General features: G+C 35.0%; 11 protein-coding genes and 7 long non-coding RNA genes across 26 annotated transcripts; 10 read left to right on the top strand and 8 right to left on the bottom strand.

The window, feature by feature from the left end:
- Positions 1-7,044: 7,044 nt before the first annotated feature.
- Positions 7,045-23,363, top strand: LOC124438974. The gene is made up of 3 exons (XR_006946229.1): positions 7,045-7,054; positions 16,847-16,851; positions 23,276-23,363. It is a non-coding gene; the product is annotated as an uncharacterized LOC124438974 (long non-coding RNA).
- Positions 16,960-17,574, top strand: LOC124438973. The gene is made up of 3 exons (XR_006946228.1): positions 16,960-17,036; positions 17,109-17,203; positions 17,425-17,574. It is a non-coding gene; the product is annotated as an uncharacterized LOC124438973 (long non-coding RNA).
- A 741-nt stretch (positions 23,364-24,104) lies between the features above and the next one.
- On the top strand, positions 24,105-25,199 carry LOC124439449. The gene is made up of 2 exons (XM_046989674.1): positions 24,105-24,335; positions 24,542-25,199. Exon 2 carries the CDS (start codon positions 24,600-24,602, stop codon positions 25,197-25,199), a length of 600 nt encoding a protein of 199 aa, XP_046845630.1. The 5' UTR covers positions 24,105-24,335; positions 24,542-24,599.
- A 17,455-nt stretch (positions 25,200-42,654) lies between these two features.
- LOC124439636 (EVI5-like protein) lies at positions 42,655-57,784 on the bottom strand. Of its 4 annotated transcripts, XM_046989920.1 has the most exons (14): positions 57,327-57,784; positions 55,544-55,892; positions 53,774-53,890; positions 53,406-53,480; positions 52,301-52,426; positions 51,989-52,027; positions 51,772-51,876; positions 50,899-50,988; positions 50,718-50,815; positions 50,373-50,487; positions 49,549-49,581; positions 48,733-48,873; positions 48,566-48,660; positions 42,655-43,886 (listed from the first exon to the last, which is right to left on the bottom strand). In XM_046989920.1, exons 1-13 carry the CDS (start codon positions 57,437-57,439, stop codon positions 48,586-48,588), a joined length of 1,476 nt encoding a protein of 491 aa, XP_046845876.1. In that variant the 5' UTR covers positions 57,440-57,784; the 3' UTR covers positions 42,655-43,886; positions 48,566-48,585. The 4 variants fall into 4 exon arrangements, with proteins under 4 accessions (XP_046845876.1, XP_046845875.1, XP_046845878.1 ...); XM_046989919.1 differs by lacking the exon at positions 42,655-43,886 and having other exon boundaries at positions 47,864-48,660; XM_046989922.1 differs by lacking the exons at positions 42,655-43,886; positions 57,327-57,784 and adding an exon at positions 56,697-56,895 and having other exon boundaries at positions 47,864-48,660.
- Positions 57,554-78,780, top strand: LOC124439640. The gene is made up of 3 exons (XR_006946398.1): positions 57,554-57,564; positions 67,582-67,586; positions 78,667-78,780. It is a non-coding gene; the product is annotated as an uncharacterized LOC124439640 (long non-coding RNA).
- LOC124439639 (28S ribosomal protein S33, mitochondrial-like) lies at positions 58,233-59,578 on the top strand. Its single transcript, XM_046989929.1, has 4 exons — positions 58,233-58,419; positions 58,674-58,809; positions 59,049-59,109; positions 59,221-59,578. Exons 1-4 carry the CDS (start codon positions 58,340-58,342, stop codon positions 59,250-59,252), a joined length of 309 nt encoding a protein of 102 aa, XP_046845885.1. The 5' UTR covers positions 58,233-58,339; the 3' UTR covers positions 59,253-59,578.
- LOC124439637 (pre-mRNA-splicing factor 38B-like) lies at positions 59,351-63,049 on the bottom strand. Of its 4 annotated transcripts, none has more exons than XM_046989926.1 (7): positions 62,783-62,951; positions 62,552-62,725; positions 61,641-61,709; positions 61,358-61,509; positions 61,051-61,111; positions 60,644-60,879; positions 59,351-60,268 (listed from the first exon to the last, which is right to left on the bottom strand). In XM_046989926.1, exons 2-7 carry the CDS (start codon positions 62,564-62,566, stop codon positions 59,995-59,997), a joined length of 807 nt encoding a protein of 268 aa, XP_046845882.1. In that variant the 5' UTR covers positions 62,567-62,725; positions 62,783-62,951; the 3' UTR covers positions 59,351-59,994. The 4 variants fall into 4 exon arrangements, with proteins under 4 accessions (XP_046845882.1, XP_046845883.1, XP_046845880.1 ...); XM_046989927.1 differs by having other exon boundaries at positions 62,552-62,721; positions 62,783-62,800; XM_046989924.1 differs by lacking the exon at positions 62,552-62,725 and having other exon boundaries at positions 62,783-63,049.
- A 2,413-nt stretch (positions 78,781-81,193) lies between the features above and the next one.
- Positions 81,194-81,967, top strand: LOC124439638. The gene has a single exon (XM_046989928.1). The coding sequence runs from the start codon at positions 81,194-81,196 to the stop codon at positions 81,965-81,967; it is 774 nt and encodes a 257-aa protein (XP_046845884.1).
- A 3,047-nt stretch (positions 81,968-85,014) lies between these two features.
- Positions 85,015-99,215, bottom strand: LOC124439634. Of its 2 annotated transcripts, XM_046989917.1 has the most exons (12): positions 99,204-99,215; positions 97,109-98,875; positions 96,458-96,517; positions 95,759-95,812; positions 94,167-94,226; positions 93,236-93,289; positions 91,635-91,694; positions 89,816-90,023; positions 88,644-89,620; positions 88,185-88,244; positions 87,141-87,200; positions 85,015-85,529 (listed from the first exon to the last, which is right to left on the bottom strand). In XM_046989917.1, the coding sequence occupies exons 2-12, from the start codon at positions 98,685-98,687 to the stop codon at positions 85,210-85,212; spliced, it is 3,492 nt and encodes a 1,163-aa protein (XP_046845873.1). In that variant the 5' UTR covers positions 98,688-98,875; positions 99,204-99,215; the 3' UTR covers positions 85,015-85,209. The 2 variants fall into 2 exon arrangements, with proteins under 2 accessions (XP_046845873.1, XP_046845874.1); XM_046989918.1 differs by lacking the exons at positions 91,635-91,694; positions 93,236-93,289; positions 99,204-99,215 and having other exon boundaries at positions 97,109-98,950.
- An 11,788-nt stretch (positions 99,216-111,003) lies between these two features.
- LOC124439644 lies at positions 111,004-111,398 on the bottom strand. The gene is made up of 2 exons (XR_006946401.1): positions 111,211-111,398; positions 111,004-111,143 (listed from the first exon to the last, which is right to left on the bottom strand). It is a non-coding gene; the product is annotated as an uncharacterized LOC124439644 (long non-coding RNA).
- A 9,157-nt stretch (positions 111,399-120,555) lies between these two features.
- LOC124439448 lies at positions 120,556-121,280 on the top strand. Its single transcript, XM_046989672.1, has 2 exons — positions 120,556-120,709; positions 120,916-121,280. Exons 1-2 carry the CDS (start codon positions 120,583-120,585, stop codon positions 121,278-121,280), a joined length of 492 nt encoding a protein of 163 aa, XP_046845628.1. The 5' UTR covers positions 120,556-120,582.
- Positions 121,281-125,173: 3,893 nt separating this feature from the next.
- LOC124439447 lies at positions 125,174-128,723 on the top strand. The gene is given in 6 exon segments (XM_046989671.1): positions 125,174-125,335; positions 125,732-125,756; positions 126,136-126,245; positions 126,333-126,882; positions 126,885-127,592; positions 127,595-128,723. Coding segments are annotated over 6 exon segments (2,184 nt in total). The 3' UTR covers positions 128,224-128,723.
- A 1,488-nt stretch (positions 128,724-130,211) lies between these two features.
- On the top strand, positions 130,212-131,300 carry LOC124439642. 2 transcript variants are annotated; one of them, XM_046989932.1, is made up of 3 exons: positions 130,212-130,271; positions 130,349-130,464; positions 131,073-131,300. In XM_046989932.1, exons 1-3 carry the CDS (start codon positions 130,212-130,214, stop codon positions 131,215-131,217), a joined length of 321 nt encoding a protein of 106 aa, XP_046845888.1. In that variant the 3' UTR covers positions 131,218-131,300. The 2 variants fall into 2 exon arrangements, 1 of the variants encoding a protein (XP_046845888.1); XR_006946399.1 differs by lacking the exons at positions 130,212-130,271; positions 130,349-130,464 and adding exons at positions 130,607-130,709; positions 130,785-130,855.
- Positions 131,301-133,091: 1,791 nt separating this feature from the next.
- Positions 133,092-134,077, top strand: LOC124439641. The gene is made up of 2 exons (XM_046989930.1): positions 133,092-133,475; positions 133,572-134,077. Exons 1-2 carry the CDS (start codon positions 133,194-133,196, stop codon positions 133,965-133,967), a joined length of 678 nt encoding a protein of 225 aa, XP_046845886.1. The 5' UTR covers positions 133,092-133,193; the 3' UTR covers positions 133,968-134,077.
- Positions 134,078-134,622: 545 nt separating this feature from the next.
- On the bottom strand, positions 134,623-135,659 carry LOC124439643. The gene is made up of 3 exons (XR_006946400.1): positions 135,523-135,659; positions 135,381-135,452; positions 134,623-135,265 (listed from the first exon to the last, which is right to left on the bottom strand). It is a non-coding gene; the product is annotated as an uncharacterized LOC124439643 (long non-coding RNA).
- Positions 135,660-137,591: 1,932 nt separating this feature from the next.
- Positions 137,592-138,501, bottom strand: LOC124439445. The gene has a single exon (XM_046989670.1). It carries the CDS (start codon positions 138,499-138,501, stop codon positions 137,758-137,760), a length of 744 nt encoding a protein of 247 aa, XP_046845626.1. The 3' UTR covers positions 137,592-137,757.
- Positions 138,502-139,672: 1,171 nt separating this feature from the next.
- LOC124438909 lies at positions 139,673-139,919 on the bottom strand. Its single transcript, XR_006946214.1, has 2 exons — positions 139,870-139,919; positions 139,673-139,721 (listed from the first exon to the last, which is right to left on the bottom strand). It is a non-coding gene; the product is annotated as an uncharacterized LOC124438909 (long non-coding RNA).
- Positions 139,920-140,425: 506 nt separating this feature from the next.
- LOC124438908 lies at positions 140,426-140,933 on the bottom strand. The gene is made up of 3 exons (XR_006946213.1): positions 140,860-140,933; positions 140,563-140,665; positions 140,426-140,469 (listed from the first exon to the last, which is right to left on the bottom strand). It is a non-coding gene; the product is annotated as an uncharacterized LOC124438908 (long non-coding RNA).
- Between the last annotated feature and the right edge of the window lie 3,246 nt (positions 140,934-144,179).

Here is a 144,179-nt window from a genome sequence, read left to right as displayed (position 1 = left end):
GATTCCAGTCGACATTAGCTATTAAAAAATTATGAGTTCAAACACATCCAGAGAAGATCCTTCCCAAGAAGATGTGGCAGAGGCAACAGCTACAGTTTCTGCAAGCATTTTACCCTTTGAAACCGAGAATTACAGTGAATTCCGTTTCGCGTCATGCAGTGTACCAACAGGTCAAGAACAATCAGCAGCGTCCACAAGCCACACACCTTACCGTTATATTTAGTTTCGTAAAGAAATAATTGAGAATGTACCACACAAAAATGTAACGTTATCCAAAATCTATAAAGTCATCATCGAAACGTTTCCTGTTTATGCAATTGTTCCACCGTGTTGGTATGCTCATGTTAAAGAAGTCTTAAGACACTTTGACTGCTTTGTTGAATTACATCGGATATCGAGGGATAAAGATAGCGAACGTTACTGGACAATAGATCCGGACTACCGTGAAAGTATCAGTTCCATTCACAGTGTTTCACAAGAAGCCGAGAATGAGCAATGGATGGCATCTTATGAAAGACCACATTGCAGTTACATTGAACTTATCCAAATGGCAATCATGAGTTCATCACGTCAAATGATGAATAAACATCAAATTTTCGAATTTTTAGAGGATAACTTCCCTTACTTCCACTATTGTCCGCGCGATTAGCGTAAGATGATTTGCAACAACTTATCAGATAACGACGAATTTGTTAAAATCGATGGGGAAGATAGAGTCAGATGGCACTTCAGGATGATAAACCCGAGATTATGTCATATAAATGGCGAAACGTATGACAGCTTTAATTTACCTAAGCCAAGCAGATGGATCATTTCAAATGAAAAAAGAGCTCCAGCTGCCATTAAACTGTCAGAGACAAAATTCCACACATTAAATGAAGCAAAAACTGAAGTTCATCAGCTCCTTAACAAAAACATAGCTACTCCATCAGCCTCCACGGAATCGAACCGACCTACTACATGCACAACAGCAAATACCATTAATGATTTTTTTCCGACTTCATCAAATTCTTCAGCTACATCAGTCTCTATACCCTCTAAACCCCCTATGACGAAACTAATTCCTTCTATGTATGAAAACCATCCAATTTCAAATATTCCTGTACAGTTTTAATCATTCTCTGTTGCTACACAGCAATATAAACCTTTTAATGCCCATATATCTCAGATCAATACATGCACTTCAGACAGTAGAAATACCTATCAGCACAGAGTAAAGAAGCATTGGATGACAAAGAAAACCCATTTTACACAGTATAAAGATTCACGGAAAAAAAAACCTTGCGAAACTAGGTGACAAGAAATGGAGTACACATGAAAACGTGCGTATTACGATTTGTAATAAATCCTTGAATCATTTATTTGTACTTTATTTTTTATTAGGTTGATCATCGCGCTTTTTTTTTGAAATAAATTTGTTTTATATAAAGTGTTGCTTTTCATTGTTGATTAAGAAAATTCTTTAAAAATAACTGTAATAACACGTTGCTCCTTCAGTATAATTTTTTTGCTAGGTAAGTTTTGTGAGGATTTGCACTATTCATATAAGTTACAATTGACTTGTTTAGTGGCATTTGGTGACATTGAAGAAAACTTAAAAGCATTTGAAAAAATCTAAGTTACACTGAGCTTCTATAAAACCTTTATTGTCAACTATGAGATAAAGTAAGAAAGAGCAAAAAAGTACTTTTAACGTGTTTGAACCGATGGTGTAGCTATTTTGTTTAATTTAATCTTGCTACAAGAAATTTTACATGTTTACTATGCAAAAAAGAAATGTGAAAGTTACACTATTGTGAAACATACATTGCAACCTACATACACATATGCCTACTGTTTATGCAACTCTTTTCATAAAAAAACATCTAAAAATTTAATAAAGATTTCTACTTCCCTGTTTGGAGGTAAGGATTTCAGTAAGCTTTGTCATGACTTGGATAACGATTGAAATTTAGCAGATTTAGCAAAGCAATTTAATGATTATTGTTTGGTTTCTGCCATCAATAGAACAGGTGCACTTTCCTGAAAAAAAGCATTTAGCAGACACCTCATGACATTGATGACCAAACAATTGTAGTGTCAAAAAAGGGGAAAGTGAAAAAATGATCAAAAAGTCATCTTCAAGCTACTTTTCAGTTAAGAAGACAGATTTTTAAAGAAAAAAAGTTGCACAAAGCAATTGTCAACTCAAGTGATAATCTTCAAGATGATAATGCAATGATAAAACAATCATAATCTTTCCATAGAGCATTTCATTCAAATGCTCTCAACTTGTTGACTCAACATAGCATCAACATTGTATTGCCTTTATTCAGTCATGTTACGCATGGTGTACAAACGATTTCAACATGTGTTGGCCCTTAAAATGATAACAAGTACGATCATGAGATTAAATATTACATAACGCCAAGTAACTGCGTCTACAAAGCTACATATGTGAACAGCTAAATTACAAACATTTTAAATGCACAATGCGCATGCTTTTGTTGAACATTGTTCAGTTTGCTTTTCAAATTCTCTAAACAACCGTGGAATGAAGAACACGTCGAGTGCTGTTGAGTAGAAAGTTTAGGAAGTCCAAACTTTTATCAACCACGCTCAACATCTCTCAATGCCACTTAACACATCTCAGCAGGTTGTGCAAATGCTCTAAACATTTTGAGTCTAAATGTAGATCGCATGTTAAGTCAGCATGTTAAAAGTGTTGGCATGCGTCCCTATAATATGGTTAAAAAAGTAGCACTCAAAAAAGGGTGTGTAAAAAATTAAGGTCTTAAAAAATTGCGTAATTCGAAATTTCATTGCTAGATTTTTATACTAATCTCACTTGTACATTACTTCGCACATTTTGCTACGACAAGTGGGAGGAAATTCTGTAAAATTCTGTGGAGCAGAAAAGGCTTTGTGCTAATAACAAAGATATCTAATGTATGTACATAGCTGACTAAAGGTACTTTATGAATTTATGGCTTAGAATAGTGGTTAGAATTAAAACTATCACAATAAGTCCATATCTAGCGATCTTCCTTTTTAAGATACGCAATGTATAAAATACATTTTTTGTTATACTCATTCATAAAATTGTTTGAGAACGCTTCATAAAGCTAAATGTTGTTGGGTACCTCCTTTAAGAATCTTTATACTGAACAGAGACCTTTCGTTGTAACATGTTTCCAACGCGACAACAAGGGCGAAACTAGTACACTAATTGGGGGGTTGGGCGGAAATATTCATATATTCATCTTTGCCCTGCGATTTCTTTTGTTTGCGATTTTGATTTCAAACAAATTCAAGAAGACAGATCAAATATTCACCCCTTATCTCCTCCCCCGAAGTGCGTTCGTCGGCTCTGCGCGACAAATAATGTTTTTTTTTAATCTCGTTTTTATCGTGTCGTTGTAAGGCAATTTAACAAGTTGAAAAAGATCATGGTGACATCCACTTAGATTTTGCAAAGACGTCATAGCCGTCATATTTCTTTAACAATGGAAAAGAATTTTGATGGCGTTCTCCTTCTCCTTTAAGATCAATGTGGCTGCTACATATTCATTGTTATGTTGATCCCTAACAAATAAGAACAAACCTAGATAGTGCAGTGGCCTAGCCAGTCGTATTTAATTATTTCTGTATTTACTACGCATAAACTTCTGTGGTTATATGACAAACATGAAATTTCAAAAAAAGAATGAATAATGTGATGTTTTGACTTTTGGATTTATAGCTGGATAAAAAACGTGACCAATACCTGGTCTATTTCATTATTTTTTATACTAAAGAGTTGTGATTTCATACAATTTTAAGTTCATAAGGCAGTTAATAGAATCAAATTTGCTGCATCAGTGAGTTTCTAAAGGCAAATTAGGAATAATAGTGCTTTGTCTCAAAGCGCCAATTCAATTCATCGTTCCAACCTCATACTGCACACAGTCAAATAAATTTGCACATATATTAAAGTAACCCCTATTTCTACTACAGGATTCAAACCAATACCATGGACGAGAAAAACATGAGTTCTGACAATTTTAGGGGGGCAAAAATGGACACTCCTTCTAAAAAAGAGACACTCGACGCAATGTCAACGGTTTCTGAGACGAGTTTAAGCTTTGGGTCAGAAAATAGCGGTGAAAATATTAAATTTTCCTGCACTCAACAATTGGCAATGCAGCCACTGGAAGCAACTTCAGAAAAAACAGTTTACACTTACATGGATCTTATTCAGATGGCCATCATGAGTTCACCTCATCAACAGATGAAGAAACGAGAAATGCTCAAGTTCTTCAAGATCAATTTTCCTCATTTTGTCAAAACTCAAACCGATTGGCGTTCTTGTGTACAACAAGCCTTGGCAGACAAACGTTTCATCAAGCTACCTCGGAAGTTTGGAGATGTAGCCAAATACTATGCAATGGACCCTGACTCTTGTAAAATTAGTGACAAAATATTCGACTATCTAAAGTTACCTAGGCCAAGTAGACGTAATCAAGGAGAGCACAATCTTTGTAATAACTTTCTTACAAGAGTCAATTGTATACCAAAAACTGATAGTACTCCGACCCAGTCAAACTCAACTTACTCTACTACTTCAAACTTACTCATTGAGGAAGATGAAAATCATGAGGATCAATGTGTACCAGAAAAACAGGCACAAAAGCAATTGGGAGCGTCTTCCGAAAAACAGATATACGGTTACACGAATCTTTTTCAAACGGCCATTACGAGTTTACCAAGAAAAGAAATGATCACTGAACTAATAGAAATGGCGATCAATAGTTCCCCAAGTCTTACCATGACTTTTCCCGAAATCGTTACGTACATAACCGAGCATTTTCCCGTTTATGCTCGTTCATCGGACTGGTATACATTAAATTTGGAAGAAATCATTCAAAAGTACTTATTACACAATGTCCATTTTGTCAAGTCGCCTCAAGAATTGGATGGTTACAATTTCTGGAAGATAGCGTCAAATTGCAACGCAATTAACGAAGCGAGGCAATCTCAAGGCCTTCTAGAAAAACCACCTTACAGTTACGTCGTTCTTATTCAGATGGCCTTAAAAAATTCACTAGGTAAAATGATGACAGAATCAGCAATATTTAAATTTTTGCAGAAAAACTTTCCATACTTTCGCAAATGTCCCTTCAATTGGCGTGAACAAGTTCAGCAAACATTAACAGAACACGTATGTTTCACTAAATTACCTACGGTAATGGCTGAGATATGTAGATTCGATTACTGGACAATAACCTCAGCTGACAGAATGATTAGCATTTCACTGAACAGTGAGCGAAAGCAAAGCCAATCTTCTTCCGATATACCACCTTACAAGTACATCGAACTTATCCAAATGGCTATCATGAGTTCACCTCATCAAATAAGGACATTACAACAAGTTATCGAATTCTTATTTGATAACTTTCCTTATTTTGCCAGATGTAAAAGCAACTGGCCTAAATGTGTTGGAGCAACCTTGAGACACCACGACATATTTGTTCAGTTGCCATTGAAATGGACAGATGATGTACATTGCTGGACAGTACACCCAGATATGTGTACCATTAGCGAAGAAATGTTTGACAGTGTTAATTTACCTAGGCCATCTATATGGAAGAAGATAGAACGAGAAAATCTTTCCGGCAAAAAAGATCCTACAAATGTTGATATTTCATCCCAGGAAAGCCTAACTATTCCTCTAGCTACAGCTACAGCTTGTTTCACAAGTTTTCCCACTACCACCACATCAACCTCAACAGCTACGTCAATTCCCGTTTCTACTCACTTCACTGGGTTGTGGGAAACCCAAGTAAATCAAGACAGACCAACACAGCCATACAACACATTGTTTCAGAGCAGAGAGTTGCCAGACTGCAACGAAGAGTCTTGGCATGATACAATAAGCTTAAGTGTGGACTAAGTACGTTAAGCAGGACTATAAACATCACATATGCCGGCATGTTTGTAGCGATTTGAGAGTTGATAATCACTCAAATCATGTATGATGTATTTATAGTTAATTTTCCTTAAGTAGTTATATTATCCCTTTTTTATGTTTATGAATTTTTTTTTAACAAAGAATGAACAATGATAATCCTCAAACTCGAAATTATATTGGGGGAAAAGTTCATTAAGAGATATTGCTCTGGAAAAAATCGTTCATGCACGAATTTAATCATACCATTGAATTAAATGAACTTTTAAAATACATATCATAGGAAATTTTCCATGTTTTAATAAAGATTTTATTTAGGAATTTTGATTGAAGTTTTTTGATGTTGTGTTAGTGCAGAGAAAACAGTTAAGTGGGTAAGGATTAAAGAGAACTACTTGACGGTGAATTCAAGGCAAAGGACAAGGAATAAGTACATTAAGAAATCAAGAAGGTAAATAGTATTCTGCACCAGTTTTTCATTTATTTAATGAGACATTTTATGTAAAATAGGTAGGTAGCAATGTTGGAGAGATTGGACGAGCAGTGCGTAAAGTAGCTGAATGCGATGGATGGAGTAGCATGTAAACAAGGCAGCATGTGAGGAAGTAGCATGTTTGGAGGGAAAATGGATGGATCAGCATGAGAAGGTGCCCCATTAGAATGAGTAGCAAGTAAAGAGACTACAATGCAAACTGGAAAAAATGTTAGAAAACGTCATGTAACTGCTGCAGGTAAAGTGACCACCATGCGAATGAACACAATAGGAAAGAGTACCATTTGATGTGCACTAGGTAAAAAGGGCAGGCTGTAATTAAAGAGCATAAGAAGAAATAGCATTTAGAAAAAGGCAGCAAGTAAAAGAGCACCATGTGAAGGTATACAATGTGAACGTGCAGTAAATAAAAAAAGCACAATGTTAAAAAGAAACATAAGAAATAACAGCATGAGAAACAGCAGAATTGCAATTCTTGATGTCCAACCAACCTATTGGGATTTTCCAAATAACGTTTGCCCACACCGTCAAGATCCCATCGTGGCAATAACAAATATTCATTTCGTTTGAACTTCAAACTATCAACAAGGTGACGGAATTCATTGATAATTAATGACGAGTGGTGCCACATAAAAGTAAATGTTTGTGTTCAAACTTTGCATTGATTTTGATTGTTGGAAAGAAAGTAGACTGAAAAATGACTTAATACTTTTTTGGTAAATACGAAAACAGATCCCTTGAATTTCATTTGTGGATTTTTATTCTCCCGATTAAAATAATATTGAGTACAAGATTTTAGTTCAGCAATATCTCCCTATATTCCCAAGGATTGATTCCTCTTCACAGGATGATAAAATAATATATAGTGTTACACGAGATCCAAACGTTGTAACCAATAAGTTTTTTCTTATCAATAAAGGATAGAAATTCTTAAAGGTTAGCCTAAGGATTGGGGATATGGTTTAAGTTCACTAAGTATTCAAAAACCTACAATTTTAACTATTGGAAACTACCAAGCATTGACAACTTCGATAATTTGTTAACTGTCCCTCGTGGCGTAGCTAGCAAAAAATGTTTGGTCATACTCTCTTACAACCTCACGAGGCGCCAAGTGAGAAAATTTTTTAAAAAAATTTAGACCGTCTACGGACCCTAAAACAACAACATTTACCCAACCAATTGAAGTTTAAGTTACCCTTGAATTCTACGAAAAAATGTTTTTAAAAAACAATATTCAATATCTACGTTAATTACAATTAGTACTACACGAAGTAATTCACTCTCGCTCTTTACGATTACAATTTACAAACAATTATCTCTTCTGTTTAACTGCATGAAGACAATACAACTATGTAACTTTTATGATGGGGAAGGCAAACTTACAATAATATAAAAAATGAATAAAAGAAAGTTTATTGTCTGAACAGGAGTTAGAATATTAGGTAGTTTTTAGATAATGAAATAAACAAAAAAACGTAACACGAATCTTTCTGACATTTATCATGCAGCATTAATGATAAGAGCTTTATAACAGTGGCGGATCTAAGGCACATATCTAACCGGTCAAGTGAAGTAGGTAAATAGGAATCAAAGCGAATCAAAGTGAAGTAGGTAAACAGAAATTTGTATGTTCCATGTTTCATAATCAAAGCGAAAGTAGATTATCACTACATTTGTTCAAAAAACATTTTCGTACAAAATCCGGTGCCTATTACGCGTAACTGCGCCACTAAAAGAGCAAGCGTTACTTTGGTGTACTCAGCCGCGAGGTTAGTAGTATCTATATGAATGTATGACCGGTAGCCGGTCTTCAAAGCTCGAAAATATGGTTTGGATTGGTCAGTTTTAAATTTTGACCAGTCTGCAGCCAACTTTAAGGGTGGTTTGACCGATCTGTGGGTTAGCCTGAAAAGTTTCCTTAAACACAATTGGTCAGCAAAAGAGAAAAGTAAACTGTCATTGGTCAATTTCTAATGACAGGTCAGTCGGATCAAAAGTTCAAAATAAACACATCACACTCAAAACAAATCATCGTTCCATCTGTAGGTCTGTATTATAAGGATATTTTTGTGCACTAAATGAAAAAAATGGTTGTAAGTGCGATTGAAAAACCTCATTCCAGGCGTCAAAATATTCCTGCTTTGTCCTATATATACGAGGCACACTTGAAAGAGCTGAATTCTAAACGGAGAAGCGGGTGCTGAGATGATCACGTTGTTGAATTGGAAAATATAAAAATGTAAATGTATTGCATTGCGATTTTGGGGCTGAAGTTTATATTCCTCTGCATTGAAAACAAAGATCAATTACGCAGCTTTAAGGTGTTCGTTAGATTTTTAATTTGTCATGAAAGCACACACAATGTAAAATTTACTTTACTTTGTAATATGACTCTGTTTATTAGGCTCTATTTGCATATTATTTCAAGTGCGTAAACAGTCATGAAAGTGGAGAGTTTATCTTCAAAATACGTCTTGGTTTTTGAGTTATTTAACAATTTTATGACTTATGATTCTTGATATTGGGCAGAAATTTGTATTAAGCTTCGCTTTCATTTTAGATAAAATTTTGAACTTTAATTTGTATTAATATATTCATGTCAATATCAAAATTTTATGAAGGGCGTAAAATAACAAGCTGTACCGCCACTACGTTATAATACCATCTTGTATCACCGAGATAAGAAAACTCAATTACGTGGGAAGTAAGAAAAGCCTTTTCATTGGCGAATTGTTTCTAAAAAAAAGTGGAAAGTACAAACAACAAAGAAAATATTCACAAGTAAAATTCAGGTTGGAGTTTGCCACAATACAAAACTAAGCTATGGGCATCACAATGAACAACATGAGCAAATTCGAGAAATGTAAATAAGTTTATTGGTTGTCTTGACAAGATAGTCAAATTTTAAAAGTGATGGATGATTCACTTATGTATGTATTCAGGTTGATAAGACAACTGATAGTTCCAACAAAGAGTAATTGTAAGTATGATTGTTTGCATGAGTAAAAAGTTTTGTTTATGGAACTTGTAATAAAACTGCAACTGCTATATCAGCATTGGGAAAAGGTAAGTTGAAGAAGCATAGAAACTTTATAGGCACTTATCGGGCAAACAGATGATGCATTTGAAGTAGCAGTTGTAGTTGTATTTCAACTGACAGCTGCAAATCCAAGGCGCCTTTCAATGATACTTCTCCTTTTATTTTTGCGAAAATACTTAATTGCTTTTTGTGGAAACATCAATTGTTTCATCAAACTGAATAATCACAAAGAGAAATCATCTATCTTCTTGAAAATTTTATCTTCTATGATAAAGTCAAGTCAACAAATCAAATCATTTAACATGAGTGGTGACACATTAGCAGAACATATGCACATCCAATCAAGACTGTGATGTAAATACCTTCTAAAGACAAAATCTATTAAAGCAAAGGTCTCAAAAGGCTCTTTAAAATTCGTTATTCATGTTATCATTTGATTATTCATGACCAATACAATTAAATCTGTTTCAATATATAACAGCATTTAAAGTTTTGAGGATTGCTGTATTTTCTCATACCTCTTTCATTTTATTTTAAAGTTGAAACTCTTCACGTTGTGATTGTGACACAAGAGAGTTCACATTAAGCTAGAGCAAATTATTTGCACGTAGTATAAATTTACAAGTTACCATGTACGGATTGCTCTAGAGTTTCTTAAATTTAATATTCCATGACGTGAAGAGAATTCCTTGAATTCCAGGAACAATAGACAGGGCCAGCAAAGTCACTGGCCTTGCGATGCTATCTTGACTTCGCTCTTCCATAAAGCCTATCTTCTTAAGCCTCTTTTTCACTCATCGCAAAACGTAATCGCAAGTTACTCGCAGCGAGCTTACCATGATTTGCAGCATAGTTAAATCATTTGAACAAAATTTGTTGATCACGCGAACAGACTCGCATGCTCGCAGCGAGAGCATTTTGCGATAAGTGGAAAAGAGCCATTAGTGTATCAATTCTTCCCAAAGCTTCGAACACACAATGCTGTTTACAATTTCGGCATCGGCCTTTGGTTTACGATGATATTTTAGTAGCCAGATTATCAAGCAAAGAAAAGCTTTCACGGCAATTAACCGATTATACTTGCTTCGGCAGAATATATACATGGAAATAAAAGATGGATTATAAATATAGTGTTTTGTAATGCTTTGAATGTACACGAACTACAAACACGAATCTCGCACATAAAAAAATTACTCCCGGGATTAAGTTTGGTCACGCCATTCAAAATCAGCATGACCAGATGACCATGCAAAATCAGCATGACCGTACTATGTCATGTTTGAGCACGCTCAGATGCTTTTATCCAATTAAATTAACAAAAATTTCACTAAGCTGTTGCCTGGCAGCAAGATAATGCGTAATAGACTAAAATAAGAAGCAATGTGCAATTCATTAGTTGACCTTCGTCCCAAATACTTATATGTAAATAAGAAACTATCTGGCATCAGAATCTACAATGACAATAACAACAATAAAATAATTTTTGTGGAAATTTTTAGTCATGTTGAGCATGACCAGCATGACCTCTAGCTACGCCCCTGACTGTCCCTTCAACTGGCGTGAACTGGTTAAACAAAACCTAATACATCACGACTGTTTTACTATTTCACATCAGGTATTGGAGAGAAGATGTAGATTCAACTATTGGAAAATATGCCCCATCGACTGCGCAAAAAAACAGTGATCCAAAAACACAGGCGTTTTTCTTCTGAGTAACAACCTTATAGTAACATTGCGCTTGCCCAGATGGCCATCATGAGTTCACCTCGTGAAATAATGACAACGCAAGAAATGTACGATTTCTTTTTGAATAACTTTCTTTATTATGCCAATTGTACACCCACTTAACCCGAATGTATTCGATAAACCTTAAGGCACCACGCCAGTTCTGTAAGCTATCTCTAAAATAGAGCAATAATGTTTAACGAGGTTGATTTTCCTAGACCGCGTACATGTAAAAGGAAAGTTACACCATTTCAAGCATCACTGTTCCTCAGACTAAGCTTCCAACTTGTTTCAGTATTAATATTCTTTCTACAGCATCTACCTCTGCAGCTGGATCACATCTTATATCGTTAACATCAAAAGAGAGGCCATGCAACTCGGACTTTCATGCACGCCAAACCAACCCAGAAAACCCTGACAACTACAACAATAACACATCCAAGAAAAGACAGGTAAAGAGATTACGAGAAAGACACAAATGATTCATGATGGAAATGCTTAAGTGTGGACGAAGCACATAAAAATCTTGAGCTGAACTATCAACAACACACATGCTGCATGCGTGTTTATAACATTGGACTTAATATTATATAGAGATACGGTATTATCTCGTTTGATGCCCGCTTGAAACTTGAAAGAATTTAGTACTATAGATGTACATATGAAGTTATTAAGTCCATTGTCAAATCACATTTGACTCTGAAGATGACTATCGCTAAGGTTGTCGAAACGTCAGTCAACAACAACAAAAACAGTCCTTCTCAGGACTATACTAACCTGGACGATCTACATTTACAGACATGTAACGATACACCCAGGTTCAAACCATTTAAAATATTTTTTGTTATCACTCACTACAACTACATCCGGTTTCTAACATGCAGTTTGGCTGAATTCATTTCTAACCCAATCAGTACCAATCCGTCATTTTATACTTTTCATCATTTCAAGCAATGGCTTACAAGCTAGGTAGCTAGCTTTTTGAGTTCAGCTTTTTAATTTTTTTTTTGTGATCACTCAATACAACAACATTAGGTTACTAAATTTCAGGTTAGCTGAATCCATTTATAACCCAATTAGAAGTACATTTTTATCGTACATCATCAGTTTTGCCAAAATTCAAGGCAACAGCATGCTTTACCATATATTAAATTCGATGTCAACTGTAAAACTTTGGATAAGTCATGAACCTTAGACTGAAATCTATACAAAGTGTAAACAATTTCACATTTGAAATGGCAACTTCTTAACTACTGTGTAGTTATCTCTCGATTCCAAATATAGTAACCCTAACTATTCATTTCTGTAAACCTTAACAAGAATTTAACCTACTTCAAAATCTTCCTATATTGTTGTTCTAAATGGCACGGTGTACGTTGTTCACTTGCCGTACAACGAATATCTTGGTTTGTAGCAAACAATAAAACAGTAACATGGGAACTTGCGGCTGGCGCTCACATTAGCCTTATAAAATATTCTTTTGAGGACTTCCAATAACGGAAAATTATCTCCAAAGAATACCTTAATATAAAGAGTCGGGATTAAGGATCATGACCATGCAAATAAAAATGAGTTCTAGGTCGAGTAGTTAGACATTTTGTTATTGTATTATATTAAATACGACACTCGCGTTATTCCCTTATAGTGAAAATTTCATTAGAAGAGGTTTTAAAGCTTGTTATACTTTCATGGAGCTGATTATATAACTAACATAAGTGTGCTTAAAAATATGACACGAACACTTAGATATTTGACACCAAAATGGTGTTCACGTGAAATGTAAGTCTCGTAAGTGTTACATGACGTATAACACATTATTAATGTCGGGTGAAGACCTCAATAAACAAGGGAAGTAATCGGAGGTTATAGCATGCGAAGTTCAACACTTTTCGTAAAAGTAAAAAGAGTTTGCGTAAGAACTAAGAACCACCACAGGAAACAGCAAAAAGCCAATTTCAGACAATATCTTGTATTTATGTGCTTACCTACGACTACTAAAAACCCATTACAACTATTTGCAGTTAAAACTTAATTTGAAGATTAAAAATATACTCGAACGTTCAAGAAGACCTATTGTTTAAAGAAATTTAGTTTCTTGATTTCTTGTGTAGGTGCACGTACTGCTCCAAAAGATGTTGACGATGTTGATGTTTCCACTGATTTGGTGAAATCTTCAGGCATCGTAAAATCAGGTATAAAATCATGTATATATGTAGAGTCAATTAAGAAAGGAATGTTAGTAGTGGTTGCGTAAGATGAGTTTGACTTGAAGGATTGAGGTGAAAGTTCAAATACTGGAGTATGTATTGAGATTGGTTTTGATATGTTGACAGATGAAACGGTGAAATCATACTTGTATATTTCTAACACGCTCATAATTTAAAATATTGATGAACTCATGATTGCCTCTGTGATCATAGCTTTGTAGGTGTGTGGTGGTTCATCCGAAACTCCTTCCATCGCTTTTGTTTCGTTTTTTTGGCGAAGAGCAAATTGAGCAGCAATTAACCATGCAATTTGGCGATATTGCCCAGTATTGATAATCATCTGAATTCTTAGGCAACTTAACAAAACAGTCTTGGAATTTTAAATATGATCGGACACTTTTATGCCAGTATGTCGAATCCAAGACAATATTGGACTCAGGAAAGTTGTCCAAGATGTAGGTAATGATCTCGTTTTCCGTCATTCTTTGGCGAGGTGAGCTTGTGATAGCCTTCTTAATGAGATTGCCACAACTGTCAGGTGGCTTTCTTTTTGACGGTACCATTTGTTCAGTATTTTTTGGAACACTCAAAAATGGGCTACTAAAGACACTGTTAATTTCCAATTGCCTTTGTTTCGCTTCTCTCGGTAAACAGCAAATTGAGCAGTAATTAACCATGCAATTTGGCGATATTGCCCAGTATTGATAATCATCTGAATTCTTAGGCAACTTAACAAAACAGTCTTCAAATTTTAAATATGATCGGACACTTTTATGCCAGTATGTCAAATCTAAGACAATATTGGACTCAGGAAAGTTGTCCAAGATGTAGGTAATGATCTCGTTTTCCGTCATTCTTTGGCGAGGTGAGCTTGTGATAGCCTTCTTAATGAGACTGCCACAACTGTCAGGTGGCTTTCTTTTTGACAGTACCATTTGTTCAGTATTTTTTGGAACACTCAAAAATGGGCTACTAAAGACACTGTTGTTTTCTAATTGTCTTTGTTTCGCTTCTCTCGGTAAACAGCAAATTGAGCAGTAATTAACCATGCAATTTGGCGATATTGCCCAGTATTGATAATCATCTGAATTCTTAGGCAACTTAACAAAACAGTCTTCGAATTTTAAATATGATCGGACACTTTTATGCCAGTATGTCGAATCCAAGACAATATTGGACTCAGGAAAGTTGTCCAAGATGTAGGTAATGATCTCACTTTCCGTCATTCTTTGATGAGGTGTGCTTGTGATAGCCTTCTTGATAAGATTGCCGCAACTGTCAAGTGGCTTTCTTGTTGATAGTACCATTTGCTCACAATTTGTCGGAGCACTCAAAAATGAGCTACTATTAGCACTGCTATATTCCGACTCTGAACTAACAATGCTGTCAAGAATTGTGGTTAACTCATCTTTCATATTTTGAGTGGAAACGTCGACTTCGGCATCCTGACAACGCTTTTCTGAACTCATGTTTCTTTTCGTTAATAAGTCCTGTTTAAACAAAACATTAGGTATAACAAGTACTTTGAAAAATGTACAATTATTTTGCACATGTATTTTGTTAACCACAGTATAGGAAAGAAACAATAGGGCCAAACATTAAATTATTTTATATCTAATTTATATTACCATAATGAAACAGTTAATTGCATTTCCTGACCAATAGAAAGGCCGAGCTGGCTCACGGCAACCAACTATCTTTTTTAATGATACCGTTAGGAATTTATACAAAATTGACGTGAATGTTTAAAGACGTATTTCCTCTAATTAAAAAGAGAAGGAACATTTAGTTCCTAGTGTCAATTTTCAATACACTATGTATATACTTGATAATTATTCAAGCTCGAAATCTTTTCTTATAAATAAAATGGACAAAGACATGCATTTGAACAGCTAATTGATTTGTATGCAATAGGTTCATGCATTCTAATGTTTGGGTGCTTCGTACATTCTATTGTTTTCAAAAACTATAGTCTTAATTGCTGCCTATAACTTTAGGCATGCTTGTGGTCCGAGAAAAAGAATATTATATAAGTGCTGCGTGAAATCGATTGTTTAATAAATCTCAAGAGAATGGTAGCAAGACAAGAAGTATTTTAGTTAAACAATTTGAAAAAGTGAATACTTACTCAAACTTTTCCACAAAACTACTAAAACCACTTGCCATCTGCAACAGTAACATCAATGAATATAGTATTCCACAAAATAATACAATATTGTTAAATAAAAACCAAAAATACTTTTGCTGCATACCTAGTAACCAGCATGCCTGATCCAAACCCTAACCTAAATCCAAATAGTAACCTTACCCGATAATCCTTGAAGTCAATGTCACAATGCATATCAAAATTTGTATTGTGGTAACACCTTCGTTACCACTCAGTTTCTTTCAGTAACTGTTTATTTTTTGTACCATTTGGTCAAGTGGGCAAAAAGTGGCGAATGAAAAACGTTGTCTATACCATAAATTTTTACAAATACTTCAGTAATTTTGTCACTTTTATCTCTAAATGAAAAAAAACGCACTCTAAAATCCCCAGTACTGCATCCAACTACTTAATTTAACGCTGTTGATCAAATATTCGCGTATTCTCCTACGTTAATTCTTCAAAGCCATTTAATTAAATGATGCTGTGCTATTGCTCATTGAAAGATTTTCATTTCTAAAAAATAAGTAAAAAGGCTAAGTTGGTGATCATAAAAATGCTTACCACATTTTTAATTTAAAAATAAAAAAAAATGAAAAATTTTTTTGGCATAAAAGTAATGCATTATGTATCAGAGCAGTATTTTTGAAAAGAACATAGACAGGATCAACATGTGAACGAGAACCATGTGAAAGAGCAGCAGGTAAAGTGAGCACCATATAAACTGGTCATAAAGTGAAAAAAACATCAAATAAACTGCTGCACATAAAGTGACCACCATGTGAAGGAGTACATAGGGAGAGAACACCATGCGAAGGAGCACCATGTAAAATGGCAGCATGTAAATAAAAACATGGGAAATACGGTATGTAAAAAGGAAAAATGTGAAGAAATACAATTGAAGTATACTCCGTATAAAAAGTCCATGCTTAACTCAATATTTGAGAAGGAAGCAACATAATTCATTTGAGTAATTATATTACTAAATTTTTACAAATTGATCATCAGCCTCAAATAAAATTGTCTTGTTTCCTTCGGAAATATTGATCTAAACACGAACTTTTTAATCGGAGTATGCTTCATTTTGAAGGAGCACCATGTAAAAAGTACAGCAGAATTGAGATTTGTGATCTTCATCCTATCTATTGAGATTTTCCAAATAACAATTGCTCACACTACCTAGATCCCACAATGGCAATGATAAATATTTATTTCTTTTGAACCTCAAATATCAATTAAACAGACCAAGTAATAAAGAAAAGGATTTACAAAGACGACGAAAGCGGGTAACTTCTGCACCTAAATATAGACCTGGTTTTGAAGCAACCTCAACCTCGTGTCTTTGTTTTGTGCATTTTAAGGAATCGTGTTTTAATGTATATCTGAGTGTTTCCGTTAAATTAAAACGGCGACTAATTAAAGATGCAGTTCCCACTATTGATGTGGCTGAATTCATGGAACCAGTTGAAGAGGAGTTGACCGATCGAAAACGAAGACAAGTAAGTGTTATATTGACTGGCGTACAATTGTAGTTGATGTTTCTGATATATAACAGCCTTTAACCGTTTTAGTTTGCCAGAAGCATTCTTATTAGACTCATCTGGGCATAGATGTATCATCCTACAAATTTGCAATGTGCAGACAGCATTGGTATCATTAGGTAAAGGTATGTATTATACTAGAATTTTTGTGACACCACCAAAGCTTTTGTTACATGTTTTTAATGCATAGTTACAGTATTACTAAAGGCATTATCATACTTCATGGGTCTCTTGTCATAAATTTAGTGTGGAGATAACCACGATTATGGTAATGTTGTATAATATTTTGTCTCCTTTTTATTTATGCTTTTATTATTGCACTGTGTTTGTTTGTTTGTTTTTTGAGGTTGACGAGAAAGAAGCTGAAAGACTAATGAACAGTACTTAAAAATCAAATTGAAATAATAAACACATTATTTCAATTCAGATTTCAAAGTGCACAAATAATTGCATAACATGATGGGGAAGAGTCATTAAATGATGAACTTATTTTGAAGTGAGCTGATGGTGCACATTTTCATTCCGAAACATGATAAATTTTCATGTTTAATATAAGTTATCATTTACCCACATCTAGCTATCATCATTCTACAAGCGCTCCCCTGAAGTCATATAGCCAGTTTTGTTCCTTGCTGGATATGTTTTTCTTATGTGATGATAAACAAATACAGGCAAAGGTCTGCTGTTTTCCCACTCAATTGTCCCACATAACCATTTAATTAGCCTTCGATATGCAACAGCTCCCATGTGTCTACAATAAATGAAGACATTAAACAAGTATTAAACATCTCATGTGTCATTAAATAGTAATTTCACTCACTGGTTTATTGATTGTGATATCCTACAATGGTAGGCACGTCCACTCCTGTCTCTTAATAACGGCCTAACAGTTTCAAGAACTGAATGGTGCACCATATTTGCCAAAATCTTCATGCTGGGTAATACACTTGATTTACTTAATGCTGCCATCATACCACACCTCTTGCATAGAAGGTCCCATTTTCTTGCAGCACCTATACTCTGGTGCCCCTTCTAGTAACTCTACATGGCAGCATTGACAGGTGCTCCTGTAAGAACAAGCAATTTTTCTTGCAAATGAATTCTTGACGTACTAGTAACCCAAAGTAATGCAAGTAATCGGATAAAAATTTAAAAACGTACATTGTGCTAAACTCACCATTTGGTAACTGGAATTGTGCCATCACTTCTTTGTTCTAAAATGTCTGTAAGAAGTCCATTCCGATCATCTGGGGGTATAAACATGTTCTCCAAACTCTGCTATAATGGGTCATCATCATAGGGTAAAGAATTTGCCCTTTCGACATAATCCACCGAGGGAAGTACTTCATTCACAATTCGAATCATGTTCAAACATAAAGCGCAAATGGCTCTGATGTTCCGAACATTGAGGAGATTTATAGGAAGCCATGCCTTCACAATACTTTTTCTTAGTATTACGATGTTAATTGTGCGAAAATATTAAAAAATCAAAACAAAAGCAGTGAAAAATCTCAATAAAAACGTTGATTTGTAATATAATGTATTATTGCAAGAAACTGACGTGTTCAACTATTTACGTCACAAGCTCAAGACGGCAGAGGAAAAAGTTCGGAAATAGTAACCAACTTTGGCAGCAAAATGGACTTACTTAAACATGGCTCCTAGAGCTCATTTATGTCTCAAACTTCTTCTAGTGCTCTAAACTTCAATAATATGTAACGAAAACGGGGCGAAAATTCATTGCATATGCACTTTAAAGTTCATTGTTCGATTTTCCTTTTCTTTATTAAAATAAGATTGAGTACAAGATATCAATTCATTAATATTTCTCTGCGAACCCAAAGCATGATTCCTCGTCACCGGATAGTAAAAGAATAACTGATCCGAACGTTTTAATCTGATCCGAACGTTGTAACCAATACGTTTTCTGTTATCAATAAAGTTCTTTCGCTTAGAAAAACAATTGGCTGCATTGATACATGATTGATCCCCAAGGAGTGAATAAACTCTCTTTAGTGCTCAGTATCCAATCCAGCAAGAATGTGTAGTTTTGTTATGCGATGAAATTAAGTTTTTTGGTTGAGATCTCTAACCTTATTAAGCTTTTCTTGAGTCCTTCACCGCAGTCAAATATGTTTGTACGACGTAAGAATTTCAATTTAACTATGACGTTGGAATCAATATCAGCGAGAACAAAAATAAACATGAGTTCTGAAAATTATTGTGGCGATGCAAAAACCGAAATTCCCTTTATAGAAGAAACAAGTGAGACAATTCCGACATCTCCAGAGAAAAGTTTGGCTTAACATCGAAAAGCAGTAGGAGAAATGAAGCAATCAAGGCAAAAACCACTGATACCATCGGCAAGGAAATCATGTCACATGATCGAGAACCAAATCAAAACAGCTATACAGAGTTTTTCAAGTCATAAGTTGAAATTTTTAAATATAATTGGGTACATCGCTGATAATTTTCCTGAGACTGCTAGACATTCACCGAATTAGCATAAAATCATTCAGAAGTCCTTAAAACACAAAGAAATTATTATGAATTTGCATCAAGAATTTGATGGTTGCCAATTCCAGACAATCGCGCCACAACCTGGCACATTACAGCTGAAGTGATTTGATAAACCATCGTACAGTTACGTCGTTCTTTGAAAAATGGCCATCGTGAGTTTACCACGTGAAAAAATGACAACAAAAGAAATGTACGATTTCTTTTTGCATAGCTTTCCTTATTATGCCAATTGTACAACCGACTGACGTCGATGTATTCGAGCGACATTAATTGGTCACGTCAGTTTTGTTATGCTACCTCTGAAATGGAGCAATGATATACGATGATGATATACAGTAGACCGAGAAAGATGTATTATAAATGAAAAAATGCTTGACGAGGTTGATTAGCCTAGACCAAAAACATGGAACAAGCAACGTTACATCACTTCAAGCCTCACAGTTCCTCAGCTAAAGTTCCACTCGTTTCACTATTAATGATATTCTTTCCACAACATCAACCTCTACAGCTAGATCACATCTTTTATCTTTAACATCACAAGAAACTCCATGCCACTCCAAACCAACCCAGACAATCCTGACAAGTACAACAATGACACATTATCTCAGAGAAGAGAGATTCCAGATTACAAGAAAGACGCCGTTCATTCTACCTGAGGAGGAAGTACATGAAAATGTTAAGCTGAACTATCAACAAAACACATGCTGCACGCCCTTTCGTAATGTTGACTCAATATTAGAGATAGGGTATTATCTGGTTTCATGCACGCTTGTTTCTTGAAACAGTTTAGTGCCATAGACGTACGTGGCAAGTTATTAAGTCCATCGTGTTAAATAAGCCTCCTGATTAAAGAACAATAACTTACTACTGAAAATATTTCAGTTTATAGGCAGTTTTATTTTACACTTTTTATCATTTCAAGCAATGTCGTAGCGAGGCCAGGTTGCATATTGAGTCCAACTTTTAAAATAGTTTTTTGTTATCACTCACTACATCTACATCAGGTTTCAAACATGCAGGTTGGCTGAATTCATATATAACCCAATCAGTACCACATTTTATCGTATATCATAGTTTTTCCACAATTAAAGACAGCAGTCTTCTTTACTATATATTGAATTCGATGCCAACTGTTAAACTTTGGCTAAGTTGAGAAACTAGTACATTTTGTTCCAGGCTATTAAATTAGCTACGCTAAACTACCCTAACTATTCATTTCGGTAAACTTTTGCTAGAATTTAACCCCCTTCAAAATCTTTCGAAAAACTTTCTCTAAATGGCATGCGTTTTGTATATGTTGTTCATTTGTTGTACAACAAATATCTTTGCATTTACCAAAAAACAACTTAGGAAATCGTGAGTGGGGACCACAATAGCCTTTTGAAATACTCTTTAGAAGACTTCAAATAACATTGTGTATCACAAACTCGGAAATTAATCACTTATGAATACCTCAATATTAAGATATGTGATCAAGGATCATGACCATGCAAATGAACACGAATTGTTCAAGGGAAGATACAATTGTTGTCAGTTCCGTGAGTCGAGTACTTATTGATATTTTGTGATTGTATTCTTTTAAATACAAAACACCCTTATTCGCTAATAAGTCAAAATTTCATACTGGTTATACCTAAATGGAGCTGATTTTGTAACTTACGTAAGGGGGGCTAAATATATGATATAAATATCTGGATATTTGTCACCAAAATGTAGTCCACGTAAAATGTAAGCCTCACAAAGTATACATGATGTATAACACATTTATTAAACAGTTTGGTGAAGTTATCAATAATCAAGGCAAGTAATCTGAGATTATAACGTGTTAACTGTAACATTTTTTGTAATAGCAAAAATAATTTGTTCAAAAAAGTAAGCATTACCATGGAAAATAGCAAAATGCAAATTTAAGAAAAAATCTTGGATTTATATGCTTAGCTAAAACTATTAAAAACCATTACAACTATTTGCAATTAAAACTTAATTTGAAGAAATAAATCAAACTAGGGACGTACATACGCCCTAATGTTTCCATACATTTAGTTCCAGAGAGAAATTCATCGTCATAAATTCTTTTATCTGCGACTTCCACGGACGTTTGTAAGATCTAGTTAAATTAGTTGCGTGTGTCATCTGATGATTGTGTATTCGTTGACCATACAGATAATACTGTGGGAAGAATGATTTCTTGTGTTGGTGCACGTACTGCTCCAGTAGATGTTGACGATGTTGGTGTTTCCACTGATTTGGTGAAATCGTCAAGCATCGTAAAATCAGGCATAATAAAGGATTCAGATGAGGCAGCTAAGTTTAAACTAGTCGGGCAAAAGGAGTTTGACTGCAATGATTGGGGTGAAAGTTCAAATATTGGAGTATTTATTGAGATTGGTTTTGTTGTGTACAAAGAAGAAACTGTGACATCTTTATGCACTGCAAAATCAGATATATTTGTAGATTCAGATGAGACGGGAAAGTTTGAAATAGCAGTGTAAGGTAAATTTGACTGAAATGATTGAGGTGAAAGTTAAATTTTTTGAGTATGTATTTACTTTGGTTTTGGTATGTCGACAGATGATACGGCGAAACCATCATGCACCGTCGTATCAGAAAAATTTGTTGATTTAGATGAGGCAAATAGGTCTGAAGTAGTACGGGAAAGTCTATAGGCAAATAGTAATCCCCAAAGACGTGATCTTATTTTGCACCGTAGTTGCATAGACAACCTAATTGCAAGCCCCAAATTCTTCAAATCAAAAGATATTTTCTATTAAGTACATATGACAGTAGCTACAAATCATTTTACCTGTTTTGATTCATATTCAAACCATATGCAAAGTACAAAAAAGGACCCATATTCGGGCTCGTGTTGACTTGAAACTTCCATCGAGAGAAATCGGAGACTTTTTCATTTCTAAATAACAAACAAGGTTTGTAAATATTCTATGAAATTTACTGATTATTTGTTTTTCAATTTAAAGTTTTACCTTGATAGCTTACTCACGGGTTTCCTTACTGTAATAATTTCAAGCTGATTGGTCTCATCGTTTTTAAAAGTTCCTTTGTTTGTTCTAACTACAAGAGTCATCTTTGTTTTCTTCTGTTGAATTAATACGTGACATGTTTGTTACTCTGCATTTAGTTTTCTTTGGAGAAGCACGGTTCTCCAGCAAATTAAAGTCATTTTCTGTCGAAGAGTAGCACGTTCTTAAAGAAACCGATAACGTTTCAATGATTAGATCTTTGTAAACATCATCGTCTATTTTTACGCTTTCACTGTAAGATATTTCCAAATTACAGTGAGTTGATTTTAGATGATTGTCCTTATCATCATGTGAGCTATTAACATTATGCATATCTGCATCGTACATTCTATCTAAAGGATCTGTGTTACATGATTTCCTGTCATCTAAATCCTTTTCACCTTTAGAAAGTTGACCAGTCCAAACATCAACACCAGCTGCCTGTTTGGAAGCATTAGAATCATGAATGTCAATAACGTTGTCATTTGAATCTTCATTTACAGAAATGATTCGTTGATTTTCTGCAAAGTCATTTCTATCATGCCCTTGTACACCATCACCATGATCTAGTTAAGTTATCTCACATTGTTCGGCCAGCGACAGCCTACGAAGATCAACGGTGAAGATTTTTTGAGAGATCGGTCGAGATGTGTTTAGATGCAGATGATAATTTGGATGAACACTTTAAAATCTTCAAAAGTAAATTTCTTGACGAACATAGTAACATTAAAGCTGACGTGTGCGATGTACTTGAAAGGTGAAATACTCTAAATGTAGTTCTTGGAGAAATTCAACTTGAATTTTCAGTATTACAAAAACGAATTTTTATCTTGATATGAGCTTAAACATTTGTTTTAAGCTTCACGTGGCTTCGTGCAGAATATGGAACAGCTGGCCCAAACAAGAAGATGCCATCTCCTCACTTATATGTTATGGTTGATGATAGTCAAGAAAAATCGAATAAAATTATAAAGCAAGAGATTGATGGAAAATTTGGATTGAAGCTTCGAAATACATTGATTTGCCGCGTAAAGCTCCTAAAAAAGCAAATTTTTGATTGCTGTCTGATTTTCGCGCTGCAAGAAAGGATCAAAATGACGTTGGATGTCGTAGTACATTTGAAAGTATTTATTTGTAATTAGATTAGCCGGACATAACTGATTCTTTGGAAATACTTATGATCAATTACATTAAAGTAAATGGTTTGAACCCGGGAGTATCGTAACATGCATAGGCGTACGGGGGGGGGGTGGGCTGGGGGGGCTGCAGCCCCAATTTCTCGAGAATTTGTGTATTCGGGCAAGCATTTACATGATATTCTGGCAAGATACTTACTACAGTTTTTAAATTTTCAATATTAATCTACATCATTTCTATATCATAAACTGCTTCGGTTCTTGAGCGTGAACGGTCTTTTAATGGATGGTTTTAAATTGTTTAAATTACTTAAATTTCAGGAGGTAAAATAAAAATCGCGTAAAGTGATTGGGTGCAAAATTTTTCTTGAGACATAATAGGAGAATTTTACATCCGCCCCATTATAATATAAACAAATTACGTCACGAGAAATCGGTCTATTTACTAGCGATATTGCGACGAATATATTCGGTGTTTACAACTTTTAAACGAACACGAACGCCGATATTTTCAATCAGAGCAAAGCTTTTGGTATTAAATTTATCCACATAACGTTCTCCATTTATAAAAAAGGGCTGAGGTCAGTAAAAGTCTTGAAATGTCTTGAAATTGCGAAAAATCGTCTCCCCACACGCTATCCGTTATACATTAATATATAGATTAACAATCGCTGCGATCCCCAAAAGTGATTTTTAATTTTTGCATGAAAATTAGGCTTCGTATGGAGAGGCACTGTCCATTCCATTGATTAGATTAGTGCCATTCACTCTATGATTGTTGTTCAAGGAAACTATTATCCACAAGGGGAAAACATTTAGTAGCCAAGCTCTAATAAAGCGTACATATGGCGTCTCGTAAACGACCGTATCGACATCGCGTTTGGTGCGAGGAATGCAGCAAGGAAATTGACAGTGATTATAAGGAGGTCCACTTTCGACGAGTTCACAATAATGAAAAAGTTAAGTGTCATCGAGTGATGGATTCATCGGATTTATCGCAGTCAAAGATCAGTGGTTTCTTTGTAAAAAGTAACATGACAACCAAGGATGATAACCTAACCTTACAGGAAACAGAATCGAGTGCTAGTAAAGATTTAGCAGCCACTGGGTCTTTTGAGGAAAATCTACCTGAGATTAATTTGAAGGAGCCCATAAGCGAAGACCAAACGGAACCAATGAGAACGTTTATTGATGTTGATGAATTAAATCCACTGACGCAGTTCAGAGAAAATAAAGAATTGAATACGGTCACGGATAATGAAAATCTTACTTCCAGTGACGCACTGTTCATCGAAGAATTTAACTTAAATCAAAATATACAACGCGTTGCAACACCAGAATCAACGACGACGTCTAACACTCTAGACACAACAGCAATACAAGATTTAGATTCAACAGCATCTGTTCTAAATGAACAGACTAGAAAGGTTTCCTTAACAGTATGAATGAAGAAGAGATTTCCACCTTGCACGCCCCAAAACAGCCTATATTAGGTGAATATCCTGCACGAAAATTCGGCAGTGAAACATTTGTGCGACGATTTCAGCCTGAATGGTACAAGAAATATCCATGGATTAGTTACGAAGTGGATAAAGATGCATGCGTTTGTTTTGCCTGTAAAGAATTTGGGAAGAATACTTCATTTGTGCTTACAAATTGGAAGAAGTCGTCAAAGCTGGCAAAACATGGCAAGAGTGAGAACCACGTCAGATCCATGACAAGATGGCTCCAGTTTAAAGCAATGGAAAGAAAGAAAACCTCCGTACTACAACAGCTGAATAGTGCACACCAGGACCAGGTTGCTATTAACAGACAATACTTAAAAGTAATCATACAATCTTTGATGTACACTGCACAACAAAATGTTGCAATTAGAGGTCATGAAGAGATTCGGGGTGATATATGGGAGATATCTGATATAAATAGAGGAAACTTTCTCGAGTTACTTTGCATAAGATGCAACGATTTGCCTTGGCTGAAATCTAAACTTCAAAGCCAGCTGCAGACACATGCTCAGTGGACATCCCCTGCTATTCAAAATGAACTACTGGAAATAGTAGCAAGTGTCATGCTTGAGAGGATAGCAGAAGAAGCAGAAGTAGCGACTACTACGGAATAGTTGTCGATGAAACGGCAGACATCAGTCGAACAGAGCAATTATCTCTTTTCCTCAGATATGTTTTCAATGGCGAAACCAAAGAGACATTCACTGGTTTCTATTCAACCAAATCTACGGAAGGAGAAGTATTGTATGAGCTGTTAAAGACAGCCATTGGCAGGCTAGAGTTGACATTGGAAAACATTGTCGCAGAATGCTTTGATGGCGCTGCAAATATGAGTGGCCCTCGCAAAGGACTTGCTGCACGCATGAAGGAGTGCTCACCTCTTAGCATCTATGTTCACTGCCATGGGCATCGGCTTAACTTGGCGCTACAAGATACGATGACTACAATTGAGCCACTTCAGAAAGCTTTAGGTGTGATCCAGAGTCTCCATAATTTCTTGGAAGGAAGTCCCAAACGCCACTCCATCTTCAATGACATCAAGGTCGAAGATGAGGACGAAGATATTACACTGACTATTAAATCGCAGAGTGCTACTAGATGGTCTTGTCGTTGGGCAGCTGTAAAGCAGCAGTAAACCAATTACCTAAGATCATCGAGGTTCTCCTTACACTCTCAAAAGATCGCGATCCGAAGACCTACAATGACAGCAATTCGCTACTTAACTCGATTTGCGACTTTCGGTTCGTTTTTGGTTTGATGGTATTAAAGGTTATTTTATCTAACACCGATGGTTTGAGCAGGTACCTACAAGGAAAGCAAATGGATGTCGCCACAGCAAAGAAGAGTGTTGATGGCGTGATTAAGACATTAATTGATGTCGTTCCCTCGAAAATTTCGAACTGTTATGGTCACGGGCTGAAATCATAGCACACAAAATTAAGGAGCAAATTGAAGGTACAGAATTCAATTTCAAAGATGCAAAAGTACCAAGATTCCAACAGCCGTCACGGCGGCTCCAAGCTCTCGTCGGTGAAATGGCTGAAGTAAATGCAGAAGTGGAAAATCGAACAGAAAAAGATTACTATCGTATCACATGCTACTACCTAAGCATTGACAAGATTGTGGCGGAGATGAAATCAAGATTTGAAGGTAGTGATCAAGAGGTCCTATTGGCACTTGCAGATATTGTGTTCAACAGGTCTCCAACCACGGCGAATGTTGAGTTGGTATCACACTTCTATGGTATCGACAGTGAGCTTCTTAGTAGCGAGAAAAATGTCTTTGAGAATATTGACGTTGATTTCCCTTGTGCTGAGAGAAAACGCTGCCAAAATTGTTAAGAGAATGTTCGAAAATGGTGTTCATGAAGTCCTGCCTGTGGCTTACAAAGTATTTTCGATTCTGGCCGCGATCCCGGCAACATCCTGCTCAGCAGAAAGATCTTTTAGCGCTCTTCGTCGCTTAAAACCTATCTTCGAAGTACAATTGGTCAAAACGGTTAAACAGCATTGCCCTAATCAATGTGGAAAGAGCCTATGCAAATAGTACTTTAAAGAACGACATGGAAAAGATAATTAACATTTTTGGACAGCGACGTAATCGTAAATCTTATTTCTTTTAGTCTTAGATCGTCGCACATTTAACTAACTAAATTTCTTCTGCGTCTAGTGTTATATATGACAAAATTTCAAATATCAAATAAAATGTAGTTACTTTCGTAGCATCCTCTTAGCAAATTGTAATGATTTTAGCTTATTAATTGAGATGGCCAGAGACAACATAAGAATATCTATGACGTCATACGTCATATGACGTCATATAATTCGGGCAAATTTAGTCCAGCTCCCCCTAAAAATATGTGCCCGTACGCCTATGGTAACATGTTTGTAAATGTAGATCGTCTAGCTTGGTATAGTCCTGAGAAGGACTGTTTTTGATAGACTGGGTGAAAGTTTAAATATTGAAGTATGTATTGAGATTGGTTTAGTTTTGTCGACTGGTGAAACTGTAAAATCGTCATTCAACTTAAAACCAGGTATATTTGTGGATTCAGATGAGACAGGTAGGTCTGAAGTAGTAGGGTAAAGGGAGTTTGACTGAAAGGACTGGGGTGAAAATTCAAATTTGAAGTATTTGTTGAGATTGGTTTTGTTTTATCTATGGTTAAAACTGTAAATTCATCATACAACGTAAAATCAGGTATAGTTGTGGATTCAGTTGAGGTAGGTAAGTCTGGTTTAGAAGGGTAAGAAGTGTTCGACTGGAAGTACTGGAGTGAAAAATCATTGGTGCATTACGTATTAAGGCTGGTGTGCCAATTGATGAATCTGCCAAATCGTCGTACACCGTAAAAGCAGGCATCATTGTGGATTCAGATAAAACAGGTAGATCTAAAGTAGCACGGATAGGTGAGTTTGACTGGAAGGACTGCGGTGCGTGTTCATCGGTGGTAGCTACATTAATGACATTTACTGCAGATAAATTCTCTTCTTTGCTTGTCCAAAAACATTTTTGGCGTTTTAAGGTTTGACGAACAGTTTTGCACCAATCTTTGAGATAATTGACAAAAATGGGAAACTTGTCCATCATGTACTTGTATATTTCTAATACGCTCATAATTTGATATGGTGGTGAACTCATTATTGCCTCTGTGATCATAGCTTTGTAGGTGTCGGTGGTTTTTCCAAAAATCCTTCTAATTGCTTTTGTTTCGTTTCGTTTTTTTTGGCGAAGAGCAAATTGAGCAGTAATTTACCATGCAATTTGGCGATATTGCCCAGTATTGATAATCATCTGAACTTTTAGGCAACTTAACAAAACAGTCTTCAAATTTTAAATATGATCGGACACTTTTATGCCAGTATGTCAAATCTAAGACAATATTGGACTCAGGAAAGTTGTCCAAGATGTAGGTAATGATCTCGTTTTCCGTCATTCTTTGGCGAGGTGAGCATGTGATAGCCTTCTTAATGAGATTGCCACAACTGTCAGGTGGCTTTCTTTTTGACGGTACCATTTGTTCAGTATTTTTTGGAACACTCAAAAATGGGCTACTAAAGACACTGTTAATTTCCAATTGCCTTTGTTTCGCTTCTCTCGGTAAACAGCAAATTGAGCAGTAATTAACCATGCAATTTGGCGATATTGCCCAGTATTGATAATCATCTGAATTCTTAGGCAACTTAACAAAACAGTCTTCAAATTTTAAATATGATCGGACACTTTTATGCCAGTATGTCAAATCTAAGACAATATTGGACTCAGGAAAGTTGTCCAAGATGTAGGTAATGATCTCGTTTTCCGTCATTCTTTGGCGAGGTGAGCTTGTGATAGCCTTCTTAATGAGACTGCCACAACTGTCAGGTGGCTTTCTTTTTGACAGTACCATTTGTTCAGTATTTTTTGGAACACTCAAAAATGGGCTACTAAAGACACTGTTGTTTTCTAATTGTCTTTGTTTCGCTTCTCTCGGTAAACAGCAAATTGAGCAGTAATTAACCATGCAATTTGGCGATATTGCCCAGTATTGATAATCATCTGAATTCTTAGGCAACTTAACAAAACAGTCTTCGAATTTTAAATATGATCGGACACTTTTATGCCAGTATGTCGAATCCAAGACAATATTGGACTCAGGAAAGTTGTCCAAGTTGTAGGTAATGATCTCACTTTCCGTCATTCTTTGATGAGGTGTGCTTGTGTTAGCCTTCTTGATAAGATTGCTGCAACTGTCAAGTGGCTTTCTTGTTGATAGTACCATTTGTTCAGTTCTTGTTGGAACACTCAAAAATGAGCTACTATTAGCACTGCTATTTTCCGACTCAGAACTAACAATGCCCTCAGAAATTGTGGTTAACTCATCTTTCCTTTTTTGAGTGGAAACGTCGACTTCGGCATCCTGACAACGTTTTTCTGAACTCATGCTTGTTTTTGGTAATAAGTCTTGTTTTAACCAAACATTTGATATGACAAGTACTTTGAAAAATGTACAATTATTTTCAATATGTATTTTGTCAACCACAGTGCCAAACATTAAATTATTTTATATCTAATTTATATTACCATAATGAAAACAGTCAATTGCAATTCCTGACCAATAGAAAGGCCGAGCTAGCTCACGGCAACCATCTATCTTTTTTAATGATACCGTTAGGAATTTAAACAAAAATGACGTGAATGTTTAAAGACGTATTTCCTCCAATTAAATAGAAAAGGAATGTTTACTTCCTAGTGTCAATTGTCAATACACTATGTATAAGCTTGATAATTATTCAAATTCGAAATCTTTTCTTATAAATAAAATGGTCAAAAGACATGCATTTGAACAGCTAATAGATTTGTATGCAATAGCTTCATGCATTTTAATGTTTTGGGTGCATCGTACATTCTATTGTTTTCAAAAACAATAGTTTTAAATCCTGCCTAAAACTTCAGGCATGCTTGTGGTAAGAGAAAAAGAATATTTTATCAGTGCTGCGTGAAATCGATTGTTTGATAAATCTCAAGAGAATGGTAGCAAGTCAAGAAGTATTTTAGTTAAACAATTTGAAAAAGTGAATACTTACTCAAACTTTTCCACAAAACTACTAAAACCACTTGCCATCTGCAACGGTAACATCAATCAATATAGTATTCCACAAAAAATACAATATTGTGAAATAAAACCAAAAATACTTTCGCTGCATACCTAGTAACCTGCATGCCTGATCCAAACCCTGACCTAAATCCTAATAGTAACCTTACCCGATAATCTTTGAAGTCAATGTCATAATGCATATCAAAATTTGTATTGTGGTAACACCTTGGTTAGCACCCAAAACTATGGTTGGTACCATTTGGTCAAGTAGGCTAAAAGGGGCGAATGAAAAACATCTTCTATACCATAATTTTTCACAAATACTTCAGTAACTTTGTCACGTTTATCATTAGATGAATAAAAAACGCACTCAATAAACGCCAGTACTGAAGCCAACTACAAAATTTAATGCTGCTGTTGAAATATTCGCGTTTTCTTGTACGTTAATTCTTCAAAGCCATTCAATTAAATGAACCTGTGCTATTGCTCAATGAAAGCTTTTCATTTCTAAAAAATAAGTAAGAATAATGTTTCGAAAATTTCACATCATGACAAAAAAGATGGTTATAAGCTTGGTAATGTTAATAGCCAGTGGTTCAGTGTTAAAAAATTGGAGAGCCAGCCTGTTTATTCGCATGGTATAACGCAAATCTTTCGGTGTTGACTCATAGCACATAAAAAATTTCGAAAAATGATTCATGTAATGTGCTAAAATGGAATATTAGAAAGACAATAACATGTGGCTGGCTAAGTTAGTGACCATAAAAATGCTAACCACATTTTGAATTCAAAAATAAATACAATGATAAATTTTTTTGGTATAAAAGTAATGCATTATGTAACAGAGCAGTATTTTGAAAAGAACATAGACAGGATGAACATGTGAACGAGAACCATGTGAAAGAGCAGCAGGTAAAGTGAGCACCATATAAACTGGGCATAAAGTGAAAAAAAAAACATCAAATAAACTGCTACAAATAAAGTGACCACCATGTGAAGGAGTACAATGGGAGAGAACACCATGTGAAGGAGCACTATGTAAAATGGCAGCATGTAAATAAAAACATGGGAAATACGGTATGTAAAAAGGGAAAATGTGAAGAAATACAAAAGAAGCATACTCCGTAAAAAAAGTCCATGCTTAACTCAATATTTGAGAAGGAAGCAATATAATTTCATTTGAATAATTATATTACGAATTTGTTACAAATTGATCATTAGCCTCAAATAAAATTGTCTTGTTTCCTTCGGAAATATTGATTTAAACACGAACTTTTTAATCGGAGTATGCTTCATTTTGAAGGAGCACGATGTAAAAAGCACAACAGAATTGAAATTTGTGATCTTCATCCTATCTATTGAGATTTTCCAAATAACAATTGCTCACACTACCTAGATCCCACAATGGCAATGATAAATATTTATTTCTTTTGAACCTCAAATATCAATTTAACACATCAACTAATAAAGAATAAGATTTACAACGACGACGAAAGCGGGTAATTTCTGCACCTAAATATAGACCGGGTTTTGAAGCAACCTCAACCTCGTGTCTTTGTTTTGCGCATTTTGAGGAATCGTGTTTTAAGGTAAATCTGAATGTTTCCGTCAAATTAAAACGGCGACAAAATAAAGATGCAGTTCCCACTATCGATGTGGCTGAGATCTTGAAACCAGTTGAAGACGAGTTGACCGATCGAAAACGAAGATAAGTAAGTGTTATATTGACTGGCGTACACTTGTAGTTGATGTTTGTGATATATAACAGCCTTTAACAGTTTTAGATTGCCAGAAGCATTGTTATTAGACCCATCTGGGAACAGATGTTTCAAACATTTTACAAATTTGCAATGTGCAGACAACATTGGTATCATTAAGCAAAGGTATGTATTAAACTAGAATTTTTGTGATATCCCAAAAGCTTTTGTTACATGTTTTTAATGCCATAGTTACAGTATTACTAAAAGTATAATCATACTTCATGGGTCTCTTGTCATAAATTTAGTGTGGAGATAACCACGATTATGGTGATGATGTATAATATTTTGTCTCCTTTATATTTATGCTTTTATTATTGCACTGTGTTTGTTTGTTTGTTTTTTGAGGTTGACGAGAAAGAAGCTGAAAAGACTAATGAACAGTACTTAAAAATCAAATTGAAAAATAGACACATTATTTGAATTCAGATTTCAAAGTACACAAATCATTGCATATCATGATGGGGGAAGAGTCATCAAATGATGAACTTATTTTAAAGTGAGCTGCTGGTACCACATTTTTATTCCAAAACATGAAAAATTTTCATGTTTAATATAACTAATCATTTACTCACATGTAACTATCATCATTCTACGAGCGCTCTTTTGAAGTAATATTACTTGGTTTATTGCTTGTTGGATGTTTTTCTCATGTGATGATAAGCACGTCCAGGGAAAGATCCGCTGTTTTCCCACCCAATTGTCTTACATATCGATTTAATTAGCCATCGATATGCAACAGCTCTCATGTGTCTACAATAAATGAAGACATTAAACAAGTATTAAACATCTCATGTGTCATTAAATAGTAATTTCACTCACTGGTTTATTGATTGTGATATCCTACAATGGTAGGCACGTCCACTCCTGTCTCTTAATAACGGCCTAACAGTTTCAAGAACTGAATGCTGAACCATATATTTGCCTAAATCTTCATGCTGGATAATACACTTCATTTTCTCAATGCTGCCAACGTACCAAATCTCTTGCATAGAAGGTCCCATTTTCTTGCAGCACCTATACTCTGGTACCCCTTCTGGTAACTCTATATGGCAGCATTGACAGGTGCTCCTGTATGAACAAGCAATTTTTTTTGCAAATGAACTCTTCATGTACTAGTAACCCAAAGTAGTGCAAGTAATCGGATAAAAATTTAAAAACGTACATTGTGCTAAACTCACCATTTGGTAACTGGAATAGTTCCATCACTTCTTTGTTCTAAAATGGCTGAAAGAAGTCCATCCGGATCATCAGGGGTATAAACATGTTCTCCAGGCTCTGCTATAATGCGTCGTCATCATAGGGTAAAGAATTTTCTCTTTCGACATAACCCACCGAGTGAAGTACTCCATTCGCAATTCGAATCATGTTCAGACGTAGTGATCGAATGGCTCGAATGTTCCGAACATTGAAGAGATTTATAGGAAGCCATGCCTTCACAATACTTTTTCTTAGTATTACGATGTTACTTGAAAGAAAATGTTCAAAAATCAACACAAATAGCACCGAAAAACCTCGATAAAAATGTTAATTTGTAATATAATTTAATATTGCAAAAAAATGACATGTTCAACTATCTACGTCACAAGTTCAAGACGGCGTCGGAAAAAGTTCGGAAATAGTAACCAACTTTGGCAGCAAAATTGACTTACTTAAACATGGCTCTTAGAGCTCATTTATGTCTCAAAGTTCTTCTAGTGCTCTAAACTTCAATAATATGTAACAAAAAAGGGGGGCGAAAATTCATTGTTCGATTTTTATTCTCCCGATTAAAATAAGATTGAGTACAAGATATTAGTTCAATAATATCTCTCTATGAACCCAAAGCATGATTCCTCGTCACCGGATAGTAAAAGAATAGCTGATACACCTGATCCGAACGTTGTAAACTGATTCGAACGTTGTAACAGTAAGTTTTCTGTTATCAATAAAGCACTTTTGCTTAGAAAAACAATTGACTGCATTGATGCAAGATTGATCCGCAAGTAGTGAATAAACGCTCTTTAGAGCTCAGTATCCAATCCAGGAAGAATGTGTAGCTTTGTTATGCGACGAAAGTAAGTTTTTTTTTGAAATCACTATAGTGATCAAGCTGTGGTTCAAATATGTTTGTACCACGTAAGAGTTTCAGTTTAACTAAAACGCTGGAATCAATATGAGTGACAACAAAATTAAACATGAGTTCTGAAAATTATTGTAGCGATGCAAAAACTGAAATTCCTTCTATAGAGGAAACAAGCGAGACAATTCCGACATCTCCAGAGAACAGTTTGGCTTAACATCGAAAAGCAGTAGGAGAAATATAGCAATCAAGACAAAAGCAACTGATACCATCGACAAACAAATCATCTCACATGATCAAGAACCAAATCACAACAGCTATACAGAGTTCTTCAAGTCATAAGATAAAATTTTTGATATCATTGGGTGCATCGCCCATACTGTTCCTAACACTGCTAGATATTCGCCGAAATGGCATAAAATCATTCAGAAGTCCTTAAAACACAAAGAAATTTTTATGAAGTTTTCTCAAACTGGCACATTAGAGCCAAAGCGATTTGATAAACCACCGTACAGTTACGTCGTTATTTGCCAAATGGCCATCATGGGATCGCCCCATCAAATGATGACAGAAGCAGAAATAATTGAATTTTTAATAAACAATTTTCCATGCTTTGTTAACTGTCCCTTTTACTGGCGTGAACTGGTTAAAGAAAATCTAATACATCACGAATGTTTCACTATTTCACATCAGGTAGTGGAGAAAGGATATAGATTCAATTATTGGAAAATGAGTTACATCGACAGCACAAAAAACAGTGGACCAAAAACACTAGCGATTTTTCTCTGAGAAACCACCTTACAGTAATATTGAGCTTACCCAGATGGCCATCTTGAGTTTACCTCGTGAAATAATGATAACGAAAGAAATGTGCGATTTCTTTTTGCATGGCTTCCTTATTATGCCGATTGTACAACAGACTGGGGTCGATGTATTTGAGCAACATAAAGCGGTCACGTTAATTTTGTGAAGCTACCTCTGAAATGGAGAAATGATATACGATGTTATACAGTAGACCCGGAATGATGTATTATAAATGAAAAATTGTTTGACGAGGCTGATTTGCCTCGAACAAGCAACGTTACATCACTCCAAGCTTCAATGTTCTTCAGGCTAAAGTTCCAACTCGTTTCACTATTCATGATATTCTTTCCACAGCATCAACCTCTACAGCTGGATCACATCATTTACCTTTAACATCACAAGAAACGCCATGCCACTCGGTATTTTGTGCACGCCAAACCAACCCAGAAAATCCTGATATCTACAATGACACATTATCCCAGAGAAGAGAGATACCAGATTACGAGAAAGACGCCGTTAACTCTAAGTGAGGACGAAGTACATAAAATCTTAAGCTTTACTATCAACAAAACACATGCTGCACGCCCTTTCGTAAAGTTGACTCAATCTTATTTAGAGATAGGGTATTATCTGGTTTCATGCACGCTTGTTTCTCGAAACAGTTTAGTACCATAGATGTACATATCAAGTTATTTAGTCCCTCGTGTTAAATAAGCGTCCTGATTAAAGAACAATAACTTACTACTAAAGATATTTCAGTTTACATGCAGTTTGATTTTACACTTTTTATCATTTCAAGCAATGTCGTAGCGAGGCGAGCTTCCATATTGAGTCCAGCTTTTAAAATATATTTTTGTTATCACTCACTACAACTAAATCAGGTTTCTAACATGCAGGTTGGCTGAATTCGTATATAACCCAATCAGTACCACATTTTATCGTATATCATAGTTTTGCTACATTTCAAGACAGCAGTCTGCTCTACTATATATTGAATTCGATGCCAATTGTTAAACTTTGCCTAAGTTGAGAAACTAGTACATTGGGTTCCAGGCTATTAAATTAGCTACGCTAAATTACCCTAACTATTCATTTCGCTAAACTTTTGCTAGAATTTAACCCCCTTCAAATTCTTTCAAAAACTTTCTCTAAATGGCATGCGTTTTGTATATGTTGTTCATTTGTTGTACAACAAATATCTTTGCATTTACCAAAAAACAACTTAGGAAATCGCGAGTGGGGACCACAATAGCCTTTTGAAATATTCTTTAGAAGACTTCAAATAACATTGTGTATCACAAACTCGGAAATTAATCACTTATGAATACCTCAATATTAAGATATGTGATCAAGGATCATGACCATGCAAATAAACATGAATTGTTCAAGAGAAGATACAATTGTTGTCAGTTCCGTAGGTCGAGTACTTATTGATATTTTGTGATTGTATTCTTTTAAATACGACACACGGCTTATTCGCTAATAAGTCAAAATTTCATACTGGTTATACCTAAATGGAGCTGATTTTGTAACTTACGTAAGGGGGGCTAAATATATGATATAAATATCTGGATATTTGTCACCAAAATGTAGTCCACGTAAAATGTAAGCCTCACAAAGATTACATGATGTATAACACATTTATTAAACAGTTTGGTGAAGTTATCAATAATCAAGGCAAGTAATCTGAGATTATAACGTGTTAACTGTAACATTTTTTGTAATAGCAAAAATAATTTGTTCAAAAAAGTAAGCATTACCATGGAAAATAGCAAAATGCAAATTTAAGAAAAAATCTTGGATTTATGTGCTTAGTTATAACTATTAAAAACCATTACAACTATTTGCAATTAAAACTTAACTTGAAGAAAAAAATCAAACTAGGAACGTACATACGCCCTAATGTTTCCATACATTTAGTTCCAGAGAGAAATAAACTCTTTTATCCGCGACTTACACGGACGTTAGTAATATCTAATTAAATTAGTTGCGTGTGTCATCTGATGATTGTATCTTCGTTGACCATACAGATAATACTGTGGGAGGAATGATTTCTTGTGTTGGTGCACGTACTGCTCCAGTAGATGTTGACGATTTTGGTGTTTCCACTGATTTGGTGAAATCGTCAAGCATCGTAAAATCAGGCATAATAAAGGATTCAGAAGAGGCAGCTAAGCTTAAACTAGTCGGGCAAATTGAGTTTGACTGCAATGATTGGGGTGAAAGTTCAAATATTGGAGTATTTATTGAGATTGGTTTTGATGTGTACAAAGAAGAAACTGTAAAATCTTTATGTAATGCAAAATCAAATATATTTGTAGATTCAGATGAGACGGGAAAGCTTGAAATAGCAGGGTAACGTAAATTTGACTGAAATGATTGAGGTGACAGTTCAATTTTTTGAGTATGTATTGACTTTGGTTTTGGTATGTTGACAGATGATACGGTGAAACCATCATGCACCGCAGTATCAGAAAAATTTGTCGGTTTAGATAAGGCAAATAGGTCTGAAGTAGTACGGGAAGGTGAGCATGACTGGAAAGATTGGGGTAAAAAATAAGGTATTATAAAAAGTATTAAATTTGATTGTTTACGAGAAAGTAAATTACAGTTTTAAACATGCTTTATTAAAACTTATCAACTATAAAATTAATGTCACTTAATTAAGAGATATCCATTTAGAGAAGGCTCTGGTTGAAACACAAATCAAAAAAGCATTTCCTCAATTGCTTTGTATATTAATAAATACTGTATGCAAATTTTCCACCGTTCTGCATCCCTTCCAGCAAACATGGGCTAAGGTGTAGGCCTCTCCCACAAGAAAACCCATTGCTCATTCATTTTACCACGAATACATAAAGAACTACAAATACAAGTAAATAATGCTAACTAAAAGTATCATAGAAGTCTTTCTGAACTGTATAATTTTATCTGGAGAATTTCTGCTCATGCAATATTGCCCGAGATATTGAGTAGCTATAAGTTGAAAAATTACATAACTAACAAAAGCAAAATGGGATTAACCAGATACACCCCCCACCCCCACACACAGACACACTCTACTAGGACTGTCTGTCATATACCAGAGTCATCATTGCAGCCATAAGATGATTTGAAGAGCAACCCTTATTATTATCTTTATTTATGCATTACTATGATTATTTATGCATCATTATAATTGTTAATGCATTTTTTATGCATTTTTAAAATTATTCCTATCAGGCCATAACAATGAGTCAGCAGTGAAAAATTTCGAAATAGCAGAATTAAATAAACAGTTTCGCTTCGCCAATGAGAACAACTGGAAGCTTGTAAAACACTTAGAGGGTCCATTTTTTACTCATTTAGTCGAATTTTCCTCGAAAGGTTAAAACAGCATTTTAAAACGTTAGCTAATGAACGCACCTAACTGTAACAATTGGACAAAATTTGTCTAGCAAAACAAGCAAGCAATTTATCATTTAACAAGAATCATGATGGCGTGGTGTTTCTACTTTTCATTTCAAATAACTTCATTATTTTGTCATTAAACAAAACAAACAGTTTTTATGGAAAAACTATTAAGACTGACAAATGTTTTTCCATGTATTGTGCTTACCTTCTTTCCCATAAATGTATTTTTCAGCCATGTTGAAGTTTTGGATTGAAGTGGATTCAAAAATACAACTATCAACTCAATACTTGATAATTCATATTTTCATTCCCATTCATCATTTTCGCGCGCTGCATTTGTGATTAGTTTACGATTGATTTAAAAATCTACTTCTGTAATAACTGGAGCGGCTATCTGAATCGCGGCTTTAGATATCGGAGGTTGTCGAAAAAATGGTGGAATGGACCTATTTCCGTTCAGATTTACTGATAATGACTGCTTCTCCTAATATTTCACAATTTTTTACTCCCTCCCCCCGAAGAAAGAGCAAAGAAGCAATATGCGTGTATTTGGCATTAGGCAAGCAATTTTACGTTGAAAATCAAGGTAAACCTTATCATTCATAACAGTGAGTCAAATGTGGTTTCCAGTTATCGGCTCCTACAAGGATTTTTGTTAGAACTATCGATGAAGGAGCTATTTGGCGGCTACATATGAGTGCAGATGTGCGTCGTTTTATTACCAGCGTCCAACTTGTTTACTCAATTAAACTCTTTAGTCTATAGAAAAAAGTATATCATAGTTTATTTCCACAGTTCACAAAGGAAAAATTAGTGTATCTTATCATTACCTTTTTTTCAAGCAATGAGCAATGGCTTTTTCGCCACAATTGTAAGCTTTGTACTTGTTGCAATAATACATCTTTGGATATTTACGGCTTGACTTAATGTGCATGATTTTCTGTCATTGAAGTTTGTATTAAATGTCAAAAAGACTCAGTTTTGCATCAGTTTGATAAATGAGAACAAATAATATTGTATACAAATCCCTATAAGTAACCTTTAGTGGTGTTCTGAAATAGAACTGCATTAAAATACTTGTAAAGTTGTACCACATTTTGATTTTGTTGTATCGATATATGAATATGGCTAAAAGCAAATAATCATCAAAACACTTGTGCTTAAAAACGTTTTTAATACTTCTACCTTTCTTTTTTTTTGTTTTGTCTTTCCTATATTTGTAATGTAAGTGAACAAGTTGAATGATTAACACATTTTTCATCTCAATAATTAATTTCATATGCAGTTGCTAGTAGATTTTTTCATCTGAGTATCCAACATTTAATGCTGTTCATACTAGAATAATCAAGTGCATGTAGAAATGTTATAGTAAGGCATTAAATCCTTACACACACATTTTGTGTAATTTCATTCTAGAAATTAAATATTAAATGATTAAATATTAAAAATTATAAACAACTTCATAATTTTTAGAAATTATAAAGTTATTAAATTATACTACCTCTATTTCATCCATCTCATGAATAGAATTAAGAAGCAAAAAATTAAAGAAAAACTTTGAACAGTCAAAAATATTTACTGTATAAAAAGCTGCAAATAAAGCAAATGAAATATCTTTAATCTGTACTCTAATAGGCAAATAAGCTCAAACTGCTTCTCAAAGCAAAAACTGAAAGAAGGAAGAAATACATAGCACAGTAACTTTAAAGGTTTCATCAATGATTCAGTATTGCATGCATAATGTATTAGACATCACTAACATTCAAACAACACTGTACTAAAATATTTTGATAAAGATATGACATGATTTAACCATTAAGTTATAGAAAATCAAATGGATTATACAATTTGAAGCTTCATATCTGCATTGAGTCATCATCAATCTCAGTACCAATGTTTACATAAACACAAACTTTACAGCCATCCCATTTTACAAGTTTGTAAATTGACGTTTCATCAAGCATCAAAACACACGCAACCTTCTTGCCATCTTTTTTTGGTACTTGAACTTTAATTTCAAAGCATTCAAGGGATGCTAAGTAAATCCATTGGCGCCATCTCTAGAATTTGACTATGATAAATTTAAATAATTCTGTATATGGATGGAAATAAATCATTTATATTTTCAGTATTGTTATTTTTTTATATTAAAACTATAGACTCTGCCGGGTCAATAACATCTTCTAGTGATCTTTGCTTCTTGATCTTCCATGCTTGTTGTCAGCAAATAGAACATAACAAGCTCCGAAATCATGGGTATTCTTTGGGTTGATCGTTTCTTTTTGATATCTAGCAACTGACTAGAACGTGCAGAGTCTTTTTTGCGTCAGAGTATATTTACGATTTCATACATTAACAAATAACAGAAAAGCATGCAGAATTTTATAAACAAAAACAGGAAAACATCAGTATATTTGGCGTTCAAATCAGTCTTAAAAATACAGTCTTACGGATTTTATGGCTTTTCAAGTGCATAATTGCTTTTCAATATTTAATTAACAAACAAAACAGGAAAATATCTCACCTGCAAAAGCCAGATGATCCTTTTTGTGTAAACTACGACATTCAACAATTGAACAATTGAAGTGTTGGCATTATAAAAAAAATGCCAAAAAGACATCGCGTTTGTTTTTGAAAAACTCAATAATTGATTATACGCAACCAGGGGGGTCGAGAATATTTTATCTGCAAAGCAAACTTTTCGGCAGAAATAGGTCCTTAGGCATCAATGTTTTTTCAAGCCTCGACCCAGTACACTTAGTCCCTCCAGTTATTATAGAACTCAATGGTTTACGAACGCGACCAATAACGAGTTTATGGCGAATGCATTATGGAAAATGGCAAGTACATTATGACCATTGGGAATGTTTGAAAAACAGCAAGAACATACCAATGGAACATACTCATTAGAAAATTCGTGGAAATTATTCCTAACTTTTTGTAAAAGTAATGAAAACATGTTTGATGATAATAATTTACCAACGCCACATAGCTGGAAAAAACAAAACAGGGATCTTCATTGCACCAAAACATAGAATCTTTTCCTCAAACAGCACAACACAAAACTTCTTTTGGCATTAATGATATTTTTGACGTTTCATTAATGTGTTCTATATTTTCCTCTGCACAAATGATGCCACACTTCCTGTATCTTCTACAGTACAAATGATGTCATATCCTGTATTTTCTACAACACAAATGATGTCATATCCTGTATTTTCTACAGTACAAATGATGCCATATCCTGCCTTTTCAACAGCACAAATGATGTCATATCCTGCCTTTTCTACAACACAAATGATGCCATATCATGCATTTTCAACAGCACAAATGATGCCATATAATGTATTTTCTACAGCACATATGATGCCATATCCTATATTTTCTACAGCATAAATGATGCCGCATCCTATATCTTCTACAGCACAAATGATGCCAAAACTTTCCATGATTGTGTGATATACTACTACACACAATTCTACACCTCAACAATACAATCATCCGACGAAGAAGCAGAAGATAAACAATACTTATTTCATGTTGGAGAAAGTTCTATAGCCTCATCTGAAAGATGTAATCCCGTGCAAGGTTCAACGAATACAAACTGATCAAACAGGCGCGAAAGAAGATTGATAATTGGAGGGAGCAATATTTATAAATTAATGATATGCATTTATGATATGCAGTGATATGCAAGTTCCTTAGAAATTCCTTTTTTTCCAATTGAATATAACATGCATATATGAATATTGCCCACCCCGATTACCAAACTTTCTACGCCCTTGTGATCAAACACATTATTGTTGCTCTATTCTACTTGCCCACGTAACTAAATTTCTTGTGATTTCATGTCTGGTCAAGTGATCAGATCAAAGTTGGTCTGGCTTTACATGAGCTTGCGATGAGCTACATAGCATTCCTTAAACAGGGTCTGGTTGCACGATGGCCGAATAGCCCTATCCACTGGATAGCGAATTGTTTTGAACGTTCACAAAATCTCTTATAAAAGAAAAATATACGATTTTAACTGTGCAATCACTGAAATAGATATTGTTTCGAAGATTACAAAATTTCTTTGTCGCACGAAAAACATAAACACCTTTTTTTACAACTTTGAAAATTGTTGCTATCCAATGAATAACGCTATCCAGGCTTCGTTCAACCGGCACCAGAATGTTAAATATCGACATTAACTCCCAAATGACAATCTTCTAAACCATAATATTTTAATTATTTTCACTTATTGCTATATGTATTTCGTTATATGTAAATGCTTTGTATTATTGTTACTTAAAATGAAGATTTTACCGCGTTAAAAGAACATTGATTTATTGATTTATACATTCAGTGATTTGTAAATAAATATTGTTTTTCATCTTTCCGATGCAAAACATGTTTTGTCATGCATGTTTTGGTCCTATATGTAATTTTGTGCTTATTTAAATTTTTTCTGATGAGTACTTGTTTCCGCAGTGATTAATCCACTCCCCAGGTTTTAGACCTGCATGATATGTAAATTTTAGAGGATTATCATCATTCTTTTCTTTAAAAATGTTTTACACTTTGCAGTTGGTAAACACATAAAATTTGCATTGAAATAGAGCATAATTACAGGATGGTCGTGGATCTTTCAAAGACGCTCGTTAATATAAACACAGTTAAAGAGCAAAGCCTCTAACATTTCGATGAGTAATTTCAATGAAAAAAAAATTTAATTCAGAAATATGTATTCATAAAGCAGACGCGAGTTTCCGATCTCAAAAGCAGGTGAGTTTTTTTCGTCTCACAACATAAACTCTATCAATGACCGCTGCCATCACAAGCACAAAGAAATGAATTTGCATGTGTGATAAAATCATTAGGATTAAGGTGAAAGATTTGAATCGACATTGGCCGTTATTTTACTAGAGACGCATAATGCATCTGGACAAATTTGGTCAATAAATTTTTTTCGTCTGGTTATGCGGCTTCAGTGTAAAGACGGGCACAAGACGCATTATACGTCTAGACGAATAATCAATGGTTATTCGTCTCTGTAGACGAAGAATCGAACAAAATTCGTCTAGACGTATAATGCGTATGTCTATATAAAGACGGCACTTGGACGAATAACTCAAAAAGGTGAGAGAGATTATTCGCCAAAAATCAATAAGTTTTTCGCAAAATTATCATATTGCTTGTAAAACACTTCGCTGGATAATTCGTCCGTTTTTATACTAGACGAATAATAAAGATGACGCATTATGCGTCTCGAGTATAAAAATGGCCATTAATTGTAAAAGAAGCATGAATTGGATTACAAGTGGAAGCGATGCTAAATATATAGCTCTGTCAGAAGAAGAAACAGTCAAGGCGACTTCAACATCTTATGGGACCAACTTTAGCATTGTACCAAAATTAAACTGTCACAATTCCAGCTCATTCTTAAGCGTGCCAACAATCCCCGATCAAATCCTACCATCAACAAGTAAACAATCTTTTACTTATAGGTGAACCTTATCAAAATGGCCATCACTTGCTCACCGCGTCGAATGCTGTCAAAATAAAGAAATTATTTAATTTATCATCGACAACTTTTCTTATTATGCTAGTTCGTCATTTTTGACTCTGACGATGACTACATCTAAGGTTGTCGAAACGTCAGTCAACAAAAACAAAACAGTCCTTCTCAGGACTATACCAACCTGGACGATCTACATTTACAAAATGTAACGATACTCCTGGGTTCAAACCACTTACTTTAATAAATTATATATAATTTAAAAGATCAAATCTGAATAGCAATGTGCTGAAAACCATAACACAAGCATTTGAGATCTTTACAATTAAACTAGGAAAGAAGGCGCATTAAAGCTCACGATCTTTAAAAAGCCATGAGTTTTAACATGCGGACGACATAACAAAAAATTTGCCTAATGGCTATTCAATAAGAATTGCATATCGTTCTCTATTGTCAAATGCAAATGGTAGTAATTGTGCCTTAACAAATGCACCGCGTGTATATATGACCATAGGAGATACTTCTTCTACTTTTCAAAATTTGTCGTTTCTTTAGATGTTTGCTGATTAGAGGCCTGCTCAAGGGAGCTCGGTCAGCCATGATTATGAACTGAGGCAATATCTTAGCAACATATTTATAAACATACACATGATATAAACTTCTACTAAATGTGTTGATGAGATGTGTTGAATGCGTAATGTAAATCGAAACATAAAACTATCGTCTAAGCGTCCACAGAACACTTGAAGCAAAATATTTAATGCCCAAGTCTTAACAGCTCTTTTTGTGAAAGTTCAAAAACCAGACAATAACTTACATCGTGATTCCATTAAAAATGTGATCTCATTAAAAACGTGATCTTTGTACTTTTTGCTAACCATTATAAACACGTGGCTCACTTCCTTGTCATTTACAGCTTCATTAGCAAGAAATTCTACCATAGAGCTACTTATTAGCTAGTTTTCACCATAACCTCACGAAGACTATCCACTGATTCACAATAACCTTAAAAAATCATCATCACAACCCATACACCTAATTCTTGGTTTCAAATGATGAAATGATAATACACATAAAATAGTGTTTTCACCTGACGTCAGGGCACCCATGTTGGTGAACCATTTGAAAAGAATTTTAAAGAATTTCGGCTTGGGACGGCCGTTACATTTATTGTTATGTTGATCATTAAACGTGTGAAAACGCTAAAGCTGAATGAGTCCTCATATTTAATGCTTTTAAGCAAGGATTTCTGTGCTTAATATAAGAACAACTAATTTCTAAAAATATGAAAAGGTTCGCGTTTTGGTGTTCATAAAGCCTAAAATCACACACTGGCCACGCTACCAATGTTTCTCCAGCAACATGATTTGCTTTATCATTGCTATTACGACGTTTCTAAAAGAATTGCTATAATTAAGCAGATACGATTTCCTGAATTGCAAATGAATGACTTTTCTTCCCCAATCACCTTATCAACCATTGTTAGCGTCATTTCAAGCATTCATATAAGTTTGCACATGTTTTGAAATCATCTTCATTTAAGATTTGAATCTACGATAAAGGGGGAGAAATATGTGTTCAGGAAACCGTGGAAACGCTATAAATAGGGAGACTCGATTTCAAAGTGAAATGTTCATAGAGACTCCGCCATATTTTGAAAGCATTGTTGGCGAGAGGTCTGAAAACAGGAGTGAAAGCTCAAGCGACATGCAAATGTCAGCATCCGTAAGCAAAACTTACATCGACATTATCGCGATAGCCATAAGGAGCTCGCCACGTCAAATGATGACTGAACAAGAAATCGTCAAGTTCATCGCCGATAATTTCCCTCACTGTGCCACTTTTTCATTGTATGATAAAGTTGTAAAATATTTGTCATATCACAACGGTTTTGAAAAGTTATGTCGGGATTCAAGCGATGGAGGCAACTACCACTACTGGGCAATGTCCAAAACAAGCAGCACAAAAAGCATCGGAGTGCCAGTTGATACAGAGCTCCAACAAAGGCAAGGGACTAATGTGAAACCGCCGCACAGCTACGTGACTCTAGCACAAATAGCGATCATGAGCTCACCGAATCAAAAGATGACAAGAGAACAAATCTACGAGTTCTTAATGCATAAATACCCTAATTTCATCCATTGCCCAATCAACTGGCGTGCCAGTGTACGACAGGCCTTAAAGCACGGCAGTTTTGTTGAACTACCTCTGGAAATAGAAGATGAAGATCAATACTATTCAGTGCATCCTAATTGTTGTAATGAAAGTGACGTAATGTTCGACAATCTTAACTTGTCCAGGCCACAGAGATGTAGCAAGCCAAGACAGGAGCTCGTGGGAAGTTATGCGTCCATCGCTCAAACCCCCTCAAACGTAATGCCTTCCACACCTCCGAACTCAGTTGTTCATCTAATCACAACAAAAACTATTTTCACCATGAGGAACAGCGTTGCCATTCCAATGTTCACTACAACACGACCTTTTTATCATTTATCTTATACATCAGAAGCCATGCCTCACCACACAATGTCGTGTTCAAACCGACCCACTGCCTTTAATCAAGGCCAGTGCAATTACTGATTTGCAAAGAACACAAGATTATCAGTCAACAAACACGAACCGATCTATTCAGCACAATGCTCGAAAGTCCATGAACGTCATTAAATCATAGCTATGAAGAGTACACATATAGACATTCGAAGCGAAATATGCTGAGATAAATTGGCAAATTGTGTTTAAAATTGTCATTCTTATGTGCTTGTAATATAAAAGATATTTCACTTTAAAATATAAATGTGGAATTCATGAAGCATTTTCTTTCATTCTCTATCTAATGGCACGAGATTTTACCATTTATCATTTTATTATAGTTTTTCCTAGTACATAAATTTTAAGTAATTTTATTAACTTATAGACAATACCAAAATGTTTTGCTGATCGGAAATTGTCGACTTATAAGTTCATTTCAGAAATTAATTCTCGACAATGATATGGAACGGATATTACGAGGTCTCGGCACCATGATTTATTAAAAATACCAAATCTGGACAATTCACCAGGGGCCGATTCCACGAAACCTGGCTAGCGTTCTCCATTGGATAGCAAATTTTTTAAACTTTTATAAAACCTTTCAAAAAGCAAAAAATATAAGAATGAAACTGAGCAATTATTGAAATAAAACATTGTTTCGAAGATTAAGAATTGTTTTGCCTTAAGTAAAATATAACACCTTTTTCAAAAGTTTAAAAATTTTTGTTATCCAATGGATAACGCTATCCAGGCTTCGTGAAACCGGCCCCAGGCAAATTAAGTTTTTCGAAAGTCTCACATGCTCCTACACAAAATTTTTTTACAAATGTAGTGCAAGTCAACCGCCATGATATACATTGAATCTTAGCTTTAGGCTCCAGTCGTCCTCACAAAATATTTAATAGTTTGCACGACAACAGTGATGGCGGCAATTGTTTTTTCTAGGGAGGGGGGAGGGTACAAATCGCCCAAAATGACACTTACAAAAATACATTTACGCATATTTCTAAATAGTACAAATGGCTTGAGTTTTAAATAGAATTAGAAGGTGGAGATGAGGTGAGGGATTGCCACGCCCTTTCAGAGTCACTGCATCAGAACTATTTACTTCAGTAAAAACCTGGTGAAAATTTTCAGCAAGTTGTGAAACATGTGCTGTAAAAACAAACACGACTAACTTTTCATTCAGCAGATAGCTCTAAGCTTATGATGACTTGTAGGTTTGTAAACAGTAGCTTTCACAGAGAACGCACAGTCTAAATTATGCACTAGCTTAAGTGTCATCCCCCGGCAAAACCCAAATGCCAAAAACGGTCACCGTAAGGAGCACACGACATTACAATTACTATTGCAGAAATATGTTCAGAAGATTTTCTTTGCGTAAAAATGATAATTTTCTCAAAGCAGTACGTTTGTATGCGTATGTATAGCTCAAAAGAGTTTTGATCAATGCTGGATCTGTCATGGATTCAAACACAAGGATATTCGTCACACTTTTATTTCGTTGACATAATCACATAAATTATTGTTACATATCTATTTTATTAAAATAACTCTATAAATATTTGTCGCGGGGAAGATTCATAATTACACAAAAAATATCAACTTATTCTAACTAGCAAAACGTAAAAAATTGCGAGGATGTCTTTGGAAAATCGAGGATTTTCTATGGGAATCGAATAGGAGAATTACGTATGATCGCTAAGACACAGTGCCATAGTCAGCTCAATAGTTGGGAGGGATATTTAACAATCATGTTCTGCCGATACGGGTTCTTTTGAAATAAATTCTTTTTCTACGGATTCTAACACACCACCCCACAAATTACTGAGACTAGCTACGGCACTCCTAAAACATCAATTTAAGCGTGAACGATATGCCATGTTTGTCAGCAGGCATTACCCCATCAATTCTTTTAAAATATGTATTGATTCCGGGGGGACAAATATCTCCTTTATCGAGGTGCTACCAGCTAAGTGACAATAAAAAACATCCGATGGTACACCCATGCTAGCTCTATAGCACGTGACCATGGCATAGCAGTGCTCCCTGCAAAATGGAGCACTAAATGGATAAGAATTCGGGTAGTACTGTAAAATACGTAACATCATCGCAGTTTGATCACTGGGTCGATAGCATTTACCTAATGAATTTTTCACACATATAATATTTTCCTAGTTTCACCTGCATACGATGGCCTTTTACTAGCTTGGTTCCAATGCAAAAGGATTGACCATTTTATGATTTTTTGACTCGTTTTGCGATTTTTCGACCATTTTCTTTGAGGCGTAAAAGTTAAAGATGGAAAGATTAACGTCTCTACTTTCGAGAAAGTCGCATTCAAAACTTACCTTGTATTTTAGTAATTCACTTTCTCTTTCCATCGACCTTTCCAGTTCGGTTTTCATCGTTTCAAAACGCTTAGTTAAAATCGATAGCTCACGTTTAATCACGTACATCTCTTCCTGTTCCTGAGCCCTCGTTACTTGATCCTACAGAATTCATAAAAATCACCGCACATGCAATGATTGCTTTTAAATGTAATAAACATTGGGCTTAGTTTCCGCTCAAAGTTCCTTTTAAAAACTGTAATCTGAGAAATGTTTTGTGTTCATTGATACATGGGTTCATTAGACATAAATGGGTGTTCGCAAACTTGGTCTCTATTTTATCTATCTTCATTATAAACGAACTGTTCTTAATAATAATTAAATACTTATATAAAGCTCTACTCAAGAATGTTTATCAAAAATGATGTGACGCAGAACCCAAGGTCAACTCATATCAGCTGTACTCTAATCATTACTTAGTGGTACAACGCTCAGAGTAGCAAATAAATTAAGAAAAATAAATCATAGTGGTTCGTTTTGAATTGAAAATACGTTGATAACGTTTTGTCATTTATTTTTTCTGATGATGGTCGGTCTTTGAATACTCAGTTCTTAACCACCTAGAACTAGTACACAAAAATGTCTGACCAAAAAATTGAAAAAGTAAACGTAGCAACAAAACTTTTTGAAAAAATAGACATCTTGGGGGAAAATATGATTTTGTACCTGCGTTTTGGTTTTGAATTTGGTATTTTGTAAACTAAATATACCTTGTTTTTTTTTTCTCAATTTGTTTTTTACTTCACAAAATAAATACAGAGTCAACGTGCTCTTTACCTTTATTAATTTGTCTGCCAAATTGGCACATTCCTGAAAAAAAAATCACTTTTAATTGTTTTGATAAAACTACTAACGATACCTTCTATAACTGGAAAAATATGCACCACACAAAAAATTCTCCCCTCGAGATAAATTGCAAACACATTCATAAAGAACTGCTCATAGTTTGTCTAGTAATGTTAGATAGTTATGATTACGTTCTACGCCAAAGATTGATTTACTTAACAGACAACATTTCTAACCGATGCAAAGCTGTAACTAAAGAAAGAGGAAAATCTAGTAGTTTATAAACATACTATTATTCTTTTATGCAACTTATATCCAAAGTTCGGCCCTTCATCTCAATGTTACCCTAATCTGGGTAATCATACATTTTTTGACAGTGAGCAGTTCTTTTTTACTACAATATATTAGTGCTAAATGAAGAAGTTACTGCCAGTCTCTGAAAGACCAATTGCGATACCCCTGTTTTGATACGATAATCTGGGTATTGTTCAAAATGTTGTTTCCAAATGACGATTATTACCAAGGAAAGTTGCTGACTATGCTACTTTATAATCGTACTTTGGTAAAACTGGGTATTTTTGAAGTCAAGAGACAATTCTTTCTTGATATTAAAGCATGAGTGACCTCATTCTTTGCATGGTAGCAAATAACCTTTAGTTTGATTATTACTGTGTATTAATTATCTGGAATTCATTAAGAATTTATCACAATATATCTTGGGGGTGGGGTGAAGTGGTGGAACTTTCGTTTTGTGAGGTGTTTATAATAATAAGGGTATGATAATTTGATCAGAACAATAATGGTTCATAACTTACATCTTCTAAACCATTAATACGATGAATCAATATACTCTTTTCTGTTTTCAGTCGACGTATTTCTTCGCTATCCTCGACCTCTTTAGATTTAGTTCGAGTGTAATCCTTTTCGAATCTTGAAGAATAATTGCGATTAAATAACTGATTCAATATTAACACGAAACGTACGTAAACACACAAATATGTGCCAAGCAATTGTGAAGTACAGATGGTAGAAATTGTATGAAGTGTACGCATAGTTAAATGAAAAATTTCACCACGGAGAACTTTGTTACCTACCACACGTGACAAATGCAGACAGGGTCTCTAAGACGTCAAATTGGTAAATTTTTATGACAAAATCACCTTTTCATTTTTCTCACGCTCATTTTCATTCTGTCTGCTTCTTCAACAACGACCTCAAAATTATCAGCGTACTTTTCAGGCATCGTCTTTTGAAAATGCTGCAAACAAAAACGAGAAAATGGTGTAGCTAAGTAATTAAAACAAGTATCTCCATGTTCATATATAAAATGCCAAAACCAACCATGAGCATTTCTTCCATGTCGCATTTCAACAACTCATTCACACTCAACGTGAGAAGGGCAAGTGACAGTCGGAATAAAATCTCTCGACCCTAAATACAATAGAAACGAAGATAAGAATTGATTTATGTTTTTTTTTCAAATGGAGGCCTATTTTTACATGGTATTGAATTGTCGAGGCATGAGTACCTCTACCATCTGTACTTCACAATTGCTTGGCACATATTTGTGTATGTACGTACGTTTCGTGTTAATATTGAATCAGTTATTTAATCGCAATTATTCTTCAAGATTCGAAAAGGATTACACAGGCATGAGTATGACAGTATCGCTGTTAGTATTGGGAATATCAAAACTAGTCAAGCACAGAAGTAAAAGAAAAATAAAACAGAAGAAGAGGGGAGGGGGGATAAATGAGGCAAAAAAAAAAACAAACTAGGCGATGAAGCTTTCTATGATAGTTCTGTTGTTATTGATAGTTTACAGTAGCCAAAAATGGTAGCCAAGAGTTAGCAATAGTTGTCATTGCGATTTCGAAAATAAAATAAAGTTCAATAAATTCTTGTGAATAATATCTGGATTTAACACCTTGCACTGTCACTCCAGACTAAAAGCCAGGATACACAGAAAATTTGAAATTTTGTTTGTATAAATGCGAAGCACACCTTAACACTTTTTTAGTGCTTGTTATTCAGTCATTTAGCGGAGTAATAATTTTTTTTGAATCTACAAATAACAAGCTTTCAACATATACTTTGTTGCTGTTACGATGAATTGTTTTGACTATAGAAATACTTGAAAACATAGACATGTTTTCGTGTGTACACGGATCATTAAGATAAAATCATAACAGGGAAATGAAAGTTGATACTTACATCAGATATGAACATGTCCATGATCCTGAAAGCGACATTAAGTGGAAACACAGACGAGAATAAGGTCAAGAACCATGAGCTGGCGTACATCGCCGTTTGGAAGCCCTATGGACAATGCAAAAATAAAGAAAATAAGAGGGTTCGTTCAATAAATTCGATTTGAGGAAAATAGAAAACACAAAAATAATTTAAGTTGAAATATGAAGATAGAAGAGACCTGCGCTTGCAAATGTCCGTGTAATTCAGGCAGCATTTCCTTAAAAAATACAAATACGCAAAATCGAAAGATCAAAAACGAAATACATGAATGTGGAATACGAGGGAATAACTCACGGTCGGAGGCGAATCTATGTACATAAAGTCAGAGTAAATTACAAAAGCTTCAATAAAGTTTAACATCAAATCTGTTTGTACTAATTTTAACCTTATATATTCATAGCCAATTGTCCCTTATAAAACATTTTGAAGAATCCAAGTATACGATAATTTACATTGACATTGTATATCAATGCACGTGCTTTCAACAGACCTGAACTAAGTTTTCTAACTGATAAATGCACAATCCAAGTTCAGACATGTTTGGTTTGTATAATTCTCTCATTCCGTAATCTTCCATCAGTTTGACGAAAACACAAAACGTCTCTTCTTCAGGCATCTGTCAAAGATATCAAACAAACCAATATTGAATCAAATCATAATTTTTTACATAAATGCAATACCCAGGCCATGTCGTTCGCGAGAGCACGAGACGATAAATTAGAGAATCGAGGTATCATCCCCTTTTTCTTGATTAAATTCACTTTTCCATTTCTTTTCTCCAGACATTAAAAACTTAGTACTATTAAATGTTTGATCGGTAAAAATGGAGAGCTCAATGAATATTTTGGTACATCCAAAAGCATTCCAGCGAGCATCTCATCATGTTTCGCCCGAATACGCACTGAGCAATATTCAAAGTAATTTATATTAGTATTTTTGCTTTGAAACAAACTATGGCACCCGATTGGTTAATGAACATACAAAATAGCGCCATGTCCAAAGAAGATTACTTATCGTAACGCATTTATCTCATAACGTGTCACACGAATTCTTTATTTGGGTTAATACGTGACAACAAGGGAAATGTGAAACAAAACATTAAAGGAAAACCAACTTGGTTTAATTACACGTTGTTTTTAATATAAAATGCAAAGAACGCGACATACATGTTAAATATGAGACGACATTCAATAACTTGCAACAAAAGACGAATTTGGAACCTTAGAATAAGATGGGAATTCTTGTTCAGACAGGCTGGGCTGGTTATAAGGGCAATTATTTTAAGCCTTTTCCTAGTTTTCTCAATAACACTAAAGAATTCTACAAATATGGACAAACTGATTAGATTTAATCAATCTCATTACGGAGACAAACTTTCTATTCATACTGAGTTCAAACACAGCACCTGCATATTGTGGTTTACCTCAACGTGACTTGTTTTCTTTTAATTTAAATATACGAAAGAATACACAAAATAAAGAGTAGAAATACGCGATAGATTGCCCTCAATTGATGTCCGGAGATAAAATATTTACGCCGATCTTCACATTCATTTGCTATGAAAACATATAATTAACGACACTTATGGAACACACCTTCATTAATAACATTCCAGCAATAAACATGCTTCCCTGGCAATAACCAACAGCTTTGTCGTAGATGGAATATGCCTGCCATAAAAGTTTACAAAACATGAAACGTCTTTTTCCAAAGTTCTTTCAATAATTTCCATTCAACATTGTCCATAAAATAACAACAATACAAAGCGTGCAACGATTGGTTTACAGCTGAGTTTGCATTAGCCGGTGCATAAAAACATTTGTTTTTAATTTATCTATTTCGCTTTTTCAATATTTATAAAAGAAATGAATAATGCTTTTCGTGTTTTCAGTGGCTTATGCTAAAACAGTACACATCTTCTATTTCTTAATTAGAAAATATTCCACGAAACAGATTTATGTACCTTGATGACATTAAAAAGCCCCTGTTGTCCATGACCATTTTCCTTCTGGAAGCGTGGATGTTCTGGAAATGTTCGTGCTATGTCTCGCTTAATCATTCTTTCGCAAGCGGAATGTTCCTGAAAAGTTATATTTATGAAGTTCAGTTTTATATATTCATTCAATATTTAGACATGTAGTTTAGACATGAGGTGGAGTTATTCGTTCATGTAAATATGAATCATCCCAATGCGTTTTGAAGCTTCTATGTAAAATAGTTCGTTAAAACATAAACAGCATAGTCAATGGCAAAACCAATTTGTTTATTTCGTACGTATTGCAATAATTTTTGTGCTCAGCAGTGGCAAAAACAAAAAAAAGGACAAAGTTTACATCATTGAACGCACAGATCTATGGGCAAGACACATAAGCACTCGTCTTGAATTACAAAATTTTGCACTTTGCAGTCCAGTTAATCATAAATATATTCATAGCTCTTTAATCGTTTGGCAAAGCAGTAATTAATGATTTTGGCAGGCGAGGTCGTGGCAATGTCGTTGTTTGTTTTAATGTTCGACATTAGAACCAATAAATGCAGTCGGTGCATCTTTTACACTACTGTCTTACAAATTAATAAATTATGTAAATAGAATATACATAATAGGCGACCGATGGATCTGCGTTAGCATGATAGCATGTCTAAAGAATCATTATCAAGCATTTTGAATAGGCATTTTTTATGCTAACAAACGCACATTAGAAAATTTTGATGGAGTAAAAATTGGCGAAAAATATATGGGGCGAAGCACGCTCGTGCCAACAAAAAAATGTTTTATTAACATTGCTATACATGTCTTTATACATAAGTATTTGTTTGCAGATGGATAATTTTTAATTGGTTATACATATTTTTCTAAAAAAGAGCTCTATTTTCATTAACACCTCATGTGCTATAAATGAAATGAGGAGGTGGTGGCAAAGGGTAAGTCTACTTAGAATTGAATGAAATGGTAAAAAATTGGGATCAAACCAGGATGCTTATTCCCTTTGTGTCACAAGCTGCCCACATCAGCCCACAATTTATTTTGATTATAAAAGAGTATGCTAGGCATATCCTCTAGTGTACATCCACAACAACTAGTCCTCACATGTAGTACATACTTATTATTTTTAATGGTAAAAAGCAACAACACTCATATAACCTTAAGATCAGCAGGATATGCAGACTGACATTGTTATATAATTTGCCTGATTTTATCAATTTGTGATAATTGATCAGAAATGTGATAATTTATTGTGCTGCATAAAACAAAATTGATTAAACAAATAAAACAATATTTTGTTCAGTCAAGTTTAGCACCAAAACTTGGCAACTTCCAAAAATCATCCATTGCAACTTAGCACTCTCTTGTTATTGTTTTAATCCAAAATTTCTTTATACCAAAGAATTTTATAATAATATATACTATAAAAATTTTTAAAAATCAATGAGAAATTGTTTCTTGATAAAATGTGGAAATGATGAACAAAGTAGCATCAATAAATATATGTCATCCTACATTGATTTCATTGAAACATTGAAACTAACAACCAGCCAAGGTTTTTCAATGAAATAACCACAATCTAAAGCAAATTTTTAGAACTGTACAGGTGTATAAACAAGACACATCTCATACATTTTATTGCAAATACTAAACAAAAACAGTTATGTAAAACATAAGGCAGATGCTAAGAGATAGAATAAATCACCCTCGCTTCTATCATCTACATTAGTTCAATTTTAAAATACACACCTCAATTAGTGAAGCATATTTTCCAATAAGTGCTGACTCCCATGCTCCAGTAAAATATTGCCACACAATGCACCTCATAGCTTCAGGTATACCCTTATGAGTCAGGTCACGTATAAACTTTGGCCTTCTCTTCATGTTGTCTTCCCAATCTCTAATGATCTCACTCCAAACTTTAAAGGAGGCATAGTCAAACCCATCAGGTGTATCAAAGCTCTCAGTATATCCCTCCATGGATGACAATTCTGAATCTGTAACTTCCGAAGACTCTGAGGGATTTTTAGAGTTGTTATTGTTGTTGTGTTGCGAAGGTGTGAGCTCCAACATTGCTCTTTTGTCATTTTCAAGGTTTCTGAAAAGTATGAAAAGGTTTAGATCAACAATGCTATGCTAGTGACATACGAGACCTCCCAAAATTGCATTAATAGAATAATATTTATAATTAGAATACTGTCTAGACAAACTTCTCTTCTAAAAAAACAATAAAAATTGTAAATTAAATGTATGTAGCCTTTTATTGAATGGTTGGCCTTAAATTAGAACTTACTTGTACTTGTTAAACCAAAACATAGTCACTTTACAAAATGGCTACGATTTGATTACGTGAAGATGCGTCTAATATTGTTCAGGAAAAGGTTTCACTTTCTCATTTACAGTTATCGCAGTTATTCCCATGTTAGGAGCTTCTCAAATCTTGTTTCGTCGGTTAAAACTTTGAGAGCTTATTAAAATATTCAATATTTGATATTACATCCATTGATGTTTATTGAAAACACGATCAGCTATCCACTGACATGGGTAAGCTATCTTCACTTATATAAGAAAACGGTTTTTCATTAAAGTATATATTACAATTGACAACTTTTTCCTCTTTTTTGCTCGCCTGTTATGTAACTGTCATATACGACCAATATACCTCCTTCCATACAGCCATTGCTGAAAACCTGCAAGCCAAGCAATTTTTAACAACTTAAAACAGCCTTCGCTGTCTCGAATACTGTCTGTCTTGCTGAAGGAATTCAGAGGAAACTTTTAACATGCTAAACAGAAATATCCATATGCGTTTGCAACCTGACACCGCTTGTGTACCAAATCTAATCACAGTTATTTCAACACGATCGACCAAAACAAAGATAAAATAACAACTTCTACTCACATGCCGCTCATGAAGAAACTGTCAACGGAAACTTTGAGAGCGATTTTTTTCCCCCGAATATAAACTATTTAACGTAAAAATGTCGATCACGAAAGTATTTTACGCTGTATCCAAGGACTTGAAAGAAGACGAAGCGACGTTTACTTTGAATTCTATTGGCAATACTGTTCCGGATATTTCCCAAGCCGCGCTGTTGTTCTCCTTCGCAATAAATATATAATGACTCTTTGTTTTAGTCTTAGACATTAATAATCCAACAGTCACCTCTTAACCTCTTTCACTTAAATTTCAAACGATAAAGTTTTTTTGTAACACCTTGGTATTAAACTTTATAGTTTTTCTTTCGAACAAATGAGAAATTGTGTTCAAAGTCGTCGAAGTTACTGAATTAGCCTGAATAAGGCAATGGGACATTTTAAGTCGGAAAATATTTGAGGGAAAAGATTTCAAAGACCGCTCGAGTCGTCTGGATTAATCATGTAAAGTTACCATTTCGCCAAGTGTCTCATTCAGTGCTACTTATTTTACTCTAAATTCGATATAGAACCTTTGATTACATCATCCACTAAAAATTACTCATTATTTTATTTAACCATGTTACATATTAAAGAACTTGTGATAAAACTTTACCTGTTTTGCTGTTCCAGTCGATGTAGCAACTCGTCAAAAGAGTCATTTTTTAAATTTGAGCAGTTCCCAGATTCTGAATATCTGCTAACAGTATCGCTTTCGCTTATTTCCATCTTTTCGGCAGTAATAGGGACAACTTCTTCAACAAATTAATTTTCCAATGTTTGACACCATTTAAATCCAACAAATAAACCACATCGAACGAACGATAAAGATTAGCGAACTTCCAGTGCTATCAGTCCATCTTTTGTAATTGATCTCCCATGTTCTACTTTCATTTAGACCTACATTGCGATAAGGTTGCTATGTTCTCGTGCTAAACGACAAGTGTATACACGAAAATCTCTTCTCGCCAAAACATTCGTGTGTATTTCCCGACTCCGGAAGTAAAATCATATTATTTTTAGGAGATAAAAACTCATGGAATGCGTATAAACGCCATCGATTGTTTAAATTATTGCAAGGAATGTTTCGTAAATTGCAACATCCACAGCGTATGTAAATTAAGGGTAAAATAGTTTATTCATGAGGGTGATTAATTATATTGTTCAACAAGTTTCGAGAAACTTAAAATATTTAGTTGTGGATTTGTTGTATTCTACCCAATCGCAGGTACAGTTTGTGGAACTATAATTTGATGATATTATTGATAGACGTTATAAGCATGTGCATGGTTTGTTGCCAAAAAAAGCCATGAATTGTCCGTCATACCATATATGGAAAATTATAAGTGACTTTTCTAATCAAGTAGAATCACTTTTTTTGAGCTCACCCAATAAAGTACTTTTTAAATTAGAGACGTCTTGAGAAAATATAAGTTCAAAAACTCTCAATCTTTCAAGGACAGTGATTTTAATCAAGGTCAAAATGGGTCAAAACCCCGCCAATCTTTTATTTGCGTATAGTTGAAAAGTTAGAATGTCAAGTGGAAACACGATAGCAATGGCGACGGAAAGCATGAAATTGAATATGAATACGACATTGACAGGTGGTTTTTAGAGGAGAAAAATAAAATGACAACGAATTACGCTCGAAAGATGGCCGTGCTAAGAGCACGAATATTTGGGGAACTTGCTCGTCCGACCACCCTAAGGTACTGACGATACTGACTCCACTGTCTCCATTACTGACTCCACTGTCTCTACCATTCATGGCAACCCATGGTTGTCCTTTCTTCAGTTGCTTGTTTTGCATGGCATGTTTTGTTGTGAATTATTCCTTGTCATATTATCACACTGAGACATCCTGTATCATAGCAAGTCCTATTATATTCCTTTGTGAAGAGAAATTGGTTAACCTACCCCTGATATTCAAACTAATCATTGTTATCTAAAATGATTTGTTTAGAGGACAAAAAGTGGTCGAATACTTCCGAAGCTGTCCGCGTGCAGACCAAGTAACCAATTACTATCCTCCTATGAAACAATTTCAGTCACTATTGTTTAAACTGAGACACCTTGGGTTATATCATGATGAGCATTTAGTAAGATTGTTTACATGGTTCTTGTAGATGATTAAAGAATCATTGGGTGCATGAAAAATATAGTAAAAGTACTATTTCTAATGCTATGTATGTATGTGTGTTTCTCAACCTTCAAATGACAAGTGATTTTGAAAACTTTGAGCCATTTTCTTTGCTATACACAATCTAACACTAAACCAACTTGATTTCCTTGGCATAAGCATGTACCCTGAGAAATTTAACCATTTGTTCAACAATAGGACTTCAAAGAGGAAATGCAGTTCAAAAGAAGAGAAAGGGGTAAAGGTGCCCCAACCAAAGGTTAGTTTTTCAATTTAAAAGAAGTGCCCTTACTTAGCTTCAATTGAACCGGTAAAAGTTTCAAATCTAGTTACATAGTGGAGTAATAACTGAATTTGTTGTTGCTAAAAGGACAAGGAAAACGTTCGAAGAAAAAGAAGTAACAAGTGATCCTTTATATCCCAGAAGACAAGAATGAAAATACTTTAGTATTTAGCTGTGTAAACTACACATGTAGAGTTGAGATGAGAAACACTTCATATTAATATGAAGTAAACAAATATTTTATTTTAAAGCAGTATAAGTTAATACAGTTGACAGGTAATGTTGATGATTACATGAAGCTTCTACAGCCAAATGCCAGTTTATTTACATCTATCATGTATAAAATAAGAGAGAGGCATAAAATGTTTAAAAAATGCATTATAACCGGAGAACAAGTCATGCAATCGGCCTTAAAATGAATATTTCAATAAAATGATGACCAATACGCTTGAACTTCTACTCTGTGCACCAATCTACACAATTTACAGGATTTTAACCAAATATCTTCTACACCTTCTCTTGCAAAAGATTATTAATAATGTGGTCACATCACCATGTACATAATAAAGGTAGGATGACATGCATTTAAATGCAATCAATTTAAGCAAAAAGTCGTAACATATGAAAAAACCTGTGTTTACTTAGTGTCCAAAGAGTGATAAAATTACTTTTTGGGCTTTGTAAAATGGGCGAAGAAACATCTCAAGCCTTTGCATGAAAACAATTTCCAAGTATCACTTTCGATCATAAGTCAAAAACAATGTACACTCTGCATGTGGGAATGAGTGACTAGACAATTGAAAAAGATGTAGATATATACATACAGTACAAGTCCAAAGTCTTTTCGTAAGTATAACTTTTCTAAGATCTGTCTCTCCTTGATTTGCTGCGACTGCTTTCTCTGTCCTGGCTTCCATCTCTTCTCCTATGGCTATCACGATGTCTTTCTCGGCTATGACTTCTCCTCTCTCTTCCATTCCTTTCTCTACTTTGTTTTGGCTCTCGACTTCTGCTTCTTCGACGTCTCTCCGTACTTCGACGACGAGGCGAACGTTCTCGACTTCGATGTCTTTTTCTATCGCGGCTGGAACTACGACTGCGTTCCGATCTTTTAGTCTCACCCTGAGTTTGGTCACTGTTCAAAGAGTGAGATATAAACATGCAGTGAACATTCGCAATCATACAAAACCTTATCAATAGTATACATGCGATTGCAGCTACTGTTTGAATCTGGGCTTAAAGTTCATAATTGTTATTAATAGATCCACAGGTTGTAATATTTCCAAAAATTGATGAAACTATCTTTGGTAATGGTTAATGTATAGGAAGGCAAACGCGAGACAATTGCATCTACTTTTCATTAATACTACAACCTGGAAGATCTATTGATAAAAATCATGAATAAGTAAACACACAATCTAAACTGTTTTTGGTTTGGTTTTGGAGAAATCAACACATTCTTTCCCAATAGTAAACCACACCATTTGTACCATATTGTATCTTAATGTACCTTTCTTTGTCCCTCATCATTTTTGAGTACCTTTCAGCTTCACCAAATCCTTCGTCAGCTTTGCGTTTTCTGTCATCGCAGAGGTTGCGCTCCTGTAACTTTCCATTGATCTCTTTCTGAATGGGGACAGGTATACGTGGAAACAGGGAGTCGTACCAGTCCAACTTGAGCAAGAAACTGCGCACCATTTGCCCGATGGTGATTGTACAACCTCCACCGGCTTTAGGATCTATTTCCTGAGCAGTCAAGAATGTTGTAATAAAGTGTCATCTTTCAGTTTTTTCATCATATATTATCTGCATTTACTTGGGTAAATAATTTCAACTACGTATGGTGTTTAGACAGATTTGAACATTAAGAATGAATGTATAGAAACTATATAAATATTATGCATACAGTGAATATACCTCTTCATCTTCTAAGAAAGGTTCATACCATTCCCAGAGATCAGCTGGTGGCTGTGAATACCTAGAAATAGTATAATCAGTCAATAAAAATAATAAATCATCATATATTTTTTCTAAAGACAAGGGCATGGGAAATCGAAAATAAAAGGTGTAAAATAACTAAGGTTGACATGGTAGTGCTTTAAATTTTATTTGCAATTTGACTTAAATGCTATAAACAAAATATGTTGAATCATATAAATATGAAACTCATAGTTTGACTATCTATTAGAAAATCAATGTTGGCACTTTACCTGTATGCACATACCTAATGTACATGAAGCCAAGACCTCTGATGTATGGTGAGTCATTGTGGTTGATCAAACCATTCAACTGCTTCCTCGTAAGGCGTAATGTGAACAATTTATATAGTAAACAGAAAGCGGAGGATATAATCCCACCAGCACCAACACCTCTTACCTTAAGTTTTATAAAAACGTATACATTAAATTTTGTAAAACAATTACATTCGTTAGAATAATTTACAATGTTGATTATGTAAAAGAAACAAGGCTGAATATCCATCAAGATAAAAACTGAATAAAACTTACACCACCACACATGCCAACTTGTCCAGAAGTCTTCCTGCTACCTCTTTCCCAAGGTTCCAAATGATCAACCTACACAAAAAAACATACATTTTTGAAGGAAAAAAAGTAAAAATACTGCCATGTGTAGGATTCAAACTAAAATAGGATTCATCATTGGCCAGGTGAGATCTAATGGTAATTACTAGCAAGGAGAAGAACTGTTTTGTTTTCGAATCTCATGATATTGATAAAGCTTGATCCTATTTACAAAATAAAGCACCCTGAACTTTGATTTAAATACTTCCAAAGAACTCATTTTAACATCATCAGGTTTACGGGCAATGATGTGGGAGGTCAGCTTCAAGAAGTTTGAAGGGATTGATAAAATAGCTTTTCTATAAAAAGATTGGTCTTTTCTACAATCGAAAAGCATGCCAGAACTTACAGAGGAAAGATTTTTGATATGAATATGTCATTACACTTCCAAAGCTGCAAGTTCCAAGCAAGAACAGAGGATATTAAGCAATATACAAACTTGCAGCTAGTTTCATTTTTCTCACAAATCTAAAGTTGCATTTTCACAAGAATTCTATTCTAATCGTGAATATAAGTAGAAAGTGCAAATTTACATGTCATTAATGAGAAAATTATGATTACTGGTACTCAACACAAAATCCACTTAAACAAGAAAACGACAAGTTAAAGAAAAATATTTAAAAAAACCTCTCATTATATTTGCTTACACTGTATGGTCAAATTTTACATTCAAGACTGGCACAACCAAAGTAATTAGCAGCTGAAGATTTAGTCACAAAATGCAAAACTTATTTAGATAAAAAAACTGCAAATTGGTCTTGAATTATCAACCAAATACCATCTACCCATCACAGCAGTAAACAAAACCTTTAGCTTTTACTTCATTCAAATCTTACTGTGCAAAACTCCATTTTTCCAAAGGTTCCCGCCGAAAACCAATAGACGGTTGAGAGGTGAAGTCTAAGACTCTACCATGTCCATGATGGACCACAAATTTTCGCTGCTCACCAAAAAATAGCACTCAAATTTGGTTCGTTTCATATCTCTGTAAACTGGTGATTGATATCTGGCTGAATAAGATCATCGGTTAGTTTTTCAAGGACAGAAACACGCCATTATTCCCTCACCTTGTAATATATTTCGTCCACAACAGCGTGGTAAGTCTTCAACTCGTACAAGTGGTTCTTGAAATAAGGGGAACCTTGAATGTTCGTTAAGATCATACTATTTAAATTCATCGTTCGCTCGTTTCCCCAAACTGGTAAATTGTTCGCCTTTTTCTTTCCTTCTCCTTCCATCAATACGCAATAAATCGGCAAGAAATGAAACAGAAATATAAACAACAATTTACAATGTAGGAATGAAGTAGAGAAGACTCATTTCAAAGCGTACAATACCAGCGCACAGACAAACGCATGCGCCTTTAGAGGTCGTGTGTCTACGGCTCCCGTGATCATACATTTCCCGGGAGTAAATAACCGATCAATTGACAAGATCTTGAAGGTATAAGGGGCCTACGAATAAGATTTTTCCATTAAGTATTTTTGTGCATAAAATCGCTTTTTCATACCTTTCCCATACCAATTTTTAATGTTTTCAATATTTCAGAGCATTTTTTAACTTTGGCCGTAAATAAAATACTTCAAAAACTTTATCAACTTCTTTGGTCAAACCATATAACAATGTCAATTTGGAAGCATTGACTTTGAAACAAGTATGGAATATGGATAAGTAATATTAGAAAATTAAGCTAAAAGTAAGCAAGATAAAAGAGTGCTCAATATGTTTTTGAATAAAGCAAAATAAAAATTTGACAAATAATATATAATTTTAATAAATTTCTACAAAAGATCAGCAATTGTGTAGAATTCACAATCAACCAGAAGATCATACAGCGTTCCAGCTTCTGATTTATTCTTCTCTTCCCATTGAGATATTACTTTTTCAAAAGGATTTTTAGACCTCTTCTTAATCAGAGCAATTTCATTTTGGTTCATGTTTATGTCTGCGTGTCTCGTCAGACGTTCCAAATCTTCTGTTTGCACTGTGTGAAAACGAAAATTATTTAGTAAGGCGTACTGAATAAATATTTTATACTCAATTAGCAAATAAAATACATTATGGAAAAGTCGTGCTCGCACTAAATAATTGCAAAATTATTTCTCCAAAGATTGCAATAATTTTGTAAATTTTCAAATAAAGCAATAAGTGGAGTGAAAAAACCGTCTGTGAATAATTGGGAAGTGATTTTGAAGCGCTGATTAGTAAGTGTGAGTCTGAATGAGATTTTGAAGTGACTATTACCGAATGACATTTAGGAGGTGTGAAGTATCTGATAAAAATGTGTATAATTTTGAATTGTACATCTATAAACACCCACCTCTCCCTCTACTCCCAATGAAGAATGTTAAAAAGTCCAGGGGGCAACGCTCATGCGTGACAATGCAATAAAAGTAATTCACAAACAAATAAAGGAGTTATACGTCTTAATTTAAATTTATTACGACGCAACAACACAAGTTACTCTTCTCAATGCTAAAAATTCATATTTAGACTAAGAATACGTATTCATACTTTTATAATAAGTTATCAGTGATGTCTTTGTAAACACCACATTTCATTTCATGAGTTTTTTCATCATCATTACATTTATAAGGACCTGTCAAAAAAATGCAAACCCAAGCAAATCTTTCAAAATTTGATAATACATTCATTTATTTAATTTACAGCAGACTCACTACCTAAACTGTCAACAGGAAATTTGTCTCTCATCCAACGGGCAACATCGTGATTTTTCGTTTGAAGTTCTCGAAACAGAAATCTTATTTTCTTTTCTTTTAATTTATCCATCAAATCAGCACTGTCACGTACGTAACATCTCTCGTCCATGATTATTGTAGCAATGTCGCACAGAACATCAACACCAACTTGGTTTACTTTTCGTATGAGCGGCTCCTTCAAATCTGCTGGAATGTCTTTCACAAAGTTTCGACCTTAATAAAGATAGAGATATATAAGCTATATCAGTTGGCCAACCGTGTTTTCGTTTCGCTCACAGGCATACATGGCCTAGGAAGTTACTCTCCCCAATCTTCTCCATGATAGTTGTTCCAATGCTGCAGAGAACATCAACACTGACTAGGTTTAATTGACATATTAACTGCTCGTTTATATATTCTGGTATGTCCCTCACAAATCGTAGAACTTAATAACGATGGAGATAAGACATATACATACATATAACCGTACATCCTGTTTCCCAAGTGCAGGAGTCACCATTTCACTATGGTGATAGCCGGAAGTGTTGCAAATTATGTTAAAGTTGTGTTGGGTTTCAATTGTACATTCGAATACGTTGGGGACGATAAGGAACAATATAGAAAAACATGGGTGGAACGGAAGTAGAAAGAGCGGAGAAAGGAAGTGAGAGGGGCGAGAGAAGCGAGAGAAGGGAGATACTTTGAGGAGTAAAAATAAAAAATTGTTTAAGAAACCAAAGTTGTGATTGTGATTATTCTTCGTGTTCTGAAGACATTGCGACGGAGGTCAATTTTCGGAATACATGGCACCTACCGACGAAGGATTGTTATTGTGATAATTCGTGAAAAATTCGTACGAGATATTACGCGTCCCATACAAACATGGCAAACGACGAAGCAAAACTCAATATAAAATTAACTCAACTAAAGTTATCTGCTCAAAGAACAGCTAAAATATTAGATTCGGGAAAGCGAGAAACTATCGAACGACAACTGAACGCACTCAAAACAACTATAAACGAAGCTGACAATTTTAAAAGAGCTGCAGAAGCAGTAAAAATCGAAAGAGAAGACGACCTTGAAGAAATCAGCGATTGGAAAGCGGAAATCGAAAAAAATAAGCGAAACCGAAGACGAAATAAACAAGCTACAACACTGTCTGAACAATAGGAAATAAGAAGAGGAAAATCACGCTCGCGAGGAGCAACTTAAATTTGAAGTAAAGCTTCAAGAAACAAAGGCTCAAGTAAATGCAAAAAATTCAAAATAGAGCGGAGTCAATTTTAAAAGATCACTATGGGAAGAATTCGGAAATTATAAAAGCTTACATAAAAGAGATCATGGACTTGTCACATATCTCCGGAACAAACCCGAGAAAGAATGCCGAATTTAGTGAGAAATTAAATCACAGTGTTGAAGCTTTGGAAACGCTGGGTAAACTGAAAGATGTCCAAGGAAATGTTTCCATGACTCTAGACAAATTCCCAGCCATACGTAGGGAACTTGTTAGAAATGACCAGAATGGGAAAGTTGGGACTTTTCCAAGCTTACTGAAGCAGTCAGACAGTGGACCAGGCAAAATCCAGTCTGTGAGAAAGAGTCAGACACACCTGGATGGAAATCTAGAAGGTCAGAGAAAGTCTTTCATACTAAAGAAAAGGGGGTGTGCGTCTAATGTGTGGGAAATCATAAGTCGGGGGAATGTTAAGTAATCAGCACTGTCAAGGAGAGAAGAGCAATTTTAGTCAAAAACAAACTTTTTTTTCAACTGTACATCAGGACAGCATCATGCTAACGCTTGCCCCAGCAAGTCATCATGCAGAAATTGCCAAAAACGACACAATACGAGCATATGTGATGTCGCCAATCGAGAAGAAACACCAAAAACAGGTTAGACTGTGTTGACTATAGATGGATGTACTGGTGAAGGAATTTTCCCCATTCTTGTTGTCAAGATAAATGGAATTAAATGTCGTGCATTGATCGACTCAGGGGCTGGAAGTTCATACATATCTGGTTAACTTGCATCTATGCTGAGGGTGAAACCAATTGAGACACAAACCACTAAAGTTGACATGCTTTTGACTTAAAAACAACAAGACTGGAAATCTATGAAGGGATAGTTGAAGCAATAAACAGTGATTATTCAATGAAGGTGAAGTTGATCAAGGTGGAGAAAGATGAGTTACTCACAATGGACAATCCACACTATGAAAACGTACAAAGAGATTTTGAGCACCTGAAGAATGCAAAATTTGTTGATAATGATCAAAAAGCTCAATTACCTGTCCATATCGTTTTGGGAAGCGGGAAATATGCACGGAAAAAAACTCGCACGAATCCACTAGTGGGAACTGAGGGGCAACCAATTGCAGAAAAAACAAAACTCGGATGGTTTGCCATGAGCCTTGGTGTGGAACCAAACAGTAAAAGGATGTTGCTTACCCAAATTTCGCAGAAGGATTATGAAGATCTCTGCAGGTTGGATGTTCTGGGCCTAGCAGACACTGCTGAACACGACCAATCAATGGTGTATAAGGAATTCAAAGAGCAATTAACGCGATCACCGGAGGGCTGGTACGAGACCGGTCTTCCATGGCGCGGAAATCATCCACTTCTCCCATCGAACAAAACAGGAAGCATCAGAAGGTTGGAATCTTTAGAGCGACGACTACATCGAAAGAAATTAACTGAAGATTACAACGCAGTAATCCAAGACCAAAAGCACAATAGCATAGTTGAACCAGCAACTAACGTAGCAAAAGGTAATGAATTCTACATACCTCACAAAGAAGTCGTACGCGAGTCAGCGCAGTCCACTAAACTGAGAGTGGTGTACGATGCATCAGCTAAAGCTTCACCAGAAAGTCCTTCATTAAACGAATGCCTGTACGCGGGACCTACGCTAAATAACAAGTTGTGGGAAGTGCAGGTAAGAGCGCGAAGTTTTCCTGTTGCAATCTCTGGGGATATTCAAAAGGCATTTCTCCAAATTCGTGTACGCGAAAGTGAACTGGGCTCTTTAAGATTTCACTGGCGACCAAATCCACAGGCTGATGTAGAAGTATTACGGTTCACGAGAGTATTGTTGGTATTGGTTTCTTCTCCATTCCTACTTGAGGGAGTTCTCGAAACGCATTAGGATCACCGGAAAAGCAAAGCTCCAGACGCAGTTGAGGCTCTGATAAAGTGTCTGTACGTTGATGACATCATTTCAGGACGATGCACTGTGGATGAAGCACGAAAAAGGAAATTGGAAGCTATTGACATTCTGGGTGACGCAACCTTTATCCTTCATAAATGGGCATCAAACGCAAAGGAGTTGGATGAAGGTAGTGTTAACAAAAATCATGAAGAGAAAACTGCTGCCAAACAATAATTTGGGGTGCAGCCAACTGAGACGAAGATCCTGGGTACAACGTGGAATAAAGAGAAAGATACGTTAAGTGTACAAATTAGACATTGTGGGAAATTGCTAACGAAGCGCAACATTTTAAGTCGACTGGCGAAGATTTATGATCCAATGAGAATTGCATCCCGCATGCTTTTGCAAGGCAAACAAATCTATCGAGTGGTGTGTGACCTGAAATTACCTTGGGACGCGGAATTAATTGGTAAATTGAAGCAGAGCTGGGAGAAGTGTGAAAACACCTTAACAAGCGAAGTGACCGTGGCAAAAGTGGTTCTGTCGTTCCAAGAACCCGTCTGTAGCTTAGAGATTCATAGATTTGGGGATGCCAGCGTTGAAGGCTTGTGCGCAGTCGTCTACACGGTCGCTAAACAACCATCTGGAGTTACTCAGGAATTACTGGCAGCGAAATCAAGACTTGCCATAAGAGGATTGATTATCCCGAGGTTAGAGCTTGTTGCAAGTCATATGGCCGCAAATTTGGTCTCGAATGCTAGCAATGCGCTGAGGCACATTCCACACAGAAAACACTGCTAGTCAGATAGTACTTAGCTTTATGGTGGATTAAAGGAGAGGGTGATTATAAACAATTCATGTCGCATCGAGTGGCAAAAATCCGAGCTTCTAATGAGATCGTGTCGCATCATGTGCCAACAACCGACAATCCGGCCGACCTCGGAAGCAGAGGTGGCAAACTGACCGAGATGTGGATGAAAGGTCCTGCCTGGCTATCAGAGCGTAGTCTTTGGCCACCAGATCTTACAGTCAAACCGTCGATTGACTCCCAAAGTGAAGCAAAGGCGACGAGAGTAGTTTTGAGCACGGCTATCCAGCGGTCATACTTTGCAATATTGAGTAATGTTCTTGAAAAACATCCATTGCGGAAGGTGATTCGTATTAGGGCGTGGGTGAAACGATTTATTGATAATGCTCGACAAAACAGGGATGATATAAGGCGTGGGCCACTGACATCTGAAGAAGGGGAAGAGGAACACATTTCATGGATAAAAATGTTACAAGCCGGAGTCGCAGAAAACCCAAAGTCTCAAACGGATCTTATTCAGTTAAATGTACAACCCGACGATGACAAGATTTTAAGATGACGCGGTCGGATACAAGGAAAGTTCCCTATTTACTTGCTGATGACGCTCTATTCATCGTGAAGTTAGTGGAAGATGCACACTTGGAAATACTCCATGGAGGATTTATACTTACGATCGAAGAGGTCCGTGAAAGGTATTGGGTTCCTTGGCTTCATTGACTAGTCAAAAAGCAAAGGAAGAGATGCTACAGATGCAAGAGATTCACGACCAAACAGTATCAAGCTCCAATACCTGCTCCTTTACCAAAGACTCGAACAGAAAGAACCGCACCGTATATATAAAGTCATTGGTGTCGATTTCGCCGGTCCGATTAAGTATAAAGTCAAGAAAAATCAAGAAGGAAAAGCCTATCTAGTGCTCTTTTCCTGTAGTTTGTCGTGAGGAGTCTATTTTGAATTGTTGAAGAGTCTTGAGACAACGTCGTTCCTGCGAAGTCTAAAACGGCTCATAACAAGGCGAGGTCGTCCTTCGCTGATCTATTCGGACAATGCGAAAACGTTCCAAGCTGCAGCGGAATGGTTAAAGAGAGCAATGCAAGACGATAATTTTCACAGCGACCTCAGTAAACATAGCATTAAATGGAGATTCAATCTGTCCCGCGCACCCTTGTGGGGAGGCCAGTTTGAGCGATTGATCGGTGTATTCAAATCATCATTTTACAAAGTCGTTGGAAAAGGACTTATGAAATTGGATGAACTGGCAGAAGTTGTTCTGGACGTAGAAATTTGTATGACTAATCGACCACTGAGCTAAGTAGAGGATGATGTTGAACTCCCCGTACTGACGCCATCTTCGTTTGTACTGCAACAGATGAATGTCATCCCTGAAGTGGAGAGTCATCACATTAGGGACGGTGAATTACGGAAGCGAGCAAAGTATTTGTACAAAATCAAAACCCAATTGTGGAACAGATGGCAGCGAGAATATTTAACAAGTCTACGCCAATGCAATCAAGTTAACAAATCAGCAACCGAATCTTATCTGAAAGAGGGAGATATCGTTTTAATTAAGGGTGATGAGAAAAACAGAAATATGTGGAAGATCGGAAAGGTAACGATGTTGATCCGTGGAAGGGATGGAGTTGTGAGAGGAGTCAAACTTCAGTGTGGAAAAATATCTCTTGAGAGGCCAATCCAACTGATCTATCCTTTAGAATTACAATGTGACGTCAACCATCAAAAGAAGTTGCGAGTGAACGCCAAAGAATTCACACCAAGACGACAAGCTGCTGTGGTTGCGGAAGCGATAAATCAGGAGCTAATGTTACAGGAATGAAAAAACTTCGAGACAAAGTAATATAACATGTGACTCATTCGTAGTCACATGTGGGGGAGGGTGTTGTAAATTATGTTAAAATTGTGTTGGGTTTCAATTGTACATTCGGGTACGTTGGGGACGATAAGGAACAATATAGAAAACTATGGGTGGAACGGAAGTAGAGAGAGTAGAGAAAGGAAGTGAGAGGGGCGAGACAAGCGAGAGAAGCGAGATACTTTGAGGAGTAAGAATAAAAAATTGTTTTAGAAACCAAAGTTGTGATTATGATTCTTCTTCGTGTTCCGAAGACATTGGGACGTAGGTCAATTTTCGGAATAGCAGGGCACATTGTATATACACTTTGTATATATATATATACAAAAAAAATGAAAGTTTGTCCGGATTGTATAAAAAATTATTTTATTGAGCTTTCGACTCGTTGCTTCGAGCCATCATAAGAATAAGAAAATTAACTATTTACACTTGCTTCTAGCTGGTAGACTTTCAGAGCGTCTAATTGGATTAGAGGGTGGATTAATGTGATTGGAATGGGGGAAAAGCGTTGCCATGGCTTTTGGTGTATTGTGAATATGACCAGTGTTAATAATATTAGAATGTAATGTTGTAGTTTTGGTGCTGTTTGTAGTTTTCTTGTCCTTTTTCTTTAGTTGTGAGTATATGATGGGTATGTCGATATGTCTGTTTATTGTGTCGTTGTCTTTACTGTACCAAGCTTATTTCAATTCGAGTGCGTGTTTAGTCTGTGCGCGTCCGAGTACTTTAGTTTCTGTCCAGTCGAATGTGTGGTTATTTCTGTGGGCATGTTCTGCCAGTAATGAAGTTGGATCTCATCGTTTTATGGCGTTTTTGTGTTTTATGAGTCTTGTTTCGATTTTCTATGATATTTGTCCTATGTATTGCTTTGAACAGTCTTTACATGGTATCATGTAGATCGCGTCAGTTGTATCATGAACTGTTGTTTTCTCTTTATGTTTTCTCTTTATGGTGAAACAAGATTTGAGTTTTTGTGTAGGTTTGTGGGGGACGTTAATATTAAATGGTCGAAAAAGTCTGGCAGTCATTTCTGATGTTTTCTTTATGTATGGTAATGTGACGATTTTTACTGTTTCGTCCGGTTTCTTGTTACTTTTGTCGGTTTGTGTTTTGTTTTGTATTTTGTTTAAAGTTTTGTCTACGAAGTTTCTAGGGTAATTGTTTTCAATAAATGTGGAGTATAAGTAGTTGCGTTCTGTTTTTTTGGCTTCTTCGCTGTTACAATGAGTGTTGATCCTGTTAAACTGTGTTCGAATGCAGCTTATTTTGTGTTGTGTTTGGTGATTGCTGTTGAAATCGAGTATTTGATCTGTGTGGGTGGTTTTGCGCTATACTTGTTTGTTTAGTGTAGCGTAATCTGTTCTAGTTAGTAGGATGTCGAGGAAAGTAAGTTGTTTGTCGTGCTCTTCGTCTTTAGTGAAAGTTACTTTCTTTGTGGTATTGTTTATGGTGTGTAGGACTTGTTCAATTTTGTCTTTCCTGTCTATTGCAAAGATGTCGTCGACATATCTTTTCCATAGTCTGATGTTTGTGTTGTTTGTGACTCATTGTGTTTCGAGGTGTTGCATGACGGCTTCCGCGAGGAAGATGGATAGTGGTAACCCCATTGGTGTGCCTGTAGTATGTGTTTTGGAAGGCAATTTCAGTGGAGAGGCAAAGGTTGAATAAGTCTAGGATGTCATTTTGGTCCAGTTGTGTTATAACTTGCCAAGTTTTGTCGTTTCCGAGTAGTTCGTTTGTAATTTGCTTACATGATACCATGTAAAGACGGCTCAAAATAATACATAGGACAAACATCAAAGAAAATCGAAACAAGACCCACAGAACACAAAAACATCATAAAACGACAAGATCCAAACTCACTACCACCAGAATATGTACATGGAAACAACCACACATTGGTTTGTACAGGCTTATGCAAAACTCTAATACGTTTGTGAGAACTCTCGAGCAGGTGCATCCCTCAACATTCGGTCTCGGGCTTGCATTGATCAGCTCTCGAGTTCTCCCAATGGCCAGCTCGGTTTGCATAGACCTGTGTAAACAAAGTAGACATCTCATAATTTCTTAAATAAATGACATAATTTTTTTTTTAATTCCATTAATTTTTATTCTCAACGTACACACAATTAAGCCGGTGACTGAGTTAATAATATTAACAGGCTCATACTTTTTAATTCCGTCTGATATCTTTTTCTGAACACCATTGCTTCAAAACAGTCAGATAAAGCAAGGTATCAGCATTTAGTAGTGTTTCTATTTTGCGCTGTAAACGCTTTGCACATGCTGCAGATTTGGTAGCCAAAGAAAATCTACTTGAAACTTACGCAAGCCATTTTCGTTTCTTTTGTTTATTATATTTAACTTTACATGCTTGTAAATGTAGATCGTCCAGGTTGGTATAGTCCTGAGAAGGACTGTTTTTGTTATTGTTTACTGACGTTTCGACAACCTTAACGGTAGTCATCTTCAGAGTCAAATGAGGAGTAAACATCAGGTTAGCCGTATTTGTTATCTTGCTCTTACGTCATTGTATTGTGTGTACAGGAAATATGTATTGTCATTGTGAATTAGTGTGAAGTGAAATATTTTTATTTTTAGTTGTGATGTGTGATTTAGGTGTGATCATTGAACTCATTGCTCGAGACTTCAGCTCTGAGCAATTACCGCTTGAAGTGAAGAATTTACAAGGCTTATTATGTAAAACCGAAATACTTGTGTTGATTCGTCTTTCCCAGAGATCTGCTTTGGTTACTGCGCTTGACTGCGACAATATAGATAGGCCAGTAACGAGAACATTACGTGGAAAGTGTAAAAAAGTGGCAACTAAGAATGAAGTATAGACATACATTTTCATTGTTTCTCCTCTAACAGTTGCTCTTTCCAAAATGTTAACGCTTGTTAAGAAGCTTCTCTTAAATATAGTTTCGGCCCAGAAAAACCTCATCACAAATACTAATGTAAAATCCAACTGCAGTCCAAATCTAGGCTGTTGTCTAAGTTCCGTTTCATTCCTAATCGTGATTGGCTGACACACGTACCGGGTAAGTAAAAAGTTGAAAAATACTGAAAGGCGGATTGGACCTAGTGCCGCTTCATTTAAACGCGTTGCGCCGAAAAATTAATTGTTGGTTTAAGGCAGTAAACAGCTATTTTTGTGAATTGAATGTCGGCACTTTAAACGAAAGCGCAAAGCAGGACTACTTTTCCATTACTCTCCCCACGATCTGAATTTTCAATTATGCGAGAAAACTTTCGACCATTTTAAAGTGTTAACAATACATTGCGCTATGTCCGAAGAAGCAGGGCGACCGCTTTTTTGTGGCATTTTGATCCTACAACACAGACCGTAAAAAAACAAGTGGTTTGAATCGTTGACAGAAGAGTGGCTAACTCTACATTTAACAAATATCTATAGATGTATTCTTAACATCTTAGCATTCCTATTATGTTCAAGTGTCTAAAATTGACCTAAGAAATCTTTCGATGATGTTATTTATGAAAACTGCATTACAACCGTATATGGGTCATTTAGCCGAGTGCAAGGTATTAAGAACGCTTCAAAGTCGGAAGCTACAAGCTCGTTATCGCACGTCAAAAATTAAGATATAAAAATATCTTAAGGTATTTGTTGACGTTACTCCGACGTACTATTAAGAAAATTTATAATTCTGTCAGCTCCACACTCAAAGATCTTACAAAGTAATGTGACAATAGGAAGTCTGGGGTATTAAAAGTTCATGTAGTAATTAACGTGAAAAAGGATAACATATAAATGAACTATGTTGAAAGACAAGTTTATGCATAGAAATATATACTCCAACCTTCTTTTTCCTCTATAATACACAATGAGCATAAAAATATGGCATCAGAAAAATTAGAAAAAAAACATAAAGAGTGCAAAGATATTTTTAGAAACCTTTTCGCATTCCTTCAAATTGAGTACGGCTTCATACTGTTTTATGAAAGGATTAACACCCTTATTTCAATTCTCGATACATTCTCCAGAGTCTAAGTGCTTTGGCTGCCGCCTGCCCTGTGCAATTAAGATGCTAAAGATGATTTACATAAGACAAGATAACAGCAAGCATCACGCAGTAACACGCTACATGATAGATCTTAAGTTCCTCATCGAAATCTATCATCAAAATATTTTAAACTTCATTTCACAACAATTTGGATACTTAGGTGGAGAACATAATTGCTTGCAATTCGTTAATTACAAAGAGACAAAGAAATGTTTTATTCAACAGATTGTTCGCATTAATAAGCCACTATTCAAAAAAATCTTCTAAGAAAAAACCCCAAAAATGTTCAGTTCCATGTAAACGCTCAAATGTAAACACTGACAGAGTTTTAAAATATCCTATAGAAGATGGTTTTTCATAACTATATACAATGAAGCTAACATGAAGCTAACATCCGTTCTCTTTGATGCTTCCACGACCCCCATTTCGTCCTATTTTCGTCTATATTTATGGAATTCCTTGTTGGAGTCAAAAATTTATTTTTAAAAATTCATTTAAGATTTTAATCACACGAATCAGTCGATTATTGAAGTGTGCTAATTCAGAAATCAATTTATGTCCTATGGATTTATCAAATGCCGCGGCTTTTATTGTAGGAATAACCATAAAATATTCCTAACCGTCAACGGTGGCGAGACGAAGAACTTTCATGTCCTGGCAGCTGACATTGTGTGATTCTTTAAGTAATTCAACAAAACAAATATACATAATGCCCTTAATCAAGGAGGTGATTAAATCCTAGCCATAAAACATATTTTGATTCAGCTTATTGTTCTATAAGTTTTTCTTTTCTTAAAGTTTAACGCATGAGACATCTTGAAACCAAACTGATTTGTATTTAAACAACAGAAAAGATCTTAATCCATAAACATTACAACTAAAATTTTGTTTTTAATGGAAGCGGCAGAAACATGCAATAATAATGAGCACAGCAGATGGCTAAAAACGTCTCTAATAGCCTTGTTGAAATATATGTAAATATTTTAGTGCCTAAAGACAAGAACATTCTTGTTTGGATAATTATCCATAAAGTTGCAAATATTAGTTATATGCAATAGCGTAGCTATAGGTTTTGTAATGTAATCTTTACAACAATATCATCATTTATTTCTTTATAAGCAGTTTGTTTTTAAAATAAAGACAGCGACTGAGGAAGAAAATTGGTTCTAAGGAATATTTTTTACGACATTAAGAAAAATTACCCAAAATTTGTCCAACTAATACTAACACACAAAATTTGTTTTTTAGTAAGGACTTCGATGAAATGAATACAGGAAAATTTTTATAGGGGGGCTTAATATGCCGGCTGCCTTCGCCACTGATTTTTCAGTGCTGTTACAGCAGAGGTTCGCTGTTTTCTCCATAGCCACATTCTTCACAATTAAACACACTGACTAATATTTTGTAGCTACAAGACAATTCCCAGCAAACAAGGTTGGAATGCTCTAAAATGCCTAAAACAAATTTTAACGAAATGGCGTTGCACAAATTTTTATGAAAGTATTTTGTTAATATGATAGCTACTGAAATCATGCAGTCTGGTAATGTGCTGCAAAATATAGTTTGTAACATTTGCTAAGTTAACAATGAGTTTTAAGAATTTTTAATACCAATCCTTTAATTTTAAGTTTGCAGAGAAACGACTTTAAATCATTTTGACATAAAAAAAAACATGTAAAAGACACTGTTTTTTCCTGCATTCGTAGACATAAAGATACAAAGATAACACAAAGGGGTTGCATAATAAACAGTGTAGGCAACATTTATATTTTAATCATTCCTTGCTTAAGGAACGACACGCCAAGAGGATTTACAATGATGAAAAAACACCGATGTATTTAGAAGAACATTATTTCCTGCACAAAACAGCGACACAATCACGATTTGTTCCAAATGCAACCAATCATATATGTAGAAAATGATTATGCTTTAATACAATATTGGGGAAATGTATTGGGGTGTTTGCGGTTTCTTATAGCTACGTTTGTTGGTCTTTTCGGTTTTTCTACCGAAAATATGCCTGAAAAGCAGGTTGTGATGAATAAAAGAACCGAAACAGTGGTCAATCATTATTAGGTATTTAATAATTATTCTTTTCAAAATTAAATTTATTACTTCCTAGTGTTTGAACCTTCGCTCCTAAATGTAGTCAGGAGATTTAATCCAAAATAACCACTCGACTTGTTCGTCATTTGTATACATGCATTTAACTTTTACCGAGTTTCTCCCATTTCCACCTTTCATTTCCGGCTCATACACAAAGATTGAGCTCCCGAAGTATGGTAAATATGGATGAAATGAATACAAAAGTACAAAAATAATCAATCAATGAATAAAATAAGCCTGTATGAAAGTATAATTTCTTTGATGAGTAATTCTAGTCAGTGGGTTCACGCAAAATCTAAAAAATCTATTTCTATAACTTATTCCCGAATCAATAGCTAAATATACGTAAGAGATAGGTAAATCTTGTTAAAATAAAGTTTTAAGTACTATTGCACAGTGGTAATGACACTTGCAAGTGTCTCGCACATATTATGATTAACTACAGTACAATACCTAGGAGGCAAGTTTTGAGTATAATTCGCTAAAACGACGAGTTAGCCCCTTAAAATACGTTAATATTTCCGTGTATTTCGTGATTGCGTCTATTTTCTGTAATAACGATGCACATATTCACATGCCACTAGGATTAAACAAAATGATGTTCTTAAAATTGCTCTTAAGTCTGTAAAAATCTTTTCCATTGATGAAAATGTCGCAGGTCCTTTTCTAGAAATCAATGGAACTACACGTATGCGGTTTAAAACGAGCCATTTTGCATTCCCGATTTTCCGTAAGGGCCGGGTGGTCCTCCGAATACGTAGAAAATGAAATAGAAAAATAAAAGCAAGAAGTATCATTGGCATGCCAAAGAATTCTCTCCTCTATAGACTAAATACAATACCAGTTGATAAAACTATGAGAGAACTTGAAAAACGTATTATCAATCATAGCTGTAAAAATTCAACTGAAAATTTCATTGTAGTTTATAAGTTATAACATAAACGTCCAGGATATAAAAGTTCATTTATGTTCGTGCAATCGATGCAATACATAGGAACAATATGGGAATTTCAACAGTACTTAATATGCAAGCAGTGTAATATATGTCACACTACTTTCTACAAACTGTTCCAGAAAAGCAAGAATTCTAATGGGGTTATAGAATTTTTAAAAATCTGCAGCATACTTATGTATGGGAATGGGAGACACATCAATCAGACATTAAGATCAATGCTTACAAATATTTTATTCACAGCTTTTACAACTCTCTGGCTAGGTGACAAAACTTTAGCAGAAATGGGGTGCTATGTAATTACATGGTCTTGTATGCCATTGCAATTTACAAGGTTTTATTTTAAACATGGACAGGAAGGTGCATTCTCCTACAGCAGTCTTTCTTTCCCAAAAAGTCGATGTCTCCCCCCTGTGCAAGGTCGTCATTCGCGATCCCTTAATTCAGAATAAATTTCAGCAAGTTCATGGCTTCATCTATAAGTTATACTATTTCACTTGCCATATTTTTAACACAATATGTGTTATAATGCATATTTAAAATGATCAAAAATAGGTCCTGTTCTTTAATAAATGCATGAAAGAATACGACAAACTACAAAGTTTTGTAAAGATTGGGTTCATGTACGGTGGTAACAATACCTGTTTTGATTATTTTGGGCTGACGTCTAGGATTCTTGGGAGTTGGGTCTCTCTTGCTGTCTTGCAAATTGGCTCTTAAACTTGGAACTTGAGAATGAGATACATCATAAATCTTTGAATTTTCTGTTTCAGATATTAAATCTCGAATAGTGAAGGCTGATGTAGTTAGATTGACTTTTCAGAACAATACAACAAACAATAACACTTGACTTCTTACAATTTATCTGTGACTTTGCACGTCAACCGACCACAGTCCACTCAGGTCATTGACTCAGGTGCTTAAATTCACCCTCATCTTTAATACCAGACGTCATACAGTCCATAGAGATTATAAATAATACTGTTGTATCGTAATATAATCTATTGTCCAAAATATGGTCGGCACTAGATCATGGTCAACTAACGTACGCGCCCATATATTATTCTTATTATGTCAGCGGTAAGTAACAATTGACGAATATTCTTGTATGCATTATACGAATGATTTTACTGCACTACATATTGCGTTTGCATATGGCAATAAGGCAAATTGGCAATAGAGAAAGCGAGAAAATATTAGATTTCAATAAAAGATTTCAATTCAATTTTGGTCGGATGTACTTTCTTTGAAATGTCTGCCTTGCAGTAATGGATTGATAGTACTTTACAATATAATAACCACACTTCAAAAATTGCAAATTCACTGGACCTAACTCACCTAAGGAGAAAAATGTAATGTTATAAAGTAGAAATGGACTCTATTAGTATTATAGATATGATATTAAATATCTTCCTGTTATTTGTAGTACTAATAAAAATTATTATAGATACAACATACGTGATATGCACACCCATCTAGATTCGTATCTTCAAATTTTTTCCCAAACTTCATGCATAATAATTTAAAGTTTGTGTGTTTAATGTGTTTGACTGTTTGTCCATACTTGCTTGTAATTTTCTGATTTGAGTTAATGTACAGGTGTGGTAACTTTTTAACTTTGTTAAAGTTATTCTAAGGAAATTTTGAAAACTCATTGTCTCCAGCAGTGCCGTCCACACAGTTAACCACAATCTAATTTAAGTGCTCATTAAATGAAATGGATAGTTTTCAATTGAGCATATTGATTTATCACGAAAAATTGATAGGTAATCATAGTACAGGTGCAGCCAGATTGAATGTTGAGTTGTGATATCAATCACAGTAGCTAATTCATATATGTTCCTGAAAATACTTTAAAACAAGAAATGGTAACAATATATCTTAACATGTAACACTGGATATTCTCTACATTCATCTCTGGCAAAAATTTTCACATTGAATCTCTGAGCACCAAAATAAATTCTATTATGGAAAAACAGATTGTTCAAAAAAACCTTTGAGCATATAATTCCTTCCCTTGTGAAAGGATTTTTCGAACAGTTTAAAGGCTCCCACATGCTTTTGTTATGCTTGTGGCATAGACCCAGTGCTGTAGAACATAACTTGCCTTAGATGCAACTCTCTCAAAAAGTGAAATGTAATTGTAAAAAGTCATTGCATGATGTCATAGTGTTTGCAAATAATATTACCACTTAACATGAACAAGTTTCTTTATCAATTTTGTAAACTAAAAATCTTTGTCAAGTTGGGGTGCTCTGTGCTCTGCAATGATTATTCATAATTTCATGAAGAATGCTTGATTTCCATGCAACCACCTCCCTAACAGCATTGAATGCACCATTTCTTGACATTATGGTCATATGAGAAGATACAATGGCATTTGGCTAAATGTTTTTCGAGCAACAAAAAATTCATATTTTCCTACATTGTAAAATTACAACTTGCCAACGTATATTCTATGAGAATCTAAACATAAAAAGCGCGGGAAATCATAAATTAATTGTTGCCAAATGTTGCAAAAAACAACAGCAGTTTAGACCAAGGTATTTTAATATGCAATTCCAAAGAAGAAATGCTGGAAATATTCGGTGATTATAAAAAACGAACTCGCAGTGGGTGGCGCTGTCTCAACAGAAATAAATTGATAGGTATAAATTATATAATAACTTCAATGCAGAATGCATATGCTTGTCCAGAGATGTACTACTTTTTGGTTATTGTGTAGTGGTGAAGAAAGAAATTTCACAAAATTTCATATACATATTAAAGCAGAACTTTTGTTTAAATTTTAAATATTAAAGCATGATAACATGTATGAACCGAATACTTAATGATGACATGTATGAACAAAATACTTAATGATGACATGTATGAACCAAATACTTAATGATGACATGTATGAACCAAATACTTAATGATGACATGTATGAACCAAATACTTAATGATGACATATATGAACCAAATATTTAATGATGACATGAATGAACTGATGTAAGTGTTTAAGAGACAAGACTACAGACGAAATACTCGCTGAGAAAGGTTCATTTGAAAGTATTACCCAAGCAATTCAATGTCACAATATTGGTCACCACTGGGTGGTTTCTACATCCATAACTGGTGAAATAGTAGTCTTTGAATCTATGAGTATCAACCTGAATTCATCATTAAAAAGGCAACTCCAGAATGTTTACAAAAACCTCCAAGAACAGGATGGTTCTTTAAACGTCAAAGTGATTCTCCAACAACATCAAAAAGGATCATCAGATTGTGGTCTTTTTGCTGTGGCAAATACTGTTGCTTTGGCTAATGGTGTGAACCCTTGCTCTGTTACCTGGCTGCAGGAGAAGATGTGAGTGCATCTAGTCAAATGCTTTGAAGAACAAAAAATCGAGATGTTTCCCCACATTGAGAATGCAATGCAAACCTGCCATTCAAAAAATTATATTCTGTGAAAATATAGTAATTGTAAGCATCTAACATAAAAATAATCATGTATCGCTTCACTTTTGCTTGCAAAAATCTACACTGTAATTGCTCAAATTGGAGCCCCTTGACAAATCATGTATGTATATATCTGTAAATAATATTAAACAAAATTAACATTTTCTATTTGTGAATCATGGACATGGTATTTATTTTTACAACTAACTGGGGACATATAACTTATACTGTCTACAAAATGTAGAAATAATAAATTTCCCTAATAAATTTTACACAGTTGTGTAGCGAGCCCGGAAGATAATTTGGTCGTGGTATGTAAATTTGATATTATCATCATTAAACATTTCTTTAGAAATCTGTTGATTTTACAGTTAATGTACAAAGAAATAATTGTATAGCAGAGCTAAATTGTATAACTGGGACCGGTTATGTTTCTTATTTATGTGAACGAAATACCTGGCATCATCACGTCTACTGCCAAATTATTTGCTGACGACACCAAAATCTACCGACAGATAAATAATATCGATGATTCTATTGATTTACAGATAGATCTGACAACTCTCGACCTATGGGCGGATCGTTGGCAGATGAAATTTAATTCTACCAAATGTGAAGTCATGAGAATTACACATAACAGAGACAAAAAGTCCACGCGGTACAATATATCGAGTACAGTGTTTAGGAATGTATCTAATTACAAAGATCTTGGAGTTATTATGTCTAGTGATCTAAAATGGTCAAAACATGTTGAACAAATAGTTCACAAAGCAAATAAGTTTCTTGGCTTACTTAAACGCATAGTAGGCGGTAAAAACAAAGATATTTTTTCAAACTTGTACAAAACCTTGGTTTGTCCAATCTTCGAATACGCCTGCCCGGTGTGGTCACCGCACCTCATGAAAGACATCGATGAAATTGAGAAGATACAAAGAAGAGCCTCGCGAATTGCCTTAGGCCAAAGAAGACAAGAGATGGGGTACACGGAGAGGTGTAAAATTCTTAAATGGAACTCTTTAGTACAAAGGAGAGATTTCCTTTCCTTAGTGCAATGTTACAAAACTGTATTCAATCTAAATGGATTGAATTTCAGCGAATATTTTGAACTTTGTAAAAACACTAAATCGAGACCTAACCACCCATATAAACTACAACTCAAACTCGCAAGACTGAACTGTTACAAAAATTCTTTCTTTGTCTGAATTAGCAAACCCTGGAATAATCTTCCTAATAATTTATTTAATTTTTGTGACAGCCCTAACGTTTGTGAGTTTAAATCAAAATTAAAGAAGCACATGAATATTTATTGAATCGTCAGTTAAAAATTGATATTTAGCTGTTTCTTTTTTGACATTTTTTATTTATTTATTATTTACTATTTATTTTTTTTTATTTATCATTTTTTTATTTTTTATTAACTAGTTCTGTAAGATTTTTTACATAAATAGGAGACCCTTGATATAGGGCTAACCTCTGGGTTTCCTTTTTCTTAATAATGATGTATTTACATGTTGTTCTGAAATAAAGTATTGTAAAAAAAAAAAAAAATTACATATACATGAATATTCGTCAATTGTTACTTACCGCTAACATAATAAGAATAATATGTGGGCGCGTACGTTATTTGACCATGATCTAGTGCCGACCCCAAAATATGGTACCACTGTATGGTACCCGTTTTTTGTGGGGGCAAAATTGATTCCCGGATGTTAAGCTACAGTGAAAAACTATGCTTTATTTATTATCTCTATGATACGGTCATAAACCACATTTAAACCAAATATGTGTTGCGATATTGCAATCCAATCATAAATTCAAAACGATGATGAAAACATATAAATACTCAGAAACTCTGTACCTCAAAAATACTGTCATTGATTTTGGCCCTATATATTCTTTTAGCTTAAAAACTTATTTTCAATTTTTCTGTTTAATGTTGTTTAAAGTTTTAAAAATTTCTATTTTTGAAGTCATCCCAACTCTACCAGTGGTGCAAGCAGAGCAAGCTCCGCCCAGACACGTAGCCACAACGATAATTGGGCGGGGGCATTTTCATAGATGCATGACATGCTGTATTAATTTCTTTTAAATTTTTTGTTTTTTACATATTATAAAATAAATATATAAATATCCCCCCCCCCAATTATCGTTCTGGTTACGTGCCTGGTTTTGCCTATTGGAATATTTATTTTCGTTGTTGTGATCACGTTGTGATCACGTTGTTGTGATCAGAGATAATACTTCTGATTTCTTCACAGAAGATACATTCTATATAGCTTTTTAAATGAATTAGTAGAAGGGTAATACATGAAGAAAACAAACAAAATTATTCTAAATCTTTTTACAAAAAAATTTAGCATATTTATTTTTACCAAATCTTTTCCTAATTTACCAATTTTCAACAAAAATAAATAATACTGCACAGCATAGTAAGCATACAATAATAACGTAAAAACAAAAGCATGACACACAATAATAGAAAGATGATATGCTCCACTGCTCTACCGATTAAGTTATGGTGTAAAACAACTCAATACAACTCAATGTGTCATCCTTATCTCATCATGTCTGTTGTTCCACAACCCACTTTCACCTTGTTGTGCTTTTGCACATGTAAATTTTGATATTTAAATACGATTTCAACAATTTATTTGCTGATTTTGTCATATTTAGTGACTTTAAGCCAATCCAAAGTTATAAAGTCTTTAACATCAGGTCGTTCAAGTCGGTTTTCCATGTTTTCTGAAGATCCTCTCACAAATTTCTTTTAGCTTGTGGAGTTACCGAAGATCAAATCAGCGTGAGAAATCAGATTTACCTACACCTACATGAATTACTACGCTTCCTCTGCCATAATACAATTTTAGGCTACATAAACAGTAAACTCTGACATGAATAATCTTGAAAAGTGGTTAATAGCAAACAAACTTAGTTTGAATTCAACCAAGACAGAATATTTTATCATAGGCTCGAAACAAATGATCAAGAATGTTTTTACTTCTAATTTGCATATTGCAATTGGCAATTACGTTATAAATAGAATTTATGAGTACGAAAGTTTGGGTTTAATAATTGACCAACACTTATCTTGGAGGAGTAACACTGATAAAATTTGCAAAAAAGTAGCAGCCGGTATCTCCGCCCTTACAAAATTAAAGCAATGCACAGACAAACACTTATCTCTATTTATAATACCTGGTACATCCTTACTTCACATATTGCTGTGAAGTTTGGGGTGTATTGGGGGAAACTCAGTCCAAAAGACTACAAAAACTTCAAAATAGAGCTGCAAAAATTATCATAAGCATGGGCAATGATGTCGATTATTGTAACGCATTACAAGAATTGAAGTGGGAACCTCTTGAAATACTTAGAAAAAAAGCTAAAGCAAAGCTGATGTTTAAATTATTAAAAAATGCTGGACTAAATTCACTTACTAGATTGTTTAGCTATAAAAAAGACATCACTGATTACAATCTACGCAATATTACAAGTTGTCTAATTGTTCCTATGCCTAGTACTAACTCCTTGAAGAAAAGCTTTGCGTATGATGGGGCTTCTGTTTGGAATTCAAATCCAGCAGAAATCAGAAATAGCAAAAGCGTGTCACTTTTTCAAAAGAAAATTGCTGCTTGCATTTTATGATTTAGTTTAACATGTAACTGATGGAATAAATTAAACTCTGTAAATATTTAAACTTCTCTTCTGTAGATAATTTATTTCTTAGTAAATTTTGTAATTGTTTTTGAACAAAAGTACGCCCCTTGCGGAAATCAACCCAGGTTGACAAGGCCAGCGTGTCAAAATATAGATTTTCATTCATTCATAAAATTCCATTGGAATATGGACTAATTTTTTCAGTAGGTGAATTCCTTCGACACGGCAAATGATATCAGAGATAATACTTCTGATCTCTTCACAGAAGATATTTGTCATGTAGCAGTTGGCGATGAGGCAAGCTTGTTACTGAAGAATATTTTATAAAAAAAAAACAAAGAAGAAAATGTGTACGACTTGATACGGCAGCTGAAATTTGACCAGTATCGTGCATTTTTCATGTTACAGTTTATAACCCATTGGTACCTAGCTATCGTAAGTGAGAAGAGTGAAGCGTATGAAAAAACGAGATACATATAGGTTAGATAATCGCAGTTAACAAAACTACCATTTACATTTTTTCGCCAGTCTCGATTTTTTCTTATTTTGTTCATGAATTTTTGGGAAAATTCAGCCTCAATGTTCTTATAAATTTGGTTTCTATATAAAAAGAGGGTGTTTAATATTGATTGTCATAACATACATATTTACCATTAAATTGAATAAATTGGCGAAGACGTTGTGAAATATAAAAAAAATGTTCTTCTCTTTTACCCGGAAGTGGGAGATTAGATTTAAAATCGAAGTGATAGAAATAGATTACACGATAAAATCTACTGACAGAAAACTAATCAGTGCAATCAATATAACATCCTGATTGAACCTTTTGGGCTATATCTATAAAACCAGCCTCCTTTATAGCCTTAGCGAGTTCTATTCGAGTTCCATTCCGTGACTTGTAATTTGACAACATTTCATTGGATTTCTTCGAAGGTGATTGCCGTGTAGTGTTTTGGGCAATGTTGTCGATGTCCCACTGTTTGAATAAACCAGTGAGTATGGCAACTTTTTCCCATTCACTACATATTCTTTCAGCGATGCGACACAATTCCTTCGGTTTAAATGGACGATCACACACAGCAACAGCTGAGTCACAAGTGGGCTGATCTAAATATATTATTCAGAAAGATATTTTATTTAAAAAGCGTTTTTACTTATATAAAAGCTAATATTCTATGAGAAAAATATGAACTAAATTTTGTGTTTTATTGTTTCTTGTACATCTCGAAAAACGTTTATATAAGTTTTGAAGTAAAAACTTATTTGAAAGTAAAACGACTTAAACACAGATGTCGGGGAAAAGAACAGCGAACACCGAGAGACTGGATCCTAAGAACACATCCAGTTGAATTTATATCGGATTAAAATAACAACATACACACCGGGAGCCCATAACTGAGGCCAGCTGAAAAGGGTTTTTATGCATGTAGCAATGACTTTCTTACTCCATGGTAGACGAGACTTATACATTTGATTTGGACACTAGCCAAAATTCTTGTATACCTCAGTGTGTAAAAGTGATTGCTACATCTACAAAAATTGGTTAACATTTCAGCTAGGCTCAAATTTCTGGACTATCGATCCAATTTCTTTTCTTGTATGTGAACTGTTAAAACAATTTTAAAAAATAGCACAATGTTCTAGCAGAAGACACTAAATGACACTTCCAGACATTTAAAATACGATATCTAGAGTGTTGTTGAAAGTGTGTTTTTAAGTGTCTTTCTATAATCTAAGACTTTGGCTACGTTGCATTTTTTTAATTTCATGCTGGAGTTGTTGTATTTCTGGAAATAACCTTCTCATACAAGTGAGAAATTTTGGTTTTTGTTCGCTTGACTAAAATATAAGATGTTTTTCGCGTTTGTACAGGCTTATGCAAAATTCGAACACGTTTGTGAGAACTATCTAGCAGGTGCATTCCTCGACCTTCGTTCTCGGGCTTGCACTGACAGCTCTCAAGTTCTCCAAAAGGACTGGGCAAACAAAGTAGACAACTCATAATTTCTTAAATATTGTTTAAAAATTTTGTTTTAATTCCCTTAATTTTTAACCTCAATGTCCACACAATTAGGCAGGTGGGTTATTAATATAAACAGGCTTATATTTTTTAATTCTGTCAGATATCTTTTTCTTAACACCATTGCTTCAAAACAGTCGGCTAAAGCAAGCTATCTGCATTTAGCAGTGTTTCTATTTTACGCTGTAAATATCTTGCACATGCTGAATATTTGGTTGCGAAAGAAGATCTACTTAAAACTTACGCCAGCCATTTTCGTTTCTTTTCTTTATTATATTTAACTTTCTCGCTTCTAAAATATTTCGTTTTGATTGGCTGTTATAGCAGTTCTTTGTTGACTGACTAATTATGAGTAATTCCAAAAAAATTTTTCCTTTGGTATTCCGTGTTTTTGCACGGGTGTTTCGCTGCTTTGCAGTGGTGCTTGGTATATTTGAACTGGTATATACATCGGTCTTAAACTATTATAGTTTTTCTATCATAGAATATCATAGAATTTTTTCTATGATACGAAAATTCTATGAAGTCTATTATAGAACTTTTTCATGTATATTTTTAGTCCCAAAATAACAGTTATTACCAAAAGTCTATACCTGAAAATTATGCACTACATAATATCAAAAGTCTTAGAGAACATAAAATCTTAATTATCAAGTTCTCAAGAGCTTATTTGTTTGCGCTGTTTTGTGATGACTTACCAGATGGCTCCGAATTGATAGGAGTAGTGGCCGATGTGCTAGTAATTGAAGACGACGTTTCTAAATTCAAGAAAATAGAAATTTTTACCAATTGAGCAGAAAGAAATAAAATAGAGACATAATCAGTTTGGAAACTAACTTAGTGTAGGGTAGAGCATCAATTTTACTTCGTACTTATAAAATTTAATACTTCATGCAGTTGATTGTTGCAAAATTGAAGATAATTATGGAGTTGGACGCAATTAAACCAATCTGTGGTATTCTCACAAGGTTTGTTTTATATGGGTTTTTAAGTCAATGAGAACATTTGAACTTGAAAAATCCTATTAACCCATTTTCTTTTTTATACACCAGAAACATATATTTTTCGCTTTTTAAACTTTTATCTTCAGAAGTATCTTATTCGAATTATCATTTGACGTTGGCAAAAATTGTACAAGACAGTGCGTTTTCACTGAAATTTTGCAGTTAATATATTTACATTTTTTAAAATTCGAAACAGCAGCTAATCCAATTTGATAAGCTAAAGCTTAAAAACACAAGTAAGTGAGAAATTTTGATTTTTGGTTGCTGGACTAAAATATAACTTGTTTTTCGTGTTTCTGCAGGCTTATGCAAAACTCGACAAAAATATTTCGTTTTGATTGGCTCTTATGTCAGTTTTCTGCTTGACTGACCAATTATGAGTAATTTCAAAAAAGAAAATTTTAAGTGGTATTCGGTGTTTTTGTAACCGGTGCTTCGCTGTTTTGCACTGGTGCTTAAATCGGTCTTAAACTATTAAAATTTAAAATTTTTATGTATATTATTAGTCCCAATATAACACGATGATAAAAATGTCATGTGGCAATTTTACCATAACTTACCCTTCAGCCCTCAACGTCGGTTCCTAAAGGCTATTTTTGCAAGATTGAAGAATGTTGATTATCGAGTTATTTATAGTAATAATGCAGTTATTATCAGAAATCTATACCTGAAAATTATGCACTACATCATATCAAATGTCTCAGAGAACATAAAATGCTCAGTTGTACAATGACTTACCGAATAGCTCTGTATTGATTGTTGTAGTAGATGATGTGCTTGCATTTGAAGATGCTATTGCTGAAACATATGACACATTAGAAATCTCGCCAATTGGACAAAATGAAATAGCTACAGTTATATCAGAATCTGATTTGTTATAAGATGTATCAATTTACGTCTACTTTTACTAAATTTTACTTTAATAATTTAGGCGGACGATATTTCAATATTGTTCAGCAACAAAATTGTACGTAGTTTATGACTTTCGAGTTTATTTGGGAGATAAGAAGTACGGTAATGGAATTAGGAACAGTTTGAGTTCAAATTAGTACAATGAGTCATCTTATGGAAATAATAAAAAACATTAGGCTTTCTCAATAAAGCTAACAGAAAACCTTGTGAATGAATTAAGGTTTTAGAAAGTAAACGCCTAAGTCAGTACGATATTTAATGTCAAGAGCAATTTTTTTTTCTCACCGCTGATTTCCTTAATGTGATTTGCACATTGTTCAAAACAGCCACAGTTCTTGTAGTTTTCTTCGCCAAATAACTTTCTTAAAGCGTTATCTAGTTTGAAGCAAATATAATACTTATACCCTGGATCCCATGTATCCGAGCTAATAAACCGAGCAACACCATAACCAAAAGGAATTCTTCTGCCAGCTTCATCATGAAAATATACAAGCACACCGCAATCACCAGATTTAAGAAAACTTTTTCTGCATTTTACCAGAATAGCATTATTAATATCAACCTCATCTTCAGGAGAATAATGCGAAAAACAAGTATCAACAATGTAGCCTATCCTACGTGTTCCGTCATATTTCTTCACTTCAACTGGACTAGAAGAGTCTTTGTGTACTCGTATATACAGCTCCCGCCACACATCCCCCCAATTAGAAGGATTGTGTACTCCTTTTCGTCTGCATTCCACTGAAATACTTTCATTAACCTCTATTGATATGATGTCCACATCATTTTGCAAAACGTAGTCCCTGCAAGAGCCTAGTTGTATTTCAGTATTCGGAGGGATACTGTAAACGTATTCATTTGATTTCAAATGCAATTTAAATGCATTTGGGTCGTTAGTTGCCAACTTGATCATTTTATAATGTTTGCCATCGTCAACTTCATTGTAACAAAGATGGCAACATGTCAACGCGTAATGTTTCCCGTTTAGGCAGCAAAACATTGTTACCGTGCCTCTTGAAAGAATTCTCTGATCATTTCTTCTTATGGAAATATTTGATAAGGATTGGAGCTTCGCTTTTTCTGACCCTTTCTGCCGAAATTCAAAATACTTTGAAGCATCTGATCCAAATTTATCATTTATGTCATTTTGCAGAATATCTTTAGTGTCTACTTTCTCATAATCAACTGTCACAAAAATGTGAAGATATGGTATTATCTCGTTAGGACCGACTGCTCCATATCTCCCGCGCATCCAACGTAAACTTTAAAGTTAAATGTAAAAAGTTTCAATTGAATAAAATTAGCAAGAAACGGTTTGCCTATTTTTACCGAATTCGAAAAGTTCCCCCTTTTAAAGTTGTTGCTACTTAAAATCTGGAAAAAAAGCTTCCCTTTTACATCAATTACATAACATTTAAAATTTTAAAATTTAGATATAACAGCAGAAACAAGTTTACCTTTTAAGTTTCTGTTGCACATCTTCTCGAATGTTAAATTTGTCATCAAGAAACATATCTTTAAATTCAAGATCATCTTCAAAATTTTGAGAAGAGTGTTTATCATGTAAATTATCAGAAGTGGCAGAGTAATAAGTGTCATCACTAGAATATTCATCGGAACTTTCGTCGTCAGGACTTAGGTCAATGCGATTGCAATCTAAAGGCTCTTCAAAAAATAAGAACGAAATATTAAAGTAAAGAAAAAACGATCAAATATAGCTATAATAAATCAAGCATCATTCCGAACGATAAAAATTTTCAAATAGCATGAAAATTAGCATACCAAACAGATTGTAAAACTTGTCATTTGATTAAACGTGTATGTCATTTAATCACTTTCAAAAGCATACTTTTCATTAAATTTCCAACTAACAAAACGAAGAAGAACAATAAAACGGCCTTTATACACTGCTTTCTTAAAAATATAAACAAAAAGGGAATCATGCAGACGACTGCCACACACTTCAATGAAAAAAAACCATATGAATCATACATCTTTGAAAATTGACTTAAGCGGGATTGATAAAAAACTATAAGCTTCTCAATAAACAAGTATTTTGCTTAAATTTTGCTTTTCTACTTTCTATTACACCCATTTTCTTTTTTATACGTCAGAAACAAGTATTTTTCGCTTTTTATATTTTTATCTTCAGAAGTGTCTGATTCGAATATTCATTTGACGTTGGCAACAATAGTATAAGACACTGAAATTTTAGAGTTAATATATTTACATATTTTACAATTTGAAACAGCAACTAATCCAAATTGATAAGCTAAAGCTTAAAAACACAAGTAAGTGATAAATTTTGATTTTTGGTCGCTGGACTAAAATATAAGATATTTTTCGTGTTTGTACAGGCTTATGCAAATCTCGAACACGTTTGTGAGAACTCTCGACCTTCGGTCTCGGGCTTGCACTGATCAGCTCTCGAGTTCTCCCAAAGGCATGCTTGGTTTGCATAGGCCTGTGCAAACAAGTTGGACATCTTTTAATTTATTAGATAATATACATAATTTTTTGTTTAATTCCGTTAATTTTTAATATCAACGTACACAACATAATAAAGCCGGCGAGTTATTAATATCGACAGGCTCCTATTTTTCAATTCTGTCAGATATCTTTTTCTAAACACCATTGCTTCAAAACAGTCAGATAAAGCAAGGTATCTGCATTTAGCAGTGTTTCTATTTTGCGCAGTAAATATCTTGCACATGCTGAAGATTTGGTTGCCAAAGAAAATCTACTTAAAACTTACGCCAGCCATTTTCGTTTCTTTTCTTTATTATATATAACTTTCTCGCTTCAAAAATATTTCGTTTTGATTGGCTTTTATTTCAGTTCCTTGCTTGATCGACCAATTATGAGTAATTTCAAAAAGAAAATTTTCAGTGGTATTTCGTGTTTTTGCACCGGTGATTCGCTGTTTTGCACTGGGGCTTCGTCTTTTTGCACTGGTATTTACATCGGTCTTAACATATTAGAATTTTTAATTTTTTCATGTATATTATTAGTCCCAAAATAACGCGATGATAAAAATGTCATGTGACAATTGTACCATAACTCACCCTTCAGCCTCAACGTCAGTTCCTAAAGGTTGTTTTTGCAGGATTGAAGAATGTTGATTATCGAGTTATTTATAGTAATAATGCAGTTCTTACCAAAAATCTATACCTGAAAATTATGCACTACATCATATTAAATGTCTCAGAGAACATGAAATGTTAATTAGCAAGTTCTCCAAGACTTAATTGTTTGCGCTGTTTTGTGATGACTTACCGGATGGCTCCGAGTTAATAAAAGTAGTGGCCGATGTGCTAGAAGTCGAAGAAGTGTTTTCTAAAATAAAGAAAATAACATGAAATTTTACCAATTGAACACAAAGAAATAGAATAGACATAATCAGTTTGGAAATTGACATAGTGTAGGGTAGAGCATGAATTTTACTTCGTGCTTATAAAATTTAATACTTCATGCAGTTGATTATTGCAAAATTGAAGAATGTTATCAAGTTGGACGCAATTTAAATAATCTGTGGTATTCTCACAAAGTTTGTTTTATATGGATTTGTTAGTCAATGAGAACATTTGAATTTGGAAAATTTATATTATTACAGGAAGGAGATTGTCCACACTTGCTTAGCAAGCAAAAGAAGTTTTTAAGCTTTCAAAAAACTATTTTAATGAGTCATAGTGACATAACACGCTGAAAAATCTTGTTTATTGTATTAATTTTTAAAACTATAACTACACGAACAATATATGAAGGAGTTGGGCTATAGAGACATAATAAAAACCTTGACAGACTTGTTAGGTTTGTAAAACACCATTGTCTGCATATTTACAGTGAAGAATAATTATTTTAGCTATTACTTGCGACACATACTATTTAATTACAAATGAAGCATATTTCCTTGTTAAGATTCAGATACAAGAAATTTTCACGCTAGTATTTACTATAACTAATACACATATAATGAGTAATTGGTTATAATCATTTTTACGTATACGTTTCTACTATTCCATCCAAGTAATTTATTTAGATAAAGAGCAGCCCATGTTCATCAAATGTTGTTTTGATAATCGTTGGCATATAAACATTTTAAGAGTTAATTCATTTGTGCGTTGCCTCTATTGATGTATTCTATTCATTATAGTATAATTGGTTTTTTACAAGTTTTGTTTGACTTTGTTCCATTTCTTGTATTATAGTTATGATATTCATTGTTTGTTTCAAAATTGTTCCGGTAAATTTTGAAAACGCATATTTTAAATTCTTCATATTTTTTGAGTTCCGTTTTTATAGGTGTTGAGATATAAGAGTCTTATGTGTTGTAAAATAGCTTTAACGAATACTTACTTATTAGGTGTCTTATTTTTGTAACTATCCCTGAGTACTAAAGTAAATGGTTTGAGCCAGGAAGTATCGTTACATGTTTGTAAATGTAATTCGTCCAGGTTGGTATAGTCCAGAGAAGACTGTTTTTGTTGTTGTCGACTGACGTTTCGACAACCTTAGCGGTAGTCAAATGACTCTAAAGATGACTACCGCTAAGGTTGTCGAAACGTCAGTCAACAACAAAAACAGTCCTTCTCAGGACTATACCAACCTGGACGATCTACATTTACAAACATATCCCTGAGTACTTTACACGTGAAACTCAGTAACACGCGTGTTCTACAAATACACGGCCATAGCCTCGTAGCCTACTTTACCATGGTTAGGGTTAGGGTTTGGGCTTTCGCGTATTTGTAGTGCTCTGAACTCCCATCTTATACGTAAAACTAAATTAAATCAATTAATCATAACCCATTACGATTCTCTACAATTTAGTGATGTTGAGCTCTTTGTTTGAACGAAACGAAAGTGGACTGGTATACCTTGTTTTGTATCATCTTGATGGCGATTATTCTCTCCTGTAGCATCGCTGTCTTCTGTAGAGTGCATCAAAAAAGTAAACAGTTTTAAAAAGGCTCAAAATTTTGCCAAAGCGTTTATGTAATATATGCTTTGATGTCGATATATAGATTGTTTGGGTTAGTAAATTGAAGGATGAAGAAAACAAATCATGTTGATCATTTTCCTTTTATTGCATTTAAAGTCCATTGCATTAAGCAGATCTCACGTTATTTATCATTGTTTTAACATTCAAAGGAACTTTTTAACTTGCAACTTATTAAGTGTGTCAGACAGGCGCATCGGAAGGAACATGAAAAGGGAAGGAGCACATGCTGTCTAATCTTGCACATGCTGAAGATTTGGTTGCCAAAGAAAATCTACTTAAAACTTACGCCAGCCATTTTCGTTTCTTTTCTTTATTATATATAACTTTCTCGCTTCAAAAATATTTCGTTTTGATTGGCTTTTATTTCAGTTCCTTGCTTGATCGACCAATTATGAGTAATTTCAAAAAGAAAATTTTCAGTGGTATTTCGTGTTTTTGCACCGGTGATTCGCTGTTTTGCACTGGGGCTTCGTCTTTTTGCACTGGTATTTACATCGGTCTTAACATATTAGAATTTTTAATTTTTCATGTATATTATTAGTCCCAAAATAACGCGATGATAAAAATGTCATGTGACAATTGTACCATAACTCACCCTTCAGCCTCAACGTCAGTTCCTAAAGGTTGTTTTTGCAGGATTGAAGAATGTTGATTATCGAGTTATTTATAGTAATAATGCAGTTCTTACCAAAAATCTATACCTGAAAATTATGCACTACATCATATTAAATGTCTCAGAGAACATGAAATGTTAATTAGCAAGTTCTCCAAGACTTAATTGTTTGCGCTGTTTTGTGATGACTTACCGGATGGCTCCGAGTTAATAAAAGTAGTGGCCGATGTGCTAGAAGTCGAAGAAGTGTTTTCTAAAATAAAGAAAATAACATGAAATTTTACCAATTGAACACAAAGAAATAGAATAGACATAATCAGTTTGGAAATTGACATAGTGTAGGGTAGAGCATGAATTTTACTTCGTGCTTATAAAATTTAATACTTCATGCAGTTGATTATTGCAAAATTGAAGAATGTTAAAGTTGGACGCAATTTAAATAATCTGTGGTATTCTCACAAAGTTTGTTTTATATGGATTTGTTAGTCAATGAGAACATTTGAATTTGGAAAATTTATATTATTACAGGAAGGAGATTGTCCACACTTGCTTAGCAAGCAAAAGAAGTTTTTAAGCTTTCAAAAAACTATTTTAATGAGTCATAGTGACATAACACGCTGAAAAATCTTGTTTATTGTATTAATTTTTAAAACTATAACTACACGAACAATATATGAAGGAGTTGGGCTATAGAGACATAATAAAACCTTGACAGACTTGTTAGGTTTGTAAAACACCATTGTCTGCATATTTACAGTGAAGAATAATTATTTTAGCTATTACTTGCGACACATACTATTTAATTACAAATGAAGCATATTTCCTTGTTAAGATTCAGATACAAGAAATTTTCACGCTAGTATTTACTATAACTAATACACATATAATGAGTAATTGGTTATAATCATTTTTACGTATACGTTTCTACTATTCCATCCAAGTAATTTATTTAGATAAAGAGCAGCCCATGTTCATCAAATGTTGTTTTGATAATCGTTGGCATATAAACATTTTAAGAGTTAATTCATTTGTGCGTTGCCTCTATTGATGTATTCTATTCATTATAGTATAATTGGTTTTTTACAAGTTTTGTTTGACTTTGTTCCATTTCTTGTATTATAGTTATGATATTCATTGTTTGTTTCAAAATTGTTCCGGTAAATTTTGAAAACGCATATTTTAAATTCTTCATATTTTTTGAGTTCCGTTTTTATAGGTGTTGAGATATAAGAGTCTTATGTGTTGTAAAATAGCTTTAACGAATACTTACTTATTAGGTGTCTTATTTTGTAACTATCCCTGAGTACTAAAGTAAATGGTTTGAGCCAGGAAGTATCGTTACATGTTTGTAAATGTAATTCGTCCAGGTTGGTATAGTCCAGAAGACTGTTTTTGTTGTTGTCGACTGACGTTTCGACAACCTTAGCGGTAGTCAAATGACTCTAAAGATGACTACCGCTAAGGTTGTCGAAACGTCAGTCAACAACAAAACAGTCCTTCTCAGGACTATACCAACCTGGACGATCTACATTTACAAACATATCCCTGAGTACTTTACACGAAACTCAGTAACACGCGTGTTCTACAAATACACGGCCATAGCCTCGTAGCCTACTTTACCATGGTTAGGGTTAGGGTTTGGGCTTTCGCGTATTTGTAGTGCTCTGAACTCCCATCTTATACGTAAAACTAAATTAAATCAATTAATCATAACCCATTACGATTCTCTACAATTTAGTGATGTTGAGCTCTTTGTTTGAACGAAACGAAAGTGGACTGGTATACCTTGTTTTGTATCATCTTGATGGCGATTATTCTCTCCTGTAGCATCGCTGTCTTCTGTAGAGTGCATCAAAAAAGTAAACAGTTTTAAAAAGGCTCAAAATTTTGCCAAAGCGTTTATGTAATATATGCTTTGATGTCGATATATAGATTGTTTGGGTTAGTAAATTGAAGGATGAAGAAAAACAAATCATGTTGATCATTTTCCTTTTATTGCATTTAAAGTCCATTGCATTAAGCAGATCTCACGTTATTTATCATTGTTTTAACATTCAAAGGAACTTTTTAACTTGCAACTTATTAAGTGTGTCAGACAGGCGCATCGGAAGGAACATGAAAAGGGAAGGAGCACATGCTGTCTAATAGTCGCCATTTAGAATTTTAGCAACACCGTCGTTTAATTGCGAACGTATTAAACTAATGGGGAAAAAATTGCAAGAGATTTCTACGTGATTCTTTAGAGTCCACTTACTGCACTGTTGATATGTGTGTTTTATAGTCAAAATTGACTATTAGTAAACATTTTCTTGGTGGTAATTTCCTATCTCAAAGCAAAGTGGGGGGAGACAAATACCCCTTCTGATAAAAGGGGGGTTAGCCCCCTGCCTCCCCACTTCCAACGCCATTCTTTTCAGAAAACATAAAAGTCAGTGAGCAAATTCTCCAAGATTCAATTGTTTGCGCTGTTTTGTGATGACTTACCGGGTGACCCTGAATTGATAAGAGCAGTGGACGATGTGTTAGCATTTGAAGACAAGTTTTCTAAATTAAAAATAAAATAACAAAAATTTTACCACTAGAACAAAAGAAATCGAATAGCATCATACAACTATGCAGCTTAAAATTGAGTTAGTAGAGGGTATAGCATAAACATAAGTTTTACTTCATGTCAATATAGTTTAGTTCTTTGTATCAAAAATATCCCGATATTTAAAATGCCATGAGTACAATACTCTAACGTCATTGGAAATGATATTCAATTACACTTAAAAATTTTTTCGTTCATTAAATATAAATATTTTATTCCAATGTCAAGAATTTCTTTCTGTATGCTTGCATGCTGTAAGGCCGTGAGTAAGATTAAATTAGTGATCTTTTGCAGGTAACAAAAATTATTTTGGCTTTTTGCTAAAGCCCAATAGGAAGCCATATAGTCACAACATAAGATGAGTAGTAAGTTTTTCAATCAAAAAAGTTTTTACAGAGGTCATGGATATCGTGTTTAAAATTTAATGTGAAAAAATGAGTTCAAGCTCTAATACTTTTATGAACTGCATATGGTTGATGGAATGTTAGAATAGGCTATTAAACCTGATATTGAAATCGACCGATCACTCAAATCTTTTTTAATACCTGGAACTGAGTCTAAATCTGTCTTCACTTTCATGTTCATCCACTTCAACGTCGCGTCCACGCCTCCGCACCTATGATTTCCTTTAATAAAACGAACTAAACCTTTTTTTCTAGACACTAATGCCACGTTTTCGCAAGCATACTGAACGATGCGTAATGAATCGTCAAAAATTTCCGAGTCATATCCAATATTTGTCAGGATTATTGGCAACATGAATTTTTCGGTTTTAACAAAATAAGTCTCAATCACCAGCTTTGATTTGTCAAAGAAAAAACCTGTGACACTGTTGGTAACGGGAGTATAAATGACTTCATTGTATGAATTGATTTTGCCATTGTGTGGTTGAAATTTCCTTTTTTTAACAAATTTTCCATCCATCGTACTTATGATAATTCGGTAAATCTTGGGTGATTTATAAGTCAAAATGACTATGTTGTCGTCGGAGGAAATGGACAAATATTTCATTTCATCATCAATTGGTTTATGTTTCCCCTTTGCTACATATGACCTATTAAGGTTGCCTTTACCGTTATGCACATACATCCTGACGTTGCTTTGATCCTTCTTGACTGGAGCAGTAGCAATGATAATATTGTCATTTGGTGCTACAGCAAGAAAAATCTTACTAAATTGTATTTCTTCACGAAAGTACAAGGAACATTTTTGAACAATTTTGTCTTCCAAACAAAGCAACAAGGTATAATCGCCATTCGATTTGTCTTTGCCACCCAAAAGTAGATATACTACACCATTTTCATCAACATTCATGCATTTTACTTGCCTACTTTCAACATCCGACCATTGAAACGGACACCACGTTTCAAACACATCGGTTTTGCTGTTAAGTTTTTGGAGTTCATTTCTATCAAAAATTAATAATTCTCCTTCTTTGTTTACGATCATGTTTACGAGGTCAGTATTCTTAGGAAAGTGAGTTGAGTGCCAAGGTAATGAAGTAGTCGTGTTTTCTTCAATCTTCTTGTAATAAAAAGGATGAATCAGCTGCTCATCATATTGAATCTGGGGCCATTCCAAAATAGGCATCCTTTTGTTTGTGTGCTTAAAGATGAAATTGGCCAACGCCAAGTTGATATCTATTACTATGTCAAGGACTTCAGTCCCTATGCAGTTGCGAGATTTGGCTTTTATTCCCGCGACAATCGAGGAGTTTAAATCTTTTAGACATAACATGAAATCCCTTGTTGCTAACCCGCAGTTATCTGAATGTTCAAGAATAGCGCTTGCAATGCGTATCTTGCTTGCTTTTATTTTTTCTTCAATGGTCGACAAATCATTTTCAAACGCCTTTTTCGCTCCTTCTCCAGCTTTTTTGAAACGCGTTCGACATAATGGAACCTGTGTCGATGACGATGTTTCATTTGAAGTCGACTCTTGCTTGGGTTTCAGCTTTTTAACTCCTTCCTCGAAGTGAATGAAACTGTCACGAAGATCATTTGGCAATAATTTATCGTATATTTTCTTTAATTCATTGTTAAATGCATCCAAAAAATGCATTCCATTTCGGCTTTCCTCGACATCCACAACTATGCTCAAAGCTGATTTTATTATTGCTTCCATCACTAAAAGAATTACGCTCAAAGAGAAGCTAATATACCCAAAGATTATAACGTCGTTTTAAAGCTACTAAAGCATATGAACATGAACACCAAAATGAAACCAAATAGTCGCAGATACGTGGCAAGAAACGAACTTTAGAAAGTTATGAACTGAGTCACCAGACAAAGGCGTCACGCAAGTGTTGCTTACTAATGAATTTACATTGCAAATACATAAAAATCATTGTTAGGTTAAACATTGTAATTTGATATTTCCTTAAGTTAACTTCCTTATAGACACGTGAACATTCTTATGGGACTTTTACTGCATGCTATTATATATTCAGTCGAGTCGAGCCACTGATCTGATAATAGACTGGATATAGCTTCTACAGGTAGCAAAAGTGAAGCCTAATTATATATGCAAAATTCACTTCCGGTTACCACGGCGAGATACAAATTACTATAGAAATGTATGGGCGGATAACGTTTACAAACATGGATTTTCGAATATTTAAGACCTTTCGCGACTCCTTACTTACCTCATGTATTAGTCATGGATAAAACCGGTTATGCGAATCGATTTGACATCAAAATGATTCCGATAGCTGTAAAATATCGACGTTAGTGCTGATTTAAAAGTTGTACATGCGAGAATGTATTTTGTCCCATCGTTGCCAACGCAAGATAGTTCACTGCTCGCTTTCCAATTTCTGAGGCAGTTATGATCTAGTATACGTTTCAGTTCTTTAGAAATGAGGTGAGTTACTTTTTTTATCATTCTTTCTTTATGTTGAGAGATTGTTGACATTTTATTTTTGCTGTAACTTCATTTTTTCATGAGCAAAGTACTACTGATGCTTAAACAAGACAAGTCTATTTAGTTTCTTTCGCACTTTATCTTTAGTTTCCATTTCTGTGGTTGTTTTTCCCAAATGTTATAGTCGGACTTTGCGCTTAGTAATTCAAAGAAGTATGATTTTCATTGACATTAAAATCTAACAAATGCGTTCTGCACACATTAGGACACTTTAATAGTATACTGCTTTTGAAACATCAAGGTAATGTAGCCAGCCACGTATGAATTTGCAGGCCCTCTTTATAATCATCTTGGTTTTGGTTTGTCCCTTAAGTTAATTTCAATTATCAACAGCAACATATGACTGTGTCCACGGTTTATAATTATAAGTGTGTCCAATTGTATCCAGTATATCAGTTTCACATTGTCTTGTGCTAATTCCTTAACAGCCACGAATACTGCTTTTCAGCTGAACCCAACAGCTGAACAATTTACGGCTGCATACAAGAGACTTTTGATGAGAAGCAGTATCCATGGTTGCAATGGCAACTGCACCAGACAAGATGAAACTAACATATTGGAAGTAATTGGGAACACCTATAAAATGCCAAACAAAGAATCAAGTACGACAATTGATGATGCTGCTCTCATCCGAAAGTATGATTTACAAGGGACAAATCACAACAGAGATGAGGATGAAGATTATAGTGATGCACCAAGCTTTTCCACTGTATCTGAATTTAAAAAGGCGGCAATATCGTACATGGCTGGCTATGTTGCCCAGATGGTGCAAAAGAAAATAAACTTTCCTGTTTGTCATGAAGCAGTCGGTTCAAGAAACTACAAAAATGAGTCTGCTTTCCTGACTTTAAAAGACAGGGGTAATTTGTTTAAGCCAACAGCAAGTGTAATAGTAATATGCAATGAAACAGAGAGGTGCTTTCAGAGAATGTTGGCAGCTACAGATGGAAATTTACTGCAAGGGAAAGGAATTCCTGATGCTATTGCTTTGTCTGTAGTAAATGGTATAGATTTGAGGACCACATTCAAGGATCTCGATGCACACATGTTGGATACTACTGTTCACGAAAATCATATTTACTCATTAATTAAGACCATATCTAAATGCTACAGCAAGGTGCGACTATACCATTTGGGAAAAACAACCACAGAAATGGAAACTAAAGATAAAGTGCGAAAGAAACTAAATAGACTTGTCTTGTTTAAGCATCAGTAGTACTTTGCTCATGAAAAAATGAAGTTACAGCAAAAATAAAATGTCAACAATCTCTCAACATAAAGAAAGAATGATAAAAAAAGTAACTCACCTCATTTCTAAAGAACTGAAACGTATACTAGATCATAACTGCCTCAGAAATTGGAAAGCGAGCAGTGAACTATCTTGCATTGGCAACGATGGGACAAAATACATTCTCGCATGTACAACTTTTAAATCACCACTAACGTCAATATTATACAGCTATCGGAATCATTTTGATGTCAAATCGATTCGCATAACCTGTTTTATCCATGACTAATACTTGAGGTTAGTAAGGAGTCGCGAAAGGTCTTAAATATTCGAAAATCCATGTTTGTAAACGTTATCCGCCATACATTTCTATAGTAATTTGTATCTCGCCGTGGTAACCGGAAGTGAATTTTGCATATATAATTAGGCTTCACTTTTGCTACCTGTAGAAGCTATATCCAGTCTATTATCAGATCAGTGAGTCGAGCACATGTAACGCTATGGCGAACTTAATAAACTTGAGTAAAATTAGCTTAATAGTGTGATTTATTCGCTACCACCATCATGAATTCAACAAGTTATGGGCCCAGCAACAGCCGCCTAATTTTCGATGGTGACGAGAGAAAGTATGAGTTATGGGAAATAAAATTCCTTGGGTATTTAAGACTCAAGAAGCTGAGTAAAACAATCCTGTCATCATTGCCTGCCGACGCTGGACCAACACAAAGAGAAGAAGACGCTGTGAAAAATGCCGATGCCTATGCTGAACTGATACAACTATTGGACGATAGAAGTTTATCTCTCATCATTCGTGACGCTGCTAACGATGGAAGAAAAGCTTTGGCGATCTTACGCGAGCATTATCTTTCGAAAGGCAAACCACGTGTGATAACGTTGTATACAGAAGTAACTTCGCTAAAGAAGTCAAGTGATGAAACAGTTACGGATTATATACTGCGAGCAGAAAACGGCATTAACGTCTCTCAAATCTGCTGGCGAAACGATAAGCGATAGCTTGCTGATTGCCATGATTATCAAAGGATTGCCTTCTGAAAAATATAAAACGTTCTCGACGGTTATGACACAGAAAGACTAGGAACAAACGTTTAGCGAATTCAAAGTCGCGCTGAGAGGTTTCGAAGAAACACTAAAGCTCTCAGATGAAGATAACCAAAAGGAGGACAGTGTGATGGAAGTTCTCGGTAAACCCACGAGCAACAGACACGGCAAAGGAAAAATCGTTTGTTACGGATTCGGAAAGCCAGGACATAAAATATCAGAATGTCAGTCAAATAATTGTTGGTGTGATTTGTGCAAGAACAGCTCCCACAACACAAGAATAATGTCGCAAGAACAAGAAGAAAACGAGGAATACGAACGATGCTACTAAATCAGTAAGAGATAATTATGTTAGTAACAATGACATCCATGAAGGTCATTCATATGCATTCAATGTCAACGTGGATATAACGAGCGCTGACTATGTTAACCACAGATCTAATAATACACTAGATAGTGCAACGGCTTACATTTCATAAGTAGTGGTTGAAGCCTGGCAAATTTACTTCCAGAGCCCCAAAGTAGTGAGAATCAATATGGCGTTGTATTAGAAAATATCTGGTCAAAGCTGATATCTTGCAATTACTTGCAAGTCACGACGGTTACATAAACTGGTTTACTCTATTAATGAAAAAAATCAATGTGACCATAGTTTTTCAAGAAAAAGATAGCAGAATACGCCAATACATCGCCGTAAAATTGATTTCAAGTGTAGCTCGATTTGAAAGCATCAGCAGCCACGAAGGCTTAAGATACTGGAATTTGCACATCTAAATATCGTATCACAGCACAATCTGCCACAAAATGTTCAATCGAACGTCGTAGAATTATCTTACGATATTTATTGTTAAGTAAAACGAGTTGGAGATAACAGTTTGAAAGATTTTTCACGATTTATATAAAGTATATTGTTCACTGTACATAATTAAATATTGCACTGGATTATTGTACCAGAAATGCATTTTTCTGGTGTTTCTGGTCGGCAAACGAATATAGCTATGTCAAGATGTGTGTAATTAATACGTTCCGAAATTATTTACAGAAAGAATGTGAAGAGTCTACCTCGAAGAGTCTATGTCTTGCTTGTCTATGTCTTGTCTATGTCATAGAGTCTGTCTTGCTTCTTCGGAATTTGTTTTATATTATGAGTCTACCTCTGTTACACCAAATTTTTTGTGAAGTATAAAATAGCAGGTCACTTGTGAAACTGTTGATAACACAGGTTGATACAATACACTCTGTCCAACACGGGGAAAATATTTACTTGTTAAAGCAAGAAGAGTCACCAGACTTGTAGTATTGACTGTGTTTTACACATATATAAACAATGTATTGTCATAGTCTAAACCAGTGGGTTATATGGCCACTGCCCACAGTTCTTAATGTACTGTTATGGTGATGTTATGCTACTGTTTTCAACATTTTTATCGTCTTTTTTACCATTCATGCATGTATTCAGGCATGTATAAACTTTCTACACATTCTTGTTATTGAAATCATCAAACCTAAATTATTTATTCTGAGCAAAATATTTAATTTGTGCTTGTAACATGTGTCAATTTCTGACTGATTTTTGTAATATGCCTGTTCTATTACAATACATTCATAGATCGAGTATGATATCGCTGTATTTGCCACACGAACTAAGCCACACTATCGTAGATTGTCCTGTGATACGATATTTAGATGTGCAAATTCCAGTACTTAAGCCTTCGTCGCTGCTGATGCTTTCAAATCGAGCTACACTTGAAATCAATTTTACGGCGATGTATTGGCGTATTCTGCAATTTTTTTCTTACAAACTATAGTCACAATGATTTATTTCATAAATAGTGCAAAAAAGTTGATGCAACCTCCGCGATTTGCTAATAATTGCGAGATATTAACTTGGACCACATATTTTCTAATACAACGCCATATTGATTCTCACTACTTTGGGGCTCCGGAAGTAAATTTGCCTGGCTTCAACTTGTATGTCAGTTGCACTATCTAGTGTATTATTAGATCTGTGATGTTAACCATGTACTTGTAGACTGTGGGGCAACTACACACATAGTTCATGACATGAGCAAATTTATTAGGTTTGACACAAATTTCATTCCTGAAAGGCATTTCATTGAGTTAGCAGATGGAAAAAGGTCAAATAAGGTTGCACAAATAAGGGGCGATGGCGGAGATTGAAATTAGTGATAATGATGGTGTAATGCATAAGGCTCTTCTTAAGGATGCTCTCTATGTCCCATCCTATAAACAAGATATTCTCTCTGTACATGCTGCAGTTAGTAAAGGTGCCACTGTTACTTTCTTGCCAGATTGTGCTAAATTAGTTAGCCCAAATGGGAAAGAATTTCCAATTGAGAGAAAAGGAAAGTTATATTATTTGAATAGTGTAATCTCATCTAGCATGACTAAGCAAAATGGCAAAGCAAAATCTTTAAAGGAATGGCATGACATCTTAGGGCACTGCAACCTAAATGATATTATTGCTTTAGAAAATGTGGTTGATGGCATGAAAATAGACAAGATTGAAGAATTCGACTGTAAAACTTGTGTAGAAGGAAAAATGACTCAGAACAGAAGTAGAAAACCGGATAGGCGTGCAAATGCAATTCTAGAACTAGTCCATTGTGATTTTGCAGGTCCAATAGATCCTGTAGCCAGAAATGATTATCGATATGCACTAGCTTTTGTAGATGATTATTCAAGACTAACTATGATACATTTTCTAGTAAATAAGTCTGACACTATTAAGGCAACTGAAAATTTTTTAGCTGATATCACTCCATATGGCAAGGTAAAATGCATTAGGAGCGACAACGGAACAGAATTCACTTCACAAGATTTTCAGAATCTTTTGGTCAAACATAGTAATAAACATGAAAAATCAGCCCCCTATTCACCCCATCAAAATGGGACTGTACAACGAAATTGGAGGTCACTGTTTGACATAGCTAGATGCATGCTATTACAATCCAAATTACAAAAAACATTTTGGGTTTATGCTGTTATGACCGCAGCGTACATAAGGAACCGTTGTTTCAATCATAGGATTAAGAAAACACAGTTTGAAGCCTTTACTAGACACAAGCCAAATATTCAAAACATGCATATTTTTGGCACTATTTGCTATGCATACAAACAAGAAAAGAAAAAGTTAGATGCAAAAGCGGAACAAGGTGTATTTGTAGGCTATGATAAGGGAAGTCCAGCCTATCTCATTTATTTTCCAAGCACTCGAGCTATTAAGCGTTGCCAAAATGTAAGATTTTCCGACAAATTTAATGTTGAAAGTGATGTACCAAAGACTGAAGTAATGATTGATGAACCAGTACTTGTGAGTATGCCTGCAAGCACCACTGAATACAATATAGTTAATGAGAATCCTCCAGTTGAAGTAAATGAAAATGAGCTAAACACATCCACTGAACAACCACACGTAAATAGATATCCAAGATGTGAGCATACAAAACCTAGATATTTAGAGCAATATGTTGATGGAAGTGAGATTGAGGAAAACAATGTAAATTTCACCATTGACTACTGCTATAGATCTGTACATGCTCCTAAGTCTTATGAAGAAGGAATGGCTTCTAATGACTCTAAGAAATGGCAACAGGCCATGGAAGAGGAAATCAAAGCTTTAAAAGAAAATGAGACATTTGAACCAGCAATTTTGCCTGAGAATAAGAATTCTGTGGGGGGGTGGAAATGGGTGTACGCCATAAAAACTGCTCCAAATGGGGAAGAAAGATTTAAAGCTCATTACGTAGCAAAGGGGTATTCCCAAATCCCACATGTTGATTATCATGAAACTTTCTCATCAACTGCCAGAATGACATCAGTAAGGATATTAATGCAATTAGCTGTACAATATAATCTAACTGTACACCAAATGGACGTTACAACAGCATTCCTTAATGCCCCCATAGAATGTGATATTTATGTGGAACAACCTGATGGTTTTGTTAAAAAGGGAAATAATGGAGAAAATTGTGTGCTTAAACTTAAGAAATCTCTATATGGGTTTAAACATAGTGGTCGTAATTGGAACAATTTACTGGACTCTTACCTAAAAAGTGAAGGTTTTAGTCGATCTGAGTCTGATAATTGTGTATATGTCAAGTTAACTGATACTTCAGTGATAATTCTAATCATTTGGGTAGATGACATAATAATAGCATCAAGTAGTGCAGAGTGCTTAGCAGAGGTAAAGCAAAAACTTAGTAGTCGTTTTAAAATGAAAGACCTTGGCGTCCTCTCATGGTTTCTAGGTATAGAATTTACCTGTGAGAAAAATGAGATAAAAACGAGTCAATCAAAGTATATTGAGAAGATTTTAGCTAAGTTTAACATGCAAAATTGTAAACCTAGGTCATCACCATGTGAGATGAGCTCTAATAAAATGAACTCTGAAGAATCACCACTAGTAAATAACAAGCTCTACAGAGAGATAGTAGAAAGTTTAGTATATGTAATGACATCAACTAGACCTTATTTATGCTATAGTGTGACTAAGCTGTCTTAGCATCTGTCTGCTCCTACAGCATCTGACATGAACACTGCAGAGCATGTTTTACGTTACTTAAAAGGTACATCAGAAAAAGGGCTTGTTTTCAGAAAATCTCAGCAGCCTCTGTCTCTAATGGGTTATTGTGAAGCTGATTGGGGTTCCTCAGACGATAGACAAAGTATAACGGGATATGGTTTCCAACTAAATAAAACTGGTCCCTTGATTTCATGGAAAAGTAGAAAACAGCCTACTGTTGCTTTATCCACATGTGAGGCAGAATACATGTCATTAAGTTTTGCTATTCAAGAAGCAAAATTTCTCTTGCAACTCTTAAAAGACTTTCCAATAGAATCCTTAAATCCTGGTAGTTTGTTTTGTGACAATCAAGGTGCGATAGCTCTAGCCAAAAACCCTGTGCAACATATTGATATTCGCTATCATTTTATTAGGCAAGAAATACAAAAGGGTCTAAACAATGTAAAATATGTTATGTCAAGTGATAATATATCAGATATGTTCACTAAACCAATATCTGCACAAAAATTAAAAACTTTTATGTCTACTGTTTTTGGTAACAGATCTTGTAAATAATTTTAGATTATGCTTTGTTTACCAATGTAATACATTTATTTGTAGCTAAAGAAACTAATGTTTAAGTGGGGGTGTTAGGTTAAACATTGTAATTTGATATTTCCTTAAAGGACACATGCAACATAAAATTCGGATTGTTATTTTTGTACTTTACATGAAGGTATAGCTCCAACTAATAGTTCACCAAAGTTTGAGACTCAAAGGATAAATATTTTTGAAGATATGGAGGTTTAAAGTTGATGCTTTACTGAAAACGTATTGAAAATGCCCGACGAGCTAGCGACAGCTACCGATGTCGTTGTGACGTAATAGTTGACATTCGCTAAACGCGGTCAATTGCGCGCTTCGTTCAAAATATATTGGTAACACGACAATTTAGCATTGAAAATATGGTTTATTGTGCCGCATTTAATTGTAAAAACGGTTCTTCTAAGAACCACGAAACGCAGCAAAAGGTTTCTTTTTTTTCGTTTCCCGAAAACAAGCGCATGCGAGATATTTGGATTGAAAAATCCGACGCAAAATTGGAAGCCAACAAAGAGCTCAAAATTGTGCTCGCAACATTTCGAGAGTTCGTGCTTCGTGCAAAATTTTGAAGCGATGCAATCAGTAGGATGGACAGCAGGACGGCTTCGCCTTAAGAAGGATGCTGTACCCACGATTTTTGAATACTCTGTGGAACCCACAAGTGTAGCATCTAAAAGGAAGCAGCCAACAAATGTTAGAACTGCATTTGAGAAGAGACGAAGGCAAGAGGTGAATATTATAGTTATAGTTAGCAATATTTGTTTACATTTATCAAAAACTAAGCTATATAGCATTACCAAATTGAAGACAATTTTATAATTTTAGATTATTGACGACGTTCTTGTAGACGACGACCACGATGTGTCGACATCGGCTCGAAATGTTTGTGCGTTTTACCTCAAAGGAAGTTTGTCTAAGATGAAAGATGTCAAAATATATGTAGACAGCGAAACACAAACATATACAGTGGTAACTAATTCAGACTAATATCGTTTGATCTTTTCTTTGTTATTTTAACTCATAAAAAATTCCTTAACGTACCTTAGAAGCGCAATGTGAAATGCCAAGCAACCATAACAATCCGTCCGCAAAAACACGTAAGGTCAAGAACCACTCAAACAAAAGTGCCAAATATGATAAGTAGAGGTATAGACTTTCCATTTCGGCTGTTTTGATTTTGTGAAAATCCAGCAATACGATAATTTTATGCTAAGGTACGGAGGTTGAGTTCATTTCAACAAAAAATCACAGCACACAGACGACGTCATGTGAAATTGAACATTTTGAGGATAGCGCTGTATGGTCTGATACAGAAAGCACGTCGACGATGAGCAATAGCAACAATGCATCAGACTCTCAATGTTCAAATGAGTTAAGCGAAAATGAAGAATCCGACAATGACAATGCAACGTTAGTACCAACTATCCAGTCACCTGACTATTCTTTACATTGCTTTTCTCTGTTATGTTTCTCAGAACGTTTTATGTTATAGGGAAGACGTTCAAAATGAGAGAAAATACATAGTGTTTGATAGTTGCCTGAGACAGGGTAGCGTAATGTAATAGCGTAATGCTATTCGTGTAGCGTAATGCTCTGAACGATACAAAATTTTTTCTAAGATACTTATCGGCATTATACACTTGTCGACATACACGTCATTACACTTCTAAGGTAATATTTACTCGTTTTCTTCACTCTCAGGCATAGGTCCAATGTCATGTGTGTACACGACCATAGCTGTTTTTAAGACAGCCTCGTTTGTACATACTGTGGCAAACTCTTCCTCTTGTGTGATGCAAATATGATCGCCATGTATTAGAGGATCAGTGTTGTTTACCTCTTGGCAACATATACTTTCCCGTCCTGTACTCATGACCACACAAAAGCCACACTCGCACCTAAAAGATAAAACATTCTTTCTACTTTGGGAAAACAATGAAGCATCAATAAAATGCAACTAACCATTCAACATTTCCAATTCTGTGAATGTATTCATCTTCGCTTTCCGATGACGAAGAATTGTCATTACTATGACCACCTTCCGCGTTGGCCAAAGGCTCAAACATGTAAGGTTGTACCTCATTGTTATTGACGACAATATCATAATCGGCTTCTTCTTCAGAACAATCCATTAATTTTTGTTAAATAAAAAACAGTAATAGCAAACTACCGAAAGCCGTGCAAGAATTGCGTGCAAGTCGTAGAGCGATATAAGAACGAAGCTTGTTTATGTCAACTATTACGTCACTCTTTCCCAGTTCCCAGACTTAAACAATCTCACGGCGTTTTAGCAATGGTCATCGAATATCGTGTTTTTACCGATTATAACCCTAAATTTCTTTTTAAATATTTCGCGGACGACTTTGAAACTTGGTACGTCTTATTTTCACGCTATAGGCATTACAATAAAATAAAGTTGTCTTCTAGCTTGCATGTGTCCTTTAAAGTGGTTATATCACGAATTTTAGCCCCCCTTTTTTATGAGCTTAATTGAAAATTTGGATTATTTGATGAACTATGACATGTCGCTGGACTTAAACAGATAAATATAAGTTGCTTAATTTTGCCTCCAAAGTCGGGTACTATTTGCGAATTTTTTACGACGCCATTTTGATACTTGTGACGTAGATAGTTGAACACGTCTGTTTCCGTCAATATAATATTATATTATAGAAGGTGATTTTGTTGTCGTTTTTCTTGTCTTAAAAACAAATAATGACAGTATTTTCAATAAAATATTAAAAAACAAGTTGTCCGGAAAGTATGGCCTCAAATCAGTGCTCAGATAATTCGAATTCGATGTCTGAATGCGTATCTGATTCGAGCTCGGAATCCGTGGGTTATGTCGAGCATTTAAACGACTTCGCATATGACGATGAACCGCTCGCAGGAGATGGTGATGAAGTGCATACTCCAGATGATCCCGATGGAATTCTCCCTGCGACCTTAGAACAACGAGGTGATGGCGTAATTCCACTCGGTGAATGGTAAGTTGTTGTTTTCTCCTATTTGTAATATACATAAAGTTACTTTATAAACCACAATGCTCCCACGTTTCAGGTGCAATTGTCAATGCTGTCATACCGATTTGTTAGAAGGCGCATTAGAGTACAGACGCTGTAAGGAAATAGGACCAGCTTTGCAGAAAATGACATTCGATGGCAGCATTGAGAAAATATTTGGGCCTTTAGTTCATGAGGCTGTCCTTGAAAACGTCGGGCCACTATTGAGAGATAGGAATGGACGTGCTTATCGCCGCCAAGCATCACAATCATTAAATATGTAAGATTGTAAATTGTATGGGAAACAATGTTATCATCAACATTGTTTCATCAACAATAATTAGTCCAACCTTTTTATTTACTTCAGATACTTGAGAGCTGTGGCATACAGATGGTTGATGCGATGGTTTTGTGGGTCTATGGGATGGGAGAATACTCGGCCTTTACCTGCTTGTGTTTACCACTTTATTCGGAAAGCATATCCAAGTGGTAACACAAAGGTTACATACCATCAGAGGGCGATGATGGAAAGGTCTTTAACTTGTGCACTGTAGAGACTGTTGGCCTTCTTTGCTGAGTTTAGAATGGTCAGGAAATATGCCTAGATGAAAACCAAATAGGAGATACATGGATGAACTATACGGTAAAGAAAATCTTTTCTTCAATGTCAGTCTGGGAAAAAAAGAAAATTATATGGAATTAAATCATAGCATAAATGTAAAATGGAAAATAGCAAGCCACATGAACTTATCTTATAAGGTCTTCACACTTGAGTGCACTGCATCCACAAAGGGCATGTTGAGCATTAAACTACAATAAAAAAATTATTCATGAAAATTAATTAGTTGCACAATCGAGTGAGATAGTCATCTTCAATCTGACAAGTATACATACCATTCAATGTTATATTAATACTGTAATCATCAGGAAAGGTGTGTATATCAGTGCCCAGATAGGAGGCTAGAGGGTACTATCACTTGCCTAAGGTGAACCCTCACGCTGGTGGTGGGAAGGAGGTGCCTTACTTCTCCATTCCAGACAGGCTCCAAGCAATGTCTGACCACTGCCCTATCATCTACCAACTTCAATTTATTCTTTTTCAGTGAAGCATTGACCTCGAGGATGTCCTTTCATTGGAGCTTTGCATTTAGTACATTTGCGAGTACTTTTATTCCCAGAGCTATTTAATATTTGATCTGCATCATCTGTTAGGTCTTGTAACTGCTGTCTTTGCTGTTCCACTAAGGAAAAAATGCAGATCATTACATCCTAAAATAATTGTAAACAATACCATTATCCCATACTTACAGCATGGATAAAGTGCATGACTGACATGCTTGTTCCTCGCAACATATATTTTTATTGCCTCAGCCTTGGATCGTTTGGTGGGAAACTGGCTGCACAAAGGTTTGGGTGCTTTTCCTCTATATCTTTCCATTATAGTTGAAAGTTCTTGTTTATTAGACATGAAAAGAACATTCTTTACTTGTTCAACATATACAACAAATTGATATGAAAAATAATTTGTTACTGATGCTTCAATTCTCATATTCTACAGCGATGGCTTATGGAGAGTATGTCGAATAATCTACAAAACTTATATCGAATTTATATGACAAAAGAAAAATTAACATAAACAAGCGTAAACTTACTTGTCTGCGCTTTCGATCGGTTATTTCGTCCTGTAATGGTTCAGGAATCCCAGCCACGTCAATGGTTGGGATAGCATCTTTCTTCAACCTTCTTTTGAGCTTGACTTGCACGCTCAAATTAAGGTCAAAACAAGAATCTTCAAAATGCGCAGAACACAGACACGAGGTAGAGGAAGCCTCAAAACCCGGTCTATGTTTACGCACAAAATTTACCCATTTTCTATGTCTCTGCGGCTCTGTTTCTTTTTTAGGAAACAGATGCATCGACATTCCTTCTGTTTTTGAATCATTGGCGCAACTAATTTGATTAGGTCCGCCAGCTACACAGCGTTTTCCTCCGCGTTTCTTATTAAGATATTACTAGTAGAATACGCCATGTTGATATATGTGTTCAACTTTCTACGTCACAAGTCATTAGCATACCGATCAAAAAGTTCGCAAAAAAAATGCTGAAAATCGTGACTTTGAACGTCCGTAAAATCACTTTCACCAATCCAATTTCAATTATAATTGCAGATTTAAAATCACTGAAACAAGGTCTTTCAATTTAGCTAATAAAAAAGGGGGGCTAAAATTCGTGATATAACCACTTTAAGTTAACTTCCTTATAGACACGTGAACATTCTTATGGGACTTTTACTGCATGCTATTATATATTCAGTCGAGTCGAGCACATGTAACGCAATGGCGAACTTATAATAAACTTGAGTTATATTAGCTTAATTTTAATAGTGTGATTTATTCGCTACCACCATCATGAATTCAACAATCATTCATGCTTGCTGTAGTCATTGTATTCTAAAACATTTTTCGTCCAAATATTTAGCAGTCCTAATTTTTGCTCGCCATAAGAACGTAATATCTGAACAATATGATAATGATCTGGAGTTAAAATTTGAAAAGTAAACAATGATGTAGAAGAAATACTTTAAAATGTTAAAAGATTATATAAATAGTATGGTGTACGCAAGCAACAATTGTTATGTTTCACACCCACTACCTTGGCAAACTAACATTTAAAGCTGCTTTCCGTTGTTGCGTTTTTTTTGTGACCAAAATTGTAGAGGAGTCTCCGAAGCTTTGTGGTCTGCGTTGCAACCGTTTATCAAGCCTCCAACGACAACAAGCGAAAGGAAAAAAATCGCAACAGATTTTTCGCAGTTGTGGAACTTCCCAATGTGTCTGTGCCATTGATGGCAAACATGTAGTCATCACAGCAGTTACCACAGCTGATGAATTTTGCAAGGATTTCTCACCACCAGATATATATTCCATGATTTTTACGTCCAAGGCCCAATCAAGTTGCTTTGGTGATATTGCTGCATAAGACCTTTTCTTACTTGGTTGTTTTGAAACAACATTTTGAACGTTTTCAATAATCTCAAATGAAGGGAAAGATTCTTGAGAAAATACCTCAACACCAACTGTTAAATCATCGGTAGGAGGTTCAGATGTGATGGTAAGTGGATCTTGGCATGGACTTGAAAGAGCTTGCTGAACAACTGGTTGGAAATCGCTCCCCGAATTCTTTGTTCGAATATTAACATAAGGTTTTAGAAATGACAGGGCCAAAAGGTATGGATAATGTGGAATTTCATCTACACCTGCTCCATTTTTTTCCCCATTTTCACTTAACACACGGACATATGAATCGCGTAGGTTTTTCCAAATTCTGTCTTTGTAGTCGTTTACTGGGTCAAAAAATATTTTAGAATACACTTCGTTTATTACAACACAACACAACATATGCATTTATATTACCTGAATACGTTGATTGACAAGCTCACCCGCTTCGTCTTAAGCCTAGGCCACACTATCGTCCATATCGACGAAAATTAGAACGAAAACTTCCGCAAAGAAAATTTTGAACGAAAACTCGACGAAAATTTCGTTTTCGTTCATATTAGAAGGGTTGAACTTTGGACCTTTTTCGTCAACGAAAACGCATACTATTGGCTAAAAATATCTTGATAATATTAGACTTTGTTCTCAAACATGACGGAGTGGCAAGAGGTTTTGATAAATCTGATGCGAGAAAAACCAATTTTGTATGATAAAAGTCACCCGGATTATAAGGACTCGAGGAACAAGAAAAGAAATCACTGGCAAGATGTTTTAGATGAATTTAATAAAATTACGGATTTTGGCGTGGGATAGTGAGTATTATTGATAGTCAGCCGACAAACTTTTTATATCAAATCATTCATTTCCATTACTTTTTAAACATTTTAGCAGTAACTTTTTCTTAAGAAGAAGTAATCTTTTTCTTTTAGAGATCGCCATTGTTTCTAATCCGTCAAAAATGCCGCTTGCTTATTGGCCAATAATGTTTTGGCTTTGCAAACATGCTTGAAATTTTTCGTCGTGTCTGGCATGCATTTCGTGCACGAATTTTCGTTTCGTTTTTGTTTTCGTCGATATAGACGATAGTGTGGCCCAGGCTTTAAGCATATGGCTAATAGCATTGAGTTCTATATTAACTAGAGCGGCTAACTTTACTGGGGCGAGGATGCCAAAAAAATGGCAGCCAAAGGACGTATTTCCGCTGAAATGATCGCTTTGCAGAAAAATAATATTCTCGACCTCCCCCTGGTGTCTATAGTAAATTATAAAGAATTTTTCAAAAACAAACACGATATCACAGAATATGGATATCGTTAGTTCCATATTCTGTGACGATATCTTTTTTGGCATTTCTTTTATAATGCCAACACTTCAATCGTTCAATTGTTGGATGTCGTAGTTTCCACAAAAAGGAACATATCGCTTCTCACAGGTGAGGTAGTTGTTTGTTTTGTTAGTCGGTCAACGATTGAAAAGCAATTATACATGCACTTGAAAGCCATAAAATACATATTAAAGATCGTATTTTTTAAGACTGACTTGAACGCCAAATATATTGATGTTTTCCTGTTTTTGTCTATAAAATTCTGCATACTTTTCTGTCATTTGTTAATGCATGAAATCGTAAATTTACCCATTTATTTGCAAAATAGTTTCCCTAAAGCAAACAAGACCCTGCACACATTTTGCTTTGTGAGTAAGTATCAAAAAGAAATGATCAGCCCCAACGGTACCCATGATTTGGAGCAGAGCTTGTTATGTTCTATTTGCTGACAACATGCAGGGAAGATCAAGGAGTAAAGATGACTGGAAGATGTTATTGACCAGGCAGAGTCTTAAAAAATGATAATGCTGTAAAGATAATTGATTTATTGTCTGCCCTATCCAGAGTTATTTAATTTGATCGTGGTCAAATTCTATGGATGGAGACAATGGATTCACTAAGGATGCCTTCAGTGCTTTGAAGTTAAAGTTCATGATCCAAAGAAAGATGGCAAGAAGGTTGTGTGTGTTTTGATGCTTAATGAAATGTCAATTCACAAACATGTAAAATGGAAGGCCATAAAGTTTGTGTCTATTTAAACATTTGTACTGAGATTGATGATGATTCGATGCAGATGTGAAGCTTCAAAATGTATAAGCCATTGGGTTTTATGTAACTTAATGTTTAAATGATGTCATATCTTTATCAAAATATTTTAGTTGAGTGTTGTTTGAATGTTACTAATATCTAATGCACTATACTGAAGCATTAAAGATTCAGTGATGAAACCTTTAAAGTTACTGTACTGTATATTTCTTATATATTTCTTATATTTCTTTAAGAAAAATTTGAGCTTATTTAGCTATTAGGGTACAGAATGGAGATTTATAATATGCATTATTGCTGCTTTTTTAAAGAAAAGTTTTTCACTTTTCAAAGCTTTTCTACAAATTTTTTGCTTCTTATTTCTTATCATGAGGTTGATAATATAGAGGTAATATAATCCAATAACTTTCTAATTTCCAAAAAAGCTTTTAAGCTTCTAGCATAAAAGTACACTATAGATATGTAATTCATTTGGTTTTATTGCCTTGCTATGACATATCTACTTGCACTTCATCATTCTTGTATAAACAAAACACCAGATGTGGATACTCAGAGAACAAAATGCACTACCATCTGCTTATGAAATTTATTATTGAGGTGAAAACTGTATTAATCATTCAAATTATAGTGCACTTTTATTACAAATATTGGAAAACAAAACAAAGTGAAAAAGAAAGGTAGAAGTATTAAAACTATAAATGAATTATAAACACCATTCGAAGCATAAGTGTTTTGATGATTATTTGCATTTTGCCCAATTCATATATCAATATAACAAAATCAAAACGTGCTACAACTTTACAAGTATTTGATGCAGTTGCACTTCAGAACATCACAAAAAGGTTACTTAAAGTAATTTCTATACAATATTGTTTGTTTTCATTTACCAAACCTATGCAGACTTGGGTCTTTTTGAAATTTCATATGAAACTCAATTACAGAAAATCCGTAAATATCCAGAGATTTAATATGTACTTTTTTAAAGAAACAAGTGAAAATCCTACAATTGTGGCGAAAAAAGCCATTGCCCATTGCATGAAAAGAAGCAAAATAGCAATGATGGCAAATAAGCTAACTTCTCTCTCGCGAACCGTGGAGATGAACTATGATATACCTTTTTGTATAAACTAAAGAGTTTAATCGATCAAACAAGTTTGACGCTGGTAAGAAAACGACGCACATCTGCATTCATACATGTGTAGCCGACATATAGGTCTTTCGTCGATAGTGATAAATGCATCCTCGTAGTAGCAGATAACTGACAACCGCAGTTGACTCGCTGTTATGAATTTAAGGTTTTTACCTTGATTTTCATCAAAAAATTGCTTGCCGAATCCCAAATACACACATGCATTTTCCTCACTCTTTCCTCAGGAGGGAGTGGGAAATTGTGAAATTTTCGGAAAAGCGGTCAATTTCGGTAAATCTCGGCGGCAAAGGACGAAATCCACCATTTTTTTGGCATCATCAGATATCTAAGGCCGCGCTTGAGATAGCCGCTCCAGTTATTATAGAACTCAATGGCTAATAGCCGTATTTGAGTGCTAAAAAGTACTGGCTGATAGCCGTCAAAGTACACGTACGCTGTACGTTCGCGCTAGGCTCCTTTGATGGTTACAGAGTCCGGCCCACTTCAGCAGTTCTCTGATTTAAATGAACAAATACAGAGTAGCTCACACTTTTCATAGATGCACCAACACGCGCCTTTACAACAAATACAACCTCCCCATTTGAAGTAGGAACATTAGCTTTTACCATTGTATTCTTTACATATCCTTCTCGCCAGAGACCCTAACCTTTCTTCATATTTCTAAAAGCGTTAGGCGCATAATTATCGGATTTTCCTCTTCTACTTTTAACTAGCTTATGCTCAAGCTTCTCGTGCGTAAAAGATGGAAGATTAGCCAAAGACTTTGTCCAATCTAAGCGACCAAATGTCACAAGTTTTTCATCTGGACTTGCAACGCTATTAGAAGTTACACCAACTATTTTCGCCTTCGTCGACGTTTTTGGGATTTCCTTGCCATAAGCTTCAGATGTAAAAAACTCCTGAATACCCGTGCAAGAGTTCTGAAAAGAACTAGGGTTTTCATCCGTTTGAGTTACCTCTGAAAGACTACAAAGAACAGCTACACCCTCACTATCCGCAGTGGCCATGTTGATGTTGGGGAATGCTATAACCCGGGCACAGAATAGATACATACAGAACCGCCACTCGATGTCGGAACCTTTGATGTTCGTGTCCCCAGCATCCGGGCAATTTTACACGGCGGCCATGTTTCCAGCCAGATAAATGCAGCCAGATCGTAATATAATATATAGTTCTACGGATGGGTTTTGGCAAATAAACCCAAATATTTCTATAGATTGGCCATTTTTTTAATATTTTTTTTTGTGGATACAGTTAACACATCAAGCTCTCAACAATTTATCATTAATTCGACGTCCGTTTTGATAAATGAGGGTTTATTTGGAATATTTACAAAGTAGATATGTATCTGACGAGATGCGTACTCGGTATATGGTTTGTCGTCAGTTTTAATTTTATCATATAAGAATTCTGCAGAGAATCTTGAAGACATTTGTTCTAACATTTGAAATCTCGGTCGTGGCTGAAACAAGTGACAAATCAAATTATCCTCCAGTTAAGTTTATATATTGCAAACAACGTTTGGCAGGACATTCGAATCACCAAAATTGTCTACCCAGGTGTTTTAAACTATCAGAAGCGATGCTGCATGGCCACTATGAAAGTCATCTGATGCCAAAATATTTTGTATTCATCACAGTTGTGACTTGTGAAGCTTGAATGACTTTTTGAGCAAGTTGGAACAGCAGCAGCATGTTGGCCTCCACCAATAAAGTGCTTGAATAGCAATTTGTAAAACATATACTGCCATATGGTCCACATGACTTAACTTTGTTATTTCTGCCTTTTCAAATTCAATCAGGAGATTATTTATATATTTGACATGAATGCTTATTGATGATGTGAGAAGTGAACATAAAAAAGCTTCCTGAATGCTTTTGTGAATTGGATTGGTGTTGGCTTAGCAGTTTCCCCCTGTCAAATGTTTTGAAAAAGTTTTCTGGTGTATCTGTGTTTCACCTTTTGGTAAACATTTTACTGTGTAAAGTATTACAATTTAAATAATGGCATTAAGAGTAACTATAACTGGTTTTTGTCAGAATAAGTTCTGTTTGTGACATGATTACTTACAATAAAATTTTAATTTACTGAATGAAGTTTATGGATTTTAGCAAAATTAAATTTTCGAGCCCTTTGTTGCAATAATTTCTCTGCTGGTTGATCAATGCGGTGAATCAAACATAATTCTAATCATTTTTCACATACAATTGTTGGTCACAACTCACAAGTGAAGTTTAACCAAAGAGGTAAGCTGTAGGAGCTTGACAATATGTTTGACATAATGGTAAAGTTGTTAATTTAATTGTAACAATTTATCAATAACTTCATTCTTTAAAAAATTGTAATTTCATATATTGTTTATTAAAAATAAGACAACAAAAAACATCTTTATTTGTAAGTTAATACAAATTTGACAGACATGATAGCCACAGGAACTCAATATACAATTACAAATAAAAACTTTCAATTACAATTATGCAGACAAGCTACATTGCAAAAAAGCCCCGGATTCAAGAATCAAATATAAATTAGTTTAGTCCAAATTTTATACCAATAACGTATTCATCTGAAGAACGTTCTTTACGCACAGTAGGTCGTTAAACGACCGGATCTAGGGGTAGGCACCATAGGCAAGTGCCTATGGTGAAATTACCAAAATATGCTTCGACTTAGATTCGATACGAATTTATCGAATTATGAAACTATGAATAGCACTTTATCGCAGTCAAATCATCTGACTTTTGTTTAGAAATGTTGTGCAATTAAATGACGTAATTTTGATATGAATCGTAGTCCAGATGCGTATGATTATCTATAAAGCTCCGTGTCGTTAGGCAAAGCAGCCATTTTGCCTAAGTCAAGAAGGCGATCTAGCCATTTGATTGGTTGTTAGCAGTTTGCCTAAACAAGATGAATTTGCCTAACTTGACATCGTGTATAGGTATTCTGATTGGGCAATTTTTTGCAACCGTATGCTTTCATTGGTTAATTTTTTTTGCCTAACTTGAGCAATTCCAACCAATCATTGCTGTTGATAAGCATAGTTGAGCTAGGCAAATTAGGCAATTGAAAATTAACATACACTCGTATTGTTTCTGAACAGCCTCTGTGCTCAGTTTACGGTTTTGTGATATTTTATAATGTCTTCATTGTGTTGTGGTAATTTATACGAGACTGCTCAGTCTGCGTTGGCCAAAAACGATTTAAAATGCCTTAATGAGCTTTATTCTCGTTTATTGGTCGACGTTCGACCTATGTTTACTAACGAGCAGCTGTTAGATAGAATTTATGACCCCGACCATACTCTGTGTCGAAATTTTGAGCTGAAATATATGTGCCAAAGCACGCTCATGACGGAAAGACTTGTACTGCAATAAGGTAAATATATTATAATTATATATATCGTATTGTAGTATTTATATATACGTGTAAAATGGTTAAATCTCAATTTCGCTAGGCTATATCTTTGTCTACAGTCAGCAATTCATTCATACAATGCAATCAATCTACCAAACAAAATATTAATTTCTTTTCTTGAATATTTTTTAAGATCTGAAGCTTCTGGCAATTGCCTCTACAGTTCAGCTTCCCTAGTTCTGGTAGGTAACAATGCATTGGTCCCTACTTTGCGAATTTTAACATCGCTTGAGCTATTTATTCATGCTGCTTTTTATGCTCAACACCCATGCTTTTGTCTGTTATAAGTGAGCACAGTGATTACTTTGCCCAAAGCTTAAACAATCTTTTGCCTTTGTCAGTGTCTAAAGAATGTTTAGACACTGGATATACAACAGATGAACTGGTAAAACAGGAGGCTATTTTAAATTGTAATGACCAGAAATGGTCATCTTTTCTTTGTATTTTGGGCCTATCTTCTGTTTTAGGTAGAAAATTCATACTTTTATCCTGATTCTGGTGAAAGTAGATATAAATTGTTATTTAATCGTATTGTTCAGCCCGGTTATTAAGCCAAAGAGGTTTGGATGCTATTAATATTTTGTTTTGTCATGAAGGATCTGTACAACCAGGTGAGACTTTTCAGTCTAATCATTTTGTGCCTCTCATTTTCCATGCCCACAGGTTGAAGCGAAAATTGTCTAATTCCTGTACACAGTCTAATTCTAGCAGCTCAACAACAGAGAAACGAAAATTTGTCAAAATTTTTCCAAATATTGCACCAAAACAGTTGACATTTCAAATTTTTACTTCAACTAATAGGCCTGCTGCCCAACCAACTTTTAAAAGGATGCCCAATGAGAGTTTTTCTTCTGCTGCAGCTCTTGCTCAGACATTAAATAAAGCCAATAGTCTTTTGCTTCACACATCATCCCAGGAACTATTGCCTGGTATTCCAACTTCTGGTGATATGCAACCTGCTGTTTTAACCCATAATTTTGATGTTTCCTTGTATAGGAGAAAGTTAAGGGTATGGATAATTCTGAAATATGTCATTTGATAAAAATGTATATAAACCAGATAAAAAGTATCATTTTCCTAAATCTAATGGCAGATCATTTAGGCATGATTGGCTAGACCAGCATGAATGGCTTTGCTATTCACCTTCACAAAATGGTGCGTATTGTCTATCGTGTGTGTTGTTTGGCAATAGATTCCCAGGCAAGGCCAGTAAAGTAAAAAAGTTGTTTACTGAACCTCTTCAAGATTGGAAGAATGCTAAATGCTCTTTCACTCAACATGCTGGAAAAAGTAAAGGGAGGGAAGTCGGTTTGCATGCATCCACATCACCAATTTTGATGCTTTATGCTCCCAAATATCAGGTACTCTGCAGCCTATCGAGATGATCATGGATGCTGGTATCAAGAAAGAAATAGAACAGAATAGGGAAATACTATCTCCAATTATTGATTCTGTCATTTTTTGTGGACGTCTAGGTTTACCTCTTCGTGGGCATCGTGATGATTCCAAGTATCACCCTACTGTTGGTTGTTATTCATCTGGAGGGGTTGGTAATTTCATTGAAACACTCAATTATGGAGTTAGGAGAGGGGATAAAGTTTTAGAAAATCATTTAAAGAATTGTGGTAAGAATAGAAGTTATATTTCTAAAACAAGTCAAAATAAAATCATTAAATGTTGTGGCCAGGTAATCAGTAATCAGATTATTTCTGATATCAAAAAGTAAGTTTTTTCTGTTATTGCTGATGAAGCATCTGATTCTTCACATAAAGAACAAATGTCTCTTGTTTTGCGCTTTGTTGATACCGATATGAATATCAGGGAAGAATTCATTTCATTTCTTTTTGTAAGTGGGGACTAAGTGGTGCTTAACTTGCCAAGCTACTTTTAGAGGCTCTAAAGGAACTGACTTTATCAATAGATGATTGTAGGGGGCAAGGTTATGATGGGGCTGGTTCAGTTGCTGGTTGCACTAATGGTCTAGCAGCTCAAATTTTAAAGCTTAACCCAAAGGCTCTTTATACACACTGCTATAGTCATAGGTTAAACTTATCCATTTGCGATTCTTTGAGTATACGTGTTGTCAATGATATGTTGAAACATGTTAACAATGCCACTAATTTTATTAAAATTTCCCAAACTCGCAATATTCCCTTTGAAAACATATACGTAATTCAGAAACAAACTCGAAAAAGACTAGATTAACAGACGTTTGCAAAACTAGATGGGTAGAACGTATCGAAGGTTTAGATACATTCCAAGAGCTTTTGTACCTGTATACACCACCCTTAACGATATGTCTGAAAATCTAGATGGTGAGTTCAAACCGTCGCTTCAGTCTGATGCCTCATCTTTGTTTCAACTTATTGACAGGTTTGATTTCGTCGTTGCTTTAGTTATCACGAGAAATATTCTTGATTCAACTCTTCCAGTAACACAGTTATTACAGGGTAAGAGTATCGATATAATGGATGGTATTCATTTAATTTCAACTTTGAAAACTGAGGTGGTGAACATGAGGAATTCCTCTGATTTTTATCATGACACCTGGTATGACGAAGCGCTTGAACTGGCAGCAAAGTTGGCATTGAAGAATGGAAACCAAGAACAGTGCGCAAACAAACGACCAGGGAAAATATTCCCCACACAACCATTTCTGAGTATTATAAACGTGCAATTACTCTTCCTCTACTAGATCATTTGCAATCTTCTTTAGAATCACGATTCGACCTTGAGAGTGTGAATGTCTATAAAGGCCTTAGCATTGTACCGACGAAAATGATGTCCATGACAAGAGATGGGGTGGATTGGAAAGAGCCATTCAAAACTGTGGCTAACTTTATTATGATGATTTGCCAAATCCTTTGGCCTTAGATGCTGAACTTAGGTTGTGGTACACTTATTGGGAGACCCACTGCGGCCTCCTTCCTGATAACATTGCCCAGACTTTAAAATCTGTTCATTTCGCCGGATTTGAAAACATTAAAATTTTACTACGTATTTTAGGAACGCTCCCCATTACCTCTTGTGAATGTGAACGATCTATTTCTTCCCTTAGGACACTTAAAAACTATCAGCGAAGTACCATGGTTGGGGAACGCTTAAATGGTTTGGCCTTGATGCAAATTCATCAGGAAATTGTACCAGATATTGGTGAGGTTATTAATACTTTTGCTGTTGGAAATACAAGGCTAAAATTTGCATGAATTTATTCATATCCTAGTTTTTTATTTTGTTGAAATGTCCATATGTTAACCATTTATTGTGCGTTGTACACAATAGTAACGTCAATAGAATTTGCATCAAACTAATAGCTCGCCCGATAAAGGTTTTTTTCCCTATATACATTCCAATCTTAAAACTGCTGAGTACGTGTATGGTACTCGGCCGTTGTCGACATAAATTTACTTTCACAAAATTGTTAAGCATAAATAGAATAATTTTTCCTTACACCAAATTTTAGTCTTCACAAAGACTCTTTATACAAAGCTCTATTTTGACTATTACATTACATTTACATTCTGCTCATTTGTTGGCAAATGAGAGTGCACATTTTAGGTGGGGGGTAAAGGGTTGGAATTGACTGGGATGGTGTAAGAAACTGAGCAATCTTACATCCATGAAATGTCCCACATAGTCACCCATTTCTAACCAAACTCCTTTGCTATTTGCTAAAGGTGTGAAAGGCGAGTTTCTGGCGCCTTCAAAACCAGAGTGCTCATTTTAGGTGGGGGTAAAGGGTTGGAATTGACTGGGATGGTGTGAAAATTGAGCAATATCACATCCATGAAATATCCCATATAGTCACCCATTTCTAACCAAACTCCTTTTTCAAAGGTGTGTAGGCGAACTTCTGGCGCCATAACCAGTCTGCTTAATTCGGCTCACAGGGCTGTCCATGCCGGATCACGATTTTTTGTTTTGCGTTAAAGTGTTCCTAGGCATGCTGATGAGCCCTGATATGGGGCGAAACAGTCTTGTGTGCATTCAATATTCTGAATAGTGAAAATCAACGACCTTGTGATATGTAAGTATAAATATACAATGTTTTTATGTATTTATACGATTGAGATCTACAAGATTCTGCATAGCTGAATGATTAGACTGTTTGATTTAAACAACTTATCGAAAGCATAAATAGTGTAGTATGTTTTGCAAAGTATGACGTCATAGGTTTAGCACTGAATGACGTCATAATGTTTTGCCTATGGTATCCAAAATCCTAGATCCGCCCCTGGGTCGTTTTATCGCTTCTATCAAATCCGTTGACCATTCTAATAGGAAACTCTTTACTAGAAAATACAGAAATGGAATCACACTAAATATATTTATTACTTTTGTCCTAAATTATAAATTCTTAGGGCAATTGCCGTTCAATATAAGAGACGTTCTAAACATGGATCTCGCATACAGTTCAAGGCAAGAAACTATAAAACCCGTAAAATTATATTTGAAGAACGTATTTTACAACAAAACTGTTTCTCACCTCATATGCTTGGTATCCTATCCGATGGCATTAAAAATTTTGTCCATAAGTGAATTTAAATTCGTCAAATTTTCGAAAAACAACTCTTCATAATATTAATCTATATACATTCTGACCAGTTTATCTGGCTGGAGTAATGGCGGACGCAAAAGATGCGCACTTAAGAACTGGGTACAAGTAGGGGACAGATTTTTCGCTGAGTGGCGGTTCTGTATGTATCTATTCTGTGACCCGGGCGATGATCGGGGATGCGCCTATTAAATTCCTGGTCAGCGGCAAAAGCCTTGACATAATAATCGCTATAAGTACAATATGTTTCTTGTATAAAATTTCATAACACAAATCAACACAAAGTATACAGCACAGCGCCCACATTGGCTTTTACAAAATATGCGGTCTTTTTTATAACGAATGTTACTGCAAACGCGCATTGTGAAGTATATTATTCTTTGTTATTGACCTTGCTTGTAATTTGTTCTAAAAGATATTGATGATGCTCAAAAGTATTCTAATCGGTAACAAAGTATACAGCACAAAGTATACAGCACAGCGCACACATTGTATTATATGTTCATTTGGCTTTTACAAAATATGCGGTCTTTTTATAACGAATGTTACTGCAAACGCGCATTGTGAAGTATATTATTCTTTGTTATTGAGCTTGCTTGTAATATGTTCTATAAGATATTGATGATGCTCAAAAGTATTCTAATCCTAATTATTCTGCTCAAAACCTGTCGTCATTTTTATAACAAATGTTGCTTCAAACGCGCATTGTGACGTTAAATTTACGTATGAGATTAAATCTAGAAGCTACTACTTAGATCATAGGAAATGGCCTATCCTCAATGCCTATACTCATTATGCTGAATATTCGCGCACTTTTCATTCTTACGTATAGGTACTTGCGTTTTTCAAGTGCTTTATAGGTCTCGCCTTAACTCCACCTAGCTAAGAAAAAATATAAAAACCTCGCATCAAAAGTGAAAAAAATAGTGGGCACATTACTGGCTCGTGGAATGAAATTCATATAAAGACGTATAAGCGTTCGAGTGTTTGCTCTGGCTCATTATTAAACATTTCAACAGACTAAAATATATTAAGGAACAAATTTCGTGTTTCATACTCAGTATATGGCGCAGACAATTCTTCAGCGTGAATCTGCAGAATGCTCAAATAAACAAGTAAACTTCCTTAGAGAAAAACTCGCAAGTGTTCAAATTCTGGAAAATTACTGCACAGGATACATTGATGGAACGGTGGAGCAAATGGAAGAACTTCTTGAACAGTTTCAGGTCTCGTAGTTTGTTTTCAATTGTTACACCATACTGCAAACAATTTGTAACATATTCCGAAAAACATCATCATGTAAACTCAAAATTTCAGTTATAATAGCAAGAAACAAAATCTAAAAGCAATATTTTGACATTATTTCATAGTAATTATAAAGCTAATATAGCTAAGTTTACAAGATCATGTTTTTTGAAGTAATTTTTATAATTTATTTCTTCAAATTGTCGGCTTGAAAAGGTTTTTGTAATTGTTGAACAGTTAACTTTCAAAGGCCGTAATACGTAAACCTTGATAAATTGATTTCACGCGTTAATATATTTGAAAAGTGAAAGAGGTTTTTGAATTTAGGTAATTGATTCTATCTCGTTTGTGAAAGCTGACAACCACTCAAAAACAAGGGCAATAAACGTTTTTCACTTACAGGTAATCAACTCAACCGCATCAAGCATCTTACCCCAAATCAAAGCGAGAAAACACCAAGAAATTTTCAACCGACGCATAAATTGGGCAGCCTAGCCTGCTACATCCCCCCCCCCTTCTTCAATATTGCATGACCAATTAACATTTTATAGTCGCAAAGACATTCAATTATGAAGTTAGAAGAATCGAATCTAACAGTCATTTCTATCTATATTAGCAAAAAACTCATTAGGAAAAAACCGTTCAATGACTCGCCAATTATTTTGCTATCTCTTTTAAATACATTTTATTATCTAACACATCTGCATAGCTTAGCATAATAAGAATGTTTTACTTGAAGACAAACAAAATGCTGAAAAAACATATCATTTATTTTTTCTAGCACCGCCAGTGTTTGAAAGCAAGAAGGGAAATATTCCAATTGAGTTTTTTGGAAATCCGTTTTTGATTGTGAGCAACGAAACAAGACATTGTTTACATGGGAGCGCGAAAGTATGTATTCTTCGTTATGATATTTAAGATTTATTTGTGCACAATTTGTCTTGACACCACACTGTTTTATTTTAACAAACTTCTCAGGACAGCAGAGGCACTCGCAGACACGACGTAAAAAGTGACCATGATTATGAAGAAAAGGGACGGATTCGATTACAGAACAGTAGAAAACTGGATTGTCCAGCACAAGTGCAAATAAGACAAGTCAGAGTATTTCTCGACTACTACATCGATCGAGAACAATTTACATCAGAAAACAGCTTGGTTATGGCAAAACGGAGAGTATTTAGAGAGATTAAGGAAAAAATGGATAGCGATTCTTCCTCACAACTTCGCGCCAGCAGTCGATTTTACCTAAAAATACCTCTTCGTAGTGCTCATTCAAGTCACGCCATTGGTGCCACGGCAACAGTTGGGCAGCGAATGGATTACCGACTGGTCACGAAAGTTTATAGTTTGGTAAAACGCAATGTAATTAAAATCTCAGAAGTCAAAAGGTGTCTTGATCAATACGTTGAAGAGACTTTATTTCCACAAGACGGACAAAAGGCTACACCGCGCAAGACAAATAAACGGTACTATCCAAATAAAAAGGATATTCGAAACCACGTAGCAAAAGCAATAGAGTCCCTAAGGACTGCAAAGACGATCAAGAGTCCCTGCGCAGGAAGGTAGAAACCTGGAAACAGAATTCTCCAATCAGCAAGTTTTTCTACCGCACAAGAGATAACGCTTCCAGAAACGATATTCCTCCAAAGGAGGATAAAAAGTTTTTGTTTGTGCATCAAGAGCATTGGCAACAACGAATGTTGATTCGTTATGGCGGACAATTGTGTCTCATGGACGCCACATACAAAACAACAAAGTACGCAATACCGCTTTTCTTTGTGTGCGTTCATTCAAACGTTGGCTACAAAGTTGTGGCTGAATTTATGTGCCAGACGGAGACCGAAGAAGCCATAGAAGAGGCTCTGGCTATTATAAAAGGATGGAATCCAGTATGGAACCCAAAATATTTTATGGTGGATTACTCATTAGCAGAAATAGGCGCGATAGAAAAAAGTTTTCCCGATGTACAGGTTTATGTTTGCGACTTTCACAGGCTGCAAGCGCTAAAACGGTGGGCTTCAGCAAGCAAGAATGGATTGTCATATGAACAGCAACAACACTTCCTTCTGCAAATGAAAAAGATTGCTAATGTCAGTACCAAACAGGAGTACGACAAGGCAGTAAAAGATTTTCGAGAGTCCAAAGTGTATAAAGAATGCAGCAAGATGAGAGAATATGTTGACCGTACGTGGTTTTCTTGCGCTGTCAGATGGGCACACGCTTTTCGAAAACAGCAGTCACCAACATTGTTAATACTAACAATGGCGTTGAGGCTCAAAACAGAGTCTTTAAATACGAATACTTACCCCAAAGTATTGACAAATCTGTGTATGGTATTGCGGTGATGTTGGTTGAATCTTTCATTCCCGATGTTCTTCAGCACTATTTGGATGCAAACCTGCGACTGAGCAGCGCCTACTGCAAGTACAACCCATCAATCCCAGAATACTTGCACAACAGACCTCCGCACTTTTTGAAATGTTGCCTTAAAAATCGATACGCTTCAGCCATTTTCAAACAGGACGACATAACTCCGGTTAATTTAAAGAAGGGCACGTTCAATGTCAAGAGCGAGAGCAATGTTGGAAAGAAACATTTCATAGACTTCCGAGAACCAAGTTGTACCTGCAACATATGGCACACTACCCATTTCCCTTGCAAACATTTTTTCGCAGTTTTTTCTTTCTATGACGAGTGGGATTTCGAAAGTCTTCCAGAAGACTACCGAAATAGCGTTTTCATCACTCTGGACAATGAACCTCTTGGATTGCCACAAGATACTACGCCAGAAGAACTAGAGGAAGCCAATACGTCATCATGGAGCACCATCAAGAGACGTTGTTTTGCACGAATCGTTGTCTTCTGATAACAAAAAATATATCCACGACATACCCACGAAGAAACTGTTAAGTTTGAAACTACTTCAAACAAAAGTTCCAAAAGGCTCAGAAAGATCTTGCAAGAACAACTGGGTCCACAACCGAGACCACTCTACAAGAAGCAGTGCAAAAAGCTGAAAGCTTGAAACAGTTTCTTGAACAAAACTTTCCCACAGAAAATGGTTTGCCTCTTCGATTGAGTCCTGTGAAAAAAAATTAAAGGTGACCGAGACAAAATACCATCAAATCTTTCATAAGGCCCTACCTCCCAGACGACGTAAGACAAAAAAAGTCTACACCATTTACAATAGATCTTACTAATGTGGGTATTACAAGTTATTGAATTGCTTTCTTGTCATTTCTTAAAAAAGCTTCTCTCAAATGATTACTTTTATGTTTAAAAAATTTCTTATCCGTCCGAAAAGAGTAAAAAGACAAAAGCACTTATCTTACTTTCCAATATCTTATTAAAGTATTGTTTCAAAAGTAATTTTCACCAGCCATTAGATATACGATACGAAGGGCATCACCAAATTGTGGGTTTTTGTCTTCTAAATCGCACTCATTTTTGCCATACTCGAAAACAACGTTTGAAAAAGTTGTTCGTAATTCTTTAGATTACATCTCGTCACGAGTATTTTCTGAAAGTAGTCTTTTTATTTTCATAGGTGCATAGTTTCTAGAGGGGTTGGAACCCACCCCTACATAGACATACCCACCCCAAATTGGTAACCCACCCCTACATTTGGGTCCAAAATTTCCTTACCCACCCCTACATACGAGCCGAAAAAAAATTCGTTTTTTTCTACGGGAAAGCTGATTTTAGACTTATTTATGGTCTCTCTATGTATACTACATACAACACTGATAAAGTCTATGTATTCACTAAAATTGTCAATCAAGCAAGTTCACCAAACTCGCCAATGGCTGATGCAATCAATGGCTGATGCAATCAATGGCTGATGCAATCAATGGCTGATGCAATAACATGGTGTCAAATTAGGGAGATATTTTTGGTCCCTTATAGGGTAATATGAAGATAGATGATGCAATAACATGGGGGCAAAAATTGAGTGATGTTGAACTTTGAAGTTATTAACTTTTTTTATCATAGATGCATTTCATCTATTTTTTAATTTTTCTAATAGGGAAAATCTCGGAACCAACCCCTACATAGACATACCCACCCCTAGTTTATAACCCACCCCTAGAAATTCAAAATTTTTTCGACCCACCCCTAGAAGGCATTTTTGAAAATTCCAAGACCCCCCCTAAATTTAGGGGGGGTAGAAACTATGAGGTGTCCACTAATGTGCAAAACCAGGAGAATGAAAAAAGCAATTCAAGCAGGTACAAACACATAGCAATAGAAAAATATTGAATGGAGAAAAATTTTCCAAAAATATTTGTGCAATGATGAGAGGGGGGTAGTAATATTTCAGTGTAGTATTTATATTTACTATGTAGTAATTATTTAATATGAGTGAGGACTATACCATTACACATAGTCCACTTTTCTTTTCCTAAATGGCAACTGTAGTGTTGATGTCTCAGCTGAGCAAAAGGCAAATCCACTGGATCGCTTACTGAATGCCTCTCTAAATGGAATTAAGTTAGGTGATCAAATGCTAGAATTTGGACCAAACAAAGTAACTCTTCAGGATTTATGGACCCTCATTCCACCAAATGAGATGACTAAATATGCTGCCACACTAATTGAAAATAAAACTGTGGCACCTGGATGGCTTAGTGATACAGTAAGTCAAGTGATTAAACACTCTACAGCTTGCATATGATTATCATGCATCAGAGACAAATGATGAAATGGTAATTGAGCCTGATTGTTATAGGTTATCAACGCTTTCTTATGGAAACTTTCATGTGAATATCCTGGTGTCCTACCAGCAGAATCATATGTATGTCAGTTGGTGCAACGAGGATCTAGTACACGTCGACTGTGGGCAGATCAAATTTCATGGCAATTGACACAATAATATTTCCTCTCAATACGTCTGGGAGCCATTGGACACTTTTGGTAAATACAATATGGATACAACATAGCTAAGACAAGGCAACAAATTTTTATTATTTTCAATATTGTCACTTTTAAAGGTAATCGACAAACAAAAAGAGATGGTATACTACCTTGATCCTATGGAAGGTCATGTAGAAGAAGTTATCAGCGAAGCAACAAGAGTTGAACTTTCACAGTTTATCAAAAGTATTTGGTAAGTATACATACATTACTTCCTTGACAAATACCAGTATTTGAAATTCCAATTCAATGAATCACTTCAATGTCTTGAATACACACAGCAACATTGATATAGTGCAGTTGATAATATAATCCCTTTGTTTATAAAGTGCCCTTGTTGATCTAGAAAGTGGGTGGAACACATCAACTTGGTCTATTATTCAGCCTTCACACTATGTGCAAGAGGATGGGTTTAACTGTGGAATAATTATTTGCCTGGTAGTTGTTTTGACATTGTGTTCTAAGAAATAACAATTTAAAAAAAATCTCTCTTATTTTTATATAAATGCAAAGTTTGACATGAGAAAAGTGAGGCAGCACGTGACTTCAACGATTATGGGTTCTTGCTATGATGACATTTATGAGTAATAACAAAAAAATTGTATTTTTTTAAATATTTTAATAAAAGGGGCAAATTATAGATTTTATTTAATTGAAAAAAACATTAAACTAGACAAAAACATTAAAGTCGTGATTTATTTGTTGGAATTATCCATAAAATCAATCTGACATTTGTAATGTTATAAATTGTGTGCTTGTTTACTATACCATAAGTAAAATGTGTAAAATTTATTTTATTAGGAGAAATAGTTTGGTATGCAAGATTTGCAAGATAGATGATGGTGAAGACTGGTTGGGATGTGATTCATGTGGGCAGTACTTTCATGCAAGTTGTCTGAATGTTGACTTAGGACAAACTCTGACAGAGTACTTTGCTTGCCCATAATCAGACATGACAATTGTATAATAATACAAAACATAAATTGTAAGATTTAAAAGTGCCGAATAAAAAAGACTTACCGATTAGAATACTTTTGAGCATCATCAATATCTTTTAGAACATATTACATGCAAGGAATAACAAAGAATAATATACTTCAAATAATAAAGAATAATAACAAAGAATAATATACTTCAATAACAAAGAATAATATACTTCACAATGCGCGTTTGCAGTAACATTCGTTATAAAAAAGACCGCATATTTTGTAAAATCCAATGTGGGCGCTGTGCTTTATACTTTGTGTTGATTTGTGTTATGAAATTTTATACAATAAACATATTGTACTTATAGCGATTATTATGTCAAGGCTTTTTCCGCTGACCAGGAATTTAATAGGCGCGTCCCCGATCATCGCCCGGGTTATAGCCAGTGAACTCCATATATATATATATATATATCTGGAATGATAACGACAATACATTTTATAGATAAAAAGTTGAAGCCAAAGTCCTAGTCTCTTGCGCGGTTTGTACGTCAGTTCTAGTCCTTCAAAGTCGAATATTCACGCGGTTTGTACGTCAGTTTCATTCCCCTGAGTGCCAAACATAAACGGCCAATATAAATTTGAATACAAATTGCAAAAGCATAAACATATAAACAACATCACGACAAACAACACACGAGGCCAACTCCTCGCAAAAGGTTATTTTTTACAGCTGAAACTTTACTACAGTGAGTTCGTTGTAACTTACAACTTGTAACATGGAAAAGCCAACTGAAAATTACACTGTTTGCTAAAAAGACAATACAATAGAAAATATGACGAGAAAATATTCAAGCATAAATTTTTTTTTCGTCGGAAGGTAAACTTTCAAACGGTGTCAGACAGTGTTTGTCTTTTTTGTCATTTAAGTGGATTTAAAGATCTGTTTTTCCGAATAAAAAAGAAACTTGAATATCCAGTTTCATAAAAAATATTGAGTCTATAACTCGCATTTTTACTTTTTACAAAGCGATTGTCATTTTCATCGATTTTGATAGTGTTTCAAATACTAAATGGTTGTCATCTCGATATCAATAATTGAATATCCTTAAAGACTTTGATATGTTTTAAAGGAAAACCGCAGCGTAAGAGCAGATCGACTAAGTTCACCTCATCTTGCTTCTCGATTTATCACTTTGATTCTCTTTCCGTGAACCTTTTCATTCCAAAAATTTCGTTATTTTTACGCTCCGATCAAGATCCGAACTCTACTATTACCAAGGGACAAATGATTTAAAAAAAATAAAATGAACACGCGAGAGACTAGAGCCTGACGTGTGATGACGAATGATGACAACAAATATTTTTTTGGCTTCAATTTTTGGCTTCGGTTATCATTCCAGTTATTCAAATGTCGAGTTCACTGGTTATAGCATTCCCCGTTGATGTTCACCATAGTAGCGTGACTACTAAGACCAGAATGCACAGCGCGCATTTTCATTAAAAATTAATAAGGCATATGGTCTATTATTGTCAATAGACCACTTTGGCGGTTTTATTTGAATAAAAACACGTGCTCGCTAAGTGAAAAACTCGGACAAACATGGCGGAAGTCATAACAATGACTAATTTGCTATATGAAGTAAAAATATTTTTCGCTCTCTTGCAAATGTAGCGACGAATCAAACTTAGTCATAGTTGTTGTGCGTCAACGGATATACGATGTGAGTAAGCACAACAACGCGCTACAAGCTAACCACACAAGCCCGACCACAAAGCATGAAAGCACTATAACGCGCTTAGAAAGAACTAAGTCATCCCACTATTACGTGCAGGATATGACTGAGAACACTCCCTTTAGTTACTATATAAATGCACGACAAAATATTAGAATAGGACAAGAGATGAATAGAGCATAGCAAAATTCAATGTAAACTCGTATGATTAAATATAATGCAATAATAATAACGATACGTGGCGGAGTAATTTTATAACAATGGTTACTACGAAGAGGTGCGCTTGGGGAACCTGCAAAAGTGATTCGCGGTATCCTGATAGTTTAAAACGAGACGCAAGTAGAAGCAAAGTATTTTTTTTACATTTTCCTGGGGAGAAATACCATAGCGACAAGCGAGAGCGCTGGATTCGTGCGTGTCATCGAGGTGACAGATTTGTGTGTACGAAAGACAGTTATATTTGCAGTCTTCATTTTGTGGGAGAAAATGGTCCTACTGTACATAACCCAGACCCTATTTCAGCGATACAAAGTATTGAGAATGTAAGTGTTGACTGCTTTTTTGTCATAAATGTGTGAATTATACGAAAGCTTGCTGAACGTTTTATAAGCTTATACATTCATTTTAAATTCATATAGAGAAGAAAACTAACGGGAAAACGAAAAACACCAATGACGCGAGTATATAATCCGCCACCAAAACGAGCGTCAATCTCAAAAAAAGATGCAGCAGAAGCTCTTCTTTACTTGAGCGAAAGGGAACACGCTAAAAGAGACGCAGCTGACGGCCTCCTATCCTTATGTGAAAATAGTACAACATCCCGTGATATGCAAGAGGACCAAGACGAACTTCTTCTTGTTTTAAAGAATAAAGATGCTGCTGTTCAAACCAACCTAACTCATGAACATCTTAAAACTTATGCGACTGAGTCATTGGTTAACACCAGCAGTATACAGAAATGCATGTTTTTAGAAAATGTGGTTAATGATTCTGCCCATTATACAGGTATAAAATTTCATTTTTTACTTTGTTGATTATAACGGGATATAATTGCTTATGTTGGAAGCTAGTGGAAATAATAAAGGACTTTGTGAGCTACTCTGAATTAATTTATCTGTAGGCCTATCAGGTGAAATGTTGAAAATACTTTTTGAGTTCGTGAAAGCAAAGGCTTCCAGGCTTATCAAATGGAAAGGGAAGAAAACAGCAAAATATAAACAAGAAAAAAAGAGCAGTGCTAGGGTACAGTAATATATAATCATACATATTGCTCAAGTAAATACTCAAGTTAATAGTTGTGTAATGCAGTTAATAGCTACCTATGTGTAATGAATGATAAGCATTTAATCATTTTTATAGATCCACAAAACTTCTACATGGGCTAAACTTTCAGTTTATGAGCAATTTATATTCACATTGGTCAGGATCAAAAGATTCCCTAGTCTCAAGATGTTATGTGATTTATTTGGAGTGTCAAAAACTGTTGGTAGCAGCATATTCTTGACATGGGTGAAGTTTCTTGAGAAGGAATTAAAGTTATTTATTCCATTTACAACTTTGAAAGACATGGAAGGAATAACCCGGCCTAAAGTTTACGAATCTAAACCATGTCTTCGTGCAATAATTGATTGCACAGAATTCTATATACAAAAAACCTTCTCTTCCTTCAAGTCAACGTCGGACACATAGTAACTACAAAGGCAGAAACACCTTCAAACTATTTATTTCCATGTCACCGCTTCTACATATCAACTATATCTCTACATTGTTCAGTAGTTGCATAAGCGACAAGGAAATCATCAAGAGATGTGGATTTTTGGAAGAGTTAGCTGCAGGGGATGAAGTCATGGCTGACAAAGGATTTAATATCCAGGATTTACTTGCCCTTCAACATGTCCGTTTAATTTCACCTCCAATTATGCATAAAGGTAATGTTGGCACTGGTGCAACAACAATGACAAGGAGAGTAGCTACAAAGAGGATTCACACTGAAAGAATTATTCAACGACTGAAGTCATTTAGTATATTACAAGGTGTAGTCCCATTAACAATGAAACCATATATTGATTCTGTTGTGTCTATCTGTGCAGCATTGGTTAATTTGCAACCACAGATTATTGCATCACCTTAAAAGCATTGTATATAGAAGCTTTAAAAAACATACAATAAAATATTCCTTTGTGTTAGAGATACACTTAGATCAATGCAGAGTAAACAATGTGTGCAAAGTTTTGTGCCATTTATTTCTTTCCATTGTGGCATCCTTGTTACTGAACCATTTATCTTCCATGAGAATGAAATCATTGGGACATTTCTCATATTTTTCAATATCCTAAAAAATGTTGTGAGATTGAAAAAGTAAGCACTCTTCCCTATGTTATTGCATTGAGTACATCTTTCCTATTATTAGGCTCTAACTTGAAGAAACATGTAGTTTCCATAATTACCTTCAAAAAGTATTTAATAAAAAGTGATACAAAAACAGCACAGAGGTTTGAAGAGATTTCCTGCTGTGGGATCTACCAAATAATGCATATAGCAAGAATTATTTGCACAATATATTTTATTGGTGGTATGATAAGAACTCACTTTTAACATATGATGAGAACGATGCTTTCTTTTGGTGCTGTGCTTTTGAAAGGTGTAGTCCAAATATCTTCAGAATGAAAAGTAAAAATTCTATTCCAACAGTAACATAGCAATGAGAGTAGGCATAGTGCAATGGAAAAACAATTACTGTGAAATATATTCAAATGTAGATTTTTTTGTCTTCTTTATCCCAAGTTAAAGAGTCCAGAACAAGGATATGCCTAAATATAAATTTGGTTACTATTGTAACATTACATGCTTAAAAGGAACACATGCGATATAGCAAATGTTGCTTTTCCTACCATAGTGAAATGATGGCCAAAAACCAGTGTAGGCTAAAATAATGGAATAAAACTTTTTTTACATTTTTTTGCAAAAGATGCCACATTTGTTGTCTAAAGCATTTTTACCTTCTGTTGATTGGCACAAACACATAATCTTTTTCAAGTAACTTTGCACTGAAAAATTGTTCTGCAGCTTGGATTCTTTCTAGTCTACAAACATTAAATACAATGTATAAAAGTAGAATATTTGAAAGATAATGCAATATCATTGTCAATTACTGAAACCTGCTTGATATTCTCACTTTCAGTTCTTGATCTCCAACAAGAACAGAATAGAATAAAGTGTCTACTATGGGGTATTCACAGCAGTGATCACTAGAAATGAAATTATACAGTTCACTAGCATTAGTAAATTTACTTTGGTAGTGTAATCAACCTATTTGCTATTTTAAAATCAATCAATATTGCATAGAAAGAATATACTTCATTAATATAGACAAGATTGTATCTGTGATAAGTTCCTTTGGTTGTAGACTGTCTATGTCTTCTTGTTGCACATCAAAGCCAAATAAGACAACAGACTTCATCGGCGGATCACTGTTTTCTGTCTCTAAGATGCTTACCGTATCATCTAAGGAAATTAAGAAAAAAATTGAGGAGCATAACAAAACATCCTGGCTCTTAATAAACCACTTGATACTTGATATGTGATACTTGTTTTGCATAAAAAAGCAGACTCTTTTTCATCTTTGTTCACCGGATTTTGTTTATGAACATACTTTATCTTTGTGGAGCCTATCATAAGCAACATTACTGCAAATTAGCTTCAAGTAAATTTGCTAAGGTAACACTCAAATTAAATGCTTACCATTTGTACATTCAGAAGATACCTTATTCAAAATGCAGAATTTTTTGAACATGTGTGGCACAACCTTGGTAAGCCAAAATTGTTTAAGCTTCAAAGAAATCTTTTGAAAGAACACTGGAGCATATGTCGCTTGGTGGCAGAAAATTCCTCTCGTTGTCCAGACTACCAAATCACACTTTTTCAGTCCAGTAACATGCATGAGCACTTGAATTTGGTAAAAGTAACTGGACTTTTCTTGAAGAAAAAATTTGCCATTTTCCCATCTACCACCAATCTCAGGCTGCAGGAATGCCTCTTTGGGATCACGATATTTGTGGGTCCACGGACATTTATATTCCACTACAACACTATCGCATTTAGGCATACACTTACAACTTGTAATGTTATCAGGACTAGCACCAAGAAAAGGTGTATCTTTTGAAATCACAAAGCCTTTTGAAATTAAACTAAGTTGTTTATGCTTATTTGCTTGAATACTATAGTAAGCTTTCCTAGCACTTTGTTCATGTTTCAGTCACCAATCGAGTGGATTTTTAGGATCATCAACCAAATGTTTTCTCATTGTTGCGACATGTTTTTGTTCTGTTAAAAATTTTACGAGAGAAGAAACATCCGTCTCATGTTTCTTAATCGAAATCTGCCTTGTGTAAATATTCTTAACTTTTGAGGCAGTTATAAATCCTCTTTTATGGGTGTACCATTCACTACATTGAAATTGCTTTTTAGTGACTGAAGCAATATCCTCAATCTCCTTATCTGAGAAGTGGAGACTTTCTAAGAAGCCATCTGCATTTGCTTGGTGATTGCTTTGCAGATGTTGTATTACCTTTTTTCCATTATTTCATGCTTGGATGATTCTTTATCTAATTCTTTATTCTTTTCCAGAATTTCATCCATGCCGTACACTTCTTTCTACAAAATGGATAGTATAGGTGGTTTCTTCTTTATTTCATGCATTGATTTTACTAGACTAACAAGTTGTTCATGTGAACAGGGTCCCCTATCTGTAAATGGACGTGGGTCATAGTCAATGTATTGGTTGTATGCTTCATCTCTTTTTCTTTTCTTTCCTTGATCTTTAAGTCACACTTTTTTTATTTGAAGATCTTCTAGCTTGCACGGTGCTGTATCAGGCCTTGATCTTCGAATCCATTTACACTCCTTACTTGTAACACTATCCTCCCCTCTAGAATTAAGCAGATAATCAAGAGAATACAAAGCAGATGATACATGCTTACATCCACCATCTCTACCACCAATACAACAGCAATACGCTTCAAGCACACTGCCGCGATTAGACCCGTTTCCTTCAAATATAAACCATAAATAGTAAACGTCTTTACCATCTTTAGTCATTTCTTTCATTGTAGGCTTAACCTTGCCTATATAAACATGGACCCCAGCATCTTGCCTGTAGGCTGTTAGCAAAGACTCAACATATCCATCGTAAAACAAACGATAGTTCTCGAACGACTTATAGGCTGCAAGACCCTGCTTGTCGTATTCCGATGAATGATATATAAGATGATTAAATATATCAAACAAGCCGAACGGGGGTGAATTTTTAAAATCATTTGAAACATTAATCGTAAATGGATCCGGCAGCTCAACATCATGGATGGCCAAACGACAACTTAAATTTACTTGCTGCTCGGCTTTACTGACTTGCGGGATCAATGGAATGTTCATTTTTTCCACTGCACATGCAATGGCTACTAGTCCCGGCTTCAGATAACTACTTACGGTTATACCTCTACTCTGCAGGTGATTTTTTAATTCTGGCAGTTTCATAGCATTGAATTTCTCTTCACGTAACCTTACTTCCATTTTAGCGCTTATATTTTGTCCTATTCTATATTTTGTCCTATTCTATATCTTGTCCTATTCTATATTTTGTCGTGCATTTATATAGTAACTAAAGAGAGTGTTCTCAGTCATATCCTGCACGTAATAGTGGGATGACTTAGTTCTTTCTAAGCGCGTTATAGTGCTTTCATGCTTTGTGGTCGGGCTTGTGTGGTTAGCTTGTAGCGCGTTGTTGTGCTTACTCACATCGTATATCCGTTGACGCACAACAACTATGACTAAGTTTGATTCGTCTCTACATTTGCAAGAGAGCGAAAAATATTTTTATTTCATATAGCAAATTAGTCATTGTTATGACTTCCGCCATGTTTGTCCGAGTTTTTCACTTAGCGAGCACGTGTTTTTATTCAAATAAAACCGCCAAAGTGGTCTATTGAATATTACCTGTAAGTGTTTCACCAACATGCATGCAACATCATACAATATGTTTATTTTGAGTGCAGGTTTATCAGCATTATCTTTCTCTAATTCTTGGAGAACATAAACTGCATAGCTTAATCTATAAAATATGTAGAATATTTTTTTAAATAATGCAACCACATGTATGCAAAAAGCTTCAGCACTTGTACAAAGCGTTGAAAGTGGCAAACCAACTGAAAAAAATAAATTTACACCATCAAATGCAAGCATCTTAACCATCTTTCAAACCAAGAACATTTAGGTAAAAATAGAGAAAAATGTGTGTAACAGACCTCTCTCCATGTTTCAAATTTAAAAATTTTTTAGGAAACTCATGTCGACAGCCTCGCCCAAAGATTGCTGTTTCATCAAGAGCTCTGTAGCGATTCATTGATCGAACAGCACTCCCAGCAAGAAAACCATGACACTGCTATAAGTATCAATATGTAACAAACAAAAAAGTATACAAGAGCTTTATTTCCTAAAGCCCATGGTGCAAATTTATTGAAAACAAAAACTATGTGGTAGAGAATGTAAAAAAATCAAATATATTCAAAGCACTGTAACTTCCATGCCTGAATTTTCATTAGAATAACAAAGTATATTAAAGCTACATTGACCTTGTTTGATGTAGGTGTTCTATAATTGGCAACAAATTGATCAACATGTGTCTGATCATAGAACATCAGCTGTTCAAATAGAGGTTTTCCAATACTCTGCCCAGCTTTTTTCCTTCGTCCAATAAAAAGAGCATCAAGAGACTCAAAGATCACACCATCAGTCTTCAATAAAATTGTGAAGGATAAAATCATGCAATGTATTTGAGTTCAATGATGCAAATGATGCAGTCAAAAAGGTGTTTGAGCTAGCATTGCTAATGTTCTTTTTACTAAATTGTCATTGTTAAACGAGTAATACGAATAAACTCACTTTGGGACAAGCAGGACAGATATTTCCTTCATCAAGCTCAGGAATAACACAACATGTTTAGTTTATGTCTGTAAATTCTGAAAAAAAACAATGACAAAAAGAAAGCAATTATGCACTCTTAAACAAATGACATAAACAAAATACAGTGCAATACAGTAATACTTGAGGAAAAATCCTTTCCCATCATAAACTTTAGCATTTTGATTTCCTCCGATTAAATACATCTCTTAAGATGAGATTCTTAGGCTATAAAATTGACTGCAACTTTCCCAGCAATTCATACGTAGTACAGCAGTGCAATAAATCAGTAACCTACATGCAGTTACCTGTAGTCTTCAAAAGCATCTATAATGACAGGATACATTTTTGGTGTTGCATAAGAAGAGAATATGTGGTTATGATTAAACTCTTCAAATGACCGACAAATGCTTTTTATTGATGCCTGGCATTCCATCTACACAGAATGAACCAATTCAAAAAACTCAATTGCAAATGCAATTGTTGGTTTTGTAGGTGTTCCACCCCAAAGGCCAAATTGCAGAAGTTGAACAAACTTGGAAGAGCATGAGCAAAACTGTACCTCAACAGTACAAAAGGTGCCTAAAAATTGAGAAAGATCCAAAATTATAATTGTGTTAAACCATCCCAGCTAAAATGAAGAAACTTTTACAGCACATTTTACATATAACATACCTTTAACATCAACAACAGAAACACTTCTTTTGTGACGAGCTGTTTGGCATGAACAATCATACACCAGCATGTTCATGAGTTTATATGGACAAAACATGCCATCCTACAAAGCAATGAATAACCTTGTAGAAATTAGTTGTAATCAATCCCCTTTCTTGCATTCATAAAAAATATTAGATTAGTGCTTTGTAGCATGTTTCACAATGTAAACTCTCATTTTATTTCTGCATTTTTTGTTGCAAGTGTTGAGAGAGTTAACTGTAAACACTTTTATAATATCTAGCTCATAAAGTTTACCTTAAATATTTCAACATGATGACAAATATTTACGGTTGTGTGCATCTTTAACATACAGTTCTCACAATACTTTGCCATTGAACCACAATCGCTGCACCTAAACTTTGCTTCATAGTCACAATGAATACACTTCAGACTGCTCCAATTTTTGCCAACAAACTGAAATGTATTCTTTATAATTGAATGTCGCAAATTTTCCCATGCTTTTTGTTTTCTTTCAACTTTCTGGTAATAAGAAGCTGATTCTTCACAATCATGGTGAACATCACTTTCAAGATCACTGTAATCTTGTTCCATTCCCAGTTCATGGCCTTCCAATGCACCACAATTATCAGGACTGTTAATAGAACAGCTTCCTTTATGATCCTCAGTAACCAATTCTGACAAATCCACCTCCTCTCTCTCAACATGGCTATCCTCATCATGATATGTGACAGCTACAGTTGGTTTAAACCTTTTATTTCTCCTACAAAAATTATCATAAAAATCTATAAAATGATAATAAATGTTGAAAAGTCGAACAGCTATAAGTCCGTTATTTGGTGTACCTTAGCATCTTTTAAAATTACCAGCAGGAAAATCACAAATCAGAAAATGTTATCGATATTACCAATGACACAATAACATAAGTTAAACGACCAAAGTACAACGTATGTATCTTCCACGACTACCAGCCGACGTTTTGTACCCGTACTTTACCGGCTATTAGCCACGTCTCACAAGACGAATGGGGTGTACAATAAGAAGTGCTTACCAGTTCATGTGACTAGTACTATGATCAGATATCTTATACTTAGTTTAATAAACATGTAACGTATCGTCATTCCTAACACTCCCACTTGAGGATATCATTATTAAACAAGACTAAAGTTAATTGACCTCAGAAACTCCTAATTGTTCTCTGAATTTTATAAATTTTTCCTTGGATAGACTTTTGGTCATGATGTCAGCTAACTTTCATCTGTAGGGCAGTACTTCACATCAATTGACCCATTCCCAACTTTCTCTCGAATAAAGTGAAATGTAATGTCAATATGTTTGGTGCAGTTATGAAACTTGGCATTTTTTGATAGTTCGATATCTCCTTGGTTATCTTCTTAAATAACCAATGATTTTTCTGATCTTACATTCACATCTTGTAGGAGCTTCTTCCACCAAACAATTTCTTGTGCAGCTAAACTTAGTGCAACGTATTCAGCTTCGGTTGAAGACCTTGCAATACATGTTTGCCTTTTGCTACACCAACTTACGGTGCTTCCTTTGACTTGAAACACATACCCAGATATTGATCTTCTGGTATCCAAATCGTTTCCCTAATCAGCATCAGAATATCCGATGATCATTTGCTTTTTTCCATTAGCTTTAAATACTAGACCATGATTAATAGTCCCTTTAATATATCTTAAAACTCTTTTTACTCCTTTGAAATGTTCCATTCCAGGTCTAGACATGTATCTTGCCAGAATTCCAACTGCACTTGCTAAATCGGGACGTGTTGCAGTAGAAACATATGTAAGGCATCCAATCATCTATTGGTACTCTTGAACATTAATGGGATTTTCATCTTCGGGTAATGCACAAAACTGTTTTTCTGCTTCTACTGGTGTACTGACAGGTTTACAATTTTCCATTTTAAATCTCTTGAGAATACCTTCAAGATATTTTGGTTGGGCTAATGGTCAGCTTTCTTGACTTCCGGTCACGTTTAACTACCATGCCAAGAACATAGTTCACTTCACTCAAGTCTTGAACTTTAAATCGTTTGCCAATGAATAACTTTTCTTTATTTAACATATCAAAATTGATTCTTCCATCCTTTGCTTTGATCGATTTCATACACAAACATTGGTCTGAATCGGCTTGTTTGTACCACTTGTCTTCAAGTAATGGTCTATTGAGGAATTCCAGCGTCGAGCCGCTTGTTTTAGCCATACAAGCTCTTTTTCAGTTTGCATACATGATTAGGATTACCTTTATCAACATACCCATCTGGCTGACGCATGTGAATCTCTTCATTAAGATCTCCTTGTAAAAAACGCTGACTTTACGTCCACCTGATGAACTTCCCAATCCAGAGAGTTAGCCAGAGCAAGTAAAGATCTCATTGAAGTGTTGCGTATCACAGGCGAGAATACCTCTTGGAAATCAACTCCCTCAGCTTGCGAGTATCCTTGGGCTCCAGACGCGCTTTGAATTTCTCAATCGATCCATCAGCATTTCGCTTGACTTTGAAAACCCACTTACTTCCAACTACATTCTTTCCACTGAGTAAAGCTACCATCTCCCACGTTTTATTCTCCATCAGTGAAATATACTCAGCATCAGTGTCTTCAATCCATTTCTTTTTCTGATCACATGATAATGCTTCATTAATTTTCCTGGGTTCATTAATATCTGCAGTGAGATCATCTGCAACATATACCTCTTCATCGAATCCAACGGGGGTCTTCGTTCTCTTCGCAAATTCAGATTCTCAACTTGTTGCATAAAAGTTTCTTCATAAGTTTCTCCCACTGGATTATTAGGTTCAGGATGAAAAATATTATCTTCTCTTACAGCAAGATCATCATTTTCCACGTTATCATCATTAGTTTGCATAAGAGGTGTCTGTATCTCAAATGTATTAGCAGTGTTTGAATTTCTATTGTCAAAGTTGTAAAACTTCCATTCATCAAAAATTACATCTCGGCTCTTGATGAATGACTTTGTTTCTGGATTGTACAATTTGAATCCTTTTGTACCTTTAGGATAACCCACAAATATGCATTTCGACGATTTAGCGTCTAATTTCTTCCGTTTTATATTAGGAATATAGGCATAAGCTAAGCAACCAAATACCTTCATGCTTGACACATCTGGCTTATATCCAAAGAAACATTCAAATGGTGTTACCTCTTTCACAGCAGCAGTAGGATTTTGGTTTCTTATATAGGTTGCTGTACTCACAGCCTCAGCCCAGAATTCAGTAAGAATGTCTGCATGAGCCATCATCGATTGAGCGGTTTCTAATAGTGTCCTGTTCATCCGTTCAGGCTCCCCGTTTTGTGCAGGATTGTGGGGGACAGTGGTTTGATGTGTTATGCCTTTTTCGTTTAAGTATGAATTGAATTCTTTAGAACAGTATTCACCTCCATTGTCAGTGCGCAAGAATTCTCAGCAGAATTCTCAGCATAGTTTACAAATTCCTTGAACTTTTTCAGGACTTGATTTTTCTGTTTGATGAAATATACTTGTGTATATCGGGAAAGGTCATCAATAAATGTGAAAAATATAAAGATTGTCCAAGAGATGGTATCTCCATTGGACCACACACATCATTG

Source organism: Xenia sp. Carnegie-2017, unplaced genomic scaffold (genome assembly GCF_021976095.1).
Source record: "Xenia sp. Carnegie-2017 unplaced genomic scaffold, XeniaSp_v1 HiC_scaffold_19, whole genome shotgun sequence".
NCBI classification, from domain to species: Eukaryota; Metazoa; Cnidaria; class Anthozoa; order Malacalcyonacea; family Xeniidae; genus Xenia; species Xenia sp. Carnegie-2017.
Note: the sequence above shows the minus strand (reverse complement) of the source record. Positions and strands in the feature narration are given on the sequence as shown.

Bases quoted from the DNA above. Each gene is read 5' to 3' on its own strand.
- LOC124439449 (XM_046989674.1), top strand. From the start codon at position 24,600: ATGGCGTCTCGTAAACGACCGTATCGACATCGCGTTTGGTGCGAGGAA.
- LOC124439636 (XM_046989920.1), bottom strand. From the start codon at position 57,439: ATGGAAATAAGCGAAAGCGATACTGTTAGCAGATATTCAGAATCTGGG. The intron at 53,481-53,773 runs GTACATAAATCT...CTTTTATGGCAG, and splicing joins GGCTTTTTAATGTCATCAAG to GCATATTCCATCTACGACAA. The intron at 48,874-49,548 runs GTAAAGAGCACG...TGAATTCTGTAG, and splicing joins TGGCAGACAAATTAATAAAG to GATCAAGTAACGAGGGCTCA.
- LOC124439639 (XM_046989929.1), top strand. From the start codon at position 58,340: ATGACAACGAATTACGCTCGAAAGATGGCCGTGCTAAGAGCACGAATA. The intron at 58,810-59,048 runs GTAAGATTGTTT...GTTCAACAATAG, and splicing joins TATATCATGATGAGCATTTA to GACTTCAAAGAGGAAATGCA. The intron at 59,110-59,220 runs GTTAGTTTTTCA...TGTTGCTAAAAG, and splicing joins TAAAGGTGCCCCAACCAAAG to GACAAGGAAAACGTTCGAAG.
- LOC124439637 (XM_046989924.1), bottom strand. From the start codon at position 62,953: ATGGAAGGAGAAGGAAAGAAAAAGGCGAACAATTTACCAGTTTGGGGA. The intron at 61,710-62,782 runs GTGAGGGAATAA...TTTTTTGTGTAG, and splicing joins TGGACGAAATATATTACAAG to GTTGATCATTTGGAACCTTG. The intron at 61,112-61,357 runs GTATGTGCATAC...TACTATTTCTAG, and splicing joins CTTGGCTTCATGTACATTAG to GTATTCACAGCCACCAGCTG.
- LOC124439638 (XM_046989928.1), top strand. From the start codon at position 81,194: ATGTTTCTTATTTATGTGAACGAAATACCTGGCATCATCACGTCTACT.
- LOC124439634 (XM_046989917.1), bottom strand. From the start codon at position 98,687: ATGGAAGCAATAATAAAATCAGCTTTGAGCATAGTTGTGGATGTCGAG. The intron at 91,695-93,235 runs GTATACCAGTCC...TCTTTATTTTAG, and splicing joins TCAAGATGATACAAAACAAG to AAAACACTTCTTCGACTTCT. The intron at 85,530-87,140 runs GTAAGTCATCAC...TAATATATTTAG, and splicing joins TATCAATTCGGAGCCATCTG to ATCAGCCCACTTGTGACTCA.
- LOC124439448 (XM_046989672.1), top strand. From the start codon at position 120,583: ATGTCATTTGATAAAAATGTATATAAACCAGATAAAAAGTATCATTTT. The intron at 120,710-120,915 runs GTGCGTATTGTC...CCCAAATATCAG, and splicing joins CTATTCACCTTCACAAAATG to GTACTCTGCAGCCTATCGAG.
- LOC124439642 (XM_046989932.1), top strand. From the start codon at position 130,212: ATGGCAATTGACACAATAATATTTCCTCTCAATACGTCTGGGAGCCAT. The intron at 130,272-130,348 runs GTAAATACAATA...TCACTTTTAAAG, and splicing joins GGAGCCATTGGACACTTTTG to GTAATCGACAAACAAAAAGA. The intron at 130,465-131,072 runs GTAAGTATACAT...TTATTTTATTAG, and splicing joins CAGTTTATCAAAAGTATTTG to GAGAAATAGTTTGGTATGCA.
- LOC124439641 (XM_046989930.1), top strand. From the start codon at position 133,194: ATGGTTACTACGAAGAGGTGCGCTTGGGGAACCTGCAAAAGTGATTCG. The intron at 133,476-133,571 runs GTAAGTGTTGAC...AAATTCATATAG, and splicing joins CGATACAAAGTATTGAGAAT to AGAAGAAAACTAACGGGAAA.
- LOC124439445 (XM_046989670.1), bottom strand. From the start codon at position 138,501: ATGGAAGTAAGGTTACGTGAAGAGAAATTCAATGCTATGAAACTGCCA.